This window comes from Polypterus senegalus, chromosome 13 (assembly GCF_016835505.1).
Source record: "Polypterus senegalus isolate Bchr_013 chromosome 13, ASM1683550v1, whole genome shotgun sequence".
Classification (NCBI taxonomy): domain Eukaryota; kingdom Metazoa; phylum Chordata; class Cladistia; order Polypteriformes; family Polypteridae; genus Polypterus; species Polypterus senegalus.
Genome location: NC_053166.1, coordinates 19,457,582 through 19,577,539, shown reverse-complemented (window position 1 = coordinate 19,577,539; position 119,958 = coordinate 19,457,582). Strand labels below are relative to the sequence as shown.

At 40.9% G+C, this 119,958-nt stretch overlaps 1 protein-coding gene across 1 annotated transcript; it reads left to right on the top strand.

Moving 5' to 3' along the window:
* The first annotated feature begins 1,884 nt into the window (after window positions 1-1,884).
* Window positions 1,885-107,224, top strand: LOC120542726 (soluble guanylate cyclase 88E-like). The gene is made up of 19 exons (XM_039775364.1): window positions 1,885-2,174; window positions 6,733-6,995; window positions 10,179-10,319; window positions 14,711-14,850; window positions 25,722-25,856; window positions 27,925-28,048; window positions 42,819-42,938; window positions 47,283-47,367; window positions 57,225-57,311; window positions 58,258-58,375; window positions 61,418-61,547; window positions 70,628-70,774; window positions 79,157-79,303; window positions 80,632-80,788; window positions 82,581-82,690; window positions 90,245-90,334; window positions 94,899-95,045; window positions 101,287-101,424; window positions 106,565-107,224. The coding sequence occupies exons 2-19, from the start codon at window positions 6,873-6,875 to the stop codon at window positions 106,721-106,723; spliced, it is 2,298 nt and encodes a 765-aa protein (XP_039631298.1). The 5' UTR covers window positions 1,885-2,174; window positions 6,733-6,872; the 3' UTR covers window positions 106,724-107,224.
* Window positions 107,225-119,958: the final 12,734 nt, after the last annotated feature.

The following is a 119,958-nucleotide window of genomic DNA, read 5'->3' as shown; positions in this document are numbered from 1 at the left end:
AATCATTTTATTGTTAGTTATACTTAGGATGGTATTTGATGTTTTATCTTTGTACTTTTTAAATGTTTTAATACATAAAATAAACTCTTTTAATATTCACTTGGTCTAGAGTCTTACATTTGTCTGGTTTCAGATGTTTGAGATGTGTGTGTACGTGTTGGGGGTTACACTGAAGGCCTAAGCAGGGTTTGGAGTGTGAAATGAAGGTCTGTGACACAATGATCTGCAACAGGTATACGCTATATCGCTATACGCTATATCCTAACTACAGGGTCACGGGGGTCTGCTGGCCAATCCCAGCCAACGCAGGGTGCAAGGCAGGAAACAAACCCCGGCAGGGTGCCAGCCCACCTCAGGGTGCACACACACACACACCAAGCACACACTAGGGCCAATTTAGGATTGCCAATGAACCTAACCTGCAAGTCTTTGGACTGTGGGAGGAAACCCACGCAGACACGGGGAGAACATGCAAACTCCATGCAGGAGGACCCTGGAAGTAATCCAGGTCTACTAACTACGAGGCTGCAGTGCTACCCACTGTGCCACCGTGCCGCCAACAGGCAACCAGACTTGTTAAAAACCCAACACTAGGTGCCACTGGGTCTTCAACATGGAATGATATTGAAATACTGTATAATTAATATATGTCTTTAAAGGCTGCCTTTCTGGTGCAGGGTTAGTGCTTCTTCTCATGGATTGGTTTGGCCAGTCTTTGAAATTCTGTACCTCTGGAAGCTGAATATTCCCCTTGTTTGTTTGTTGATTTTCTATCTATCTATCTATCTATCTATCTATCTATCTATCTATCTATCTATCTATCTATCTATCTATCTATTTTTTCTAATGGTGCCTTTCTATCTATCTATCTATCTATCTATCTTTCTATCTATCTATCTATCTATCTGTCAGTTATATACTGCTCTATCTATCTATCTATCTATCTATCTATCTATCTATCTATCTATCTAATGATGCCTTTCATTATCTATCTATCTATCTATCTATCTATCTATCTATCTAATGATGCCTTTCTTTCTATCTATCTATCTATCTATTATATAGTGCCTTTCACATTATCTATCTATCTATCTATCTATCTATCTATCTAAAGACGTGTTGGATAAGTTAATTGTGACAGTTTTAGTAAGGGTGTACTTGTGACATGATCCAGTGATAGATTGTGGATTCTCACTTCTGCCCAGTGCTGCTGCAGTTGACATCTACTCCATGCATCCCTGAATTGAATTAAGCAGGTTTAAGAATGTTTCATACATAACTATTTTTTAAATTTCTGCTCACAATAACTAAAATACAAAAACATCCATCCATCATCCAACCCGCTATATCCTAATACAGGGTCACGGGGGGTCTGCTGGAGCCAATCACAGCCAGCAAGGCAGGAAACAAATCCCTGGGCAGGGCGCCAGCCCACCGCAGGGCACACTCACCAAGCACACATTAGGGACAATTTAGGATCGCCAAAGCACCTAACCTGCATGTCTTTGGACTGTCGGAGGAAACCGACGCAGACACGGGGAGAACATGCAAACGTCATGCAGGGTGGACCCAAGAAGCGAACGCGGGTCTCCTAACTGCGAGGCAGCAGCGCTACCCACTGCGCCACCGTGCCGCCCAAAATACAAAAACAAACCCCCCAATTCCAAACATCAGTGCTGCTGTGAAGTGTACTGTAAGTCAGTCTTTGGCTGAGTGTGCTGATTCAGGGCTCCCGGCTGAACGTTTTTATCTGTAGTATATAAGGGTAGAGTTTCATTGTGGCCTATTTACACAACAGCTGCTTTCTTTGGGGGGCGTCCACATGTGTTAGAGATGACATCCAAAGTATTTTGTTTTCCAAATGGTTTAAAATGGCTTCTGCGGACAGGCCCTGTTCTTGACTCTTTGAGAGCTCTGCTACTTTTGCTGTGTCTGAAAAAGCTGCTGGTTGTTGCCATCTGGTTGTACAAGTGATCTCTCCTGAGAGATGAGGACGACACCGGGTACTGACAGGTGTCAGACTAACAATAGTAATTTAGGAGTGGCAAGTTCTTTATAAATGTTGGGAATCTGTGGCTGCTTAGCTTCACTGCCATGCATCATTCCAGAACAAAGTGAAGACGCGGTCTGCCTGCCTATCCGTCGTCATCTTCCTGCCTCTCCTCTGTCTAGAGGTATTTTTTCAAATTGATACTAAAAGAACTATGAATGTTTTTTTCTATGTGTACATGTAAATTTTGTGACAGTTTGGCTTTTGCGTTTTTTGCTTTTCACTCAAGCTGAGAAGGCTCCGGCTGCTGCTGCCCAGACCACCATTTGATAAAAATATAGCATTAGGCGATTAAAAACAGGGCTAATATTCTTGGCACCTGAGTGTAGATTAAAACAGAAAACATTTGGTCAGCAAATATCTTGGTTAACTGAAGGCATCTCCTAGGACAGAACAGATGTAGGGAGGATTTTATTGCCATGCATTTATATTTGTTTAAAGAAGCATAATTGTTTAAGTAATATATAACAGGTTTAAAGACTTTCCTATAGAGTTTAGTAAATGTTAGATAAAGTGCCTTTCCTCAAAACTTAACACACAACTCAAATGAATGGTGTTAACATTATGAGATACACATCTCCAATCAAAGTAATAACTACTGCTTAATACATTTTCCAATACTTCCACATTAATTAACCAACCATCCATCCATCCCGCTATATCCTAACTACAGGGTCACGGGGGTCTGCTGGCGCCAATCCCAGCCAACACAGGGCACAAGGCAGGAAACAAACCCCAGGCAGGTTTGCCAGCCCACTGCAGGGCACACACACCCACCAGAGACATTGTAGGATTGCCAATGCACCTGCCCTGCATGTCTTTGGACTGTAGGAGGAAACACACGCAGACACGGGGAGAACATGCCAACTCCACACAGGGAGGACCCGGGTCTCCTAACTGCAAGGCAGCAGCGCTACCCACTGCGCCACCGTGCCGCCATTAATTAACCATTTATTGGCAATTGGTGAAGTATATTGAACGACTGACCATAACTTGCATCCAGAGTATATTAGCGATGGCTCTAAACACACGTCAGTTCACCTACTGAGAGGACTGTTAGGACTGCCATACATGTCGTTCTCTCACACCTTGCAAACAAGGATAATGACATTAGAATGCTACTTATTGATTTCCACTCTGCACTGGACAGAGTGATACCATCAAAAAAGACAGACATGCTCCTTACTCTTGTTTTGCCAACCAGCACGGACTTTCTAACAGGCAGACCTCAGGTAGTCTGAACTGGGAACTGCATTTCCACCATACGGATTTTTAATACAGAGACCCCTCCACTAAGCTCCTTGCTTTATACCATCTTCACAACTGACTGTGTTGCCACCCAGAATTAAACACCAGTGTCATTATTGGACAGATTACTGGGAAAACTAATACAGCCCACAGGAGGGATTTGGTAAATCTGGTATCATGGTGCCAGGACAAACAATATCTCTTTAAATGTTAAAACAAAGGAGATGATAATGGAGGGAGTGCGACACACCACTGTACATATGTGAGGCAGAGGTGGAAGGAGTGAAAATCTCTACATTTCTCAGGGTTTATATTAGTGAAGATCTAACCTGGTCGCACAATGCTTTTCAATTAGTAAAGAAGTTCTTGTGTATTTGTATGTTCAGTAACAAGGTTGGGTGGTGTAGTGGGTAGCGCTGCAGCCTTGCAGTTAGGAGACCCGGGTTCGTTTTCCGGGTCGTCCCTGCATGGAGTTTGCATGTTCTCCCCATGTCTGCATAGGTTTCCCTCAGATGCAGGTTAGGTGCATTGGCGATTCTAAATTGTGCTTGGTGTATGTGTGTGTGCCCTGCGGTGGGCTGGCGCCCTGCCCAGGGTTTGTTTCCTGCCTTGTGCCCTGTGTTGGCTGGGATTGGCTCCGGCAGACCCTCGTGACCCTGTAGTTAGGATATAGCCGAATGAATGGTAACAAGTTCAATTTATATTGATGTTGGTTGACATTCCTGTTGTTGGTAATTTCCAGTAGAATGTTAGTGGGTGGGATTTTAGAAGGAAAAAGGACTTTTCTGAGAGAACCTAATGAGAAAACTGAAACGACTTTACAGTTATTAAAAACTATATTTAAGAATCATTATCAACGTCTGCGTGTCGTCAATCGATTTTATAGAAGTCTCAGCAGCATTTGTACTTCCTGGTAGCTTTTATAAGAGTATAACTCAGAGCATACTTACCAAAACCATTACGGTCCGTTTTGGTAACCACTCAGCAAAGGACCGCAAACCTCTATAGTGAACGGTCAGAGCTGCCCAAACAGTCCTCTTTGGAGGACATTAACCATACCAAAGTCATCGTGAGAGTTCACAGCATTATAAAGGACAGCACCCACCCTCAACACAGTCGATACAAACTCCCGCCATCAAGGAGACACTATAGGAGTATGAAATCAAGGACTACAAGACTTCAGAGCAGATTTTAACTGCTAATTAGATTTGTGAACAACTCCCATCCATTACGTCTTCCTCTCAAAATGTCCAGCCAGTAGTTTACCTGCTCTGTTTCCCTTTAGAATTATGATATCTACACAGCAACTTACGAAACAGGTCAACATAACTGAGTAAACATCAGGTTGGGGGACAGTTTGGAAACAAGAGTTACAGGATAAGGTTATAAAATTGACCATCACAAATGAAGAGCTCAGAACAAAATATAATCAAGTTACAATATAATATAAAAACCTAAAAGCTAATATCAAACAGAAATTCACCAAACAAAAGAGTCTTCAAGTGCTTTTTAAACATATTAAGAGAGTCAGAATTTTGAACGGAGGTGGGCAGCTTAATTCACCATCTAAGAGCTACACATGAAGAGCCTTGACCGATATTTGATACCATGCAGCGGTAGCATCGTCAGATGACATTCATCAGCAGACCTTGGTTGAGAAGAAGTACTGCATCTCACATGTATCTCCAGGTATATTGGTGCTGACCCATTGCCTACTCTGTAGGCTCACATCAAGGACTCGAACTTTGTATGTGCAGCAACAGGAAGTCAAAATATCCATCCACCCATCATCCAACCCGCTATATCCTAACTACAGGGTCACGGGGATCTGCTGGAGCCAATCCCAGCCAGCACAGGGCACAAGGCAGGAAACAAACCCCAGCCCACTAAAGGGTGTTCACACACACCCACACACCAAGCACATACTAGGGACAATTTGTGGGAGGAAACCAGAGTAGCGATCTGAAAAGAGGAGTGACATGTGCCCACCTTGGCTAGTTGAACGCTGGATGTGCTGCAGCATTTTGAATCACCTGCAGTGGCTTGGTGACACATTCTGGCACTTCAGCCAGCAGAGAGTTGCAGTAGTTCAGACACGACAAGACCAAAGCCAGGAACAGGATTTGTTCTGCTTACTGTTAGATAGAGTCTGATCTTGCTGATATCGTGTAGAATGAATCTGCAAGACCGAGACAGTGTAGCAACATGATCCCTGAGGTACAACTGGTTATTGATCACCACCCCAAGGCTGCATGCAGCCTTGTAAGATTTTCACTATATACAGTGCGACTGATCGTTTACTGTGCATATGACAATAAATTCATACAAATAAATTGGGCACTGTCTATACATGTGACAATCTAAATATACTTGGTGAAAATGAAACTAAGAAACAGTCTATATTTTGCAATTCTTCTATATATATATATAATTTTAGCATATTTTGCAAAATATTTACCAGTTCATATTTAAACTGGAGTGTTGCTCATAAACAACCCCTCAGTATGATGCTGCCACCAGCATTCTTCACTGTCGGAGTGGTATTGCACAGGTGATGAGTAGTGCCTAGTTGCTTCCAGACCTAACAATCACCCTGGTTTCATTGGCCCAGAAAATCTTGTTTCTCACAGTGTGAGTGTCCTTTGTGTGCCATTCTGCACACTCCAAACAGGCATTCATGTGTCTTTATACTGCTTCGATCTGACCACTCTGCCGTAAACTGCAGATCAGCAGAGTGTTACAGTGATGGTTGGTCTTCTGGAAGTCAATTTCATCTTCACACAGATTCTCTGGAGCTCATCTAGAGTGACCATTGGGTTCATTGGTGACCTCTCTTACCAAGGCCCTTTCCCAATTGCTCGGCCTGGCTGGGCAGCCAGCTATACTGTAGGGTGTGTTGTGGTTTTTCCAAACTTCTCCCATTTAAGAAATCTGAAGGCCACTGAGCTCTAGGTAATATTAACTGCTGTTAGCTACGGGACCTCCGAAATGAAATGGCCACAGGTGGTCTCCAAACAAGATGTGGAAACATTGCAGTGGTGATAAATAGAATAGGATACACCTGAATCAAATCAAAGGGCATGAATACTTGTGCCTATGAGATATTTCAGTTTTTATTTTAATACATTTTCGAAAACATCTTAAAATCCTGTTATTGATTGGTCATTCTGGGGTATTAAGTGTTGCTTGATGTGGGTGAAAAATGAATTTAAGTGGTTTTAATACAGCAAAATGTGAAAAAAGTGATTGGGCCTTAATACTTATACTTTATTCTTAACTATAAAGTGCTGAAATTGCCTAAGAAAATCATGTTCTTTTCATTTTATTTACTGTTGCCTGCATTTTCATTTAAAAACAGTAGTGTCTAATAACAGCTCATCATGTACATCAATGTTTTTTATGCATATTTCACATTGGTAAAACATTTTAAATAGATTACTGAAGTGACATCTTGATCCAAGAAAAAGCAAAGAAGTGAAGGCACACAATCCCAGTGACGTAACCTGGAGACTGCATGACTTGCTCGAGCCCACGCTTCTGCTCACCACACAGGCCCCTACAGTAAGCTTCTTCAATGATGTACGGACTGCTGTGCGAGAGTCTGCATGACTTCATCAAGGAATCATACGGAGATGACGTGTGGAAGCTGGTTCGTGAGAGAGCGGATGTCAGGTTACACTCCTTTGTTACCCATCAGGTAAATTGTCATGATTTTCTATCAGGCATCCCAGCTTTGGAAAAATAGTGGATGGGGTCTGTCACGTATCTCTCTATTATAAAAACAAATCTTGGAAGGCTTGGAAGGAGACGATACGTGATCTTCTCAAAAGACAATTTGATGTCCCGCGAGAGAGACTTTAAATAGATAGATAGATAGATAGATAGATAGATAGATAGATAGATAGATAGATAGATAGATAGATAGATAGATAGATAGAGATACTTTATTAATCTCAAGGGGATACTCACATACTCCAGCAGCAGCATACACAGAACAATATTAAATTAGAGTGATAATAATGAAGGTAAAACAGACAGTAACTTTGAATAATGTTAGCGTTTACCCCCGGGTGGAATTGAAGAGTCGCATAGTGTGGGGTCTCCTCAGTCTGTCAGTGGAGCAGGACGGTGACAGCAGTCTGTCGCTGAAGCTGCTCCTCTGTCTGGAGATGATCCTGTTCAGTGGATGCAGTGGATTCTCCATGACTGACAGGAGTCTGCTCAGTCTCAGTCTGCTCGCTCTGCCACAGATGCCAAACTTTCCAGCTCCGTGCCTACAATAGAGTCTGCCTTCCTCACCAGTTTGTCCAGGTGTGAGGCGTCCCTCTTCTTTATGCTGCCTCCCCAGCACACCACCGTGTAGAAGAGGGCGCTCGCCACAACCGTCTGATAGAACATCTGCAGCATCTTATTAGAGATGTTGAAAGACACCAGCCTTCTAAGGAAGTATAGTCAGCTCTGTCCTCTCTTGCACAGAGCATCAGTATTGACAGTCCAGTCCAATTTATCATCCAGCTGCACTCCCAGGTATTTATAGGTCTGCACACAGTCATCTCTGATGATCACGGGGTCCATGAGGAGCCTGGTCCTCCTAAAATCCACCACCAGCTCCTTGGTCTTGCTGCTGTTCAGGTGTAGGTGGTTTGAGTCACACCATTTAACAAAGTCCTTGATTAGGTTCCTATACTCCTCCTCCTGCCCACTCCTGATGCAGCCCACGATAGTAATGTCATCAGCGAACTTTTGCATGTGGCAGGACTCTGAGTTGTATTGGAAGTCCGATGTATGTTGGCTGAACAGGACTGGAAAAAGTACAGTCCCCTGCGGCGCTCCTGTGCTGCTGATCACAATGTCAGCCCTGCAGTTCATGAGACGCACGTACTGAGGTCTGTCTGTAAGATAGTCCACGACCCATCCCACCAGGTATGAATCTACTCCCATCTCCGCCAGCTTGTCCCTAAGGAGCAGAGGTTGGATGGTGTTGAAGGTGCTAGAGAAATCCAGAAACATGATTCTTATAGCACCACTGCCTCTGTCCAAGAGGGAGAGGGATCGGTGTAGCATATAGATGATGGCATCCTCCGCTGCCACCTTCGCCTGGTATGTGAGCTGCAGAGGGTCAAGGGCGTGGCGGACCTGTGGCCTCAGGTGGTGAAGCAGCAGCCGCTCCATGGTCTTCATCACATGTGACGTCAGACAAGGCAGTGAGACAAAAGGACAGCTGCTGTACAATTTTTTAAATGATCGATGCACAGCGCGACGAGCAGAACACGCACCAAGGCAGCAGCAGCAGAAAGACAGTAGCTGATCAGACCGCATCTCCTCAGTGTGTGTTCAGCTCCCCCCCTTGACAATGCGAGCGGCAGAGACGGAAAGTGGCTGTAGCGTAGCGCACCCGGGGGGTGGGCAAGCGAAGTGAGCAGGGGGAAAGCCCCCTATGATAAAAACAATAAACAGTATGGAATTAACAGAATGGAAATATTGTGGGGCATGAGAGTGTTTCAGTAATTCCTAGTTCAAGGGTCCTGTGTGTAATTTTATTGTTCCACTTGTGGGATTTCTTCAAACATCTGAGTGTTCAATTGTTTTGAGAAAGAATGTCCAATAAATAGTAACCAGGGAAGGAAATCTCACACTAATGAGAAAAAACAATGTAGAGAAATGGCGAGATCATTAAGTGATAGAATACAGAGCTAATAAATTTGTTAGAGTAATCATTAGGCATTTATCATGCATGTTGTACAGAACACCACAATGTACTTTGCAAGATACAAAAGAATACAATGAAACTAGTCACAAAATAACAAAGTAGAATACGGTAAAATCTACAAATGCTCTGGCATCAAATCATCAAATCAAAAAAAAAAAATCACAACGAGCCAAATGTGCACAAGTGTGAAAAGACGGTAATATGTTGCTACGATTTATCAAATGCATAATGTGCTCCTCTATATTTATCTACAATTTTTTTTTGTTCTTTATTTACGTATTTGGAATTTGTTAGTTTTCGCATACCCCTTGGGGTTAGAGCGCAGATTGTGAAACTGTGGTCAGCATCATATGTTTTACCAAGTGCAGATCTACCATACAATGATTCACATTCATTTTACAATATCAGTACCGACATATTATTTTGACTCGCTAAGGCTCACCCAGGGAACTAAAATTGTGACCTGGTGATTTGAAGTATTGTTCACTACCCTGGAAGCTACAGTGCTTAACCACACAAATATAATCAACATATTTCAATTTTCATAAAAACATGCATTTTTTTAAATATGCTGCATTCACAAATTGTGGTTAATGTCAGAGCTGGTTAAAGGATAATCAATATAGGGCTGTTGCATTGTTTATTATATTCTACAAGCAATAAGCAGGTACGGTGATTTTATTTACAATTCCATAAACTTTCACACTTAATGCACTTGCATATTCTTATCATTTATTAAATTACTGTTAATAAATCTATATAAGCTAGTATGCTTAACAAATATATTTAATGTTTCAAATCAATACCCACTAACTCATTTTTATGGAACTGACAAGAAATGGTAACATCTTCACAAAAAGTGATAACTTTTTATATAGTAATACAGGAACAAGCCGGCGCCCACATTGCAGAAATAAAGGACCAAATACCTCATAATTCTAAAAACTGGGACAGCTCTCAGAATAAAAATCTAAAACTCGACGCTCAGTTACCACCACTGATTCTATGTGTGATCCTGGGCAAGTCCCTACTCTTGGCATTACTTACAATGTTAAATATTTTTGCAGGAGTCAATTTCTTAACAACATAGTACATTTATTGTTCTCCATTTTTGTTCACTTTTAGATCTTTGAATGGAAAAATCTGCTTATTTGCCTTTGTTCTTTGCAGGTTTACAGCGAGAGTGTGATTCCCCGTATCGCCAAAGCTGCAAGCGGGGTCACAGGCACACCATACAATGAACTCATGAACTCTTGGGGAGTTTATTTCTTGGGATTTGTTGGGAAATACGGATATGACAGAATCCTAAAGGTGTGTAACAACTACATACAAATTAAGAGAATGGATTTCATCTATCTAGCATTTCTAATCAGCTAAGAAAAATTCTAAGTTATGTGTAACAGATTCGTCTTTGTCTTAATAAAATAAAACTGCAAAAAGTTTTAATATATGCTTAATGCTTTTATTTTGTACTAATACAATAAAATTCTTTAGCTGAGGAAAATTTATGTAGCATACCCCTGTATTTAATTATCTAAATATTAACATTATATGAGTATCTAAACATTTTAAAGTAGATAAATAGTTATATAGATAACACTTTATTAGTCCTCGGGGGAAACTTTGCTTTTACAGACATTCAATAAATAAATAATTTAAGGGTAAATGCTAAAAAATAAAAATATACAATACACATTCAAATTAGAGAACATGCAGGGCCAAACTAAAGCTGTCCCACAAATAAATCTTTTGTTTTGCACAATGTAACTGCCTTTTTCTAAGTTATACAACTATACTGTTTTTTGGGATGCCACCTTTTTTGCATTCTGATCAAAGCATTTTAACTTTCAGTTATTGTGTTGCATTACATTTACTTTACAGTGTGACAGATAGGGGGTACTGTCGTCCCCTTGAACCCTCAGATCAGACACTAGGCACCAGATAAAAGTCCAATAATAATTTTTATTTGGACACAACAGTGCACAAAGCACCCTCCACTCCACAATAAATAAATAAATTAATTAAACACCAATCAATAATTAATAAACAAATCTCACCTGACTCAGCTTGTCCGTCTGGGACAGTCTTTTATAGTCTATGACCCGGAAGTGCTTCTGAGCCCTCAGTCCACGTGATCATCCAGCACTTCCGGATCAGGAAAAAACTCCTCTTCTTCATCCCGGAAGTATGTCATTTCTTCTGTCGCTGTGACTAAGACGTACTTCTGGGTTATAGATAGATAGATAGATAAATAGATAGATAGATAGATATTAAAGGCACTATATAACAGATAGATAGACAGATAGATAGATAGATACTTTATTAATCACAAGGGGAAATTCACAATATATTGTTTATATATATATCATTTTTTATATAATTTATAGGGCAAATAACAGTCCCTGGGCCTCCCTGCAGTGACCCCTGGTGGCCCTGAAGTTATCCAGCAGGGCTGTACAGGAAATCTCCATAGTCCATGATGCCCTGCTGGAATTCGGGGCATCTCCATGTCTCAGGGAGGGCTCCCTCTGGTGGCCTGGGGGTAATGGCCGGCCATAGTCCACAACAAGAAAGGCTCTTATTATTCATTTAAAATTTGCATCTAAATATGCTATAATTATCCATCCATCCATCCATTTTCTAACCCGCTGAATCAGAATACAGGGTCACGGGGGTCTGCTGGAGCCAATCCCAGCCAACACAGGGCACAAGGCAGGAACCAATCCTGAGCAGGGTGCCAACCCACTGCAGGACACACAAACACACCCACGGGCCAATTCAGAATTGCCAATCCACCTAACCTGCATGTCTTTGGATTGTGGGAGGAAACCGGAGCGCCCGGAGGAAACCCACGCAGACACGGGGAGAACAGGCAAATTCCACGCTGGGAGGACCCGGGAAGTGAACCCGGGTCTCCTAACTGCGAGGCAGCAGCGCTACCACTGCGCCACCGTGCCGCCCTGCTATAATTATTATTATTTTTATTTAAGTATATTATTCTAATTTAAAGTCATGTATGTTAAATGTGCTTTGTAAATATTGTCACGCTTCGGTCACAAACTTGCACAGGTTCATTCAGGGTTTTCAAGAAACAGAACCTTTATTAGAATACGGCATAATAAAGCATAACGAATAAAGCAGAGGATGTTTGCGGGAAGAGAGACAAGGCAGTGAGTCAAAAGGACAGCTGCAGTGCGGACTTTTAAATGTTCGAAGCCCCACGCGAGATGCAGATCACGCAGCACAAGGCTTGCAGCTGATCCAGCAAAGAGGAGATGAAAAACTGTTTCCCATTGAATCACTGTTTAGGAGGAGGTTTTGGTGGAGCGCCGACGTGTTCTTGGGGCTGCGTTCAGCGTGTTCACACCTTCATGAATTAAACCAGCAACGACGGGACCCCTGGGTTGCCTTTCCGAGGAAACTGGATGTTCAGAGCCCTGAGCCAGCAGTTGAGGGTGACGATCACTCCAGGAATGAGGTTGGGCAGGTTAAGATTGAGCCGCGGGCTGAGCAAATGCTCCACTCTGTCTCCGAGCAGCCTGGGAGCCTTCTAATCGTTGGGTCAAGGTGAACAGTGAGTCAACATCGTGCCGAAGAAGTTTGTCTCGAAGCACTTCAGGAATACCTGCCAGCACCATGTGAATGGCTACTTTTTCCACAATGTGTTCGACTGGGTCCCCCTGGAAACAGCTTTGAACTTGATGAAGTAAATCCTGAAACTGAGCACAGACAGGTAGATCAGGGTCCACCTTCCTTTGCCGAAGCACAGACCCCTTAGCCAGGGAGCTCATAGTTGTACAAAGAAGAACTTGCTGCTTCAAGTAATCATAATGACCAAGCCTATCGGGAGGAACATTATGCAACGCAAGCAAGGCATCCTGGGACAAATATAGGATGATGATGGTAGCCCAGGTTTGTCTAACTCAGCGCATCCAAGTCGCAGAGTGTTCAAAAGCTAGCAGGAACATCTCGGGGTCGCCTGAAGGACCCATCTTTACCAGCAGATCCTTCGGAGGAACAGCGGGAATAGGAGGCAGATCCTCTTTGTCTGGAGGAAGCGGAACATGATGAGCCCCAGAAACACATTGTCGTGAAGATTCATCTGTGTAACCACTTCTGGTACCTCTTGTCACGCAAAGTTGCACAGGTTCATTCAGAGTTTTCAAGAAACAGACACACGGCCATGTCCCCTTGTGGCTGCATTCAGTGTGTTCACACCTTTGTGAATTAAGCAACTCCCAAAACCGGGCTCGGACAGGCATGACAGCACATCAGCAACGATGGGAGCCCTGGGTTGCCTTTCTGAGGAAACTAGATGTTCAGAGCCCTAAGCCCGCAGTTGAGGGTGACAGTCGCTCCAGAAACGAGGTCAGGCAGGTTGAGACTGAGCCGAGGACCGAGCAAATTCTCCACCCTGGGGTTTCAGAGGAGCGGCCACGTCCCCTTGGGACTGAGTTCAGCATGTTCCTGTTGTGTGTTTTACACCAACCATCTAGAGTGCTTAGATCTTCTGGTCAGTTGTCTCTTGTTGTCCCTCGTACCAAGTGTAAAACTAAGGAGGACAGAGCATTTACAGCTGCTGCTCCTCGCCTGTGGAACTCTTTACCTCATTACATAAAGGAGTCGTCTACAACTGAACGGTTTAAAACGAGATTAAAGACTCATTTCTATTCGCTTGCATTCCGTGGCCTTCAGTAATACTGATGGTTTCCTCATTATGATTCGATAGATAGATAGATAGATAGATAGATAGATAGATAGATAGATGTGAAAGGCACTGTATAATAGATAGATAGATAGATAGATAGATAGCACTATATAATAGATAGATAGATAGAGACACTTTATTAATAGATAGATAGATAGATTCACATACTCCAGCAGCAGCATACTGATACTCCAAAAACTGATAAAAACAATATTAAATTAAAGAGTGATAACAATGAAGGTATAACAGACAGTAACTTTGTAGTGTTAACGTTTACCCCCCGGGTGGAACTGAAGAGTCGCATAGTGTTGAGGAGGAACGATCTCCTCAGTCTGTCAATGGAGCAGGACGGTGACAGCAGTCTGTCGCTGAAGCTGCTCCTCTGTCTGGAGATGATCCTGTTCACTGTATTCTCCATGATTGACAGGAGTCTGCTCAGCGCCCGTCGCTCTGCCATGGATGTAAAACTGTCCAGCTCCATGCCTACAATAGAGCCTGCCTTCCTCACCAGTTTGTTCAGGTGTGAAGCATCCTTCTTCTTTATGCTGCCTCCCCAGCACACCACCGCGTAGAAGAGGACACTCTTCTATTTATTCTATTCTTCTTCTATTTATTATTTATTTCATTTATGTTCATATATTTTATTTCTATTTATGTCATTTATGTTATTTGTATGTTTTTCTTTCATTCTATTATTGTAAGGCACTTTGGCCACATCATTCCTATGTTGTTTTAAATGTGCTACTGTATATAAATAAATTGACATTGACATTGAGTTCACAATATATCGGAAAATCAGTATAAGAAAAGAAAGGAGCAAATATGGGAGGCCTTACTTTTTAAAAAATCTTTAAAATTACACCTTGAAAAAATGCCAGGAATAAGTTAAAGGATTTGCTTATGTATAAATGAATATTTGTATGTGATTTAAAAGAAAGTTTCACGAAATATATTTCATCCACTAATGCTAGCAGACATTTATTCTCTTCGACAGGTGCTGGGTAGACATGTTCGAGATTTTGTCAACGGTCTTGACAATCTTCATGAATACCTGCGTTTTAGCTATCCTAAAGTTCAGCCTCCGACCTTCTTCTGCCAGGAGGAATCAGCAACTGGAGTCACGCTACACTACAGGTGAACAAGCAGATTTAAGCTAATGTTGGTTTGCCTGCTTAGCTACTTCTCCTCACGTGGCAAGCCTGGCACTGCACTTCACAGGCAACTTAGAAACATGATGAATGTATAATACATAATTACACACTAAATTATTAATAAGTAAATGTTTATTCATTTATGCCTTGTTTCACTCTGCTGCACATGAGAACTTTGCAGCTTTCTTTTTGACATGTTCATATTGGCATTTCATTTGATTACTTACAATCACATTTCATATGATTTCTCACATTTTAAGCTGTTATGTTTACCAAATGGCTTTTTGAGTGAAAGTATGTGAAATAATTGTGAAGTAAAATTCATAGCAAATGAAAAAAAATTGGATTTGTCCAAAACTTTTGCTGTATTTTGAACAGAACAGGGATTAGCATGCCAGCCAGACCCCATCTCCACATGCCATTACTTTCTAAAACAATGACCTCTAATTAACAAAAAAAATCAATGAGTGCTGCTCTCATTCGTCAAACAAAAAGTTATCCATTTTATAAAGTGAGCTTTTCTGGTAAGATACAACAGAGTAGGGCTCTACCTAATGAAAATATCCTTAAGAGAGAAGGCACTATACTGAAGTGTGTTTGCACCTTTCCATGTTAGCGTGGAAAACAGGGACTGCTAGGGGTGAGGAGATCCTACCTGAAGGAGTGGCGTCTGAGAGCTGAACCTCTTGGGACACCAGTAAGACAGTGAGGCTGACATTAAGGTGAAAAGATCTTTTATGGCTGGAGACATACGGTATGTTACCCTAGCTAGGAAAGCTGAACTAACATTGTCTCTGTAGGCAAGACCATTTAGGATGTGCAACATCCCAATTCAATTCTTCCAAGCACAGTTTGTATATTGTAATTGTAGCCAGTAGCTGTTTTAATATGTCCAGTATGTGGCTAGTCGACTTAGCCTTAATACTCTCATACCAGCAGAGAAGCATAGTTTTCAAACTCATGAATTCTAACAACAAATTTTATGTAGTATCAGTACATTTCGTTGTCCTGCTTGTCTGTAATACTAGGGTGTTGTACCATGCTAGCCATTATGAATGTAGTGAGAAGTCAAACAAAATGACGCCTTTTGTTGGCTAACTAAAATGATTACAATATGCAGGCTTCCGAGGCAACTCAGAGTTGATGAGGGTGGGCTGTGGGCCCGACATCCTCTAATGGGCCCTGTGCTCACTGTCCGGCACCGTGGAGCTTGATTGACATTTATTATCGCATACCAGAGTTGGGGCAGCACGGTGGTGCAGTGGGTAGTGCTGCTGCCTCGCAGTTAGGAGACCCGGGTTTGCTTCCCAGGTCTTCCCTGCGTGGAGTCTGCATGTTCTCCCCGTGTCTGCATGGGTTTCCTCCGGGCACTCCGGTTCCTCCCACAGTCCAAAGACATGCAGGTTAGGTGCATTGGTGTGTGTGTGTGTGTGCCCTGTGGTGGGCTGGCACCCTGTCTGGGGTTTGTTCCTGATTTGCGCCCTGTGTTGGCTGGGATTGGCTCCAGCAGACCCCCATGACCCTGTATTAAGGATATAGCAGGTTGGATGATGGATGGATACCAGAATTGGCAGGTCCACCACTTGGTGGACAGATGTGAAAGGGTGTGGAGAAGCCTTGGAGAACGATATGCTGTCTGTAACATTGTTCAGCATGAGTGGTTTGGTGGTGGGTCAGTGATGGTCTAGGGAGGCATATCCAAGGAGGACCTCTACAGGCTAGACAATGGCAACTTGACTGCCATTAAGTATTGAGATGAAATCCTTGGACCAATTGTCAGACCCAATGCTGGTGCAGTGGCTCCTGGGTTCCTCCTGGTGCACAACAATGCCCGGCCTCATGTGGCGAGAGTATGCAGGCAGTTCCTGGAGGATGAAGGAATTGATAACATTGACTGGCCCCTCCATGCTCATTCGCCTGACCTCAATCCAATAGAACAACTCTGGGTGGGACATTATGTTTCAGTCAATCCAACGACGCCAGGTTGCACCTCAGACTGTCCAGGAGCTCAGTGATACTGTGGTCCAGATCTGGGAGGAGATCCTCCAGGACATCATCCATCGTCTCATTAGCAGCATGCTTTCCCCCCTGACATTGTCAGGCATGCATACAAGAACATGGGGGCCATACAAACTACTGAGTACGATTTGGAGTTGCTGCAATGAAATTTTGGCAAAATAGATTTTCGGGGTGTCATTGAATTCAGTCTTCTGTATGTTGATCATTTTCATTTCCCTGTGGCATCCTTTCATTCCCATTGAGATCTGATGTATTTTCAAAGTGTTCCTTTAATTTTTTTGAGCAGTATATATATATTATATTATTTATATATATATATATATCTCCTGCGTGGAGTTTGCATGTTCTCCCCGTGTCTGCATGGGTTTCCTCCGGGTGCCCCGGTTTCCTCCCACAATCCAAAGACATGCAGGTTAGGTGGATTGACGATTCTAAATTGGCCCTAGTGTGTGCTTGGTGTGTGGGTGTGTTTGTGTGTGTCCTGCGGTGGGTTGGCACTCTGCCCAGGATTGGTTCCTGCCTTGTGCCCTGTGTTGGCTGGGATTGGCTCCGGCAGACCCCCGTGACCCTGTGTTTGGATTCAGCGGGTTAGACAATGGATGGATGGCTGGATGTATGTAGTTAGGCAGCATGGTGGCACAGTGGGTAGCGCTGCTGCCTTGCACTTAGGAGACCCGGGTTCGCTTCTTGGGTCCTCCCTGCATGAAGTTTGCATGTTTTCGGGCACTCAGTCCAAAGACATGCAGGTTAGGTGCATTGGCGATTTTAAATTGTCCCTATTGTGTGCTTGGTGTGTGTGTGTGTGCGTGCCCTGCAGTGGACTGGCGACCTGCCCGATGTTTGTTCCTGCCTTGCACACTGTGTGGGCTGGGATTGGCTCCAGCAGACCCCCGTGACCCTGTAGTTAGGATATAGCGGGTTGGTTGATGGATGGATGGATGGATGGATGGATATATTTAGGTAAGTCAGAGGGAAATGTGAATGATGTCTCGACAAATTACTAAGGAAAAGAAATGAACAGAACTGCAAAGTGTTTCTTAGTTTATGTCGATGCTGAAGATTCTGGTGATGCCCCAATGGCAAGTGAAAACCACGCTGCTTGCTCTTCTAACTTAGTGATTGGTTTGCTACACTAATATGGATTTGTTTCATATTCACAATCCATAAAATTCCAATCGGTATTAAACATTTCCAAGCTCAGTTACAGCCTGTAAGGTGTGCAGCTTGGTGGCTCACCAGTATAACAGATATGCTATGTGGCTGGAATGCAGAATTTAGAAAGATGTGATTTTTCTCATTTTGTAGATTCAGAGAATGGATCCACACATCAAGCATGTTTAAAACAAAAAAAAAAAAAAAATCACATAAAATTCACGGGGCAGTGCTCTGTAAATCCACAAACTACAACGAATTTCAAAAGAATTTCTCATTGCTATTATAATGTTACTGGTGTGATATATGGCCGGCAGTTCATCCCGGCCAATACCCCCACGTCGCTAGATGGAGCCCTCCCTGCAACATGGAGGTGCCCCGAATTCCAGCAGGGCATCATGGACAATGGAGTTGGCTTCACAGCCCTGCTGGATACAATGGGAGCCACCTGGGGACGCTGCTTTGAGGAACAGGGATTTCTATTTTCCATATAGCCCGGAAGTACTCCATAGTCACGGGGACGGGAGAAATGAAGTACTTCCGGGCTGAAGAAAAGAAGGAGTTCTTATCTGACCCGGAAGAGCTGTGAAATCACATCGAGTGAGGGACAGAAGCACTTCCGGGTCAAGGACTATAAAAGGACTGTGGGAAATCCCTGCAGACTGAGCCGGAGTTGGGAGGAAGTGCGACAGAGCTGCTGAGTGGAGTGGAGGATTTATTATTGTATTGATTATTGTTGATTTATTGTTTAATATTGAGTTTAGTGGCGGTGGAGGTGCTTTGTGTACATTATTGGAAAGAAGAAATTCATTTCTTTATTTTACGTGGTGTCTGAGTGTTCAAGGGGACAACAGTGCCCCCTATCTGTCACACTGGTCATCATTATAATGAATATTATTTGAGTATTTACTTTTACAGCCAACACCTTTATCTATGGCGACTTACAATATTTTTTAGATACATTGGTAATATTTCTTTTTTTTTTTCCAAATGGAGCACAAGCAGGTTAAGTAACTTGGTCATGATTTCACAGCGTCTGTAGCAAGATTTAAACCCACAACCCCAGGGTTTGAAGTCCAAAGCCACTCCGCCACGCTGTCTGCAAACACACTGCATTTGTGACCTGTGATGGGCTGTATATGTCATACGTATCATGCAATCATTTGTAAGTGGATTTAAATTACTGTTAACAAAAATCATTCAAACAAGATGTCCAAAAAATAATAATAACCTGTTTACAATGTTATGAGTAGACTTCTAAAATAATGTTTTTTGTTTTTTTTTAATGAATGTATATTTAACAATAATTGAAATAACATTAGGCCCACTCATGACATCCTTATAAAATTCTGGTGCTGCTACTTATACAAGTTGAAGTGACCTCTCTCAAGTTAAATTTAGAAAGAGTAAAGTAAGTCGTGCACAGGCAGACGCTCTCTCAGTCTGTATTATGATTGCTGCATATTAGCTTACACAAATTATAATATGTGTTCTTGATTTCAGGTTAGCATGTTGTACTTCTGCGTTTCTCATAACTTGTTTCTTGTTCCAATTCAGAACTGTGTGTTTCAAGTGTTAATCTACTATTTTGCGTTTAGTTCTGATATTAGTGTAAGTGTGCTTGAGTGACCTGATGTGACCCATCTGACCTTCTGTGCCCTGAAAGGGATTTTTTTTTCCCAGTCAGAGAAGTGCAGAGAAGCAGCGTGATGAGCAAAGATTTAATTTACTTTCTGAAGGAGTGCTTAACCATACCAGATCACCTACATTGTAGGGTTCGAGACGTGTTTTAGTTTCAAGATAAGAATTTTGTTTAGCACCTGCAGTGAAATTATTTTGAAAAGTAGTGGTTAAAAGTACAGCCTCCATCTGACTTGGTGTTCCCAAAACAAACATGGATGGGAATTCAGAGGAGACAATTCTTTGGCAAGGGTGACCAATGCAGACATCTACAGACACCACCGCGTCATCCAATCCAATTTGAGGAAGTACCTGGTACAGTATATCCAGTACTAGCATCTGCTGAGGCAAATAGTCATCAAAATAACCAGAGTGAGATAGCAAGGTTTTTATCAAGTGAACGTTTAGGGTTCTGTTGACTTGCACAACAATACCATCTGACTTTGGATTGGATGGTGATGTACGTGTCATGTATGATGTATGTGATGTACATATTATATTTTATTTCCAAGGTGGCAATGAAAGAGTGGCCATCTAGCTCTGTAAAGGATTACTTGTGTTCTATTTTGTGAATTGTATTTACCCCATTTTTTTGACACCCATTTCATCCTCCAATTACCTGGAAGACAGTCTCTCTCTAAATTGCCCTTTCCAATTTTTTTTCCCTGCAAGGATATTTTATTTTTGGGAGCTTTCTTAGAGAGTGAAGGCTTGGGGACCGCCAAAAAAGAAAACGCAGCCTGTTAAAACCCCTTGAGGCATTTCTTGTGTAATTTTGGGCTATGCAAGAAATACATTATTGTTGTGTCTTTCTAATGCCCAAATGATGACAGCAGGGCAAAGGCAAACTTGTTAGAGTGCAATATTTCTGGTACTCCATGTTGACAAATATAATGGTCATAGATGTGTTTTGCTATTCTAGCAGAACTTTGATCAGGCAGAACATAAAAATGAACACATTTTATTATTATTATTATTATTGTTATTATTATTATTATTATTATTATCACGCTTATTTTAACTTTACCCGTTTGTTGTCTGGTACAAATCTTGTAATCGATATTTAACCCACTTCCTATTGTTCAAATGACTTGAAATTTTGCACACTTACTCACTTCCAAAGGCAATACACGAATCAATAATCAGTTTCACTAATTGATCAATTAATCCATGTTAATTAAGATATGAAATTTTCATATGAAGAATAGTTCAAGATTTCACCAATAGATGGCGCTAATAAAATATCTATGTCCCTGTACATTGTTTGCCAGTAGCACACTCTGCAAGCCTGAATAAACACACAATGGAACAAAAGATGACCATCAAGATTTTACAGGTGTGCCACACCTAAATTATTGGGGAGACCCATTGTGTTTTCCTGTCTGGGGCCACTACTGTTTGATATGAGTGTGGGAAAGGTGCTAAATAAATAAAAAGTATTATTATTATTATTATTAGGATACCCAGGTGTTTTGTCTTGCTCTACTTTCCCCTTTGTATTATTAAGATGTAGCCTCTGTCAGAACGCCTCAAATCCCACAGACTTACCACTGTTTATTAGGTATTGTACCATATAACTTCTCCCCACCTTTCCTTCTATAACTATAACCTCAGGAAATTAGGCATAGTAAAAGACAAGCAGGAGTTAAATTTCAATTTAACCAATGTATTATTAGTAATATTCATAAATAATAACAATATGCAAAGTACATTTGAATATTGGCAACCATACAACCTGATAAATGCTGATGTGTAGTTTCAGGCGGCACACAGACTTGTTAGTTACTTAAAAATGTCTCACAGTAGTTCATTTGTGGTCAGCTTTCAGCCACATGTCTGTTCAATATGGCTGCCGAGTTGTGCTCTCCATTGTGTTGTCCTTTCAATTCATCAGTTTGGTAAGAGATGCTTCTTCATGAGATGTTAGTAAGAGAGAGAGAGTGTGAGGTTAATAGATGTTCTGTCCAACCCCTACAGCCAATAGGGCGTCGTAGTACTTAAAGGCTTCTGACACAAGCCAATTCCAAACAGCCATACAAAATATTTATCAACTTATATGCAACATCTTTCATCACAACACCAGGGGCCTCATGTATAACGCCGTGCATAGAACTCGCACTATAACATGGCATAAGCACAAAAGCCGAAATGTGTTTACGCACAGAAAAATCCAGATGCAGGAATCTGTGCGTACTCCAACTTCCACGTTCTTCCGCTACATAAATCCCGATCAGCGTGAAAACTAACGCTCGTGCACGCATTTTGTAACGCCCCAAATCCTCCCAGAATTACGCCTATTTGAATATGCAAATCAATATAAATCGCCCTTAAGCGCAGCCTTCTGTGAAAAGACAATGGGAAAAGCACGGGGAAAATATAAGAATTTCAGCGAATACCAAGTGGAGGCAAAGGAAAAACATACTATTTGTTCAAATAAACCGTGGTATAATCAACAAAAGGAAGTTGATCGAGTGACATAGCGTGTTGGAGAAACTTGAAAGCTCACATTCACAAAATCGCACAGTGCGGAAATAAAAAGAAGTCACATATCAAAGTTGCCGTGAAAAGAAGAGTTGTAAGCCCACTGTCTGAGTGTCATATGAAAGTTTTAGGGTACAGAGAAAAAAGGCACACGGTGGGGAAAAAGCACGAAATGTCAACTTTAATCTCGAATTTTCCACTTTAATCACGTAGTTTATTTTGTCATTTAGTAGAACATTATAAACTTCATCTTAAAATCGTTTAATTAACCAGTTTCTCAAATCACATCGTAATTAAAGTAGCACGTTAAATGCTTTGTTTTGTATTTGATCTTCTATGTGCTCTATGTGTGTGAATCACTACTAGCTTTTTAAACCGGCTCTCTTCCTCCAACTGGACACAGAGTCCATTACATTCGTGATATTACAGCTCTCTGAATAACTAAAATACTGAGATGTATACGTGATGTCATTTTCATGATGATAGGAGCTAAAGCACATTATTAAACATGTGTTTCATGAGCCTCGTGCTCATGACAAGCATTTATCTTTTGTCGAAATTTGTCGCTGTGTTTTTAGCTGTGTTGTTATTTTCTCTTTCTGTTTTATATTCAATATATATTGGCGTAGCCGTCACTGCAGTCAGTGCTTTTCTTTCCCCAAGTAACCGATCGCCATACAATCAGCTCTGTAATAGACGTTAAGCCATCTGTAAGCTTAGCCGATTCTTCAAAATGTTTAAAGAACATTGAAATATCTTCGTAGTACATGTTTAATTATTCTATCCTTCACGACACTCCCAGTGAAGAATATAGATTATTTAAATGAAGTTAAAGTTTTATGTGTATAATTTAACAAACATATTTTGCTGCATTTCACCTTAAAAATGATATCGTCATCATATGTAAATACGCGCTTTATAAAGTGGCTCAGGTTGTGAGATATTATAACTGTAGTGCAAGTTTACAGTGGGGTGATTGTACTTATAAGTACAAACCGTTCTACAAGGAGCAATTGATTGAGTGCATTTAAAGTTCTTGGGATTAAACTGTTTCTGAACCGCGAGGTCTGTACAGGAAAGGCTTTAAAACGTTTTGCAGTGGCTGAGACAGCGTGTCCTTAAAGCTGTATACCGATAATTCTCTTTCCGATCAGCTGCTGCTGTGATTCACACTCAGATACAGTGATATAAATACTCCGAGTGGTGCAGTGAGAGTAATATGGAAAAAGATGATCCGCTGTGGCAACTCCTAAAAGGAGGAGCTGAAAGAAGAAGAAGAAGAAGAAGAAGAAGAAGGAGAAGTGAGAGTAACAACGCTAAAGCAGTTATGGTATTTGGAATACTATGGCTGTTCCCTGGACCATTATATTGTTACAAGTTAATTACAATCAGATGCATTACACTAATAAACAATATGCGGTTAGTTTCTGTGTATTTATAAAGCCGCGTCATGAAAATAATGAGTAATCACACAAGAACAGTACCACTGCTTTGACGCTGGGTGCCGCCAGTTTGCAAAACCGAGCGGAGAACTTGCGTACGACAAGGCATGAGGTACCGTGGAAAAGTGCGTGGCTTTACGCCGTGTAGGTTTTATACATCGCGATTTGAACGTGGAAAAGTTCTTACGCAACATTTCTGTGCGTACGCACCGTTTATACATGAGGCCCCAGGTGACCATACTCAACACACAGTCAAGTCCATGTTGATGATGGACTAGTCAATGTCCAGTGCTAAGGCCTTTTCTCCTAATCAGACAACCAATTAGTCACAGTGCTTATGCTTGGGTCTGTTCTTTGGGATTGTCTGATATTTACGTTATCACGAAATAATGGATTGCTGGCATTCCAGCAGATAAGTATTGTGCATGTGACCCAGCTGGCAGACGTTGTGGAGTGTTAGCAGTGTCACAATTAGAGTTGGATGAAACAGGCAGAGAGAGACTTTGAAATTAATAAAGTCAGTGTCAGACCACATTGCTTACATGCAAGAGCTATCTGCATTTTCCCTGGTGGTGACAATCAATGGAGAAGGCGGCTTGTATTACTATGTATTTATTTTTTATTAAATTGAATCTCTTTCCCTTGAATAGTTGTGAAATGCTTTGAGCATGAGAATTGTGCTGTATAAATAAGATACATTATCCAACCATCCATCCATCCATTATCCAACCCACTGTATCCTATCTACAGGGTCACGGGGGTCTGCTGGAGCCAATCCCTGCCAACACAGGGTGCAAGGCAGGAAACAAACCCCGGGCAGGGTGCCAGCCAACTGCAGGGCACACACACACACCAAGCACACACTAGGGACAATTTAGGATTGCCACTGCACCTAACCTGCATGTCTTTGGACTGTAGGAGGAAACCCACGCAGACATTAGTGTTACTGTAGTTTTATTGTGTGCGGTGCATTTGGTTAAAAAACTACACCTTTGCACACATGAACTTTAACATTGCTATTCATGCTTTTATCTTATTATGGTAAGCATAGCCTTGTGGTTATATTTACTGTGGGCAAAGTTTTACATTTTGTCTACAAATTCCATTTGTTTAACAGTCAACAGATTGTGCTCAGATAAGGACATCTTTTTTCAATCAATTTTATACTGTACCACTTCTTTTAGATAGATAGATAGATAGATAGATAGATAGATAGATAGATAGATAGATAGATAGATAGATAGATAGTGTGGAGCCAACCCGGACACAGACAGGCGGACATGTTGTTTCTCAACCACCACACGTTTATTCACAATATTTACAATGGTCACACAGACCCAATTCAGTGCACAATCCCCAAAACACAGTCCTGGCCACAATGCCTTTTCTTCGGGCCGCCTCCACACATCCTCTGTGCTTCGTCCTGCCTCCTCCCAACTCCAGTGCTGAATGAATGGAGACGGCCCCTTTTATACAGTCCCCGGATGAGCCCCAGGTGTTCCCGGCATTCCTCCCTTGGCCACGCCCCAGCGTGGCGGAAGTGCCGGCTGTCCTCCCGGCAGCTTTCCGGGTGCCGTCCTAAATCTTCCCCCCAGCACTTCCGCCACACCAGGAGTAACAGGTCCCCAAGGCATTGGGGCGCCTCCTGGCGGTGACCACGGGCCCCTACAGGGTGGTGCTTCCATGCCCTGTACCCGTGGCCCCCAGAGCAACCAGAAAGGCGGCCCCCACGTGATCCAGGGTGGGCTCTGACCCTCTTCCGGTCCCTCACGGCGTCCCGGCCGGGTCGTTGCCCCTGGCATCCCTGACAATAGATAGATACTTTATTAATCCCAAGGGGAAATTCACATTTTTTTTCATCCCCTGCTACCATTTCCTTTTTTTTTGTTGCATTCAGAAATCTTCATATTTGTAAAATGTTAAAAGTTACATCATTAGGTGTGTAACAGTTGTAGTCTTACTGTATGTGCGCAGAGTCATAATGTGTTAGTGGTAAAGCAGAATTTACCCTTGGCAGTGCTGTTTGTGCTCTCCTTGCTCTCCTCATTTTTTTCATCCAAATGTATTTGTCTTTTTCTAGAAGTAAAAGAAAAGGATACCTGCATTATGCCATGGGCCAGCTGCGGCAGATGGGGAAGCAATTCTATGATACAGACATTCATGTAGAAGTCCTGTCTGAACAGCTGGTGGGAGACTATTCTCACGTCACAATGAGGCAGGTTACATGATTTGTGCTCTTTACAGCATCTATGGGTGTTTGTCAAGCTCATCATGTTTGTATAAACTGTGCATCATTTAAGTGGAAGAAAAGGCACAGGAAACTGTAGTAAAATGGACTATAATTTGTGTAATCTCCACCAAACTTAATTTGTTATTTTTTTCTGTTTTTTTTTTCATGGGATACATAATGGGCAAGAAGTTGCCGAGAGGAGAAGGTAGCATAGGGAGAGCAGGCAGCAGGCTCAGTGAGGCCCTTAAGTGAGTCAAGACACACAATAGCTAGGGCAGCGGTTCTCAAACTGTGGGGTGCACCCCGAAGTTACAAAAAGGGGGGCGCGAAGATGTGAAAAAATGAAAACAAGAATCAAAAATATGAAAAATACATCTATTGAAACCAAAACAAATTAACTTAAACTACATTCTGATACTAGAAAAATAAATATAGAGTTAGATAAATGTCGATAAAAGTTAAGTAGATATAATAAAATATGCATCTATGATATATCATTAATTAAAAAAGAACAAATTGGTATTAGTGGGCTCCTTTCAAAAAAATGTTAGGGGGGGGCGCGATTAAAACTGTTATAAAAACTCGGGTCGTAAATACTTAAAGGTTGAGAAACGCTGATCTAGGGGGATGCAAATAGACTTGACAAGAAAAAGGCACTACCAATGGGCAATACTAATATGCTGGGTACCCTAGAAAGGTAGGCAATTAATTATCGGACAGTATTTAATGTGAGAATTATAAGCAGCACTCTGCAAATGCACTCAGTGAAGAGTGCTATACAAAAAATAAGTTTTATTGTACTGGTAGTAAGCTAAGACACCAGTAAAGAGTAGAGAGAGAGAATTGTAACCTGAGAAGAAATAGGTTATCTCAGAGGAAAAGCAACCAGTTATATGCCAAAGATGCCTAACCCTGAATAATTTCTTGCTGATAAACCAACCCGTGGCCCCCATATCTGGAAAATCGAGATCAGGTAACTTTTGAAAGGTGAAGACTAGTGGATGTGAGTCACACATATGTAACTGGTAACCCACAGTCCACACATGGAAGTACCCTTCTAAGTTAGGCTGCTTGAGAGCTGAGATTTTAAGGTCTTCAGTGCACTCGGGGGCTGTAGAAACACTAGGAGCTGCTAATGTAATGGACTAGCTTAATATGCCTGTAGTCAAAGAAGGACGGATCTTGATCCCAGGAAAATATGGAGAATTGGTTAGCAGGTAATTTATATCTGCTTTGAGACTAACAACATACTGAGTCTAGAGAAAGGTGGAGAATTATGGGGAAGGATGGACAGGAAATAAAATTCTCTGGTGTTGGTGGGGAATTGATTCAAATGTGAATGTGGGAAGGCCCAGAGTGGCATCATTTTTTTATATAAGAAATCTGTTTTTACATTTGAATTCCTTGGCATACTATAATTCTTGGGTTGGTGAGATGATGTGCTTTATACTCATGCTGTTCATGCATGTACTGAGTTTCAATATGGCATTTCAGCTGAGTGATCAGTGTGCAAAATCAATATAAGTAAATATGAAATGGAAAAGTCCAGAAAAACTTTAGGCTATGGATCTATAGGGTGGTCCAGCTCTAATTATGCAATTTTCATCACGCCATAACTTATTAAGTTTATTACACAGAAAATCACCCGAAAAATCCCGAACCATCAAGAAGTGTGCGTACTGACGACATGAAGAATCATCTTCACGCCGAACCGGAATCGTCGCCGCATAAGTCAAAGTCATCCAGACGATCTGGATCTGCATAATTAGATCTGGACCACCCTGTATGAGGCTGTAAATATTATTTATTTATACTTAGGGCTACATCAGTGTGCCAAAAAAAAAATCTATCAAAAAATCGATTGATTGAATCTCAGCTGTGCACTGTTATTGCAAATTAATTTTCTCATCTTCAAGCTGAATGAGGCCGAGTGATTTGCAGATCAGTGGTTGCGACATTCTGAACACCCTGACTGCCAGTTACCTCGTGGAATGGATTGCTTTTTGCGTTCGTTCGTTTGCTTTGCTCATTTGATTTTATTTTATCTATTCAGATTAAACTTTGACAACTCTGCCTATCGCTACATTCAGAAGGAAGATGAGGAAGAGCAAGAGATCCTTCCTATCACTAGTGATTTCTTTTTTGAGGTTTTCCCTTTTAACATTGTCTTTCGCCAGGTAAGTGAGAGGGAGCCATGTTGAGTTTTTTAAAATGTTGAAATTCAAGAAAGTCGAAATCATGAGGAGGCGCTCATACTTGTAGTGGGATGCAGCTATTTTAAGAATTTTTTTTATAAAAAACATATTATCTTTAATTGCTTAATCCATTACAGCATCTCAGAGGTTGTGCATGTTTTTGTTCTGAGCAGTTCAGGTTCTACCATTTAGAACAACTAGGTAGTTACCCATGGCGGCAAAATTCGGAGTGACTTTTTTTTTATTTTTTACATAATACAGATTTTTACAGATTTTGACCCTAATGCCTACCCTTAACCATATCCCTAACCTAACCCTAACTGTCTGATTATATTGTTTAATATTTTTTCATTTACTAGTGATGTTTGGTCTTAACATCTGACAATCTACATGTGGTCTTCTAAATACTAGGATGAACTGCTCTCACCTTTAGGTGGAGGGTCTTAGTTTGGATTCATAGACACTGACTTGTCATGGGGGTGGTTATCATAGGCTACTATATGGTTAATATCCCACAATAGCACAAACAACAGCATCAATAATGATAATGATAATATTAATAACAATAGTCCTCAAAACTGGCATAGTATAGAAGATATTCAGCCGGCAAAATAAAATGAAATGATCAAAACGGCAGTAGGACTGAAGGGTGATTTAATTCAAACTGTAATCATGTTCCCAAAATGTCTTACATCAAAACTTATATTAAGACTTGTTAAATATTGTCCTCCATTGTTCATTACAATCTATGAAATTCAATCTTGGCATGACAAAAACGTTCTCCATATTCTGTTTGTCACTGGAAGCCATGCATTGATTGAATAGATATATCGCTTGATATGCATATATGAGCTAAGGTGCAGTAAATAGGAATCATGGGTAATTGTTTAAAGATAAATATTATACTTCACTCTCATTGAATTCTGTGATTCTATTCATTTATCAGTTTATTTAATTTTAATAAAATGTGTATGTTTATGTAGCTTCCTTGGCAAAAGTATAACTAGAGTATCCCCGTCATCACAAGGTACCTGTTTGACTGGCAGCTTAAGTAAAGACCTACAGAACTGATTCATAGCATAAGTGATAATTCATTTATGTAAAGTTTGTTTTTCTCTTTAAAGAAACATGAAATACAAATATATACTCAGCAAAAAAAGAAACGTCCTCTGACTTTCAGCTGTTTTTACTTTAAGTAAACTTAATGTGTAAATATTTGTATGAACACTAAAAGAGTCAACACCATAAGACATAAACTAAAAATGTTTCACAATGTTTCCCTGAATGAAGGGAGGCTCAAAATCAAAAGTACCAGTCAGTGTCTGGTGTGGCCACCAGCTGCTTAAAGTACTGCAGTGCATCTCCTCCTCATGGACTGGACCAGATTTGTCAGTTCTTGCTGTGAGATGTTAGCCTACTCTTCCACCAAGGCACCTGCAAGTTCCTGGACATTTCTGGGGGGAATGGCCCTAGCCCTCACCCTGCGATCCAACAGGTCCCAGACCTGCTCAATTCCTTCGACGATAAACACAAATCCGTCCATCACCCCTGGTCAGTGAAGAGCACTTTTTGACACTCCTGTCTGGTCCAGCGAAGGTGGGTTTGTGCCCATAGGCGGCGTTGTTGCTGGTGATGTCTGGTAAGGACCTGCCTTACAACAGGCCTACAAGCCCTCAGTCCAGCCTCTCTCAGCCTATTGCGGACAGTCTGAGCACTGATGGAGGGATTGTGTGTTCCTGGTGTGACTCGGGCAGTTGTTGTGGCCATCCTGTACCTGTCACGCAGGTGTGATATTCGGATGTACCGATCCTGTGCAGGTGTTGTTACACGTGGTCTTCCACTGCGAGGATGATCAGCTGTCCTTCCTGTCTCCCTGTAGCGCTGTCTTAGGCGTCTCACAGTGCGGACATGGCAATTTATTCAGCAGTCCTCATGCCTCCCTGCAGCATGCCTAATGCACGTTCACGCAGATGAGCAGGGACCCTGGGCATCTTTCTTTGGGTGTTTTTCACAGTCGGTAGACAAGTCTCTTTAGTGTCCTGTGTTTTTAGAACTGTGACCTTAAATGCCTACTTTCTGTAAGCTGTTAAGGTCTTAACGACCATTCCACAGGTGCATGTTAATTAATTGATTATGGTTAATTGAACATGCATGGAAAACATTGTTTAAACCCTTTACAATGAAGATCTGTAAAGTTATTTGGATTTTTAAAGCATTATTGTTGAAATACACAGTCCTGGAAAAAGGGACGTTTCTTTTTTTGCTGAGTATATAAATACAGCCCATTTCCTACTTGTTTTCTGAAGTGTCACCCCCTCAAGCATGTATTTTGTCTCAGACAGTCTTATAAACAGATATTGCTATAAGTAATGAAACACCCTCCTCAGCATTCTCAGATTGTAAACTAACTGTATCCAAACCCTTCATATCTCCTCGGTTCTTCAAGTTTCTATGTGCAGGTCTGGCATTGACGATTCCACTCAAAGCAAAGAGGGTGGTAGATTGACGTTTACAACATTGCCTATAATTGGTGTGTCATCCAGGGTTAATTTGCACCTTGTACGTGATATTTTCAGGATTGACTGTGGCCTTTGTGATCTTGAGTTGTCATATTATATTATACAGGGTGAGCTAAAATGAAGTACCACATTTCTCAAGGTTATTGTTTGAGGTAGAAGCAGTCAACTGGGTTGGGGTTCCTTTGATAGGCAATCCATTGTAGTTTTTAGTCTGCAACCTACCTTGGACCAGTGTACACCGTGCTTTCGCTGTCAAAGCATTTTTCAAAAACAACAAATCCATATCACTATGCAACACGCCTTCCGAGCACACATCAGCATTCCTCCTAATGGTGATGTCCCAAATTAAAAAGCAATTCTTCAGTGGGTGGGTAAATTTAGACAGACGGGCACAACATTGAGCAGAAAATTATGTATACCCTTTCTTGTGTCGTAATAAAATTTATTTGATCTTGTGGTGCTTTTGTAGAACAAATGTTTAAAATGTGGAACTTCTTTTGGGCTCACACTGTATTATTATATTACTAGCCGTCCCCCATAGTTCAGCCCACGTAGTAGTGAAACAGGACAGTGAGGAGGGCCCTGCCCGGCTCGCTACTCCTGACGTCACTCTTCCCCCTCTCCTCGGCCCGCAGCCTCTGTCTCGGATTAGCACGAATATATCGCTCCTGCAAACAAACGATGATTCTTAGTGCGATGAGAGAAGTCATAAAATCAGCCGGAATGTTCAAGCAAATTATAGAAAAAAAACCCGATTTAAATCCGTTAAATAGTTCTCTTGTTCACTAGCTAAGTGGAGGTAAGGAATGCTCCGAGGTTGGCACGTGAGTGAAGAGGGCCCTGCCCTTGGCCCACAGCGTCTCTCTCAGATTCACGCAAATAAATTGGTACCACAAGCAAACTGTGATACATAGTGCAACGAGAGAAGTCGCAAAATCAACTGGAATGTTCAAGCAAAACATAGAAAAAAAACATCCATTAAATCCATTATGTGTTTCTCTCATAAAAAGCAGACAGGCAGGCAGACAGACAGACTTCAAAGATCCAGCTTCTATAGTTGTGATTACATACCTGGCCATTTTAAACCAGTAAACCCCCCGATTCTCTAAAGAATAGCAAATCCAAGAAAGGCAATCACTTTCTGTTCCCTCCGACCTTTGGAGGGATGAAAAATGAGGGTGGGAGTGTCCTGGGAAAGTTTAATTTAATTAAATAAATATATTTGTACTAAAATGAACGAATTTATTAAAACTAAAATTGAAATGTAATTGTTATATCATTTAAGTCCAAAATGTCTTTGAGTTGCTGCACTTATAAGTAAAATAAATATCGGAGTGCAAAGGTTTAAATGCAGTAAATTGGAAACAAAAAAAATTCATAAAATAGGTAAATTCAAAATAGTTAATCAAAAATTTCTTTATAAACAACATTTTTGGTACAGATGGTTTCCTGTCCTTGAATTAGCTCTCCCTAGTATGGAGTAGTTAAAACCTTCATTTTAATGTCACACGAACGCCGGACTCTTGAAAAGGCAACATAAAGCTGTCCGTGTCCAAATACAGGCTCAGATAGGTAAATCCCTACTTTGTCCATGGTTTGTCCTTGGGATTTGTTGATCGTCATGGCAAATGCAGCCTTAATGGGAAATTGGCGTCGTTTAAGTTTAAAAGGTAATTTTGTCCCTACATTAAGGTTAAGATTGTGTTGTGGTAATCCGGCTATAGGCTAATAGTGTTTAAATATTCTAATGGGAAATTAAGATGCTCAGTTTCGTGTTCAGAATCAACACTGTCAGTACTTAGAAAGACGTGGCTTTCTCCAGGAAGCAATCCAATCACGTGGTTATTTGTCTGGTCAACAGGTTGTATATGCGGAGATGTGCGCGTTCCCGTTCGGGCAGCGGTTGTATTGTGCACGTCTTGCTTTTGGCCTCTGATCTCGTCTTGGAGATCTACATTACTAAACGAAGGTTGTATATTAGGAGGTGTGCGCGTTCGCGTTCAGGCGGCGGTTGTATTGTGACCTGAAGTTTAATTTACAGGTTGTGTTGTGCTGTTTGGGCGCCACCTACTGACTCTGGGAAGCCGCTGGGTTTGACTCTGGGGCGCTGAGGCGGTGTGCGCGTGCGCTTTCAGTGCTGCTGGCCTCTGGCATCCGTGCACATATACAGATGCCGGTCATAAAATTAGAATATCATGACAAAGTTGATTTATTTCAGTAATTCCATTCAAAAAGTGAAACTTGTATATTAGATTCATTCATTACACACAGACTGATGTATTTGAAATGTTTATTTCTTTTAATTTTCATGATTGTAACTGATAACTAATGAAAGTCCCAAATTCAGTATCTCGGACGATTAGAATATTGTGAGAAGGTTCGATATTGAAGACACCTGGTGCCACACACACTCTAATCAGCTCATTAACTCAAAAGCCTTTAAATGGTCTCTCAGTCGAGTTCTGTAGGCTACACAATCATGGGGAAGACTGCTGACTTGACAGTTGTCCAAAAGACGACCATTGACACCTTGCACAAGGAGGGCAAAACACAAAAGGTCATTGCTGAAGAGGCTGGCTGTTCACAGAGCTCTGTGTCCAAGCACATTAATAGAGAGGAGAAGGGAAGGACAAGATGTGGTAGAAAAAAGTGTACAAGCAATAGGGATAACCGCTTGTACCCTGGAGAGGATTGTGAAACAAAACTGTGGGGGAGATTCACAAACAGTGGACTGCAGCTGGAGTCAGTGCTTCAAGAACCACCACGCACAGACGTATGCAAGACATGGGCTTCAGCTGTCGCATTCCTTGTGTCAAGCCAGTCTTGAACAAGAGACAGCGTCAGAAGTGTCTCGACTGGACTGCTGCTGAGTGGTCCAAAGTTATGTTCTCTGATGAAAGTAAATTTTGCATTTTCTTTAGAAATCAAGGTCCCAGAGTCTGGAGGAAGAGAGGAGAGGCACAGAATCCACGTTGCTTGAGGTCCAGTGTAAGGTTTCCACAGTCAGTGATGGTTTGGGGTGCCATGTCATATGCTGGTGTTGGTCCATTGTGTTTTCTGAGGTCCAAGGTCAACACAGCTGTCTACCAGGAAGTTTTAGAGCACTTCATGCTTCCTCCTGCTGACGAACTTTATGGAGATGCAGATTTCATTTTCCAACAGGACCTGGCACCTGCACACAGTGCCAAAGCTACCAGTACCTGGTTTAAGGACCATGGTATCCCTGTTCTTGATTGGCCAGAAAACTCGCCTGACCTTAACCCCATAGACAATCTATGGGGTATTGTGAAGAGGAAGATGCAATACGCATGACCCAACAATTCAGAAGAGCTGAAGGCCACTTTCAGAGCAACATGGGCTCTCATAACACCTGAGCAGTGCCACAGACTGATCGACTCCATGCCACGCCGCATTGCTGCAGTAATCCAGGCCAAAGGAGCCCCAAGTAAATATTGAGTGCTGTACGTGCTCATACTTTTCATGTTCATACCTTTCAGATGGCCAACATTTCTAAAAAATCCTATTTTTGCATTGGTCTTAAATTGATATTCTAATTTTCTGAGATACTGAATTTGGGACTTTTATTAGTTGTCAGTTATAATCATCAAAATTAAAAGAAATAAACATTTAAAATACAACAGTCTGTGTGCAATGAATTAATCTAATATACAAGTTTCACTTTTTGAATGGAATTACTGAAATAAATCAACTTTGTCATGATATTCTAATTTTATGACCGGCACCTGTACAACCTTCATTTAGTAATATACTGTAGATAAGGGATTGAATGTACTCCCCGTGTCTGTTTGAGTTTTCCTCCTAATCCTGTTTCTCTCTCATATCCCCAAAGATGTGCAAGTAAGTTTAATAATTTATTCCAAATTCATCCCTGTGTGAGTTGTTGGTGTGTGCCTGAAGTTCAGCCATAGATGCACTCCGTGACTGCCAAGTGTTTCACAATTAGTGTATCACTCAATACAGAGCCAGTGTATTGTCGGTATAGGGGCGATATGGTTCAGTGAGGTTTAAGTATGAGCATGGGCAGAACATCCATCCATCCATCCATCCATTTTCCAACCCGCTGAATCCAAACACAGGGTCACGGGGGTCTGCTGGAGCCAATCCCAGCCAACACAGGGCACAAGGCAGGAGCCAATCCTGGGCAGGGTGCCAACCCACCGCAGGACACACATAAACACACCCACACCAAGCACACACTAGGGCCAATTTAGAAATGTGGGCAGAACATAATGCAGGATTTTGCATGTTGTCAAAAATTATATGTATTGCAACAGTCCAGCTGTTCTCAAAGTGTGGGGCGCTGTAGCCGTACAAATGGGGGCGGGGCGAGGGGGTTGGTTGGGGGTTATGGCGTCGAATAAATGAACAAGACATCAAAATGAATTTTTTACATTTTTATTTCAAATTTAAATTTGCAAGCATATAATCACAACGAATGCATTAGGCTATAACTAAAATTAACATAAAACATTTCTAAGGCATAGACCTAAAGACTAATATGTTGTGCCTGCTTTAAAGTACACAGCTTGTCCATGTTGGTTTGATATTCGAGATATCGAGACACTCTGAGTTTCTTTTCTATTTGAAGTTTGTTTCTATGACGAGCGGCGCCGCTGCTGCTGCTTTTATAGTCGCGTAATTTCAAAGTTCGAGACGTTATCGGTATCTGTCGTGAACATTCAGGTAACAGTAGATCAGGTGATAATGTATGGAGGAATATTTCGGACAAAATGAAATAAATAAATAAATGCGTAAATAAGTAAAGGTACTGTGAAATGTGAGCATAAATAAATAAATATGTCATGAAATGAGAGCATAAATAAATAAATGTGTCACGAAATATTTTTTCATTGCTTATTTATTTCATTTTGTCCGTAACATTCCTGCAAACCGTCATGAAATACGGTTTAAAATAAAACTGTCACTTTCACTCGTCAAAGTTGAGAGGGTGGGCTCTAACACGCCCTCTAGTTACTGATTGGTGAATCGATAGCACAAGAATTAATTAGAAAAATGCTTACTACTGCCGAAGAAATGGATTCTGCCGAAGATATTACGTATTTCAGAGAGAGAATTGAAGATTTATCGGAAGAAATTACAATGTTGGCGGCCCTTTTAGGCTCCGATATAGATGAAACTGTTTTTGAAATTATCGAAGAACAGGTGGAACGGACTCTACTACACTCTAGTTCAGGTGACGCAGTTCCCTGCTCTGGACGTCCATCCTTTGACATTCCAGCTGAGTCAATAGAACACCTTCTGTTATGTGGTTTAAAAGTACGACAGATTGCAGATCTATAAGGTGTATCGGAGAAGACGATCACAAGGCGAATGAGCCAGTTTGATACGGTAAGCTGCAACGGCTGTATTAGTTTAGGTACTTTGACATGGAATGCCCAAAGCAGCTCCAACTAATATTTTGAACTGAACAACTTTACCAATGATCAGAGCTGTACAGTTGTTTGAAAAAGTAGCTCCGAATATACAACTGACTTTATACTCATAAAAAAGGGTCAAATACTCAGTTCTAAAATATCTAATATGTCCGAAATATCCCTCCATAATAATGCACCACATTGGCAGTGTAGTCGATATTGCCAAATTGAGTTAAATAATTTACTGCATATTGGGTTATTTTCATGATACAACTAGCAGCGGTATAATATTTGTCAGGCGAAAATACGTTAGTCTCGCGCAGATTGACTTCATTGGTGTCCTCGTTTACGAGATTTTTAAAAATCAAAACATATTTAATCGTTTCTTTACATTAAAAAAAAATTAAATAAGAATAAATCATTTATTCATTGTTTTTGGTATTAGAATTAGTACCGAAAACCACACAACGCATTTTAACAGTTAAGGTACTTTAAAAAAATAAATTGCAAATATTTCATCGAAGTTAGCCGAACACATGCAAATCTTATGGAAGTAAAAATGATAGAATACTGCGACACCGCACGAGTATCAAACCTTTGTTAGTTGTATTGTGGGTTATTCTCATCTCTCTTATATTATGCAGGGGGCGCAGAATTATTCCAGGTAGAAAATGGGTGGGGGATTGGGAGTGGGGTTGGGTGTGAAATACGAAAGTTGCAGAACCGCTGCGATAGTCTAATCTAGAAGTGATGAAGGCATGAAAGAGTCTTTTAGAAACTAACCGTGAGAGAAATGGCATAAGTCTGGCAATATTGCAAAGGTGAAAAAAGGAAATTTTAGCAGTTTTTGAAATATCTACCTGTTTTGTCATGGTAGGACCTGGTAGGATTCGGTTCCTCTTTTATACTTTACTAGACATTAAGCCCGTTAAAATAACGGGCGCTAGAACAGTAGTAATAAACATTTGTATGAACAGTCTATATTAAATGGCGAGAGACCTTGTATGTGGCTGTAATATGTGTCACTGTATTGTGTGCCTTTAATTTTCTCTCTCAGTAATACTGGTTTGTATTTCTGTAAAATGCCTGTAATTTTGTCTGACAGTAATACAGTGGAACCTCGGCTCACGACCATAATCCGTTCCAGACCGTATGAACTGTATGTAAATATATATTTTTTTTAAGTTTTTAAGCACAAATATAGTTAACTATACCATAGAAAGCACAGCGTAATAGTAAACTAAATGTAAAAACATTGACTAACACTAAGAAAACCTTGAACAACTGAGAAAACTAACACTGCAAGAATTTGCGCTGTAGCCTTATGACCCGCTCGCTAAAAACTCTTTTTTTAATGAGTTTTAAGCACAGGGGGAAAACGAACATTTGAAAAATCTGTAATTTAATAAACAACCAAGAAAAGTAACATTGCAACAATGCACGCGTGTGTGTGTCTCTTAAGCGCATGCCTCTGTGTGTGTGTGTGTGTCTGTCTGTCTCTCGCCTGTGTGTGTGTGTGTGTGTCTGTCTGTCGCGCATGCCTGTTTGTCTCGTGTGTATGTGTGTGTGTGTGACGCGCGCGCGCCTGTATGTTTGTGTGTGTGACTCGCGCACGCCTGTGTGTGCATGACTCGTGCGCGCCTGTGTATGTGTCTGTCTCTCTCTGCACAGGGAATGCACAGGAAGAGACTGAACACGTGCTGTGTGGCCCCACGCATGCGCACTTCACTAGAAGATACACACGGACACTGGACGCACACAAGGGTTTTATTAAAGAGGATTATACAGACCTTATCAGGATGTCCTGTTGGAGGGGAAAGAGGGGACATTTCATATTCTGTTGCAGACTGTTGAAAGCCTTTCATCTCAGCCCCTTGTATTCCCCCAGGGTAACTGTTACGCCATTCAAGAGTTCCAAAGCACATTAAGTCCCGACCAGTTCCAATAATGCCCACAAATCCCATCAAAAAAACCCAGCTAACATTCGTTATTAAACAAAAGGTTTATTCTTAATGAAAATGCTCTGAAATAACATAGAGCTTTGTGGAGCACAAAAAAGCAAACAAAAATCCCAATATAGTAATCCAAGGCAAGGTCAAAAAGCAGAGCAGAAGATCAGAAATCCAGAAAACATAATAAGCGCTTTCGAGATGAACTTCCATTAACTATGAGAGATCCATGGCTTTACAGGGCTAAAGGCAGTCCCTTGGGGTGAAGGGAAGCCATCCAGAAAACACACGGAACGTGACAAAAGATACATAGATGCACCGAAACTAAGTAAATAGCAATATTGACATTAACGAAAGAATCAAAATTGAACAAAACAGACATTAAAGAAGAATTTGAATTACAGCCAGGGGAGGAACCCCTAAATTATATCAGAGAATTCTAAAGGAAAATGTCAGGCCATCTGTCCATGAACTGAATCTCAAGAGAAGGTGGGTCATGCAGCAAGACAACGACCCTAAGCACACAAGTCGTTCTACCGGTTAAAGAAGAAGAAAAGTAATGTTTTGGAATGGTCAAGTCAAAGTCCTGACCTTAATCCAATGGAAATGTTGTTGAAGGACCTGAAGCGAGCAGTTCATGTGAAGAAACCCACCAACATCCCAGAGTTGAAGCTGTTCTGTACGGAGGAATGGGCTCAAATTCCTCCACACCGGTGTGCAGGAATGATCAGAAGTTACCGGAAACATTTAGTTGCAGTTATTGGGGGTCACTCCAGATACTGAAAGCAAAGGTTCACATACTTTTTTCCATTCACAAATATGTAATATTCGATCATTTTTCTTAATAAATAAATGACCAAGTATAATATTTTTGTCTCATTTGTTTAACTGGTTTCTCATTATCTACTTTTAGGACTTGAATGAAAATCTAATGATGTTTTAGGTCATATTTATGCAGAAATAGAGAAAATTCTAAAGGGTTCACAAACTTTCAAGCACAACTGTAGTTGGTCAATCATTTCTACGGTGTATCCAAAGTACAACACCAATACTTGAAAGATTCAAAACCATCTTTACAAAAAAATCTGAAATATAGATAGTGGAAAACACAGAAAGCGCAATGTGGTGTTATTTGAAAATAGAAAGAACTGTCTCATTTAGTAGATAGCAGTCTGTGTGTCAAATTGTACACAGATGAATCAGGATGTTCAAGAAAGTCATGGTGTGGGCTTGGGGGCAGATGTTGCTGTGATACAATTCAGCCATCTTTGAGGAAAGAAGGAAAAACATTGTAATGTATGCAGTATGGAATTTAAATGGTAAAACACTGTAATTTAATTATAGTAGTTAGGAATATTTTTCAATTTTGTATTATTGCTTGATGCTTCTGGCAGGTCCAAAACAACAAAGTTGCGTTTATGCAATTCACAAAACCCTATTTTTATTTTACGTGTATAAAATGTATATTTGACCGGACTATTGCAGTTGGATTAATTTTTTATAATCTTCAATGTAAGTTTGTATAGGAAAGTCACCAATACATCACAATTGATCACAATATTCAGGTCAACAACAACTACAACAACTTTTTCTTTATATAGCACATTTTCATACAAAAAAGTAGCTCAAAGTGCTTTACATAATGAAGAAAAATAAAAGACAAAATAAGAAATTAAAATCAGACAACATTAGTTAACATAGAATAAGAGTAAGGTCCAATGGCCAGGGAGGACAGAAAAAAAAAAAACTCGGCTGGAGAGAAAAAAATAAAATCTGCTGGGGTTCAAAGGCCATGAGACCACCCAAAAATCAATGAAATAGTCCTCTTTGTATTTAGGGTTCTCACAGAGTCACTCGATGATGATGGTCATGCAGACTTCTGGCTCTTAATCCATCACTGTTGGAACATCATGGTGCTTTGAGTAGATGGTGGTGGTGAAAGCCACCACCAAAAGAAACGGAAAAAGAAACAGAAGAGAGAGTAGGGGTCAGTACAGATTTTAGAGCCACCATGAATAGTTATTATGAAGAATTGAACATACAGAGTATCAGGATTAAGTTAAAATGAAGTTATGAGAAGGCCATGTTAAAGTAATGTGTTTTCAGCAGTGTTTTAAAGTGCTCTACTGTATCAGCCTGGTGAATTCCTATTGGCAGGCTATTCCAGATTTTAGGTGCATAACAGCAGAAGGCCGCCTCACCACTTCTTTTAAGTTTTGTTCTTGGAATTCTAAGGAGACACTCATTTGAGGATCTAAGGTTACGATTTGGAATATAAGGTGTCAGACATTCCGATATATAGGATGGCAGATTATTTAAGGCTTTATAAACCATAAGCAGAATTTTAAAGTCAATCCTGAATGACACAGGTAACCAGTGTAGTGACATCAAAACTGGAGAAATGTGTTCGGATTTTCTTTTCCTAGTTAGGATTCTAGCAGCTGCATTCTGCACTCGTTGCAAACGATTTATGTCTTTTTTGGGTAGTCCTGAGAGGAGTGCGTTACAGTAATCTAGTCGACTGAAAACAAACGCATGAACTAATTTCTCAGCATCTTTCAGTGATATAAGAGGTCTAACTTTACTTATGTTTCTTAAGTGGAAAAAATGCTGTCCTAGTGATCTGATTAATATGCGATTTAAAATTCAGATTACAGTCAACAATTACCCCTAAGCTTTTTACCTCCGTCTTGACTTTTAATCCTAATGTATCCAGTTTATTTCTAATAGCCTCATTGTATCCATTATTGCCAATCACTAAGATTTCAGTTTTCTCTTTATTTAACTTGAGAAAGTTACTATTCATCCATTCTGAGATACAAGTCAGACATTGTGTTAGTGAATCGAGAGAATCGGGGTCATCAGGTGCTATTGATAAGTACAGCTGTGTGTCATCAGCATAGCTGTGGTAGCTCACGTTGTAACCTGAGATAATCTGACCTAACGGAAGCATGTAGATTGAGAAGAGCAGCGGACCCAGGATAGAGCCTTGTGGAACACCATATGGATATCATGTGTCTTTGAGTTGTAATTACCACAACTAACAAAGAATTTTCTCCCTGCCAGGTAGGATTCAAACCAATTTAAGACACTGCCAGAGAGGCCCACCCATTGACTAAGGCGATTTCTAAGAATATTGTGATCAATGGTGTCAAATGCGGCACTCAGATCTAAGAGGATGAGAACAGATAAATGGCCTCTGTCTGCATTCACGCAAATCATTTACTACTTTAACAAGTGCAGTTTCTGTGCTGTGATTTGTTCTAAAACCTGACTGAAATTTATCAAGAATAGCATGTTTATTGAGGTGGTCATTTAACTGCATAATGACTGCCTTCTCTAGAACTTTACTTAAGAAAGGCAGGTTAGAGATGGGTCTAAAATTTTCAAGAGCGAGGGTCAAGATTATGTTTCTTAAGTAGGGGTTTAACTACAGCAGTCTTAAGACAGTCTGGGAAGACCCCCCAATCTAATGACGAATTTACTATGTCAAGAATATTGTCAATTAGCACTTCTTTGAAAACATTTGTTGGTATTGGATCAAGGACATATGTAGAGGGTTTCAGTTGAGCAATTATTTTATGTAAATCAGGTAAATCTATCCTAGAGAAAGAGTTCAATTGGTTTATAATGGAGTACTGGGGTTTAGGAGGATCCTTAGTGTTGGGGAGATATACTATGTTATTTCTAATATCATTAATTTTTTGATTGAAAAATACAGCGATAGCCTCACAGGTTTCACTGGAAGTACTTAGGAGGCATTCCTTTGAGTTACCTGGGTTTAGCAGACGATCAATTGTAGAAAATAAGACTCTGGGATTACTAGCATTGTTATTTATAATCTTAGAGAAATAGCAGCGCCTCTCAAGACGGACAGTGTTATTGTATTCTGTTATTTTAACTTTTAATATTTCATAGTGGATAGTTAGTTTAGTCTTCCTCCATTTACGCTCAGCTCTGCGGCATGTTCTCTTTAAATCAGACACTCTTTGGGTCTTCCATGGTATAACAATGCTAGAAGATTTTTCACTGTCTTTTCAGGTGCAACTATGTCAACAGCAGCTCTTACTTTAGAATTAAAGTTTTCCACTTTACTATTTACATTATCCTCGCTATTATAGCTGGCACTATAAACGGACTGATTGCTTAGAAAGTTTGTAAGTTTTAAAGCTGCTGATGAGTCAAAGAATCGTTTTTTAACAAAATGCTTCTCATGAGCGTTTTCTATCTTTATTTCTATATTAAATAGTAGAAGGAAAAGGTCTGATAGACTGATATCAATGACCTGCTTTATATCAACTTTAAGTCCTTTAGCAATCGCTAAGTCTAACGTATGACCTGCTTTATGTGTAGGCTGATTTACGAGCTGTCTCAAATCAAAAGAGTCCAGAAGGTTCATGAATTCTTTTACTTTTTGGTCACACTGATTGTCGATATGAAAGTTAAAGTCGCCAACTATTAAGAGTTTGTCATAGTTCGTAATTAATATTGACATTAAGTCATAGAATTCCTCAAAGAAAGACGTGTTATATTTAGGAGGTTTATACACTGATAAAACGAGAACGTGAGAAACTCCATGAATAACAACGGCGAGATACTCAAAGGACTTAAATTTACCAAAACTGACATCTTTACACTTTAACCGGCTCGAGTAAATGTAAAGGTCAGGTATGTTACATGTAGTCAGGACATCTTTGTCTGCTTTGTGAAAATGTACTTTTTACAATACAGAAGCAATATGCTTTTTAATTGCTTTTTTGGTTCACAGTCAAATTATTGCAACACAAGAAGGCTAAGACTCTGCAACATTTTTCATCAGGAGTTTTACTGTCTTACTTGAGTAACATCTGCAATGTAAGAATAACTCCACTCAAACCTGTTCCTGCAGGACATGGTGGTTCATAATGTTGGCTCAGGCCTTGCCACCGTGTTTCCAGATCTGGATGGGAAGAAAATCAATGATGCTTTTTTGCTGGCACGGCCTCTGGTGGAGTTCACATGGAATATGGTAAGTCCCACCACCTATTTTTTAGGCAAAGCTTGGCTTGGTGCACGTTTTGGCAGCTTTAATTTTTCAAAGCAGAGAAGATAGCAAACTCTCTGAATAACAACGAAAACTTGACTTCAGTAGTAAAAAGAAAACCAAACCAGCAGTTGAGCCATAAGTGGAACCACAGTGTTGCTTTTGGTAGTGCTACATAGCTCATTTTCTAATATTACATCCAGCCATCCAATCATTCAACCCACTACAGAGGTCATGGGGGTCTGCTGGAGCCAATCCCAGCCAACACAGGGTGCAAGGCAGGAAACAAACCCCAGGCAGGGCACCAGCCCATTGCAGGGCACACACACACTTTACGATTGCCAATGCGCCTAACCTGCATGTCTTTGGGAGGAAACTGACACAGGGAGAACATGCAAACTCCACGCGGGGGGACCCGGGAAGTGCCACCGTGCCACCCTAATATTACATTTCCACAGAAAAATGTGTCAAAAGTAAAACACTTAATGTTTGTAAAAGTACATTGCACAGTTATTTTGAGGCTTCTTGTTCTGAAATTATTGTAAAATGCAGTCCAGTGTGCTACAGTATGTAAAGACAAAGGCTAATGAAGTGTAATGAGCAGATTCATTAAACCTAATTAGAAACCTGTTAGAAAGTTTGACAGGGGGTTATGAAATGTTAAGATGGAATGACTTATTAATATATAAGTAAAAATGTTTGTAAAATAGAAATTGCAATGTTAAAATGAATACATTTTATAGAAAGGTTTTGATACTTAGTCATTATTTATATACTGCTTTTTTTATATGTGAGGGTCACATTGGCAATTGTGGTAGAAATCAAATGTTAATTAAAGAAAGAAATGTATCCTCTACTAAGGCAAGTTTGATAAAACCTCTTTGAGTCAGTAATCAGGCAGGAGGAAACTTGTCCGTTGTATCTTTACTTCTCAGCAAATGGCGAAGAGGGAGCATCCATCACAGTAATCAGTTACAGAATGGTTAGAATGGTCATGGGGGAAGAACGGCAGAGGTCCATTTTATAAATAACTGAATTTACATAACAGTGCTGATTAATGCATACATTTACTATGATTGGTTTGTTGGCTTATACACAAATCCATCCATCCATTGTCTAACCCGCTGAATCCGAATACAGGGTCACGGGGGTCTGCTGGAGCCAATCCCAGCCAACACAGGGTACAAGGCAGGAACCGGCAGGGTGCCAACCCACCGCAGGACACACACAAACACGGCTAATTTAGAATCGCCAATCCACCTAACCTGCATGTCTTTGGATCGTGGGAGGAAACCGGAGTGCCCAGAGGAAACCCACGCAGACATGGGGAGAACAGGCAAACTCCACGCAGGGAGGACCCAGGAAGCGAACCCAGGTCTCCTAACTGGGAGGCAGCAGCGCTACCACTGCGCCACCGTGCCGCCCTTTATACACAAATTACATATCTAAATCAGTCTACTCTATCACACTCCTGTTCTTCTTATATGTTTCAGGTTCAGCATTTACCTTTGAAATCTCTGTGCATGTGACAACTGTCCAGCCTTGTTGTTTATAGGACATCTATTGATCTCTTAATCATCTCTTAGTACATTTTGTATATGACATCAACCATGTTCTTGTCTTTTGTTTACTTAACCGTTTCAGTAGTTCTCTTCATGATATTTCTAAAACAAATGCTTACCGTATATACTCACGTATAAGTTGGGTCTTGAAACCCGAAAAACTGATCATAAAATCAGACCACGACTTATACACCTGGTCAAAAATGCGACACTTAAATTTTGAAATTTTTTTTGCATCTTCTTGCCTCCTTCAATCTTGCATCAGTTTCTCAGACACATAAAATTTTGTTGCAGCTACTTCAAGGATGTTTAATTTCAAACCAGATTCATATTTTCTTCTGATCGAACGCTCTATCTTAGATAAGGGATGCTTTTGTGATAAAAGTGCATGAGGGCGTGAGATACGAAAAACACAAATCAGTGCAAATGTCGCTTCGGAGTAGTTTGGGTATTACCGTGTGGTCACGTAGGCACAATACATAGAAAAAAAAAGGCTGTGTGCTCCGTGGTTATTCTCTCACGTGGGCGTTAGCATATCGTAATCTCTTGGAAGAATAGTGTGAGTTTTCCGCATTCGACTTATAAAACCGACATTATAAAATACTGGAAATTATACAGTAAAATCAAGTCCCGCCTTCTCCACAGGAGAACTTAAAACACGAATATATATGGTGGGTGCATTTAAACATACTGCAAAAAGCACCTACTGCAATAGTCTAGTCTGTCTGCTGCCTGCAATGAAACAACTCAGTTCTGAATAAAGTTTGGTAATGATTCACACTTAATATTTTCAATCTGAACCAATATAATTCTTTTCGCTTATTGATCACGATATTTGGGTGGAGGCAAACATTTAGAGTGATTGGGTGCAATTCACTTGTTTTATACTGAAGTTAATCTATTTTTTAAGTTGTTCTTCTTTTTTAGCAGTTGGAAAGCCATCACGCTGGAAAGTTCGACCGGAAGAATATACAAACGGCCCTCAAACACAGCACACGAACAACATAAAATATTAGGTTAACTGAAATAGGATTTTTACGTTTATTCCCTCCACCATAACTTTTTTTTACTTTGATTGAGATCTGAAACCAAATATTTCAAGCTTCGACACTAAATGAGTAATCTTAAATTGCTAGAAAGAGAAAATTTACGTTGAATGAAAAATATCAATGTTATACTTTTTTCAGTGTACGACCGACATTATAAAATATTGGAAATTATACTGTATAATCAAGTCCCGACTTATCCGCAAGTATGTATTTCAATGTGCACTGCAAACCAAAATACTTAACTACTGTTATATCTAAATTACCCCCTCACACAATACATCAAGCGTTTTCCAATTTTGCATAGTTTTTCATGTTGTGCTTTGTTTAATTTTATTTTTATTCAATGTTTATATTATTGTTTTGTTGATTTGTTATAACATCATTCTGATGACGAGGCGTTGCAGATGCTCCTTCCCTGAACTTCCAAATTGACATAAGTCATTCTTGGTTGATTTTTCCTACTTCAAGTTCTCTGCCATTTAGAAATTAAACCAAACTGTACTCTTCTGTGGGACTTTTTTGGTAGTCTATAGTGCCAGAGAAATATTAAATCATTATAATCTGCAGATACTGAAGCACTGAGATTGCCTTAAGTGTAATCTAAATACTGAATTCATGTTACTTCACTGTATATGTAAGTCACACTTATGGTACTCCCTTCCTCATCCATTCATTTCTGCATGAGTTAAGTGATCTTTTGTTTTCCTTGCTTGCATTTTTAATTTTTACAGTTACAAATAACATTCAGCTTACGTAGTATTTTTCCCAGCAGCGGGAGAAGTAAGTGTTGCAGACATTTGTGCTAGCTACTAATATAATTGTACTCTGATTTTAAATAATTTGTACTGTGGATTTGTTTTTGGGCGGCACGGTGGTGCAGTGGTAGTGCTGCTGCCTCGCAGTTAGGAGACCCGGGTTTGCTTCCCAGGTCCTCCCTGTGTGGAGTTTGCTTGTTCTCCCCGTGTCTGCGTGGGTTTCCTCCGGGCGCTCCGGTTTCCTCCCACAATCCAAAGACATGCAGGTTAGGTGGATTGGCGATTCTAAATTGTCCGTAGTGTGTGCTTGGTGTGTTTGTGTGTGTCCTGTGGTGGGTTGGCACCCTGCCCAGGATTGGTTCCTGCCTTGTGCCCTGTGTTGGCTGGGATTAGCTCCAGCAGACCCCTGTGACCCTGTGTTCGGATTCAGCGGGTTAGGAAATAAATGGATGGATGGATTTGTTTTACTGGCCAGAAACACAAGATGAAAATATACAAAATAAAAAAGTTTAAATGACTTCTCTTAAGGTAAATAATAAATTAAAATGTAATTTAAGTTGCACAGATTGTTTCTCTGTTTTAAGATAGACGATTTTGACAATTCACCAATGATGTTTAAATGGGAGTTTTTCAGATTTGAAAAATGTGTGCAGCATGCGGTATTCTAGATATCACAATTGAAAAATGACTTTTCCCAATAAATTTAACTGAAGAGTAAAAAAATCAGTCCGTCAGGAGCTGAGTTGTGTTATATGGACAGACAGAAAGACATGACGATGACAGTAGATGCTCGTCTCATTTTATGCAAATGCTCCTAAAATGGACTGAAAATTTAACACAACTAATATTTTCCTTAGTATGCAACTTATTTTTATGAGTTGTGTCAAACTCCAGTTACCTGGAGTAAACATTCATTTTTTGGGGTACAAGAAAGCCCTATTTATATCTTAATATATTTTTCAGATTATTTCTCATCCCAATAATTTGTTTGAGATCATGTCTAAAGAACCTGTCAAACGAGAGAGGAACCTTCATAACAGAGTGCAGAGTAAGTAGTTTGTACTTATCTGTCAGTTAGCTACTTGAACAAATTTATAAAACATTGTTGTACAAATTAAGTGTCATGAGATGGTGCTCACTGTGGGAAAAATAGCTATGCAAAAGTAACGTTTGTTATTATTATATTACACATTTAGTTTTTAATAACCTTTTTGGCCTGATGAAGTTTGATTTCAGTGTTGTCACAATTGTATACATGTGTATTATTTGCTAACTCTCTCATTGTCTTCTACAGTACTGTATATACAGCTGGAATCCTGTTGTAATGAAATTCATGGGACCATAAAAATATTTTGTTATAATGGAAATTTTGTTATAACAAATATGGAGAAAATACGTATATAATTGATCTTGGCGATTTGCCATCTCTAATGACAGCAGTGCAAGACACCTCCGTAGCTGCTCTGCTGCATCTGGTAAGCAGTAAATCAAGGGGCAAATTAATTGGTTGTCCTCTACAGGATCAGGCTTACCACGTAACATTCTTGTCACACGATGTTTAGAACATTTAACATCGGACTTTCACCTATTGTTCCTCGCACGCACCTGGTCTGCCACAGCAGTCATTCTGAGCCACTGGTGTTATCATCTGAAGATGTGAGCTAAAGCAGGACAGTTTTGCAGCTCCTATCTCAAGTGCTTGAGTAACAGTAACAGCTCCTATTTTGAATGAAGTCTTGAGACTGTACTTGCCTTCTCTATACAGTAATAAAGTGCATGTATTTTCCTTGGAAACCTGGACTCTCCCTGTGACCCAAGCATGACAATTTCTGTATAAAAAAAAAACTTTGTAAACTACAGAAAATATTTTCTTTGAAAATGTGACGTTAAATGTAACTTTTTTTTTTTTTTAGGAATACAGGTATGAAAACAGAATGAAAATGAGATGCGAGTTCTTTTTTTTTTCTTTCCTAGCTGTTTCCTGAAGAGGCATTAGCTCTCTTGGAAATGTGTTCTTTTGAAATTGTGGCATATTAAATAACTAAATAATATCGTAATATACCAGAAAAGGCGATATAAACCTTCCCATCGTGATTACGGCGGTACAAGAATCACATGAGAAAAAATATCTTTTAGCTTACATTTACTGACGGTTAACGCGGTTACAGACGGGAGGCAAATGTACAGACTTTTTATCCAGGTGGGAATCTGGATCAACACAGCCTACCATTTCTCGTCCCCACGCTGGGAGGTTTTTCAAACTTTGTCGACACAGCCTCGAAGGGTCTGGCTGCTGTCCAAGCCTTTATACTGTTCTTCTTCAACTTGCTGGTCTTCTCTGTCTCCAAACAAGGGCTGAATTCCTCCTCCACAAAATACAGAAATATCATAGTGCTTATATGCCGGTTCTCATTCTCCCAATAAGGAAAGAAGATTTTGTGCTGACAGAGGACAGAAATACCCTATTTTGTGTTTAAGCTGACTATACAAGCCTCCAGTTGTCTTTGGCTATCTAATCCAATGCTTGGCTAGTAATTCTAACTGCTGAGCCCCTGTGTGCCAAATTTAACATGCACATGTGAATAAAACTCATAACAGTACAGTAATCCCTCGCTATATCGCGCTTTGACTTTCGCGGTTTCGCTCTATCGCGGATTTTAAATGTAAGCACATCTAAATATATATCACAGATTTTTCGCTGGTTCGCGGATTTCTGCACACAGTGGGTCTTTTAATTTATGCTACACGCTTCCTCAGTTTGTTTGCCCAGTTGATTTTATACAAGGGACGCTATTGGCGGATGGCTTAGAAGCTACCCAATCAGAGCATGTATTACATATTAACTAAAACTCCTCAATGCTATAAGATATGCATCCCGCGGAGCTTGATTGTTTGCTTGTCTCTGCCTCTCTCTCACCCTCTCTGACATTCTCTGCACCTGACGGAGGGCTGTGAGCAGAGGTGCTGTTTGCTTAAAAGATACTGACGCTCCTCTAAAAAAATGCCGCTTTATTGCGGTGCTCGGCATATTTAAAAGCACACGTATTGATTTTTTGATTGTTGCTTTAATCTCGCTCTCTGTCTCTGACGTTCTCTGCGCCTGACGGAGGAGATGTGAGCAGAGGGGCTGTTTGCACAGGGGCTGTTTGCTTAGAAGATACTGACGCTCCTCTAAAAAATGCCGCGGCAAACTTAAAAGCACAAGTATTGATTTTTTGATTGTTTGCTTTTCTTTGCGAGCGCTCTCTCCCTCTGAAATTCTCTGCTCCTGAAGAGAAGAAGATCTATTTGCATTCTTTTAATTGTGAGAAAGAACTGTCATCTCTGTCTTGTCATGGAGGACAGTTTAAACTTTGACTAAAGGGTGTTATTTCATGTCTAGAGGGCTCTAATAATGTTAACAGTGTGGGAGAGTTTATAAGGGCTTAAAATATATAAAAATAACTACACAAACATATGGTTTCTACTTCGCGGATTTTCATCTATCGTGGGGGGTTCTGGAACGCAACCCCCGCAATCGAGGAGGGATTACTGTATTGTCCAGATATAGTGACATAAAGAAAAATGTAGTATAACACTACCCTAAACTTACGCTGTTTCTCCCTTTTTTGGTTTATCACAAAGAAAACTTTGAGAAGCGCTATGAGACACAAACAGTACAGTATCTGCACACTTGGTGGAGCACTGATTCAGAATTTGGCTATACCTGTATGATGTTGCACCTACACTCTCTCAGAGCCTAACCAAGACTGGTAATTTCACAACACACTGTCATTTTTGCAGGGTTTCCGAGACTCAGCAAAAGTATAAGTGTGACATTAAATATTTATTGTCAATGTCAATTTATTTATATATCACATTTAAAACAACATAAGAATGCTGCGGCCAAAGTACTTTACAATAATAGAATAAAAGAAAACATACAAATAACATAAATAGAAATAAAATAAATGAACATAAATAAAATAAATATAATAATAATAGTAAATAATAATAATTATAAATAAACATAAAGTAATGTTATATAACCACGATGAGGAAACCATCAGTATTACTGAAGGTCACGGAATGCAAGCGAATAGAAATGAGTCTTTAATCTCGTTTTGAACAGTTTAGTTGTAGACGACTCCTTTATATGATGAGGTAAAGAGTTCCACAGACGAGGAGCAGCAGCTGTAAAAGTCCTGTCTGTCCCCCTTAGTTTGACACTCGGTATGAGGGACAACAAGAGACAACTGACCAGAAGATCTAAGCACTCTAGATGGCTGGTGTAAAGCACACAATTCAGATAAATAGGCAGGAGCGAGCCCATGTAAAGATTTAAAAGCTATCCATCCATCCATTTTCTAACCCGCTGAATCCGAATACAGGGTCACAGGGGGTCTGCTGGAGCCAATCCCAGCCAACACAGGGCACAAGGCAGGAACCAATCCTGGGCAGGGTGCCAACCCACCACAGGACACACACAAACACACCAAGCACACACTAGGGCCAATTTAGAATCACCAATCCACCTAACCTGCATGTCTTTGAACTGTGGGAGGAAACCGGAGCACCCGGAGGAAACCCACGCAGACACGGGGAGAACATGCAAACTCCACGCAGGGAGGACCCGAGAAGCGAACCTAACTGCGAGGCAGCAGCGCTACCACTGCGCCACCGTGCCGCCCTTTTAAAAACTAGCAATAAGATTTTAAAGCAATTTGAAACCTGACAGGCAGCCAGTGTAAAGAAGCTAATATTGGAGAAACAGAGTCAGACTTTCTTGCCCCAACCAGAAAGTGAGCAGCAGCATTCTGGACCAACTGTAACCTGCGTATCAGAGATTTGTTAATCCCAGAATACAGCGAGTTGCAGTAATCAAGGTGAGAAAAGATAAAAGCATGAGTAGCTTTCTCAAGATCCCTAGAAGATAAAAAAGGCTCAATCTTACCTAATAGATGAAGCTGGAAAAAGCAACTGTTGACTACAGAATGAACTTGTTTCTCAAAAGAGAGGTTACTGTCAAAGATAACACTTGGATTGTGGAGTTGAGGTTTGCAAAAGACAGAGAAACAGTCGAGAAATCCAAGACCAATTTGGGCTTTAGCTGATGTATCACATTATTATCTTTGGTGGACATTTCAGGGAGAAAACTCATTTGTTATACTGAAATTTACATTTTATTAAAACTAAATCCGTTAAACATTATGTTGTATGAACATTTTTCTGGCCCAACAAAACATATATTCTGAAAATTTTGGTATTCACTCAGTAACCTGTATAAAGTGTAATCAAAATACAGGTGTGAATTTACAATTGTAAGTATGTGAAACACAGAGTTTATTCTTGTATTATTATCTACTAGCCGAAGCCGCCGTAGCATACGGCGGTGTAAGAATAGGAACGGAAAACGGTGAGAAAGGAATTCAATATAACAAAGGCTTAGGAAACCAACGTCGCAGTATAACGAAAATAGCAAGGAGCGAAACTAATGCCAATGGTCGAGAGAGTACCTTCCTGTAGCAGGCTACGTAAAACATAGACATATATAGATAGATGCCGCATTCACTCTGTTGCCCAGTCGACACGATAAGTCAACGCGTCCGCCCTATTGCGAGTGGTAAAAGTGCCATTTAAACTAATACAGGTAGACGTGGATGAAAAAACAATAACGTTTTAAACAGTATCGTTTACATATAACAGATTTTGGCAAATCGTTTACATGCAATTATTTATATCCATTTATACACTAATAAAAGCAATTATTAAATAGTTCCTCCTGTATAAGTAACATTTCTCGTACTGCCTTCTTCCATCTCCAAAACATTTCTAGACTTCGTCCTGTTCTTACGCAACACAGTACTAAACTATTTGTTAATGCCCGAGTCACCTCAGATATAGATTACTGTAATGGTATTCTATCTGTCATCCCACAGAAACGTATCCATCGCTTACAATTTATTCAAAATTCTGCTGCCAGGATAATAACCTGCTGTTCTAAATCCACTGAACATATTACACCTCTTTTCTCTCAGCTTCACTGGCTCCCTGTTAACTACAGAATACAATACTAAATACCGCTCTGAACATTTAAAGCTCTCCACAACCTCACTGATCTCCTACAGACTGACACTCCTCTCACTCACTCAGAACCTCATTTGCAGCTCGACTTTCTGTACCGCACATCAAACTCTGTGCTGTGGGAGCTCGAGCGTCTCTCCTGGTGCTCCTCAACTCGGGAATTCTCTTCTCTCTCATATACGTCAGCTCAATTCAATAATACATTTTAAAACTACCCTCAAAACTTATCTTTTCAAACTGGCATACCAATTGTGAATTTTGCACTGTTACTGCCAGTTATCTTTGTTTGTTTGCTAATTATTGCTGTTTGATTGAGAGCGACAGTGGACGTGGATGTAGGATTAGAGATGGCGGACGGGGCTCGGTCGTGCATATCCCATGGTCTTAGAGTTGGTGGGCGGGGCTCTGTGAGTTGGCGGGTGTGGCTCTCTGTCTTGCGTGCTCTTAATTAGAGTTGACGGGCGGGCTTTGGTGGGCATGGCTTTCTGTCTTGCTTGCGCTCACTGTCTTGCGTGCCCTTAGTGAATTATATATATAGATTTATTTGTATTTTTTGTCTTCTTATTTGTTGTCTTCTATCTCTTCTTCTTCTTATTATTGTTATTTCATATCCTTCATATAAGTACACTACAGGAAATTGTAAATAATGAAAGTCGGTAATTTGAGCATTTATGAGATTGTATCTTTTCAGAGTAATTTGTACTTATATTTTGTGTGTTGTAGTTGTATGCAGATTAGTCGTGGCAAAAATAAATTGCACTAAAGTTTGGTACTTCTTTCTTTGTTTGATGTGCAAGGAGACCAAACATGTAATTTTTATTACCAAAATATTTTTGAACCCACTTAATGAACCTGTGAAAGAGAATAATGTCACAGCCATATTGCATAAATAAAGAAATTTGGGGATACAGTAATCCCTCCTCGATCGCGGGGGTTGCGTTCCAGAACCCCCCACGATAGGTGAAAATCAGCGAATTAGAAACCATATGTTTGTATGGTTATTTTTATAAATTTTAATCCCTTTTAAACTCTCCCACACTGTTTATAAATATTCTCCGCACAGTTATACAGTAAACTCTCGTTTATTGCGGTTAATCCGTTGCAAACTCTACCGCGATAAATGAATTTCCACGAAGTAGGATTCTTTATTTATAAATCTAATATTTTCGCAGTTAGAGCATAGAAAAGCTGTTTACGACCTTCTAAATACGTTTTTTAACATTATTAGATCCCTCTAGACATGAAATAATACCCTTTAGTGAAAAGTTTAAACTGTGCTCCATGACAAGACAGAGGTGGCAGTTCTTTCTCACAATTAAAAGAATGCAAACATATCTTCCTCTTCAAAGGAGTGCACGTCAGGAGCAGAGAATGTCAGAAGGAGAGAGAAAAGAAAACAATCAAAAATCAATACGTGCTGTTGGGCTTTTAAGTATGAGAAGCACCGCGATAAAGCGGCAGCAAGGAAGGGAGCAATGTGAAGGTAGTCTTTGAGCATTTTTTAGAGGAGCATCCGTATCTTCTAAGCAAACAGCCCCACTGCTCACACCTCCTCCGTCAGGAGCAGAGAATGTCAGAGAGAGTGAGAGAGAGACAAGCAAACAATGAAAAATCAATATGTGCTGTTAGAGCTTTTAAGTGTGCAAAGCACTGCGCGGGTATATCATTGAGGAGTTTTATTTAATACGTAATACGTGCTCTGATTGGGTAGCTTCTCAGCCATCTGCCAATAGCGTCCCTTGTATGAAATCAACTGGGCAAACAAACTGAGGAAGCATGTATCATAAATTGAAAGACCCATTGTCCGCAGAAATCCGCGAACCAGCGAAAAATCTGTGATATATATTTAGAAATGCTTACATTTAAAATCCGCGATGGAATGAAGCCGCGAAAGTCAAAGCGCGATATAGCGAGGGATTACTGTAGTAGTTAATCTTCTTAGGAGTGACCACAGATCCAAGTCTCTATTCAGCAGGAGTTATCTTGTAATTGCGGCATGTTACATAACCCGAAACTATAGAGATATAATATTAAAAGGTGATATCCCTCACTTAGTGATACGGTGGTAAGAAATCACATAGAAGAAATAACTTAGCTTCCTTTAATGACGGTTTACGTGGCATTACAGACGAGGAAGCCAATGACAAGACTTTTCACCAAAGTGGGAGCTCGATGTATACAGTTTGCCATTTTTGTCGCTGCGCTGGAAAGATTTTCAGGATCGGATGATGTTATCTCCCATTCATTCATTGGCTTCAAAGGTGTGCCGGGCAATGTTCCAAGGCTTTATACTCTTTCTTCATGTGCAGGTCCCCATTTAGGTAAATCATGCCATTCCAAACAAGGAAAAGAAGATCCAGTGTCATGCTGACTCTGACACACAGAAATAGTGCATGTTGCCTATTTCGAAGTTGTCCCTTTCTTGTCTTAAAATGCTTGCCTAGCAGTTCTTAATGATGAGCCCCTGTGTGCTAAATCTGGCTTTGCGTTAGCTGTACAGTACATGTGAGAAGAAAAGAAAAGCAGATTTAAAATATTTGAACAGAGCACAGTAACATATTAAACTCATATTCTGACTACAATGTCTAATATCAGATGTCACATTACACAACTTGTAGTCATGGGGAACATCAGATTTGCTGATTACAGTTGCTGATGGCATCGCTGGACCGTGTCAGTTTACATGACTGTGTACCAATCCTTTCATCACAGAAATGCTTGCCCCTTTTTGTGACAGCCAGTAACATGCTGCATAACGGAGCCAGTGCTGTATGCAGGGTTAACAGGTACAGGGAGTTCAGCCACTGTGTTTATCCTTTTTCTTTTTTTCCATTCTGTCATGGCACCTAAAACATTACACATCAGACAGGCGAGCTTCTCTTCTGTTTATGTGGTCTTAGCCCCTGTGTTTCTTATTCCTCGTCTCTGCATTATATGTATTGTACTTCTTGATAAGCATTCATTGCTTGTCAGCTCTAACGCTCACAGAGCCCCCTCACATGACTAAAGACAAAATGAAACCAATTTGATTTCATCTGAGTGAGGCGTGTACTCGCTGCAATGAGATGCTGAGCACGTCACATTACGTGACTGTCTTTACAGTGGCCTGACGACTGCCTTCAAGTCACAAAGATTATGTAATTGAAGGCTATGACTGGAAATCACTGGAAAAGCAATTGATCTACTCTAATTTCTTAGCATGGTTCTTGCCTGGGGAGCAGCTTTGTTATTACTAAGAGCTTTCATAATGAAGATAGATAGATAGATAGATAGATAGATAGATAGATAGATAGATAGATAGATAGATATGAAAGGCACTACATAGATAGATAGATAGATAGATAGATATGAAAGGCACTACATGATAGATAGATAGATAGATAGATAGATAGATAGATAGATAGATAGATATGAAAGGCACTACAGATAGATAGATAGATAGATTACTTATGGAAAAGCACTCTGAAAGTGCCCTTCTTTAACTAATTTGTGTTTGCTTACTGAAAGCCCTGGGCTGTAATTTTTTAGGATTTTTATGACCCATTTTTCTTACATGATAGATAGATAGATAGATAGATAGATAGATAGATATGAAAGGCACTACATGATTGATTGATAGATAGATAGATAGATAGATAGATATGAAAGGCACTACATGATAGATAGATAGATAGATTACTTATGGAAAAGCACTCTGAAAGTGCCCTTCTTTAACTAATTTGTGTTTGCTTACTGAAAGCCCTGGGCTGTAATTTTTTAGGATTTTTATGACCCATTTTTTCTTGCACTCTGAACTCTCTTAGTTTCTAATTAGAGCTCTGTGTTGCCATATCAGTTTTGTTCAGATTCCTGCTCTGGACATCCCAGCCTTTAATTTGTCTTCACTGGGTTTCTTTCTACCCTTCTACCTCCACCCTCTCTCTTTCCTTTCAATTTTTCTTACTCCATCCATGGAGGGCTTAATAGACGGGTTGTTTCTATTTGACTTTTTGTTTCTCAGCGTGGAATTTATTGTTAACTTTTCTTCTCTATTCCAGCATTAGTGATATATGTAAAGTAAATTACTATTTAACTGTTAAAATTATTATGAATATTTTCATTTGCTCTGCATGATACGTGAGATGAAGGGACAGTGATGGAATGGTTAGCAGGGCTTTCCAGTTCTGAAGCCCTGGCTTAAAATCCTGCCCTAGGCACTGCTCTTGTGCAGTTCTTCCTTGGTTTGTGTGGATTTATCTCTGGGTATTCCCGTGTCCTCCCATATACCAATGAGATGCCTGCTTGATTCATCAACTCAGTATCAGCGAGTGTGCAAGAATACTTCTCTGTGATGGTCTTGCACTTAAGATGTCCAATGCTGCCAGAATGTACATTGGTCTCCTACAAACCTGCATTTGAATAGTTGGATTTAGAAAATTAATAAATTAATAAAGGTGGCACGGTGGGTAGAGCTGCTGGCTCGCAGTAAGAACACCTGGGTTCGCTCCCCGGGTCCACCCTGCATGATGTTTGCATGTTCTCCCCGTGTCTGCGTGGGTTTCCTCCCACAGTCCAGAGACATGCAGGTCAGGTGCATTGGCGATCCTAAATTGTTCTTTGTGTGTGCCCTGCGGTGGGCTGGCACCCTGCCCGGAGTTTATTTCCTGCCTTGCACCCTGTGTTGGCTGGGATTGGCTCCAACAGACCCCCATGACCCTGTAGTTAGGATATAGCGCGGTGGATGAATGAATAAACTTTTTGCATGTAATTTAAGGTTTATTTTGATATATAAGCATAAAACGTCCGATTTTGGCATTCCCAAACTTTTAATGGTTTTTAATTTTCTATGTATGTTTCATACAGATTCTGACTATGAGAATGCAACTAGATCTGCTGACGTGGATGTAGAACTCATGGCATTTCAATCAATTATTGGCGATGATTACAAAGGTATTTCTGTAGAACTATTTTTAATCTTACAGTTATTTATTTTCTTATATTTGAATTATCTTGTGGCACTGTGGAGCTTTAGACTGCTCCCTAGAATGCTTTCAGTGTGGAAACTGCATGTTCCCCTGGCCTTCCATCAGTTCACTGTCCAATTCAGTGACACTCTATTACTTTCAATGATAGTGCAAAATGTTATGATCATGCCAGAAAATGGCTTGTTTCCTTGACTCTTAAGGCGTGCTCCTATTTCCAATAAAATAAATTAATTGATTAATGAGTGGAACTAATATGGACTATTTTATATTAAGGAGGACTGGAGTACCTAATGCTGTCTAGCAATAAGGAGACCAGGGTTCAAATCCCAAGTGCTCCCTGCATGTGGTTTGCATGTTCTTCCTGTGGCAGCACTGGTTTCTTCCAGGTACTTCCATCAGTCCAAAAACATGCAGGTTGGGTGGATTGACGATGCTAAATTGACCCGTGGTGTGTGTGTGTGTGTGTGTGCGTGTGTGTGTGTGTGTGTGTGTGTGTGTGTGTGTGTGTGTGTGTGTGTGTGTATGTGTGTGTGTGTGTGTGTGTGTGTGTGTGTGTGTGTGTGTGTGTGTGTGTGTGTGTGTGTGTGTGTGTTCACCCAGTGATGGGCTGGTGACCTGCCTAGGATTGTGCTTTTTGGGATAGACTCCAACTTCTATGTGATCTAAATAAGCAGGTTTAAGAAATGGATGGACTAACATAACTAATGCAGAGGAACGTGGCTTAAAGGAGAAAAATCTTGTTTAATTTCTCTTACTGTAATTTAAACTAAAAAGGAACAAAGTCTTGCTGTGACAAAGGTGCCTAGGTTTTTAGGCTCCACAACAAGCTGACAAAAGTCAAAATAATTGAATTTTAATGAATGTACCTTCTGCCTGTCAATTTAAAATTCATTTCTTGTTTGGCGTCACAGATGGAAACAGCTCAAACACAATGGAGAACTGGGGAGACGGGAGCCGCTGCCTGAAGCTGAAAGGACAGATGAGATACATGCCTGAATGGGAATCCATTATTTTCTTAGGGACCCCCGTGTAAGAATTACAAATGGAAGAACTTTCTTCTGCTTCTTTATTCACTTAATATTTCACATCTTTTTTCTTGTTCTGAATTGATGTGCTAAAGATCTCACAGAAAGGAGTATTTATTAGAAAGAAGTTTTATCTTTAGATGCATTCCAATTAAGTAAAAGAGATGGCAAGGAAAGTAACAGTAATTAAGAACAGAATAGTAAAAACAGTACAAACACAAAATACCAGTTTTCAGTTACATATACACTTATTCATTATTTAATATACAGTATGGTTTCTTTCCCAGTCTACTAAGTCAGAAAATGCAGCCATCAGTACTTCTTTGTTTTGTGGCTTAGACATCTAATTTGTTCCACAGTGCTTTTAATTTTGGAACCCCAGCATTGAGTGTGTAAAATCATATTTTTAATGCTCTGTGTGTGTGTGTTTTTTATTTTTAACTTTAACCAGTAATTTGTACATTAACTCTGTCATTATGTGTTAAGGCTTTTCCTCATATTCAGCAATTTAAAATAATTGCTAGGCTATTAAAATGATAAAAGTAAATTTGTTTTACATGTGGATTTCTTATACATGAAATATTTCTTGCTAATTATGTTCCACTGAAAATGTATATTCCACTGCCAAACACTTCAAGAGTGCCCCAAAATATGGCACCCTGCAAATTCACACAGTCTAGACTTATCCACGAGTATACATACATGTACTCCTTCTGCTTTTGTAAATGAAAGTTACATCTATGGATAAACTGCAACTCATACTTTACAGTGAAGAGGTGATTTTAAATGATTTCATTCATGTATAATTGTCAATTCAGGGTTTTTCCTTCCTTGCTCCCAGTGCAGCCAGAATAGGATCAGACACCATGTGATCTTGAAATGGACCAATCAGGTCTGAGAATGTATGTCAGTAACTGTGAATAACAATCATACCATTATATTGGGTATGTCATTATTTGTAACATTTTCTGCATATATAATTAGTGAAGTGAAGTGAAGTGAAAGCATGAAGCTTGTTCAAATATATTCAGGTCTATGTTGAGGAAAAAAGATCATAGTTTTAAAAGCATACAGACGGAGTCCTTTCTTCATGCCAGAGCAAACTGCCATCCTTTATTTGATGCTGCTTTGTTTCTATATCAAACACCATGCCAAGGCACTTTACAAGTACTGTAGAGATACAGTAGGCAACTGTTCACATGTATTGTCATTATGACTGAAGCCCAGCAGGTTAAGTGACTTCAGAGTCTCAGAGTAACCAGTAAAATGTGTGGATTAAACCTTTACTTCCTTATCCTACCTGCCTAATCTGTTGCTTTCAGATGTTCTTTTTATCATTTGAAAGGTTGTGAATGATAATGTTTATACGTATTAAAGAACACCTCCTGTAATCTAACATGAAGGTGGGCAATGCCAGTCCTGGAGGACCACAGTGGCTGCAGGTTTATGTTCCAACCCAATTGCTTAATAAGAAGCGCTTGCTGCTCTAGTGACACTTCTGCTTCACTTTAGTTGTCTCACTCGTTAAGGTTTTGAACCCTTATTACTTATTTTAGTCTTAAACAGCCATATTCTTGGTGTTTAATTACCCCTTATTAGCAGTCAGATGAAAATGACAAAAGAAACCAGCAGTTCTCCATTTACACCTGGGTGTGTTTATCGCGCACTATTTGGTTACTGTGAATTTCCCCTTGGGATTAATAAAGTATCTCTCTGTCTATCTATCTATCTTGTCAACTATACTAATCTATCTATCTATCTATCTATCTATCTATCTATCTATCTATCTATCTATCTATCTATCTATCTATCTAAATTAAATACTTGGAAGGAAAGTCAAGAGAAAAAAGTGAAAGACTGAGAATTACTCGTCTGTTTTAGACTTCAAATCATTTGGATGATATCCTTAGAAAGGAAAATAAAATCTAGGATATGAGAATGACCTGAGATGGCAGAGTTAAAGCACTAACAAGCTGTTAAATTGAATAACTGACAAGGATTTTCTTTAAATTAAGCAACTGGGTTGGAGCAAAAACCTGCAGCCACTGCGGCCCTCCAGGAGTGACTTGGCCCACCCCTGATAACACAATGGGCTTCAGTGTGATTGATTCCTGTCCGTGAATTTAGTTTTTTTTTATTTATTGTATTTTTGTGATTCAATCAATCAGTTTAGGTTGTGATTTAAAGTTTAAGTGCTTATAGTATGTATTAACTTTACACTGAACGCTGAAGGCCCATGTAGGACAAGAGATATCAAATATTTTCAGATTTATTCTGTTACCTGTCTTTGACAGGTCATGTAGCTCGTATAATATAATTTGCTATCTGTGTGGAGTTTTCATGTTCTTATTTCTTCTTGTGTTTTTCTTGAGTTCTCTGGATTTCTTTTTATGTCCCTAAAGTTAAGTTGATTGTCAAACTAATTGAACTCTTTAGGTGTGTGTGTGTGTTTTTGTGTGATTGGGCCCTTTAATGGACTAGAATCGTGCATCGAGGTTTTTCATGCCTTTTGACTAATTTTGCAGTGATTGGCACCATCCTCCGTGACTCTGAATTGGATGAGTTTAAGAATGGTATTTTAGATTTTTGTAAGTGTGTGTTAAAATGAGACTCACTGATATGCTGTGAGGGCAAGTGATGCTCAAAATAACAAACTGATAGATTTATTTTATGTGAAATGTTTAAAATGGGGTGGCACGGTGTTGCAGTGGGTAGAGCTGCTGCTGGTTCGCTTCCCGGGTCCTCCCTGCGTGGAGTCTGCATGTTCCTCCCATATCTGCGTGGGTTTCCTCCCACAGTTCAAAGACATGCAGGTTTAGGTGAACTGGCGATCCTAAATTGTCCCTAGTGTGTGTGTGTGTGGGCCCTGCGAAGGGCTGGCGCCCTGCCCGGGGTTTGTTTCCTGCCTTGCTCCCTGTGTTGGCTGGTGATTAGCCCGCTGTCGTGACCCTGCAGTTAGAATATAGCAGGTTGGATGATGGAAGGATGTTTAAAATGATGTCATTAGAAGTATATATAAAGTCTATTATCTGTTTTCACTGGACAGGATGGAAAGCCTCAGTGCCATGTTTAAAACTGGCCTGTACATTAATGACCTTAGTATGCACGACTCGAGTCGGGATTTAGTGCTGGCTGGGACTCAACAGTCTGAAGAGCTGAAGCGAGCTTTGATTCAGGTACAGACAAAGACATTTTTTCTAAATGTTTAATATGCTGCTAAGAAAAGTCTATTTGATGAGAAGATATGAACTTCTACACTGACAGGAGTTCAGCAGTTTAACAAGAACCAAGAGGATACTATTCACTCTGTCATATTTTTTTTGTTTTTCTCATCATCTAGTAGAAATGAGATACAGTGGGTACGGAAAGTATTCAGACCCCCTTCAATTTTTCACTCTTTGTTATATTGCAGCCATTTGCTAAAATCATTTAAATTAATTTTTTCCTCATTAATGTACGTACAGCACCCCATATTGACAGACGAAAAAAAGAATTTTTTAAGTTGTTGCAGATTTATTAAAAAAGAAAAACTGAAATATCACATGGTCCTAAGTATTCAGACCCTTTGCTCAGTATTTGGTAGAAGCAGCCTTTTGAGCTCATACAGCCATGAGTCTTCTTGGGAAAGATGCAACAAGTTTTTCACACCTGGATTTGGGGATCCTCTGCCATTCCTCCTTGCAGATCCTCTCCAGTTCTCTCAGGTTGGATGGTAAACGTTGGTGGACAGCCATTTTTAGGTCTCTCAGAGATGCTCAATTGGGTTTAAGTCAGGGCTCTGGCTGGGCCATTCAAGAACAGTCACAGAGTTGTTGTGAAGCCACTCCTTTGTTATTTTAGCTGTGTGCTTAGGGTCATTGTCTTGTTGGAAGATAAACCTCCGGCCCAGTCTGAGGTCCTTAGCACTCTGGAGAAGGTTTTTGTCCAGGATATCCCTGTACTTGGCCGTATTCATCTTTCCTTCGATTGCAACCAGCCGTCCTGTCCCTGCAGCTGAAAAACACCCCCACAGCATGATGCTACCACCACCATGCTGCACTGTGGGGACTGTATTGGACAAGTGATGAGCAGTGCCTGGTTGTCTCCACACACTGAGGAGAGGCAAGACACATGGAGTTTGCTAAAAGACACCTGAAGGACTATGAGATGGTGAGAAATAAGATTCTCTGGTCTGATGAGACCAAGATAGAACTTTTTGGCCTTAATTCTAAGCGGTATGTGTGGAGACAACCAGGCACTGCTCATCACTTGTCCAATGCAGTTCCCACAGTGAAGCATGGCGGTGGCAGCATCATGCTGTGGGGGTGTTTTTCAGCTGCAGGGACAGGACGACTGGTTGCAATCGAGGGAAAGATGAATGCGGCCAAGTACAGGGATATCCTGGACAAAAACCTTCTCCAGAGTGCTAAGGACCTCAGACTGTTGGTTTATCTTCCAACAAGACAATGACCCTAAGCACACAGCTAAAATAACAAAGGAGTGGCTTCACAACAACTCTGTGACTGTTCTTGAATGGCCCAGCCAGAGCCCTGACTTACACCCCAATGAGCATCTCTGGAGAGACCTAAAAATGGCTGTCCACCAACGTTTACCATCCAACCTGAGAGAACTGGAGAGGATCTGCAAGGAGGAATGGCAGAGGATCCCCAAATCCAGGTGTGAAAAACTTGTTGCATCTTTCCCAAGAAGACTCATGGCTGTATGAGCTCAAAAGGGGGCTTCTACCAAATACTGAGCAAAGGGTCTGAATACTTAGGACCATGTGATATTTCAGTTTTTCTTTTTTAATAAATCTGCAACAATTCCAAAAATTCTTTTTTTCGTCTGTCAATATGGGGTGCTGTACGTACATTAATGAGGAAAAAATTAATTTAAATGATTTTAGCAAATGGCTGCAATATAACAAAGAGTGAAAAATTGAAGGGGGTCGGAATGCTTTCCGTACCCACTGTATTTCTCTTGAAAATCTGACTTCTATGTACATAAAGGAATATTTCTTTATTTTGTCTCAACCTGTATCTCTAAGTGTGACTTTCATTTCTCTCATAACGTATATTCCACATTTGCTGGAATGACACACTTTGCAGTATGTCCTATGGTCAACTCTTATTTATATCTGCTGATGCCCTTTTAACTTTATAAATATGTGGCGTACACGCTTTCATGCATCTGTTACCTTCTTATAACATACTGACCAGAACTGCATACGAAACCCCAAATGTGTAATAAATGTTTTCAAAATTTGAGAAAAAAGCTTATGTGCTTTATTGATAATAAATTAAGTTCAATCTTGTCTGTGACATATTCGTATTACTTATATGGCACATAAAACGCATGCTCTATGCCTGGCCATCCTTGCTGGTAACTGGCCACCCAGCTGTGATGGATTTAGCAGCTTGTCGCAGTGCTGCTTATGTATTCTTTGACTGTTACCCGTGTTCTGTATTTATCTCCTCTTGTATTATTATTTGTATTCTTATTAAATGTGTCGATATAACAAATTTACCTGATGTTAGTGGTGTTCTTTAGCTGAGGCTAATGGATTGTCAAAGATAAAATCACAGAGCTGTTCCCAGGATGGCACATGTAAGGAGCAATGTAGCACAGAGAAGGCAATGACTGAGTTGCAGCTGTTGATGACATTGCTTAAATACACAGTGTAACCACAAGGGGGTGCCACCGAGACACAAACTACAGACACAGTAGAGCATTCTGGATTTCAATAAAAGATATTTATTTATCACAGTGGCTGCAGGTTTTTGTTCTAACCCGGTTACTTAATTAGAAAGCAATTCTTGGCAAAAATTTAATTTCATGGCTTGCTAGTGCTTTAACGCTGCCATGTCAAGTCATTCTCATATCCTAGATTTTTTTTTTCCTTTCTAAAGGATATCATCCAAATGATATGAAGTCTAAAACAAACTGAGTTATTCTCAGTGCTTCACTTTTTTCTCTTCACTTTCCTTCCAAGTATTTCATTAAACCCAATAGTGCATGACAAATACACACAGAGGTGTAAATGGTAACAAGCTAAATGGAGAACTGCTGGTTTATTTTGTCATTTGCATCTTATTGCTAAATAGGAGTAATTAAACCAAGAATACAGCTGATTAAGACTAAAATAAGCAATAAGGGTTTAAAATCTTAACGAGCGAGACAACTAAAGTGAAGCAGAAGTGTCACTTGAGCAATAAGGGCTTCTTATTAAGCAAATGGGTTGGAGCAAAAACCTGCAGCCACTGCGGCCCTCCAGGGTCGTGGTGACTGAGGACCCCTGATCTAAAGCATCCATCCATCCATCCATTTTCCAACCTGCTATATACTAACTACAGGGTCACAGGGGTCTGCTGGAGCCAATCCCAGCCAACACAGGGCACAAGGCAGGAACCAATCCTGGGCAGGGTGCCAGTCCACCGCAGGACACACACAAACACACCCTAGGGGACAATTTAGGATCACAATCCACCTAACCTGCATGTCTTTGGACTGAGGGAGGAAACCCACACAGACACGGGGAGAACATGCAGACTCCACGCAGGGAGGACCCAGGAAGCGAAGCCGGGACTCCTAACTGCGAGGCAGCAGCATTACCACTGCACCACCATGCCTGATCTAAAGCAACCCTTCCAATAATCACAGTAAAAAAAAATCAATAAGCAATACACAATTCACTCAAGGTCTTCCTCCTTCCTGCCTTCAAGAGTGTCACCCACTGCCTTCTGACTCTGGCTCCCCAACGTGAGGCGGCAGGGCATCTTTTTCAAGCAAAACCTGGGGACTTCATCCAGTTTCACTGAATTGCCTGTCGGGTGCACTTCCGGGTCATGTGGAAACCAGTATTGTCCTCCCTCAACAGCGCCTTTTGGCGGTACCCAAGCACCATGACAGTGCTGTTTTTCTGCCCTCCAACTCCCATGCAACCCTGCAGGAATCCTGATTGGGATCAGCCTCGAGGAACGCCGTCACCTTCTATTTGGGGGTATGAACCGTTCCTTGAATCCACATTCAGCCAGTCCATTCATTATGGACCGATCCCAGACGGGACGAGTATTAGAGTGCATTCTGGCAGGGTTGTGTCTCCACTCCTGCCGTCCTTCATTTATGGTGTCCAGTCTGGGTAACAACTCCGTCCAGTCTCTGCCCATCTGTCCTCTTACAGGGGTGTCAAACTCCAGGCCTGGAGGGCTGCAGTGGCTGCAGGTTTTCATTCTCACCCTTCTCCTAATTCACTGCTAATTAACTTCTTTACTCTTCATTTTAATAGCCTTGTTTTTAAGAAGTCAGTCCTCAGTATTCATTCATTTCTTCATTAAATGACAGCCAAACAGAAATGAGATGTGAAACGAGCCAACAGATGACCAGCTAGACTGGGATTTCAAACTCCAACCAATTCTTCTTAATTCTACTTCTTAATGAGAAGCTGATTCTTGCTGTTAATTAAACTCGTTGTTTAATTCCATGGCTTGTTGCTGCTCTCATTCTGCCACAGCAGACATTTCCAAAACTGTTGATTTTTCTGTTTTTTCTAAGAACACCGTCAAGATGTTTTGGTGACCTGAGAGATCAGCCTTACTGATCTGATTAACATCCACCACCTTTGTAAAGTTACTGATAAATGGGCCCTGATGCTGTAATCTGTTTATCTATCTATCTATCTATCTATCTATCTATCTATCTATCTATCTATCTATCTATCTATCTATCTATCTATCTATCTATCTATCTATCTATCTAGTGCCTATCTATTATATAGTGCCTTTATCTATCTATCTATCTATCTATCTATCTATCTATCTATCTATCTATCTATTATATAGTGCCTTTCCTATCTATCTATCTATCTATCTATCTATCTATCTATCTATCTATCTATCTATCTATCTATCTATCTATCTAAATATCTATCTATCTATCTATTATATAGTGACTTTCCTATCTATCTATCTATCTATCTATTATATAGTGCCTTTCCTATCTATCCATCTATCTATCTATTTATCTATCTATCTATCTATCTATCTATCTATCTATCTATCTATCTATCTATCTATCTAATGTTCCTTTAACTTAGTGCCAGAATTTCTCAGCTTTAACCATATTATGTCCAGTGCTGAACTGAGAGCCGGACAAGACTAGTTCACATATCAAAGCTTGAATAACAGCCTTGATCACAGCAAAATTTTTACGTTTCCTCCCTTGTTGTTCAATAGAGCAACAACAATTATCATCCCAGCAGCATATTCAGGTTAGTCTTTTTTAGCATAAGGAAGTTCTAGTGATAAAGCAACATCATCAAAATCAGAAGGAGAAGCAGAAGTAGTCACCATGACATTACTAACAGAGCGCAAGAAAGCTTGTGTAACACATTTAAAAATACGGTAACATAAAAATAATGAGAATTACTCACAATAGCTATTAAAACAACAAACAAGCTGTTAGCAAGCCTCTTGGTTAAAAACAAAGGAGATCAGTAAACCAGTCAGTATTTAGTCCTCATCTCCAATAAAGGATTAAAACTGGATGAGCTGCATTAAACATTTTATAGGCGAGGTCAGAGATGTTATGAGATGGATCTGGAATGAAGGGGGCAACACTTTCGTCCTACCACATTACAAATGCCGCCCCACCCAAACCACAACCCGGACTTCCTAGACCATATCGAGAGCCATGTGATTTTGAAAAGTTACAGCTCTGGACGCAACTTCTTCGTGGGCCTCAGAGATAAGATTACCTACAAGTGGTGGTGCTTCGGCCAATTCTTGTTTATATACTCCTGGTATTGGCCACACTGTGTTTGAGTATGCCATTTGTTGGAATGGCGCACTGTCCAGGGTTGATCTGGACAACATTTGTTCCTGTGCCCCAAAGTCTTTTAAGCGGCTTCAAGAAAAGAATGAATGGATTGATAGATTCTATAGATTTTACCTGGTAGTTTGTGAGCAGGATGTCTGTAAATGAGAGAGAAACTGTGCTACTGCTTTAGTTGATAATTGAGATTTCATTTTTTCCAAATGTCTCTCAGATTCTGTAGTTGGCTTGTGCTTCTCATGGATTATGTTGCCTTCCTGTGGCTCTGTGTGCCATTACTGTGAAGGAGCTCAGTACTTTTATTAATTTAATTTCTTTTTTTTCATTACTTAATCAATCAAGATAGATAGATAGATATGAAAGGCACTATATAATAGATAGATAGATAGATAGATATGAAAGGCACTATATAATAGATAGATAGATAGATAGATAGATATGAAAGGCACTATATAATAGATAGATAGGAAAGGCACTATATAATAAATAGATAGATAGATGGATAGATAGATAGATAGATAGATGGATAGATAGGAAAGGCACTATATATAATAGATAGATAGATAGATAGATAGATAGATAGATGGATAGATACTTTATTAATTCCAAGGTGAAATTCACATACTCTAGCAGCAGCATACTGATAATAAACAATATTAAATTAAAGAGTAATAAAAATGCAGGTATAATAGACAGTAACTTTTTATGTTAACGTTTACCCCCCTGGGTGGAATTGAAGAGTCTCATAGTGTGGCGGAGGAACGATCTCCTCAGTCTGTCACTGAAGCTGCTCCTCTGTCTGGAGATGATCCTGTTCAGTGGATGCAGTGGATTTTCCATGATTGACAGGAGCCTGCTCAGCGCCCGTCACTCTGCCATGGATGTCAAACTGTCCAGCTCCAGGACTACAGTAGATCCTGCCTTCCTCACCAGTTTGTTCAGGCGTGAGGCGTCCCTCTTCTTTATGCTGCCTCCCCAGCACACCACCGTGTAGAAGAGGGCACTCACCACAACCGTCTGATAGAACATCTGAAGCATCTCATTGCAGATGTTGAAGGACGCCAGCCTTCTAATGAAGTATAGTCGGCTCTGTCTTCTCTTACATAGAGCATCAGTATTGGCAGTCCAGTCCAATTTATCATCCAGCTGCACTCCCAGGTATTTACAGGTCTGCACCCTCTGCACAGTCACCTCTGATGATCACGGGGTCCATGAGGGGCCTGGGCCTCCTAAAACCTACCACCAGCTCCTTGGTTTTGCTGGTGTTCAGGTGTAGGTGGTCTGAGTCGCACCATTTAACAAATTCCTTGTTGGTCTATCATTGCTGAATTTTTTTAAAACAGTTTATGATCAAAGCAGCCAGAGCCCATTCTGATTGAATCAAAATACTGTAAGAAAACAAGGACTTCTGGAAGAGAGATAGAGTTGTGTTAGCAGGCACACTTGTACACACATACTTTCTTTTTTGGCTAATCCAGAGTCACCAGGGGCGGCACAGTGGCACAGTGGGTAGCGCTGCTGCCTCGCAATAAGGAGTCCTGGGTGCGTCCTGTGTGGAGTTTGCATGTTCTCCCCGTGTCTGCGTGGGTTTCCTCCCACAGTCCAAAGACATGCAGGTTATGTGCATTGGCGATTCTAAATTGTCCTTGGTGTATGCGTGTGCACCCTGCGGTGGGCTGGCGCCCTGCCTGGGGTTTGTTTCCTGCCTTGTGCCCTGTGCTGGCTGGGATTGGCTCCTGTGGCCCTGTGTTAGGATATAGCGGGTTGGAAATGACTGACTATACCAGGGGGTCTCGAACTCCAGTCCTGGAGAGCTACTGTGGCTGCAAGATTTCATTCTAACTCTTTTCTTAATTAGTGACCAGTTTTTGCTGCTAATTAACTATTTTCCTTTATTTTAATTGACTTTTCTTGAGACCCTGACCACTGAATTGATTCTTTTTTCCTTAAATGGCACCTAAACATAAATCTGATGTGAAGTGAGCCAACAGATGACCAACTAAGTTGGGGCCCCAAACTCCAACCAACTTCAGTTCATTCAGTTTCTTAATTTGAAGCCAATTCTCGTTACTAATTAAACCCGTTATTTAATTCCATGGTGCTCATTCTGCCAAGGCAGACATTTCCAAAACTGTTGAATTTATTTTTTAAGAGCGCTGTCAGAATGTTTTGTGGACCTGAGCAGATCAACATTACTGAGGCCTTCACCTTTCTTTATTTTCAGTTACTGTGTGATGGACGCAAGTTGTTGTTTATGTGTTGGTACATTTTGTGTCTTAATATTGTTTGGTTGCTAATTAAGGAAAAAAGAAATAATTAAGTGGCCTGAGTCTTAAGTTGTGCATCAATTAAAATTAAGGCAAAGAGTTAATTAGCCGCAAAATCTGACCACTAATTAGGAAAAGGGTTAGAATGAAAAACTGCAGCCACAGTAGCTCTGCAGGACTGGAGTTGGAGACCCCTGGACTGGACTCACCGGTGAACTCCGTATGCACAACTTTGGAGAAAAATGTGTCCAAAAATAGATTTCTTTCCTTAAATGGCACCCAAACAGAAATTAAATGTGAAGTGAGCGAACCAACAGAAGACCAACTCAGTCAGGGCATCAAACTCCAACCAATTTCACTCCAACCAGCTGCTTAATGAGGTGCCGATTTTTATCGTTAATTAAACTCGCTCTTAATTCCATGGCTTGTTGCTGCTCTCGTGGTGCATTAGCAGACATTTCCAAAATGGTTGATTTTCTCTTTCTAAGAGCTCCGTTAAAATGTTTTGTTGACCTGAGCCCATCAACATTACTGAGCCCTTCACCTTTCTTTATTTTCAGTTATTGTGTGATGGACGCAGGCTGTTGTTTATGCGTTGGTACATTTTGTGTCTTAAAATTATTTGGGTTGCTAATTAAGGAAAAAATAAACAATTAGGGGGGCCGAGTCTTAAGTTGTGCATCAATTAAAATTAAGGCAAAGAGTTAATTAACAGCAACATCTGCTCACTAATTAAGAAAAGGGTTAGAATGAAAACCTGCAGCCACAGTAGCCCTCCAGGACTGGAGTTGGAGACCCCTGGACTGGAGTCACCGGTGAACTCCGTATGCATAACTTTGGAGAAAATGTGTCCAAAAATCGATCTCAATCCAGAACCCATTGCTGTGAAACTGTGAGGCAGCTACTGCCACCTTTTACTGTAGATCATTGAATTAGGTTGCGCCATACTTCAGTCCCAGTGTTTGCCTGTAATGCTTTCTTAAGCACACTTTAGAACAATTACGGAGTTTAAAAACGTGGTGCCTTGAGGTCCTACTTGACTTACTGTTTCATTCCTGTAAGGATTTGCAGATTCTGATAACTGCTTCTTAAACAGTCCTTGTGTTACCAGTACATGGAAATGCAGAATGGCATTCTTTCACAGTCTAATAAGTTCTACTCTTATGCTTTTTCCAATTTAGGAGCAAAAAAAGTCAAGCAAACTGGAGGAGAGCATGAAGATGTTAGACTATGAGATGAAAAAGACAGATGACCTGCTTTACCGAATGATCCCCAAACCAGTGGCAAAAAGACTGAGGAAGGGGGAGCCAGCAGTGAACACGTGTGAGGTGGGGGGAATGTGCAGTGTGGGGGTTAAAAAGGTGAAACCACAATGCGTCTTTACTTTATACGGTGCTTATCACAAGCAAAAAAACATACAGTACGTGGCTAAATCAAAAAGTAAAGGCAATTTAAAAATGAACGCGTTAAACTTCAATGGATAGACGCTTACACAATACATATTTGTAGTGTCTTATAGGTTGTTCGAACATGCAGAGTGCAGCGCTCTGCTCTTAGGCTAGCACTGCGTTTCTCAACCTTTACATATTTGCGACCCGAGTTTTAATTACACCCCCCTAAGGTTTTTTTGAAAGGAGCCCACTAATACCAATTTGTTCTTTTTTAATTAATGATATATCATAGATGCATATTTTATTATACAGTACCTACTTAACTTTTATCGACATTTATCTAACTCTATATTTATTTTTCTAGTATCAGAATGTAGTTTAAGTTCATTTGTTTTGGTTTCAATAGATGTGTTTTTCATATTTTCGATTCTTGTTTTCTTTTTTTCACATCTTCGTGCCCCCCTTTTTGTTACTTCGCACTCCCTTAGGGGGGCTCGCCCCACAGATTGAGAACCACTGGTCTAGTAGAAGCCAAGGTCAAATGAACATGGACGCTGTGCAGCAGGATGGCACCAATTCCGCTATACTGTAGTGAGATTTCTTTGGGTCGAGGGTGTAAAATCTGCTGACATTCACCAAGGTGTATAAAATATTCTTAATTTTGGAACAGAACTTACTGTAACAAATTAATATATAATGCGATTGTGCAAAAGTAATTTTGACATAGAAAATGTCAAGGTCTTTTTTTATTGTCACATATACAATGTACTGCAAAATAACCCTAACCCTAACCCTTATGGACACAATAATCAACATAAAACATCAGGAAGAGAAAAAGCTCAAACTTAAATCTCTCTATTATTATAAAATAATCCTGCGACGAGATGAGACTTTTTGGAAGACAAGACAAAACTTGTTGGAGGATTTTTTTCAAGTCCTGTGAGTTGAGACCTTGGCCGTCAGATTTTTGTCAAGTCCCGCCCTCCTCTCAATCCTTTTTAACCACACACACAGTAATCTCACCTCTCATTCGTGTGAATGCTTTTGACAGACACATTTTCTGTTCTCTCAGCTCTTATAAATTTGAACTTTCCCAATTAAAGGAGTCATATTATGTTCAAATCTTATTGAAGAATTTTATCACGAACGGTTATCAACAGAAAATTGAGTACATGCGCGATCCTAGCAGTGAGAAACGATGAAGTCAAACGAATTAACAGCAAAAATGTCGATTGGTTACACGGCAGATTGGTTAAATGCGTATCAATAGACTACGCTGAAACAGTTGTTAGTGATCGTGCGGAAAATGAAAACATCAACTTACAATATCCCAAAGAATATCTACAATCGTTAACACAGTCCGTCTTCTCCCACATGAATTACTGTAGAAAGAATGATGTATCCAAGAAAGGTAATGTAGTACATCTTCAGGGGATAACATTAGACACCAAAGGAGATCTTGATATGCCATTCGTATTAAGGCGTTAACAGTTTCCCATTAGAATAGCTTTTGCAAAGACAATTAACAAATCACAGAGACTAATGTCCAAAAAAGTCATTTTATTTAATAGAGAGAAATAAACGAAATTCACTCACAGGCAGTTATACGTTGCGTTGTCACGATAAAAGCCCAAACATAGAATCAAAGTTCAGTACGATATCGACAAAAATTTAGTTAAAAAAATAGTTTGTACTGAAGCTTTACAGTAAAAGTGTTAGTTTTAAATGTATTTGCATGTTAATTTCAAAGCCAAACAGAACGAAATCGTATTGTACGAATAACTCTAACGCAACATGAAACATAATTTACTTTCAAATGATTACGCTTTACTCTTTTTTTACATGGTTATTTACTTGCTGTAATGTAAAATAGTTCTATTATGCTTATGTAACAATTCCCATGAAAGTAAAAATCTGTTTAAATTATACAACCGCATCCCCACAAAGAGCCTAGCGCATAGCACAGGCACGGGGGTTGGCGAGCGAAGCGAGCAGGGGGCAAAGCCCCCTAGTCTAATTTTAGTAATAAATCAGAGTAAATAACATTACCCATAACATTACATACACAACAATCATAGAAGTTGTGTCATTTAATTTGTTTGAATAAGTTGTTGATGATTACAGTTTATCATATATGATAGTTGAGCAGCTGCATTACCTGCAGATTGGAAATGTTCTTAAATCTCACAGTTCTGGTGCTAATACAGAGGGTCCTCGGGTTACAACATCTCGACATATAACGTTTCGAGTTTACAACACCAACTCCCATAAAAAATGAAAAAAAATTGACACATGAGTGTTTTGGCTTATGCCATTAGCATCGTACTTACAGACTACGCGGGCGAACTAGTTTGGTTGCACGCAGTGGAAGAATACGCAGTAACGCAGCATATGATTGAGGGAGTTGGCGAACGAGTTTCGTTGCGCGAGGAGGAAGTGTTTTCTGTTTGTGTGGCTTTGTTTGCCGACTTTTTGGCCCTAATCATGGCTCCTAAATGAAAATCTTCAGATGGTAGTACTTCGAAGAAGAGGAAAGCCATCATGATGGAATTGAAATTAGACATTGTAATAAAAGCAGAAGGGATAAAAGTAAGGAATTTTTTTTTTATACTCATTTTTTCTGTGACTACAGTACAGTGTACAGTACAGTATATTTGTGTCCTTTTTTCTTTTTCTGTGGCTTAGTTGTGTTTTTATGTTCTAGATTATGATTTTGCAAATGTGTTAGGACAGGTAAGTGACTTAGGCTAGGGTGTGTTTCGACTTACACCAAAATCCGAGTTACTTCGAGTTGTAGGAACGGAACTGTGTTGTAACCTGAGGACCCCCTGTAGTTCCACAGAACCTGCGTGACAGAAGGAAGGATTAAATTGTCTGTGCAGGGTTAAAAAAATATAACATACGTGAATGCTTGGTATATTCTAATACAAATTGGCCAAACTTAGGTTTGTAATTTCTAGATTGACCCCAAAAACTAGAAAATGACAGCTTGCTTACTTAGGCTAAGAGTCCAATTAAAAACAGAAGTTATTTGAATCAAAAACCTGCAGCCACATGGGGTCCTTAGGGCTGAGTTTGAGAAGCACAGACAGATAATTTACTTAAAGTTGCGTTCATTTGAAATGTCTGGTGGGAGCAGGCGCCTTTGAAACTTTGATTGCCGGTAGAATCTGTGACGCTTTTATCTTTGATGCCTTTATTGACTTTTACCTCCTATGGATGAACTTTGTCAGCACTGCAATTACTGCATCTACTTTATTTTAACATTCTGAATTATTGATTTAATTTGATGGGTGTCCAGTAATAGTCAGTGTCAGCACAGCAATATGCGGAGTGACTTTATTTTTACACACTGAATTATTGACTTTATGTTATGGCTTGTCCAGCAGAGCTCAAAGAACTTCACAGTTGTGCTTTTTTTACTTGCTGTGATGAAAACCCGCTACACTCCTCTTGTTGAACCATGAAAAGGCATGACCTATACTTTGGCAGTGAAGGTGAACGTTCTCTACACATTTTGTCATCCCTCAGAAGAATAGCAGGGGGTGTGAAGTACTGAGGCCAACCAAATGGTTATTTTGTGAAAACTATTTGCATTCATGTATTTCATCCATCCATCCATTATCCAACTCGCTATATCCTAACTACAGGATCACGGGGGTCTGCTGGAGCCAATCCCAGCCAACACAGGGCGCAAGGCAAGAAGCAAACCCTGGGCAGGGTACCAACCCACCACAGAGCACACACACCCACTGGGGACAATTTAGGATCGCCAATGCACCTAACCTGCATATCTTTGAACTGTGGGAGGAAACCCACGCAGACACGGGGAGAACATGCAGACTCCACACAGGGAGGACCCAGGAAGTGAACTCCTAACTGCGAGGCAGCAGCGCTACCCACTGTGCCACTGTGCCACCCCGATGTATTTCTGAACCAAAATTTGCATTCTGTCTTCTACTGTGTATATAGTAAATATGAACATGTTATAGTATCTTACCGTCTGTCTGAGAGATGTCCACAGTAAAAAAGAACAAGATCTTCAAATTTATATTTTATCTTTCTATGGTGAACTCCATCCTAATGCACTTCACAAGTAAGGACTATAACATAATTAATTGCATATTTGTTTGTGAACTGGACACAGGAAGGTTAAGTAACCTATTCCTAGAAATACACAGTTTAGATATCACAGTTCAAGTTCAAGTTAGATAAAGATCTTTCTTGGATTGAATGGCTTGTCTTTCTGTAAACGTTTCTATGCTCTTTTACCAACATACATAACACAGCAGTTAGCACCTTATTTGGCTCCCTAACCCAACTGCTAACACTTATCTTGCACGATCAAAGTACTATGAATGTTTGTTTTAAGACTTAAATTTATATTCAATAAAAATTTTTGGTAAAGGGTGCACAATGGGATATGGTACATGCAGCATATGCTGTAAAATACAATAAAATCCAGTCTCGGTCTCTTAGTTCAGGATGTTTCTGCTTGTATCTTCTTTCATAGGGAGATCACAATATTAGACCAGCATCCTCCATTCTCATCTGTTGTACACTTCTTTGCCTGACACCTTTGATCCCCCTTCACACAGTTCATCCACTCTTTCTTTGGTCATCCTCTTCTCCTCCATCCTAACACCTCCATATCCACAATTCTTCTCCACACATTGTTTATCCCTCTTCTTCTGACATGCCTATACCACTTTCACCTTCTTTCCTGTATTTTCTTAGAGGTTTCCCCAACTTCAACTGTGCATGCGATTCTTTAATTCCTGATCTTATCAAGTTAGAACATTAGAACACTCTAGACGAGAACAGGCCATTCAGCCCAGCAAAGCTCGCCAGTTCTGTCCACTTATTTCTTCCAAGAAAACATCAAGTTGAGTTTTGAAAGTCCCTAAAGTCCTGCTGTCTACCACACTACTTGGTCATTTATTCCAAGTGTCTATCGTTCTTTGTGTAAAGAAAAACTTCCTAATGTTTGTGCGAAATTTATCCTTGACAAGTTTCCAACTGTGTCCCCGTGTTCTTGATGAACTCATTTTAATGTCACCGTCTCGATCCACTGCCCTAATTCCTTTCATAATTTTAAACACTTCAGTCATGTCACCTCTTAACCTTCTTTTGCTTAAACTGTAAAGGCTCAGCTCTTTTAATCTTTCCTCATAAATCATCCCCTGTAGCCCTGGAATCAGCCTAGTCGCTCATCTTTGGACCTTCTCTAGCGCTGTTATGTCCTTTTTGTAGCCTGGAGAGCAAAACTGCATACAGGACTCCAGATGAGGCCTCACCAGTGTGTTATAAAGGTTGAGCAGAACCTCCTGTGACTTGTACTCCACACATCAAGGCGCTATATAACCTGACATTCTGTCACCCTTCTTAATGGCTTCTGAAAACTATCTGGCAGTCAATAGCTTAGAGTCCACTACGACTCCTAAATCCTTCTCATAAGGTGTACTCTCAATTTTCCGGCCGCCCATTGTGTATTCAAACCTGACATTTTTACTTCCTATGCGTAATTCTTTACATTTACTGACATTATATTCCATTTGCCACAAATCTGCCCAAGCCTGTCTGCTATCCAAGTCCTTCTGTGATGATATAACGGATTCCAAATTATCTGCTAATCCAACTATCTTGATATCATCTGCAAACTTAACCAGCTTGTTATTTATATTCCTATCTAAATCATTTATCTACAGTACATCCGGAAAGTATTCACAGCGCGTCACTTTTTCCACATTTTGTTATGTTACAGCCTTATTCCAAAATGTATTAAACTCATTTTTTTCCTCAGAATTCTACACACAACACCCCATAATGACAACGTGAAAAAAAGTTTACTTGAGGTTTTTGCTAATTTATTAAAAATAAAAAAACTGAGAACTCACATGTACATAAGTATTCACAGCCTTTGCTCAATACTTTGTCAATGCACCTTTGGCAGCAATTCCAGCCTCAAGTCTTTTTGAATCTGATGCCACAAGCTTGGCACACCTATCCTTTGCCAGTTTTGCCCATTCCTCTTTGCAGCACCTCTCAAGCTCCATCAGGTTGGATGGGAAGCGTCGGTGCACAGCCATGTTAAGATCTCTCCAGAGATGTTCAATCAGATTCAAGTCTGGGCTCTGGCTGGGCCACTCAAGGACATTCACAGAGTTGTCCTGAAGCCACTCCTTTGATATCTTGGCTGTGTGCTTAGGGTCGTTGTCCTGCTGAAAGATGAACCGTCGCCCCAGTCTGAGGTCAAGAGCGCTCTGGAGCAGGTTTTCATCCAGGATGTCTCTGTACATTGCTGCAGTCATCTTTCCCTTTATCCTGACTAGTCTCCCAGTTTCTGTCGCTGAAAAACATCCCCACAGCATGATGCGGCCACCACCATGCTTCAATGTAGGGATGGTATTGGCCTGGTGATGAGTGGTGCCTGGTTTCCTCCAAACGTGACGCCTGGGATTCACACCAAAGAGTTCAATCTTTGTCTCATCAGAACAGAGAATTTTGTTTCTCATGGTCTGAGAGTCCTTCAGGTGCCTTTTGGCAAACTCCAGGTGGGCTGCCATGTGCCTTTTACTAAGGAGTGGCTTCTGTCTGGCCACTCTACCATACAGGCCTGATTGGTGGATTGCTGCAGAGATGGTTGTCCATCTGGAAGGTTCTCCTCTCTCCACAGAGGACCTCTGGAGCTCTGACAGAGTGACCATCGGGTTCTTGGTCACCTCCCTGACTAAGGCCCTTCTCCCCCGATCGCTCAGTTTAGATGGCCGGCCAGCTCTAGGAAGAGTCCTGGTGGTTTCGAACTTCTTCCACTTACAGATGATGGAGGTCACTGTGCTCACTGGGACCTTCAAAGCAGCAGATATTTTTCTGTAACCTTCCCCAGATTTGTGCCTCGAGACAATCCTGTCTCGGAGGTCTACAGACAATTCCTTTGACTTCATGCTTGGTTTGTGCTCTGACATGAACTGGTCAACTGTGGGACCTTTAATAGACAGGTGTGTGCCTTTCCAAATCATGTCACATCACCTGTATTTACCACAGGCGGACTCCAATGAAGCTGCAGAAACATCTCAAGGATGATCAGGGGAAACAGGATGCACCTGAGTGCAATTTGGAGCTTCATGGCAAAGACTGTGAATACTTCTGTACATGTGCTTTCTCAGTTTTTTTTATTTTTAATAAATTTGCAAAAATCTCAAGTAAACCTTTTTGATGTTGTCATTATGGGGTGTTGTGTGTAGAATTCTGAGGAAAAAAATGAATTGAATCCATTTTGGAATAAGGCTGCAACATAACAAAATGTGGAAAAAGTGATGCGCTGTGAATACTTTCTGGATGCACTGCATATTAAAAATAGCAGCGGCCCTAACACTGACCCCTGCTGGTCACCACTCTTAACATCGGCCAGTTCTGATGAGGTTCCTCACACCATCACCCTCTGCTTCCTGTGTCTGAGCCAATTCTACACCCATCTAAAAACATCACCCTGAACTCCCACTTGTTTTAGTTTGATGTCCAACCTCTCATGTGGCACCTTATCAAATGCTTTCTGAAAGTCCAGATCAATAATATCATAAGCTCCAGCTTCCAGCATGTTAGTAAAACACGACCTCCCTCTTCTGACTCCATGCTGACTATTCAGAATAACTCCTGTCCTTGCCATATGTTTCTTAATCTTACCCTTAATAATTCCTTCCATTAATTTTGCTGTGATGTATGATATTTGCCATTTTCCAGTCCTTTGGAATCTCTCCAGTTCTGTTACTCCACACCTTTTTCTCAACATCCTCATTTCTGTTGCATCCACTTTCATTTCATGAATCTTTGTAGCTGCCTAGGTTTGTGAACCATACAGCCATGCTGGTCTGAGCACTGTTTTATACACTTTACCTTTCACTCTTGCGCAGTGGTAGCGCTGCTGCCTCGCAGTAAGGAGACCTGGGTTCGGTCCTCCCTGCGTGGAGTCCGCATGTTCTCCCCGTGTCTGCGTGGATTTCCTCCCACAGTCCAAGGACATGCATATCATGTGCATTGGCGATCCTAAATTGTCCCTAGTGTGTGTGTGTGTGTTTGCCCTGCTGTGGGCTGGCACCCTTCCCAGGGATTTGTTCGTGCCTTGCGCCCTGTGGAATTGGCTCCGTCAGACCCCTGTGACCCTGTGTTAGGATACAGCAGGTTGGGAAATTACTGACTGACTTATTCTTTGACCACATTACATCCCAGATATCCTTTTCTAGTTTTTCCACCCTAATTGCATTCTTGGTTATATTATTTTTCTGTTTGTATGCTAACCCTAAATTTTATAATCCTTGGCAGGTGTTTCCAGATGTGACGATCCTCTTCAGTGACGTGGTGGGGTTCACTCGAATTTGTAGTCACATCACCCCAATGCAAGTGGTCTCCATGCTGAATACAATGTACACTCTGTTTGACACACTCAGCGAGAAGCACAGGGTCTTTAAGGTGAGGGTAATGTGGGGACTGACAATGGGCTCAATAGCACTTTGGTGTGATGGTGGGGTCCTAGAATGATGATCATTAAAAATGTGTTCTCTTTATTTCTGTGAAATTAACAAATATTCATTTCGTAAAGAAGGCACCATTGTATTTATCTTGCAGCATATCGCTAACCCAAAAACACACACCCGTACACCACAAAACAGACCTTGATGGACAAAATGCTTTAACACAGTAGAAAAATAGCACTTAACTTGGCTTTTAATGCTGATTTAAATTTCTAAAAAATCAAGAGGCCGTCAAGGTACAGAAAACGATTAGATCATTAAAGCAGGAGTTTGGTGTTCTAAAGTATTTGTTGGTGAGTTTTTGATTCTTCAACTGTGTCCAGATGCCTGGATTTGTAGAAAAGGTCCAGAGGCTGGACGGTTCAGATCCCAGATCTCAATCCAATGGCCAGTCTGCGGACGGACTTGATAAAGGCTGTCAACTCATAATTTCCATGCAACCTGACAAAACCTGAGGAGTTCTGAAAAATAACAGAAGATGGCAGTGAGGAGATATGCAAAACTGTTACAGAGGCAGAGCGAGACCTGCGCCAGCAGATTCAAGACATGGCTGCCAAAGTTGCATTTACTAAATACTGACTTGAAAGGAGTGAATACTTCTGTGACCAACTATTCTGTATTTTATATTTATTTTAGACCACCTTGAAGAGATCTGTTTTCACTTTCACCCGTCCATCATTCATTGGTCAAGAGTCCTGTGTTCAATTGAAAAAATCAGTCCTATGAGGCTTTAGTTTTCTGCTTATGCTTGGTGCTGATTATTCCAGAAGTAACTAATTACAAGCACTTTAGCAAAAAAACATGTATTTTGCTTGTTTTGTGCCCGCGACTGGATAACAGATATTTAGATTTTGCAACATGATTAACAAAAGATTTCTTTTTCTATTTTTCATGGATGTTTTTCATATTGGTTGCTGTTGTACAGCTCTGATCACTATTGAATTCTGTTACATCATAAACTTCTTTCTTTTCATACTGAATGAAAATATGAGGGTAAAAGTTTTTCGAGGTCACCACTACAAAGTACATGGAGTAAGTAACACATAAAAAATAATTTTAGCGAAGTATTCCTCTTAACAGTATTTTTCTGTTGATGAGTAACAAAAGGCCAAGAAGTGACTGCTTTTTATAGGCACTCTATTTTTCAACTTTGAGTTTTATTTAGTTATAAGATGTTAAGCTAAAATGTTATTGCTCATTTTACCCGTGCCTTTTGTTAATTGTTAACACCTCAGATGTTGCATTTCACTTTATCTTTACCTGTAGGTTGAGACCATTGGTGATGCATACATGGTAGTAGCTGGTGCTCCAGAGAAAACAAAGTATCACGCTCATAACATCTGTGACATGGCACTGGACATGGTTCGTTCTATTGACCACCTTAAGGACCCTTCCACTGGCAACAACATTCAGATCCGAGTAGGTGAGTCCCAAGAAATCCACTCCTTCGTCTTCTTGGCTGCTGCTGTTAGGGGTCGCCACAGCGGTTCATCTTCTTCCATATCTTTCTGTCCTCGTCATCTTGTTCTGTCACACTCACTACCTGCATGTCTTCTCTCACCACATCCATAAACCTCCTCTTTGGCCTTCCTCTTCTCCTCTTACCTGGCAACTCTATCCTTAGTACCCTTCTCCCAATATACCCAGCATCTCTCCTCTGCACATGTATAAATCAATGCAATCTCACCTCTCTGACTTTGTCTCCCAACCGTCCCACCTGAGCTGGCCAGATTCTAATGTCCTCATTTCTAATTCTGTTCCAAGAATCTTTTTCTTTTGGCTGCTCCTGTTAGGGGTTGCCACAGCAGATCATCTTCTTCCATATCTTCCTGTACTTCATTCACCAGCATGTCCTCTCTCACCACATCCATAAACCTACACTTAGGCCTTCCTCTTCTGCTCTTGCCTGGAATCCTTCTCCCAATATTTCTTTGCACATGTCCAAACCAACACAATCTCACCTTTCTGACTTTGTCTCCCAACTGTCCCACCTGAGCTGGCCAGATTCTAATGTCCTCATTTCTAATTCTGTTCCAAGAATCTTTTTCTTTTGGCTGCTCCTGTTAGGGGTTGCTACAACGGGTCATCTTTTTCTGTCTCTTCCTCTTCTTGTCATCTTGCTCTGTCACCCCCATCACCAGCATGTCCTCTCTCACCACATCCATAAACCTTCTCTCAGGCCTTCCTCTTCTGCTCTTGCCTGGCCGCTCTATCCTTAGCATCCTTCTCCCAATATACCCAGCATCTCTCCTCTGCACATGTCCAAACCAACACAATCTCACCTCTCTGACTTTGTCTCCCAACCGTCCAACCTGAGCTGACCCTCTAATGTCCTCGTTTCTATTCCTGTCCATCCTCATCACACCCAATATAATCTTAGCATCTTTAACTCTGCCACCTCCAGCTCTGTCTCCTGCTTTCTGGTCAGTGCCACCGTCTCCAGCCCATATAACAGAGCTGGTCTCACTACCGTCCTGAAGACCTTCCCTTTCACTCTTGCTGATCTACAAATTAGGTTTGCAGACACTTTAAACATCATCCATCCATCCATCCATCCATTATCCAACCCGCTATACCCTAACTACAGGGTCACGGGGGTCTGCTGGCGCCAATCCCAGCCAACACAGGGCACAAGGCAGGAAACAGACCCCGGGGCAGGGCGCCAGCCCACCACAAACTTTAAGCATCATTTGAAGACTCATTCTTTAACTTTCTGTCTAATTGTTGATAATGGCTTTGATTTGGTAAGTATAACTCACTTGTTCAGAGCACTTCACTTGTTGCTGATTCATTTTGTAATGTTGTCCTGCAGCATTTGTTCCATAACAGTCCCCCAATCTGATGTTAACCTGTTTAGATAAATACTTCTGCTAAGTGAATAAATAAATATAAATGTAAAGGCCAGACCAGGGAGGTAGTTACAGTCTATTTCATGGTACACTAGCAAATTAGTGCACTGACCCCAGAATAAATAATAGTAGGCGATCAATGTTGAAACCTGCTTTTGAAGTCCACCCCTGCTGTTTGGCTTTGTGCTGAATTATTTTTCAATGTTGCGTACAAGGTAAAGCTGCCCGGCTACTCCCTCAGCACTATCTGGATTGTCCGTCAACAGAAAGTGAGATCGATGCCTGTAATGATCACTGATTTCTTTTTTTTTCAGGCAGGGCATGTATTGGATTACTAATACTGACTCGCTCGTGTCTCATATTTAGGAATCCATTCTGGGATGGTAGTTGCTGGTGTGGTGGGTCATAAAATGCCTCGATATGGGCTCTATGGGGATACAGTGCACACCGCCTCAGCAATGGAGAGCAATGGGAAAGTATGATGTCATATTTTCTTCTTTTTACTTTGCAACATTACAGTATTTATACCAAATTGTGGTAATGAATGAATCAATTATTTAAATGAATGCCATCCATCCATTATCCAACCTGCTATATCCTAACACAGGGTCACGGGGGTCCGCTGAAGCCAATCCCAGCCAACACAGGGCACAAGGCAGAAAACAAACCCCGGGCAGGGTGCCAGTCCACCGTAGGGCACACACCCACACACCAAGCACAATTTAGGATCGCCAGTGCACCTAACCTGCAAGTCCTTGGACTGTGGGAGGAAACTCACGCAGACACGGGGAGAACATGCAAACTCCACACAGGGAGGACCCAGGAGGTGAACCCGAGTCTCCTAACTGTGAGGTGGCAGCGCTACCCACTGCGCCACCATGCCACCCCTATTATTTAAATGAATGTGATTTTATAATTAACATAATTTTCTCACAACGGATTTAGATTTTTCTGGGGGCAGAGGCAATTTTGGCAGCAGCAGTCCATCACAGAGCCAACACTCATGCTTGCCCTGGGCCAGTTTGGAATTGTCATTCACCCTAACCAGCATGTCTTTGGCAATATGGCAAAAAAAAGCAGAGCACCTGGAGAAAAGACCATACAAGCATGGGAAGAGCAGGCAAACTTCACATGGTGAACAATCGGTTGTCTGCAACAATTTTGCAAGATTCAAAAGAATTTAAAATGAATTATTTGCAAACAGTTTGTCAGTAAAGTAAATTGTATAGTAGTCTAGGTGATGATCACAATATGGTGCTCCAGTGTGGACAACGTGAAGTGGTCTGGTGCAGGGTGGCATCCCGTCTCAGTATTTGTCCAGTTCCTTGGTTGGTATACACCACCAGTCAAAACTTTAGAAACACCCCAAAATGTTCATGTTTTTTAAAGAAATTGATACCATTTTTAATAACACCATTACATGATTCCTATTACCAACTCTCATATTGTTTAAGTTATGTGTTTAGTTATTATTTATTAGTTATCACATTCTTTTAACATTTATAAAGTATTGTATTATACTCATTTTATATTCTTCTTAAAGGCACAGTCATTGAAGCTGGACGAGTGAGCATTTCACAAAATATTGTACTCTGTGTATAATTTATCCATCCATCCATCATCCAACCCGCTATATCCTAACTACAGGGTCACGGGAGCCAACATAGGGCACAAGGTCAGGAAACAAACCCCAGGCAGGGTGCCAGCCCAACGCACGGCACACACATACACCCCAATTTAGGATTTAAGTCTTTGGACTGTGGGGGAAAACCCACACGGACACGGGGAGAACATGCCAACTGCACGCAGGGAGGACACGGGAAGCCAACCTGGGTCTCCTGTGAGGCAGCAGCGCTAACACTGTGCCACCGTGCCGCCCTGTATAATTTATCCATCCATCCACTATCCAACTTGCTATATCCTAACACAGGGTCATGGGAGCCAATTAGAATTAGAATTAGAATTAGAACAATCTAGACGAGAACAGGCCATTCAGCCCAACAAAGCTCGCCAGTCCTATCCACTTGCTTCCTCCAAGAAAACATCAAGTCGAGTTTTGAAAGTCCCTAACGTCTTACTGTCTACCACACTACTTGGTAACTTATTCCAAGTGTCTATCGTTCTTTGTGTAAAGAAAAACTTCCTAATGTTTGTGCGAAATTTACCCTTAACAAGTTTCCAACTGTGTCCCCGTGTTCTTGATGAGCTCATTTTAAAATACAAGTCTCGATCCACTGTACTAATTCCCTTCATAATTTTAAACACTTCAATCATGTCACCTCTTAATCTTCTTTTGCTTAAACTGTAAAGGCCCAGCTCTTTTAATCTTTCCTCATAATTCAACCCCTGTAGACCTGGAATCAGCCTAGTCGCTCTTCTCTGGACCTTTTCTAGTGCTGCTATGTCCTTTTGTAGCCTGGAGACCAAAACTGCACACAGTACTCAAGATGAGGCCTCACCAGTGCATTATAAAGGTTGAGCATAACCTCCTTGGACTTGTACTCCACAGATCGTGCTATATAACCTAACATTCTGTTAGCCTTCTTAATGGCTTCTGAACACTGTTTGGAAGTTGATAGCTTGGAGTCCACTATGACTCCTAAATCCTTCTCATAAGGTGTACTCTCGATTTTTCGACCGCCCATTGTGTATTCAAACCTAATATTTTTACTTCCTATGTGTAATACTTTACATTTACTGACATTAAATTTCATCTGCCACAAATCTGCCCAAGCCTGTATGCTATCCAAGTCCTTCTGTAATGATATAACGGATTCCAAATTATCTGCTAATCCACCTATCTTGGTATCATCTGCAAACTTAACCAGCTTGTTACTTATATTCCTATCTAAATCATTTATATATATTAAAAATAGCAGCGGCCCTAGCACTGACCCCTGTGGAACACCACTCTTAACATCGCCAGTTCTGATGAGGTTCCTCGCACCATCACCCTCTGCTTCCTGTGTCTGAGCCAATTCTGCACCCATCTAAAAACATCACCCTGAATTCCCACTTCTTTTAACTTGATGCCCAACCTCTCATGTGGCACCTTATCAAATGCTTTCTGAAAGTCCAGATAAATAATATCATAAGCTCCACTTTGATCGTATCCTTTTGTTGCCTCCTCATAGAATTCCAACATGTTAGTAAAACACGACCTCCCCTTCTGAACCCATGCTGACTGTTCAGAATAACTCCTGTCCTTGTCATGTGTTGCTCAATCTTATCCTTAATAATTCCTTCCATTAATTTTCCTGTGATGCTTGTTAAGCTTACTGGCCTATAGTTGCTTGGATCTGCCCTGTCACCCTTTTTATATAATGGGATGATATTTGCCATTTTCCAGTCCTTTGGAATCTCTCCAGTGCACAGTGACTTCCTAAAAATATGTGTCAAGGGTTTATATATGTACTCACTAGCCTCCTTAAGAACACGAGGATAAATATTATCTGGGCCTGGTGATTTGTTTGATTTCATCTTATTTAATCTGAGCAGCACTTCTCCCTCTACAATTTCCAAATCCCTCAGTACCTCCTTAGTAGTTGTGTTTACCTCTGGCAGGTTATCCACTTGCTCACTTGTAAACACCTCAGAAAAATGTAAGTTTAGGGCATCTGCTATTTCATTGTCTGTATCTTTTAATTCCCTTTACTATTCCTGATGAACTTGACCTCCTCCTTAACTGTTCTTTTACTACTAAAATACTGAAAGAATCTCTTGGGGTCTTCTTTCGCCTTATCTGCTATATTCCTCTCCAACTGTCTTTTAGCCTCTCTGATATCCTTCTTAATGGTTGCCCTCATTTTCTCATACGCGCTACGGTTCTCTTTGCAGTCATTAGTCTTATATGCCTTATACAGCAGTTTTTTCCTTTGCAACTTCTTTTTTAAATCTTTATTAATCCATCGTGGAGATTTTTTTAGTTTCCTATTACTTCCAAATTTAGGTATGTATCTGTCCTGCATTACATGTAAAACATTTTAAACCTGTTCCACTGCTCCTCGACTGTCTCCACATTTAAAAGCTTATCCCAGTCTATCCTACTTAGACTTTGTCGCATCTGCTCAAAATTAGCCCTACTAAAGTTCAACTTAACAATTTTAGTCTTTGCATCTGTACTCTTACAAAATACTGAGAATTGTATTACATTATGGTCACTTGACCCTAGTGGTTCAATCACCTCTACACCCTCAATTCTATCCTGATTATTACAGAATACTAAATCCAGATAGGCTTCACCCCTTGTTGGTGCTTTAACATGCTGTGTTAAAAAAAGTCTGATTACTTCTAAAACTCCTGCTCTTGTGCTCCTCCATCTGTAAGGTTATCCCAGTTAATATTTGGATAATTAAAGTCCCCATGACTATAATATCCCCTGTAAACTTGCCTTTTGATATTACTAAAAGATGTGTGTTGAAATTACTGTCTGAATTGGGTGGTCTATAACACACTCCTAAAATGAGACCTTTTTCCCTAATATTTTCCAGGCGAAGCCACATGTCCTCACTAAGATGGGGCTCATCATCCAACTGAAGATGACTTACATTTAATTCCTGTTTGGCATAAACAGCAACCCCACCTCCTTTTCTGTTCTGTCTATCCTTCCTAAAAATGTGTATCCCTCTATGTTACACTCATCCCCATCTTTGTTATTTAGCCAGGTTTCCGTTATTGCTATAATATCATAATTGTGCTCTGCTACATACAACTCCAACTCACTTACCTTATTTTTGATACTTCTAGCATTAAGGCAAGCTATTTTTAATGTGTTAATCCTTCTATCTTTACGTGTTTGCTTAAAATTTACATTACTATGCATTTTTATTTCTACACCATTGTTTGTTCTTCCATGTATAGATCTAAATCTGGCCTGTCCTAAACTCCCTGCCCCCCCATTCCCTAGTTTAAACAATCCTCGACTAGCCTACACATACGCCTCCCCAATACATTGGTGCCCCTCCGGTTCAGATGTAACCCGTCACGCGGAACAGGTCCCATCTGTTCCAAAAGGAGTCCCAATGCCCCATAAACCTATACCCTTCTACCCTGCACCAAGATTTGAGCCACGCGTTAAGCCTTCTAATCTCCTCAATCTTACCTGGACTGGCGTGGCACAGGCAGAACTTCGGAGAAGACTACCTTGTCAGTTCTGCTCCTCAGCTTGGTACCTAACTCTTTGAATTTGGATCGCAGAACTGACAGACTACCCTTATGTATGTCATTTGTTCCAACGTGGACAATGACAACTGGATCCACCCGCTCTGGCCAAGAGCCTATCCACCCTTCCAGGAGGTCTCCCACCTGTGCTCCCGGAAGGCAACACACCGTCCGAGACTCTCTCTCTCTGGAGCACACCTGCGCTTCAATCCCCCTAATGATTGAGTCCCCAACTATCACTACCTCTCTCTTTTTGGGAACTGGTTTTGAGGTGGCCCGTTGGGGCTCCTCAACCCTGCCTACCACCTCAGAATTATCAGAGTCACCGTCCAGCTCCGCCAGGACATGATAACGGTTAGACACTTCTAATTCTGGGGTTGATGCCGGACAGTGTGCACCCTTTACCTTACGCCTTGCGACCGTGACCCACCTATTCCTACCTGTCTGGTCTGGAATCTCCTCCAGCGCCACCTTAGGGGTGCACACTATCTCTAAAGGACACCTGGGCCAAGTCCGCCAATTCTCTATTACAACGCAGGTCAGCCAACTCCTCCTCCAGTTCAGCGACCCTGAGCTCGAGGTGCTGGATCAGCTGGCATCTCTTGCAGATGTAGCCCTCATAGACAACTGGCTCTTCCAAACCATCATCTAAAAAGTCCAACATCCAACAGGACTTGCATTGCACTGGCCTCATTATTAAAATTTGATTTGGGATTACTAAGCTGCCTTAACTATATATTTTTTTTTTCTTAAAATTAAATTTCTTCTTAACTTAAATGGTAACACTAAGATCTGCTACAGATATTTTACACCTTTTCCCCTTAAGCTCCTGTACTGTTCTCCCTCTCAGCTGCCTGCTGTTTGCCTTTCTATGAGGTTAACTTTACTTTTCTCTGTCTCTTCTAGCTTTGCGCTCTTCTTACTTATAAGCTCTTCACTCGCACTGTTTGTATTCCCCCGTATTAATGAACCAATACGCTGTCGCCCACTTAACTGTTCTGCCTCTGGACGCTAAGGACTGTTTAATCTAAAATAAACAAATAAATAAAACTTTACTACCTTATTTGCTCCTTGTGCCTGAACGGTATCTTAACGCAGGCCGCTTACCTGCGCACTACTGAGTTTCCACCTTTTACTGCTTTGAAGTCAGCCGCGGCCTTTTTTTCTTTTCCTTTAAACTAAGGAATCGCTGTTACGACGACGCGGTTATTTATTTACAAATGCCGATATCAGTTACTGCTGCTTTCTACCCTGCCGCCTCGATGCTAATTCAAATACAGATAACAAGAAAAGAACAAGTACAAATAACTTTTCCAAGCGCACTTCCAAACACCCAGCTACTTTTGCTCTTGTGCGGGCGAAAAAAAAAGCAAAAAAAAACCCTTCTAAAGGGAAAAAGCTTTAAAATTCCCACACGGTTCCTTAGAGGCAACCAAAACCCAAGTTTTTAAGAGCAAAATGTATTTTTTTAATGTAAATCTCAAACCACAGAACAAACCAACACTCTCAACAGACTCTAGCGTTTGCAAAGCACACGTCAGCACAAAGCACACGTGACTCTCAGCTTCTCCTTCCGTGACTCTCAGCTTCTCCTAAAAGAAATCCCAGTCAACACATTGTGCAAGGCAGGAAACAAACCCCGGGCAGGGTGCCAGCCCACTGCAGGGCACACACACTAGGGACAATTTAGAATTGCCAATGCACCTAACCTGCAGGTCTTTGGACTGTGGGTGGAAAGCCACTCAGACACGTGGAGAACATGCCAACTCCACACAGGGAGGACACGGGAAGCGAACCTGGGTCTCCTGTGAGGCAGCAGCGCTAACACTGTGCCACCCTGTATAATTTATCCATCCATCCACTATCCAATCCGCTATATCCTAACACAGGGTCATGGGAGCCAATCCCAGCCAACACATTGTGCAAAGCAGGAAACAAACCCCGGGCAGGGTGCCAGCCCACTGCAGGGCACACAAACACACACTAGGGACAATTTAGAATTGCCAATGCACCTAACCTGCAAGTCTTTGGTCTGTGGGAGGAAAGCCACGCAGACACGGGGAGAACATGCCAACTCCACACAGGGAGGACACGGGAAGTGAACCCGAGTCTCCTAACTGCGAGGCAATAGCGCTACCCACTGCGCCACCGTGCTGCCCTGTATAATATAAAATTGAAATACAGCCAAGACATCACTAGTGTTTCTAATGGCTATTACTGCTTAAATTGTCTGATATTTATTTAATTTATTATTCACATACGACTGCAAAGCCTCATTTTTAGCAGTGCCCTAGGGCTTGTCCTTAATTAGTGATGTTTAAATGCTAATTGATTACTAGAGAAGCCTTTGTAATTGCATTAGCACCACTGAAGCCTGTTACTGTATTTTATTTGCAGCTTGTTATTATTTTAAAATCAACTTAACAGGGTCTTGATAATTAAACAGGTTTTAATTTCTGTCAAAAAGTGAAACTTTCTGGGTGTTTCCAAACTTTTGAGTGGTAGTGGAGTTGTGCCAGGGGCATTGCCCAGGCTGTGGACCAACACTTTACGTACTGAATACTGTCATAGTCCAAGTACATTATTTTTCCCCTTTGGGGACCCAAAATTAATGATCCATTCTCTAAAACCTGCCATCATTTACATGTTTTTGATGATGTTCCTTTTTGATTTTACCTTCCTGCACTTCACAAATAGTATCAGTGTTACTGTATATACTACTTCCAAGCAGAAGTTACCTGAAAGTCAAACTGTTTTGTTAAAAGCATTGACTTCACATCAAACTGTAAATTACAGTAAACTTACAGGTTGTATTTTTTTTAATATAATTCAGTACTCCATGTGTAACTTGTCAATCTGTTGTGTTGTAGGAGATGCACATCCAATTAAGCAGTGCCACATACGAACATCTTAAAGGGAGCCATTTTATTTTTGAACGTCGAGGAACTATCACCATAAAGGTAAACCGTTGAAGCAGAACCAGGGATTTGGAATGAGGGAATGTGATACTGTGTGGGCTGCTATCTACGTAGAGCTTGCATGTCAGCTGGGCAGTTATTTGAAAGAAAAAAAAAGAGTGAAGTCTAATGGGTTTAGGAAAGGCAGAGGAAAAGGAAAGCACAAGCTGATGAAGTACAATAAAGAGATCTACAATGGCGGAAAGCAAAACACTTTTTATGTTGGAGCTTCATTTTTTGACTGAAGACAGTATGCAGCAGATGGATTCTTTTGTTGTCTTGTGTTAAGAGGATTGCTTAACTAAAAATAAATGAAATACCATTTGTGGCAAACTAAAGTAAATCGTCAATTATGAAATAATCACATGAGAAAGTATGGTAAAATGCACTGACTGAGCAAAATATTAGACATTTGTACCCATGAAATTATCTAATCAGCTAATGATGTGGCCGCAGCACAATGTATTGACCCATGCAGGAGCTTCAGTTAATGTTCACATCAAACACCAGCAAGGGGAACAAATGTGATTAGTTATTTCAACTGTAGCCTGATTGTTGGTCCCATACAAGCTGGTCTGAATATTTCTGTTTCTGTAGTCCCCTTGGGTTTTTCACACACAACAGCCATTAAAGTTTACTCAAATTGGTTTGAAAAACACACCACACCATTCACTGAGTGGCAGTTCTGCACTTAAAAATGGCCTGTTGATGAGAGCAGTCAAACGAGAATGAACAAAGTGGTGTGAGCTCACAGAAAGGCAGCGGTAGCTCAGTTAATCGCTCTCTACAACTGTAGTGAGCAGATACGCATCTCAGAATGCACGAAACGCCGAACCTTGCGCAAAATGTTGAACGTTGAGGCAGATGGGTCCCACTTCTGTCAGCGAAGAACTTAAAGCTGAGGCCGCAGTGGGTACAGGTTCACCAAAAGTGGACCTCTGAAGACTGGAATACCACAGTCTGGTCTGATGAATCTCAAATTCTGCTGAGGCCAACAGATGGTAGGGTCTAGGATCATGGACCCCGTGATCATCAGAGGTGACTGTGCAGAGGGTACAGACCTATAAATACCTGGGAGTGCAGCTGGATGATAAATTGGACTGGACTGCCAATACTGATGCTCTGTGTAAGAGAAGACAGAGCTGACTATACTTTCTTAGAAGGCTGACATCCTTCAACATCTGCAATAAGATGCTGCAGATGTTCTGTCAGACGGTTGTGGTGAGTGCCCTCTTCTACGTGGTGGTGTGCTGGGGAGGCAGCATAAAGAAGAGGGACGCCTCACGCCTGGACAAACTGGTGAGGAAAGCAGGCTCTATTGTACGCACAGAGCTGGACAGTTTAACATCTGTGGCAGAGCGACGGGCGCTGAGCAGACTCCTGTCAATCATGGAGAATCCACTGCATCCACTGAACAGGATCATCTCCAGACAGAGGAGCAGCTTTAGTGACAGACTGCTGTCACCGTCCTGCTCCACTGACAGACTGAGGAGATCATTCAGACTCCACACTATGCGACTCTTCAGTTCCACCCGGGGGGGTAAACATTAATATTATACAAAGTTACTGTCTATTATACCTGCATTGTTATCACTCTTTAATTTAATATTGTTCTTTATCAGTATGCTATCTATCTATCTATCTATCTATCTATCTATCTATCTATCTATCTATCTATCTATCTATCTATCTATCTATCTAACTATCTATCTGTTATAATGCCTTTCACATCTATCTACCTATCTAAATTTGCCATCAACTTCATGAATCCAAGCATCAAATCTGCCTTGTATCAAAAGTCCAGGATGATAATGATGACGATGACGATGATGATGGTGGTGGCATAATAGCATGGGGAATGTTTTCTTGGAATGTCTTGGGCCTATTAACACCAATCAGTTGAATGTGTGTATCTTTTCATCTCCCAAATTTACCGATATTCTATTGGTTACTTCCATGCCACGAAACAAAAGTCATCTCAAACTGGTTTCATCAACATGAATGATGAGTTCAGTGATCTTTAGTGGCCTTCCCAGTCACCAGATCTGAATTCAATAGAACACTTTTTGGACGTGGTGGGAAAGAAGGTTTGCAGCATAAAATGTACAGCGGACAAATCTGCAGAAATTGTGTAGTGCAATCCTGTCAACATGGACCTGAATCTCAAAGGAATGTTTCCAACATCTTGTGGAATCCACGTGTGATGGTGTGGGTCCCGCTCCAGGCTCCCTCTTCTTATTTTTAGGAGCCTCTTCAACCCCACACTGTTGATAACGTAACTGAATGAGCGTGGCAGATGGGGACAAAACACACCAGGCAACGAGATGGTGCAAAAGTGTCCCAAGTGCTTATATTAAACAATTAAAATAAAAAGTTGATGTCCATTAAAGTGCAGTGTTTCCAAAAAAAAAGAAAGTTCAATAAATAGTCCATAAAAACAGTAAAGACCATGAGATAAAAAAAAAATTTAAAGGAAGACTAAAATCGGTGTCACGGCGAGCGGGTCATTGTTCTTCTCCCAACGTGGACGAGTCCAACACTACACCCTCTTGATCTCCCCAGCTCTCCCATAGCTCACGATACTGGAGGAGACATCAGAAGACACGGTCCTCTCCATCCTGACTCCGGTCTTGGTTGCCTCCGCGAGAGCCGATTATTTATTTAAATTGGTGCCAATCAGCCAGGGACCTCACTTTACCACACCATGCCATGGGAAATTGAAGCTGTTTTGTCAGGGTAAGGAGGGTCTACCCAGTATTAGTATAGTGGTCTTAGTTACTTTGCTTAGTGAGTGTATATAAAGGCATCATTAAATTATAAACTAAACACATAAATTAAGGGGCAGAGTGGTGGCTCTGAGGCTAAGGATCTGCGCTGGTATCCCAAAGGCTGCCAGTTTGAATCCCCGTCACTGCCAGAAGAGATCCTTCTCTGCTGGGCCCTTAACCTTCAATTGCTCCAGGGGGTGCTGAACAATGGCTGACCCTGCACTCTGACCCCAAGGGATATACAAATAAAGATGTAATTTCCTTTGGGATTAATAAAGTAAAATAAATAAATAAAAGTCATATAAAGTCAAAGTTGCTATTTTACATTTAATTATTGCAGGTCTTATTTCAAAATGGCATTATTTTTTAAACACCATTTTTATTTAACAATGAAACTTTACCAGATGACACATTTTCAAATATCAGTTTTAACATCTGCGCTGTTTATTTCAGAATGCGTTTTTCATAACTGTTTCATAACTTGTCAATCACTTCTTCCTATCTATTCCTATTGGCTAATCATTTGCGATTTATTAAATTTGTCTGATTGTAATGCTGTAGGCTACCAAAGATCTTATAAACTATTTTTTCTTTTTCCATTCAAACTTGCAAAACCATTGATGCAGTAACAGTTGTGATCATTTATTTTTCAGATTCAATATATTAGGGATAATTTAACGTATGGTAATTGTACCAAACATTGGATGCATTTTTTTAGACGTTAATAAACTACTGTAAAATAATAATCACCTAGTTACACTTTTCTGATGTTGTGATTCATGAAAAAATGTAAAACAACAAACACACTCTGAGGCAAAGACACTGCCTAAAAAAATAGAATAATGAAATGTAAGTTAACTACATTACTGAGCCGAAATAACATTTTGATATTGCATTTCATAATAATCAGACGACCCTTATTTAATTAAACATTTATGACTCGCTTTTATTCATGTGATTATTTATTTATTTAATAATTAAGATTTTATTCCATTTTGTCACAAATAGTATTCCAAAAAGTATTCCCGTGATTCTTTTGTTAGTTTCTACAGAAATATTATTACGGAACATCCCTCCCGTCTGCCATGTTATCTCCTAGTGGGTCGGCTTGCACTGCACTCTTGAGTTCTTGACACTCTGGACCAAATCCTGTGACTTGTCTTATTCCTCTATTGAGCCACGCGATCACAGCGCTCTCTTCCGGATTTTATCTGGTTATCTGCGAACATTAATTTTATTTTAATTCTTTTCATTTTTATTACTATTTAATTTAATATTGTTTCTTTGTATCAGTATACTGCTGCTGGATTATGTGAATTTCCCCTTGGGATTAATAAAGTATCTATCTATCTATCTATCTATCTATCTATCTATCTATCTATCTATCTATCTATCTATCTATCTATCTATCTATCTATCTATCTATCTATCTATCTATCTATCTATCTATCTATCTATCTATCTATCTACATCTTGGACTTTTAAGTTGTGTAACTTAATGGCTGATTGCTATAATAAGTGCTTGAAATGCAGATTCAGGGGCCGTGGCATACAGAAGACAAAAACTATCGTCTCCCCATCCATCACTGTCCCATGTCTTCTTTCATGTGCTATCTGCATTGAGATTCTATTGAGCATGTCCAGCTTCTTAGATTACTAACTGCACACTTAATTGCTCGAGTGTTGTTTAGCAAAAAGCCCTTCATTCTCTTTAGACAGACAGTTTAGTTGTAAAACCCATTTATGAGTATGCATTAGTGCAAAGATCTGTTTTCATTTTACAACACCTCTTTTAAAAGGGCAATGTGGAAATTGAGACTTACTGGCTTAAAGGAAAAAGGGACAAGGATGGCAACGCACAGGCAGCCTGTCCGCAGTTTGAGACACAGACCATCAGTAAAACTACCATTTCTCCTTCTGACTCACCCATCGATGAGGACGAGCTGGTAAGTGTCACGCCTCATTCCTGCCTCCCATATTCAGTTAACTACTGTAACTGCTCTTTTGACACCTGGCATTCATCGTTAGCTCAGGTTGTGGCTTTATTTAAGTTCGTACCTGGCGCCAGTAAAACATGTGATGACAACATATGAGGAGTTTGACATTCAAGGTCTGGGTGGTCAGAAGAATCATTAAAAAAAGGCTTTTGTAGAGTCACAGCTACACTGCTTTATATTCACATCAAATCCCATGTTAAATATTGTTATTTGTACATAATATAAACTTAGAAGGGTGGCGCAGTGGGTAGCGCTGCTGCCTCGCAGTTAGGAGACCTGGGTTCGCTTCCGTGGAGTTTGCATGTTCTCCCCGTGTCTGCGTGGGTTTCCTCCCACAGTCCAAAGACATGCCAGTTAGGTGCATTGATGGTCCTAGTGTGTGCTTGGTGTGTGTGCCTAAATCCAAAGAGGACTGTTTCATTGACGTTAGGTAGAATGTCCAGAGGGGACTGGGTGGTCTCGTGGCCTGGAACCCCTGCAGATTTTATTTTTTTCTCCAGCCGTCTGGAGTTTTTTTTTTTCTTTTGTCTGTCCTCCCTGGCCTTACTCTTTTTCTATGTTAACTAATGTTGTCTTATTTTAATTTCTTATTTTGTCTTTTATTTTTCTTCATTATGTAAAGCACTTTGAGCTACTTTTTTGTATGGAAATGTGCTATAGAAATAAATGTTGTTGTTGTTGTTGTTGCCCTGCGGTGGGCTGGCATCCTGCCCAGGGTTTGTTTCCTGCCTTGCACCCTGTGTTGGCTGGGATTGGCTCCAGCAGACCCCTGTGACCCTGTGGTTAGGATATAGCGGGATGGATGGGTAAACTTAGAATATAAAGTAGTTCTCACCTACTTTAACACATTTAGAACTTTGATTTTACAAAAACTACACAAATATTGTTAATAATATTTTAAATAACAGTTTTTCAAGTTTGTCTACTTATTGTAATTGTGGCAAAATAAGCACTTTATTTTTTTAATCATTAGAACATCTTGAAAAATTTGAGTGGTGGTTCTGAGGTTAAGGATCTGCGCTGGTATCCCGAATTCGAATACCCTTCACTGCCAAAAGAGATCCTACTCTGCTGGGCCCTTGAGCAAGACCCCTAACCTTAAATTGCTCCAGGGGCGCTGAACAATGGCTGACCCTTGTGGCATGCGGATGAGGGTGGAGCCCAGCTGGGATGCCCGCGAGGAGGCGACCGCCCTGGGGTTGTTGGTGGCCTCGGGTAGGGGGCTTGGAAGCCCAACTCTGTAGGGGCCCGTGGCCACCGCTAGGCGGCGCCCCGGTGCCTGAAGAACCCTGGAGCCCAGCACTTCCGCCACACCAGGAAGTGCTGGGGGGAAGAGGAGCAGGGACACCCGGAGTGCTTCTGGGGATGCAGCCGGCATTTCTGTCACATGGGGGTGTGTCCGTGGAAGATTGCCGGAACCCACCTGGAGCACATCCGGGTGATGATAAAAGGGGCCGCCTCCCTTCATTGGGGGCGGAAGAGGACGGAGCTGGAGAGAGGACTGGAGGCGGCCAGAAGAAAGGCACTAGTGACTGTGTGAGAGGCCTGGACTTTTGGGGAATCGGTGCTGGACGCACTGGACATTGTAAATATTGTACATAGTTGTGTGTGAATAAACGTGTGCTGGGTGAACAAACGATGTCCGTCTGCCTGTATCCAAGGCCAGTTCCACACCCTGCGCTCTGACCCCAAGGGGTATGCGAAAACTAACAAATTCCTAATATGAGAAATCGTATATGGAGAAATAAACAACAAAATCTGTGGATGACTTAACAGTCAGGTGCGTTCGGCGACTAATTCACTGATTTGAAAGTTTCAGAGCTTTCAGTTATTTATTTGTATGATAAAAGAGACGGCTATCAGATTTTTTTTTTGTACTATTTTATAACAGTAGTATGTGTGATAGCGATTTGTTCAGACTGCCACATTGCTGTTTGTACAGATAGACATTAGTGCCTGGCATGTGTGCACCACCATTTCAATTGCTTGTGCTACAGGGCCATCTTAACGCATGGGCACACTGGGCAGTAGTAATCTATGTATGTTGTGATTGCGGAAGTGGTTAATGCTGTTAACCCTAATGTCTATAATGCTGTTGTGCTAGGACATGTAAAATACGAGAAAACTGTAAATAACATATACAAATCGAAATAACTTCTCTAAAGAGCTAAAAAGTAATCTGTAATTGAAATTATACAGAATTTTCTCTGTATGTTTTAAGGATAGGGAACATGCAGGAGAAATTTGCTTAGGACAGGATAGATTATAATATTCACCGATCCATCCACCCCTCCATTTTCTAAACCCATGTATCCGTGTACAACCTGATTCATCTACTTCAGGGGTGTCGAACCTGAGGCCTGGAGGGCCGTAGTGGCTGCAGGTTTTCACTCTGACCCTTTTCCTAATCCAGTGGTTCTCAACCTGTGGGGCCCCCCTAGGGGGGCGCGAAGTAACAAAAAGGGGGGCGCGAAGATGTGAAAAAAAGAAAACAAGAATCGAAAATATGAAAAATACATCTATTGAAACCAAACCAAATTAACTTTAGAAAATTAGAACACTCTAGACGAGAACAGGCCATTCAGCCCAACAAAGCTCGCCAGTCCTATCCACTTGTTTCCTCCAAGAAAACACAAAGTCGAATTTTGAAAGTCCCTAACGTCTTACTGTCTACCACACTACTTGGTCGCTTATTCCAAGTGTCTATCGTTCTTTGTGTAAAGAAAAACTTCCTAATGTTTGTGCGAAATTTACCCTTCATAAGTTTCCAACTGTGTCCACATGTTCCTGATGAACTCATTTTAAAATACAAGTCTCGATCCACTGCCTTAATTCCATTCATAATTTTAAACACTTCAGTCAGGTCACCTCTTAATCTTCTTTTCCTTAAACTGTAAAGGCTCAGCTCTTTTAATCTTTCCTCATAATTCAACCCCTGTAGTCCTGGAATCAGCCTAGTCGCTCTTCTCTGGACATTTTCTAGTGCTGTTATGTCCTTTTTGTAGCCTGGAGACCAAAACTGCCCCCAGTACTCAAGATGAGGCCTCACCAGTGTGTTACAAAGGTTGAGCAGAACCTCCTGTGACTTGTACTCCACACATCAAGGCGCTATATAACCTGACATTCTGTATGCCTTCTTAATGGCTTCTGAACACTGTTGGGACGTCGGCAGCTTAGAGTCCACTATGACTCCTAAATCCTTCTCATAAGGTGTACTCTCGATTTTCCGACCGCCCATTGTGTATTCAAACCTAATATTTTTACTTCCTATGTGTCATTCTTTACATTTACTGACATTAAATTTCATCTGCCACAAATCTGCCCAAGCCTGTTTGCTATCCAAGTCCTTCTGCGATGATATAACGGATTCCAAATTATCTGCTAATCCACCTATCTTGGTATCATCTGAAAACTTAACCGGCTTGTTACTTATATTCCTATCTAAATCATTTCTCTATATTAAAAATAGCAGCGGCCCTAGCAATGACCCCTGCTGGACACCACTCTTAACATCGGCCAGTTCTGATGAGGTTCCTCGCACCATCACCCTCTGCTTCCTGTGTCTGAGCCAATTCTGCACCCATCTAAAAACATCACCCTGAACTCCCACTTCTTTTAGTTTGATGCCCAACCTCTCATGTGGCACCTTATCAAATGCTTTCTGAAAGTCCAGATAAATAATATCATAAGCTCCACTTTGATCGTATCCTTTTGTTGCTTCCTCATAGAATTCCAACATGTTAGTAAAACACGACCTCCCCCTTCTGAACCCATGCTGACTGTTCAGAATAACTCCTGTCCTTGCCATGTGTTCCTCAATCTTATCCTTAATAATTCCTTCCATTAATTTTCCTGTGATGCTTGTTAAGATTACTGGCCTATAGTTGCTTGGATCTGCCCTGTCACCCTTTTTATATAATGGGATGATATTTGCCATTTTCCAGTCCTTCGGAATCTCTCCAGTGCTCAGTGACTTCCTAAAAATATGTGTCAACTTAAACTACATTCTGATACTAGAAAAATAAATACAGTGGAACCTCGGTTTGCGAGCATAATTCATTCCGGAAACGTGCTCGCAGTCCAAAGCACTCGTATATCAAAGCGAATTTCCCCATGAGAATTAATGGAAACTCAGATGATTCGTTCCACATCCCAAAACTATTCATATAAAAATGATTAATACAAAATATAAAGTAAAAATACATAAAACAAATTAACCTGCACTTTACCTTTGAAAAGAATCATGGCTGGTGTGAGTGAGTTTCTAAACTCTTGTAGGATTCCACCCAACGGGACAACATGCAGAAGAGCATCCCAAAGCAATCGCAGTCCCCCAGCGGTGTAGCAGACACACACACACACACACACACACACACACACACACGCACGAGCAAGCGAGACACACACACATACATGTGCGAGCGAGACACACACACACACGCGAGCAAGCGAGGCACACACACATACATGTGCGAGCGAGACACACACACACACATGCGCGAGCGAGACACACACACACACACACATGCGCGAGTGAGACACACACACATACATGCGCGAGCGAGACACACACACACACACACATGCGCAAGCGAGACACACACACATACCCAACCGCGCACGCGAGAAGAACCATCAGCTCAGTTGTGGTCACATGACGCTCAGCAGACAAAGCGTATACATACATACTACTCGTATTGCAAGACTTCGCTCGTTTATCAAGTCAAAATTTATTAAAAATTTTAGCTCATCTTGCACTCGTAAACCAAGTTACTCACAAACCGAGATTCCACTGTATAGAGTTAGATAAATGTTGATAAAAGTTAAGTAGATATAATAAAATATGCATCTATGACATATCATTAATTAAAAAAGAACAAATTGATATTAGTGGGCTCCTTTCAAAAAAACGTTAGGCGGGTGCGATTAAAACTGTTATGAAAACTCGGGTTGCAAATACTTAAAGGTTGAGAAACGCTGGACTAATCAGTTTTCACTTATAATTATCTCCTTATCCCTTCATTTTAGTGGCCGTGTTTTGAAGGATTCAGTCCTCTCGGTTGATTCTTTTCTTCATTAAATGACAGCCAAACAGAAATGAGATGTGAAACGAGCCGACAGATGACCAGCTAAACTGGGATTTCAAACTCCAACCAATTTCACTCCAACTAATCTCTTAATGAGAAGCTAACTCTTGCTGTTAACTAAGCTCGTTATTTAATTTTATGGCCTGTTGCTGCTCTCATTCTGCCACAGCGGACATTTCCAAAACTGTCAAACCGTCAAAAAGTTTTGGTGACCTGAGAGATCAGCCTTTAGTTTCAGATATTGAGTGATGGGCACAGGTGAGCTGCTCATGTGGCGGCTTGTTTTGTGTCTCATTATTGTTTGGTAAAAGAAACAACTAAGGGGCTTCAGTCACATCATTTAAAAACAAGGCAAATGAAGTTAATTAGCAGCAAAAAACTGGTCACTAATGAAGAAGATGGTTAGAATGAAAACTTGCAGCCACTGCGGCCCTCCAGGACTGGAGTTGGACACCTGTGACCTATAGAGTTTCACAGCAAGCAAGCAGAAACAATGCCAGGACAGGGTGTCTGCCCATCACAGGGTAAACACACAATAGGACCAATTTAGCATCACCAGTTGACCCAACCTGCATATCTTTGGACTATGTTAGGAAACAGGTGTGTGATGAAAAATTAGCAGCAATGTTGTGGTGCTATCAAGTTAGCAAGTTTTTCAGCAGCTAGAATTCAGGCTGGTCCAGAGATAAATAGGGTCCAGTCTGAGACTAGATATGTTCCCATAATAAACTGGCCACTTAGCATATAGCTGTGGTACATGTAGGGAAAGCAAAACTTCTGTTAAGGTGTGAGTCACAAAAAAAGCATCAGTTTATATTGTAGATTTAAAAATGTTGCTATGTTTCTGAGAAGCACACTGATCAGGCCCACTGTAAGGGGTTATGGTGTTACATTATTAAGGAAACTTAATAACGTGACCAGTGCCTGCCCACCCTTGCCGGTCTGTCTTACTTTACAGGAGGGCTCATGTAATGAGGTGATCACTGGAGATTGTTTAAAGTTATAGCACACTGTGAATTTCATCTTTTATTCTGCATAGGAGCCTAAAGTGATAGGATTCTTCAGTTTGTTATGTCTAATGAATGTATTTTTTTTTCCTTCAGGTATTTCCTTCTGTAGCTGGAGAGGATGAAGATGATGTCAAGTCGTTGCGCTCTCACCGAATAAAGCTGGAGGCCTCTGGCAACTCATTGGAAGAATCCATGGAGGAAAGTGCAATAGAAGAGCAGCTTGTCAATAAGGTGTGTTAAAAACTCAGGAGACACGGATGAAAGCATTCGGGTTATCAATCAGTCGGTTTGATAACCGAAATCAACCTACTTTGGCTCAACAGTAAATACAAACGGTGTCTTGACACTTTGTTATTCTCAAAAACACTATCCATCTCTTTTGGTATGGTGACAATCTCCCTCTGTAGGTTTCCTATTTAAATACAGAAGGTCCGAGCCTGGAAGGGACTGGGCTTGAAAGGTGCGTCCAGAACAGGAATAGACGTTGTCTCCCTTGGTTTGATTGGAGCTGTAGAGGAAACAGTAGACATGATTACTGATACTGACCACTCTTGCTTTTGAGTCTTCCATATTGTCCTACAGTGGTGCAGTGGGTAGCACTGCTGTCTCCCAGTTAGGAGTCCTGGGTTCGCTTCCCGTTTCCTCCCTGCGTGGAGTTTGCATGTTCTCCCCGTGTCTACGTGGGTTTCCTCCCACAGTCCAAAGACATGCAGGTTAGGTGCATTGGCGATCCTAAATTGTCCCAGTTTGAGACACAGACCATCAGTAAAACTACCATTTCTCCTTCTGACTCACCCATCGATGAGGACGAGCTGGTAAGTGTCACGCCTCATTCCTGCCTCCTATGTTCAGTTAACTACTGTAACTGCTCTGTTGACACCTGACGTTCATCGTTAGCTCAGGTTGTGGCTTTATTTAAGTTCGTACCTGGCGTCAGTAAAACATGTGATGACAACATATGAGGAGTTTGACATTCAAGGTCTGGGTGGTCAGAAGAATCATTAAAAAAAGGCATTTGTAGAGTCTCAGCTACACTGCTTTATATTCACATCAAATCCCATGTCAAATATTGTTAATTGTACATAATATAAACTTAGAAGGGTGGCGCAGTGGGTAGCGCTGCTGCCTCACAGTTAGGAGACCTGGGTTCACGTCCATGGAGTTTGCATGTTCTCCCCGTGTCTGCGTGGGTTTCCTCCCACAGTCCAAAGACATGCCAGTTAGGTGGGTTGGCGATTCTAAATTGTCCCTAGTGTGTGCTTGGTGTGTGGGTGTGTTTGTGTGTGTCCTGCAGTAGGTTGGCACCCTGCCCAGGATTGGTTCCTGCCTTGTGCCCTGTGTTGGCTGGGATTGGCTCCAGCAGACCACCGTGACCCTGTGTTAGGATATAGCGGGTTGGATAATGAATACATGGATATTGTCCTAATGTGCACATGTGTGACAGTGACACACAATTACAGGAAACTGTTTTATTCTTAAATTTCTAACTAAAAGAGATGCAGGATAGGTGGACTGGCAATGCTACATTGGCACTATTTTATCTGTATGCTTACCCTGTGATGGAGTGACATTCTGTTCACGGATTATTCCTGCCTTGCATCCTGTGCTTACTAGTGTGGGCTCCAGCTTCCCTGCGACCCTGCCTGGGATAAAGTGGGTTTGGGAGATGGAAAGATGTATGGATGGGACCAAAACATTTTATAAAACACCTATTCTGTTTCTGTTCTCGGTACTCGAATGTGGTAATTGGTGCCACAGCCCACCTGCCAAGTTGTTTGCCTGCCTGTGGTAAAGTCATCCCTGATGGAGGATCGCAAGAATCATGGGAAAGAGGGGTCCTTTCATCGGATTGGATGGCCCAGCGCTGTTTCAGCCATGGAATGGCCAAATGGGGGAGGCAGCTTGATGGATGAGGTCTCCAGGGGCCTCATGTATAACTCACACTATAAAATGGCGTAAGCACAAAAGCCGAAATGTGCTTACGCACAGAAAAATCCAGATGCAGGAATCTGTGCGTACTCCAACTTCCACGTTCTTCCGCTACATAAATCCCGTTCAGAGTGAAAACTAACGCTCGTGCACGCACTTTATGTAACGCCCCAAATCCTCCCAGAATTACGCCTATTTGAATATGCAAATCAATATAAATCGCCCTTAAGCGCAGCCTTCTGTGAAAAGACAATGGGAAAAGCACGGGGAAAATATAAGAATTTCAGCGAATACCAAGTGGAGGCAAAGGAAAACATACTATTTGTTCAAATAAACCGTGGTATAATCAACAAAAGGAAGTTGATCGAGTGACATAGCGTGCTGGAGAAACTTGAAAGCTCACATTCACAAATCGCACAGTGCCGGAAATAAAAAAGAAGTCACCTATCAAAGTCGCCGTGAAAAGCCGAGTTGTAGCCCACTGTCTGAGTGTCATATGAAAGCTTATTAGGGTACAGAGAAAAATGGCACACGGTGGGGAAAAAGCACGAAATGTCAACTTTAATCTCGAATTTTCCACTTTAATCACGTAGTTTATTTTGTCATTAAAGTAGAACATCATAAACTTCATCTTAAAATCGTTTAATTAACCAGTTTCTCAAATCACATCGTAATTAAAGTAGCACGTTAAATGCTTTGTTTTGTATTTGATCTTCTATGTGATCTATGTGTGTGAATCACTACTTGCTTCTTAAACCGGCTCTCTTCCTCCAACTGGACACAGAGTCCATTACATTCGTGATATTACAGCTCTCTGAATAACTAAAATACTGAGATGTATACGTGATGTCATTTTCATGATGATAGGAGTTAAAGCACGTTATTAAACATGTGTTTCACTTCGATGAAATAATTTATTGCAGCAGTACAATCAGGGGCGGCTCTAGGCTTGTGGTGGCACTGGGCAGATGAAGAATCGGTGGCTCCTTCGCCCGCCAAAGTCATGCACGGTGGATGGCCACGTCCGTTGCAGACACTGCATAGCCGCCATGTGCTCATGACACAAGCATTTAACTTTTGCCGAAATTTGTCGCTGTGTTTTTAGCTGTGTTGTTATTTTCTCTTTCTGTTTTATATTCAATATATATTGGCGTAGCCGCCACTGCAGTCCTTGCTTTTCTTTCCCCAAGTAACCGATCGCCACACAATCAGCTCTGTAATAGACGCGTTAAGCCATCTGTAAGCTTAGCACCGATTCTTCAAAACGTTTAAGGAACATTGAAATATCTTCGAAGTACATGTTTAATTATTCTATCCTTCACGACACTCCCAATGAAGAATATAGATTATTTAAATGAAGTTAAAGTTTTATGTGTATAATTTAATAAACATATTTTGCTGCATTTCACCTTAAAAATGATATCGTCATCATATGTAAATACGCTTTATAAAGTGGCCCAGGTTGTGAGATATTATAACTGTAGTGCAAGTTTACAGTGGGTGATTGTACTTATAAGTACAAACAGTTCTACAAGGAGCAATTGATTGAGTGCATTTAAAGTTCTTGGGATGAAACTGTTTCTGAACCGCGAGGTCTGTACAGGAAAGGCTTTAAAACATTTTGCCGTGGCTGAGACAGCATGTCCTTGAAGCTGTATACCGATAATTCTCTTTCTGATCAGTTGCTGCTGTGATTCCCACTCAGATACAGTGATATAAATACTCCGAGTGGTGCAGTGAGAGTAATATGGAAAAAGATGATCCGCTGTGGCAACTCCTAACGGGAGGAGCTGAAAGAAGAAGAAGGTGCAGTGAGAGTAACAATGCTAAAGCAGTTCTGGTATTTGGAATACTATGGCTGTTCCCTGGATCATTATATTGTTACAAGTTAATTACAATCAGATGTGTTACACTAATAAACAATATGCGGTTAGTTTCAGTGTATTTATAAAGCCGCGTCAGGAAAATAAGGAGTAACCACACAGGAAAAGTAGCACTGCTTTAACACTGGGTGCCGCCAGTCTGCAAAACCGAACGGAGAACTTGCGTACGACAAGGCATGAGGTACCGTGGAAAAGTGCGTGGCTTTACGCCAAGTGTAGGTTTTATACATCACGATTTGAACGTGGAAAAGTTCTTACGCAACATTTCTGTGCGTACGCACCGTTTATACATGAGGCCCCAGGACTCTAAAAATATCCAAATCTTATTATGTGATATCATCTACTGTTAAATTCTGCTCTACTTCTAAAATTTTTATTTTTCTTGCTGTATTGAGAATTTGTTCTGTTCTGTGTATTGTATTGTATTGACCCCCTTCTTTTTGACACACACTTCACGCCTAACCTACCTGGAAAGGGGTCGTCTCTCTTTGAACTGCCTTTCCCAAGGTTTCTTCCATTTTTTTCCTACAAGGTTTTTTTTTTGGGAGTTGTTTCTTGTCTTCTCAGAGAGTCAAGGCTGGGGGGCTGTCAAGAGACAGGGCCTGTTAAAGCCCATTGCGGCACTTCTTGTGTGATTTTGGGCTAAACAAAAATAAACTGTATTGTATTGTATTGTTTATAAGGATATGCTAGGATGGCCTGTGGGGTAGTGAGATAGTTGGAGTCGGGATTAAGAGCTATATTGGTGGGAGATGGCCCAGTCTATCAGTTATGTCAGTACTACTAGGAGAGAACGGTACTAACAAAGCAAGGCCAGTAAGTCCAAAGCAATATACTAGGTAAGGAAATGATTTTAAGAGGGTTTAAATACTTAACCTAAGCACACGTGTTACGCTATGTAAGTTGCAGCAATGGATGGCAATGTAATCGGCCCTTTTAAGCACAGTGTTGAAAGAGTAACAGCTTTTGTTCACAAATCACAGCATAACTTCATATACAGTACATCTGTCCTTGAACTAAGATATTCTGTGATTTAAGTATGTCGTAGATGCAGCACTGTATCACAAATTTATAGACTCATCATTGACCACATGCACATTAAATTTACAGTGAATCTGTGACATTTTGCTGGGAGAAATGGAAGGATGACACATTGCTGTCAGTAAATGAGGATCACAGTGAGACATGAAAGAGAGTGTTATTGGGGGTGTTTGGCGTCATGTGGGTTAGCCATCTCAGCTTCTCAGAGAAAAAAACATAACCTGTGCATTAAGGCCCGGTGAGACGTTCAGGAATTCTTTTGGTACAACTCTGGGCTTTTTGTGACTTTGCTTCATGATCAGATTTCAAGTAATGTACACAACACACAATTATTAAGCTAGTTGACATAACCTTGAAAAAAACAGAAATAAATATTATCGAAGCAAAACAAATAATCACTTTGTAGGTCAGGTTTTGGGTTAAATCATTAACACAAGTCACTTGTTTGTATTTCTAGTGGATATCACGCTGTAGGGAATGTAATGCTCACTCATGTCTCTTTGGCTTCCTTCCCACAGGCACATTACAAAGACACTCTTGTAGACAATGGGCTTCCAGATCTTAACAGTGGGCAGGACTCGCCAGAATATGAAAGAAAGAACTCCATCGTTGAATCGCCCACCCACTCTAGTGAGTCTAGGAGGTCCCAGAAAAGCGTCTTGTGTTCTGTTTCCTAAGCACTACATTCTTGTCCTTGTTTTCTTTTCTGCTGTACATATTTTTTAAATCAGTGTTTGTGACCTCAAGGCTTAGAGTAGCTGTACATTTGTACATGTGTAATGTTGCTGAACATGAGCTTTGATCAATGTGATCAATTTCAAGTCAGTAATAGAAGTGATTTTGTTGTAATTTTTACAATGACAATAAAGGCTTTCTATTTAAATATGAATAAACATAGAATCAACATTTTATGAATGATATTGCTTTAGTATTAGTACTTTTTTATGAGTGCAGCACATCATAACATAGGATACAGGAATATACAGTATAGTGTCTGCTTATAGTTTAGATCACACAGAGAGGAGTGTGTATATATATATATATATATATATATATTGTGAGGGATTGCCGGCCGTGTATCCCGGTCAACAACCCCAAAACGTCAGATGGAGCCATCCCTGCAACATGGAAGGGCCCCGAATTCCAGCAGGGAATCATGGAACTTGGAGTTTTTCACCACAGCCTTACTGGATACCATGGGGGCCACCGGAGGACGCTGCAGGGAGGCCCAGGGACTAATACTTTCCTTATAGCCCGGAAGTAATTCGCAATCGCGGAAACGGAAGAAATGATATACTTCCGGGCTGAAGAAAAAGAGAAGTTTTTACCCGACCTGGAAGTGTTGGATAATCACATGGACTGAGGGCTCAGAAACACTTCCGGGTCAAGGAGTATAAAGGACTGTGGGAAATCCCAGACGGTTGAGCTGAGCTGGGTGGTAAGAGGGCAACGCGTCTGGGAGTGGAGGATTGATGTATTATTGGAGTATTGTGTTTATTTATGAGTAGTGTGGAGTGGAGGGTGCTTAGTGCACATTATTATAATAAAAATAATTATTGTAGCACTTTTACCTGGTGTTTGGTGTGGTACCTGAGGGTTCAAGGGTGCGATAGTGTTCCCTACTGCTACTATATATATATATATATATATATATATATATATATATATATATATATATATATATATATATATATATATATATATATATATATATATATATATATCAGTATATAAAATTCTTTTCGCGTTTGAAACAGAAATTACGTATGACCACAAAACACATTATAATACAGGAACTAATCACTCCGTTTGTGGATGCCATTTTTATATCGTCTTTACGAATTGTTATTATTTGTGTTAGAGTTACTTTACTGATATTTAAAAGAAGTAAACACAAACACACCGATCTATCCCATAGAAGTGCGCCCTGCGTCCCCCTCTCCCAGCCCTCCTCTCTGGACTCCAGTGCTGAGCCGTACACCGCCAGGCGTGTTCTGACAGAGAAGTTTTATTTATCCATCCACGTGACTGCCGCGGAAACTGACACATTATAACTTTTTTTTTAACTGGCAGTATTTGATAGTAGAAGAGATGAGGAAAACAGCTGTGCGTCTTTCTACTTTTTAACTGCGCCGAGCTGTAAACAATGTGAAGACGAGACCGCCTTCAGCAGAGAGGGGTCGTGAGAACAAAGTGGACGCTAGGAGGCACAGAATGTCGGGCTGCTCCGCCGGGTCGAGAGCTTCGCAGTTTCGGGCGGCGCCCTCTCTTCTCGCACTGTTTGTGACACTTTGAGTTCCCGTCGGCTCCTGGGAGAGTGGAAATCTTTACAAACGAGTGTAATCAGCGCCATCAAAGCAAGACCCTCTTTGTAAATTGAGCTGCACGACTACTTACTGTCCCTTAAGGCGAGTTCAGGTTACTAAAACTCCGCAACATTCAAGTTTGCTTTTGTGATGAATTCTTTTAAGACGATGGAGGGTTTACATCTAAGAAGATGTACCGACCTCTTCATGTTAGGTTTTGGACTTGGGAATTGTTTGGACCTTCTGTCCGTTAAGCACGGAAGGGCAGCATCCACATTTCTCAGAATAATTTTTCTCTTAAATCACAGGCACGTAGTGCAAGGTTGTCAGGCAGAAATTTGCAGGATTGCATAGAAAATGTCATTTCTATACCACAGCAGTCGTGTAGCGCCTTTCACAAGGGATCTGCTACCGAGAGATGATCCAGATACATTTAAGCTGCTGTTAGTGCTACTTACCTGTTGTGCTATAGTGCCTTTAAAATGTACTCCAGTACTGCTCAATGTATCTTTCTTTACTTATTACATGTTAATGTTTTACTGTTTAATAATTTATATACTACATTTTATTTTTTTCCCTTGCACTCAGTGAGCGAAGCCACGGGGTAATCATCCATCTGTCCATTTTCCAACCCACTGAATCCGAACGCAGGGTCACGGGGGTCTGCTGGAGCCAATCTCAGCCAACACAGGACACAAGGCAGGAACCAATCCCTGGCAGGGTGCCAACCTACCGCAGGACACACACAAACACACCCACACACCAAGCACACACCAGGGCCAATTTAGAATCGCCAATCCACCTAACCAGCATGTCTTTGGACTGTGGGAGGAAACCGGAGCTCCCGGAGGAAATCCACGCAGACACGAGGGAGAACATGCAAACTCCACGAAGGGAGGACCCGGGAAGCGATCTGCGTAATCAGCTATTTTATATACTGTATATGCTAGCAACTTGGCGCGCGCTACGCTGCGCGTTGGATGACCACAGTTGAAGGACTCAATGGTAAGAACCTCTCGTCGGGTGTCTCATTGGCATGCTTTTGCCTCTTTCTTTCGCGATCACGGCGTAATCTGTCTTCTCTCTCTGTAGGGGTTTCAGTTGCCTTTCGTTGTGTGGCAGAGACGCGTCATTGAGCTAATCTGTGTGAATGCTGAGTGTCCGTTTCTTGCGAGAGACTGGGGCTTTTCTACGGGGCGGCTATACAGCCAAAAGGAACGCGGAACAGGACCTGGACACGGACACCGCGCTGGGCTTTTATTATATAGATATATATATAAGTCAGTGCGATCGCTGGTAATGCAGCAATTTGAAAACGCAGCTCTATCCCAGTTCACACCCAAAATTTGAATACGCTACGTAGACGACACATTCGTCATACTAAAAAATGACCAGCTGAATGAGTCCTACAACCACATCAACACAATATTCCCTGCAATCCAATTCACCTTGGAAAAAGAAATGAACTGCGACATCAGCTTCCTGGACATCTGCATTGAAAGAAATAACGAGACCACCCTGACCACAAGTGTTTACCGTAAGGAATGCTATGCAGACAAGATATTACACTTCGCCAGCAATCACCCAGTATCTCATAAACAGAGCTGTGTTAAAACTCTAGTCAGACGAATCCACACCCACTGTAATACGAAGGAGACAAAAATGAATGAAAGATGCTATCTCTTCCGTCTTTTCACTTCAAATGGATACTCAAAAACATTCATTAATCGATGCTTACACAGAAGACGCCAGAAAACTCAGCAAACAATTGACTTGAATCAGAACCCCCACCCCGCCTGGCACTCACTTCTTTATCACCATAAGGTGTCTGAAGGCGCAGCACGCATCCTGGCCAAGTCAGGCGTCAGAATAGCACACAAACCCATGAACAATCTGCGCACGGTCCTCTTTAATGCTAAAAACAAGAAATCAGCAGCAGAGACACGAAACGCAGTTTATAGCATTGCCCAGCGGTATACATTGGACAAACATCAAAATGAATCGCGACACGTATACAGGAACATTGCAACGCCGTCAGAAGGAAGGACTCACGATCACCGATTTATATGCAAACAAATTCAACCGGACATACATTTAACTGGGACAATGTACACGTAAGATTTAAAAGTGCCAGAGAGCTGGCCGAATCTTGGCTATCAAACGAGAACGCCATCAACAGACATTTGGACATGAACCCAGCATATGCAGACTTAAGAAGAAGAACATCCTCATAATAAATAAAACTTTACAACCAATACCCCCCCACCCCCACACACACGTAATTAATGCTAGACAGTACAGTATATTGCCTTTTGATTCTTGTAAGTCTAAGCATTATCCTCTGATGAAGGTCCCAGGCAGGGGCTGAAAGCTCAGGAATAAAACCTACTTTTGATACGTGATTCATTCTCTCCCTTTGTGGCTCTCCAGCTGCAAATATGCAAACCGTATCAGAGACCTTCTCTTCCATATACAGTATATATAATAAAAATCCTGAGACGAGACTTTTTGGAAGATTTTTTCAAGTCCCGCAAGTCGGTTAACGGTCCATGCCCACGGTCCTCTCACCTCTCATTCGTATGAATGCCTTTGTCAGACACGGTTCCTGTGCTCTCAGCTCTTGGAAGTTTTAACATTTTCCTCACTTTAAGCTCTCAATTAAAAAAGACTTATTATGTCCAAATCTTATTGAAGAATTTCATCACAAAGGGTTATTAACAGAAGAAATGAGTACACGGGCAATCCTAGCACTGAGAAATGATGAAGTCAAATGAATTAACCCCAAGAATGTCAATCGGTTACACGGCAAATTGGTTAAATGCGTATCAATAGACTATCCTGAAACAGTTGTTGGTGGTTGTGCAGAAAATGAAAATATCAGCTTACAATATCACAAAGAATATCTACAACCGTCCGGTCTTCCAACTCACAAATTACTTTAGAAAGAAGGATGTATCCAAGAAAAGTAATGAAGTACATCTTCAGGGGATAATATTAGACACCAAAGGAGATCTTGATATGCCATTCACATGAAGACGTTAACAGTTTCCCGTTAGAATAGCTTTTGCAAAGACAATTAACAAATCACAGAGACAAACATTCGAAAAAATCATTTTATTTAATAGAGAGAAATAAACGAAATTCACGCACGGGCAGTTATATGTTGCGCTGTCATGAAGAAAGTTCAAACACAGAATCAAAATTCAATTCAATTGATGAAAATTTAATTCAAAAAATTGTTTTACAGTAAAAGTGTAAGTTTAAAAAGTTTTTGCATGTTAATTTCAAAGCCAAACAGAAGAAAACGTATAACGCAACATGAAACATAATTTATTTTCAAATTGTTACGTTTTGCTATTTTTTAATATGGTTTATTACTCGCTGTAATGTAAAATAGTACATTGTACATCCGTATCCCCATACACGAGCGGCAGAACCGCAAAGAGGCTAGCGAGTAGCACAGGCCAGGGGGTTGGCGAGTGAAGTGAGCAGGGGGCACAGCCCCTTAGTAATCGAATCATTGTCTTGCGGTTTACTTCTTAAATATCCATCCCCATACCTGAGTATACAAGAAAGTCTAGGGGAGACCACTTAAGATTTTTTTTTGTAACAATCTGTTTGGTTTCTTTTGGGTATAACTGATCCATTTGGGTATGAACTGCTAGCAGGGCACAAAAGCAAAAGTTCAAGCCTATGGTCTGTAACACTTCCCATAATGCAATAATAACATTACTACCTAAAGTATAATTAATTGTTTTTTTTTTTTTTTAATGTACTACTTATTTATAATGGGAGCTTGCCTGAATTGAGGGCTACAATATATTGTCTTATATGGAATAAACTAACCAAGGAACTGTAGCAGAAGGACCACTTGACAAACTTGATGGCTTGTCTTCATCTGGCTTCAGATTAATATAAAATATGATTTTTAAACTTCCATAGAACAAATCTTTTTTCCCTACAAAATTAGCATTGTGCTTCATGGCTACTAAAAAATAAATTGACAAGAACTTAATCATTTACCCATCACTTAAATTCAGTCAGTAGACAGAAAAGAACACTTTTCAAGAAATAAAGATTCACTGAAAGCTTTTTTTAAACACTTTAACAACATTCTTTAATTAAACCTTTATAATATACAATATGATAAAACATTCTTAAAACACACATAGACAATTGTTGTATCATTTACCAAACCTGCTCAGTGCAATTGTGGAGGGGCAGGAGACTATCTTAGAATGAAGGGTGACATCCTGGTGGTGGCGCAGGTCCATCACAGGGTACTCTCACGTACACACCCACCCCTGACTTATAACTGGTCCATTTATTGCAAGTAACATCGGACACTAGAATATTGCTAAGATTCCCTAAATGGTGGACTTTTTGAACAAGGGCAAGAACTGGGACCCTGCCATGCTTAGAGGATGCCCAGGTTCTATAAAGGATGCCATGCTTAGAGGATGCCCAGGTTCTTTAGCATTAGAGTATACTTTTGCTCCAAACCCATAACTAATATAATATATAATATAATATAATAACCTGCGCCACCACCACCATCTACTCAAAGCATCATGATGCACCAACATTGATGGACTGAAAGCCAGAAGTCTACGTGACCATCATCATCAGGTCTTTCCATGAGAACCCTAAATACAAAGAGGACTGTTTGACTTATGTTAGGTAGATTGCCCAGAGGGGACTGGGTGGTCTCGTGGTCTGGAATCCCTGCAGATTTAATTTTTTTTCTTCAGCCCTTGGAGTTTTTTTTTGTTTTTTCTGTCCACCCTGGCCATCGGACCTTACTTATTCTATGTTAATTAATGTTGACTTATTTTTTATTGTGTCTTCTATTTTTCTATTCATTTTGTAAAGCACTTTGAGCTACATTTTTTGTATGAATATGTGCTATATAAATAAATGTTGATTGATTGATTGATTGATTGATTGATTGATTGAAACCCATTTTGTATGGTAAGCCCCGCCAGTAATATTTAGATTTCTTGTTTGTCTCTGATGATTTTAGTTATGTTGTTTCTTAGGCATAATTTGAGTTACTTGCTGGTTGGCACTTTCCCTGAATTTGTATATATTGAGAAAGAAAGTAAGTCCTTGCAGGTTCTAATAAGGCTTAAGGTTTAAACCACAGGTTGCTATGCATCTCCCCATCACCACAAACAATGCATATTCTGAGATATTAGATATTATTAGATATCATATCAGATACAAGCGGCCCATAAACAGAGAGCCTGCATGCAGAGGAGGCTGACACCTTACAAGTATGGACCCCAAAACAGAAACCATACAGAAGGATGTTCTGAGGAACCCAGGAAATATAATATGGAGGAAGAATAAAGAATGTTCTTCTAAGATTATTAGGGGAAGAGGATTCAATAGACGTTGGAGGAAGCTGACCGACTTCGCAAAGGGAAAGGGAGGTAGCACAGGGTCTGAAGTGAGAAGGATAGGAACAACAGCAACCCTTCAAGAGGACAGCCAGTCATTAGGGTTTTTTTCTGGAGATTTTGGCTCTTTAAAAAAAATGGAAGGTTCAGTGGCTCAAAGATAAAGATATGAGAAACCTCTGCAGGGAGATCTAGCCTGGTGTCTCTTATTTAACAACAACAAAAAAAAAAACGGGGTGGCCTATAAACCCAGAAGTGATTTCCCACCAGCCTGATTAGTCTGTAGGCTCATTAAGCACCGAGTCAGAGGTGGGTTTGGGTGAAAGCTCACCTGCAAAGCAAGTGAGAGCCCATTGTGTATACATCTAGGGCAGGGGTCCTCAATCACGGCCCTCGCAGTAGCTACGGGTTTTCATTCCAGCCAGTGTCCTACTTAGAACTCAGTTCTTGCTGATAATGAAAGTCGGTGTTTAAGGGCTCGTTTATACTTCACGCTCGGGACGAGTTCTCTGAGCAGCTCCTCAGAAATTAATGTCACACATGTGCAAGTTGCAGTCCCAGCAAAAAGTCGGGGGGCGCAGTGTGATAAAAGTTGGAATGTGATGTCAGAGTCTCTGGTTACTATTGTCACAGGAGGTTGGGGGTCAGACCCAGCCGGGACGCCTGGAAGGACCGGGAGGTGGTCTATACGTTCCCCGGGCCACAAGGGGGCAACCGCCCTGGATGTTGAGAGGACCACAAGGAAAGAGCAAGGAGGCTCAAGCCCAATGGAGCCTGTGGCCACTGTCAGGGAGCGCCCCGAGCCTCGTGGAGCCTGGGAGATCGACACTTCCGCCACACCTGGGAAGGTGGGGGAAGATCCTTCCAGCGACACCCAGAGTTTTTCCGGGTGCAAGGGCAGCACTTACGCCACACCAGAAAGTGCTGCCGGAAAGCTGTCATCAGGCACCTGGAGCACATCCGGGTGGGTATAAAAGGGCCGCCTCACTCCAATCAGAGAACTAGAGTCGGGAGCGGGAGCAGGACAAAGCTCCCGTGAGGAGAGGAAAGGCGGCCCACGGACATTTGGAAGAGAGACCCGTGAGGAGAGGGTGACTGGTGATGGGGGCACTGTGTGGGACTTATTTATACTTTAATAAACGTGTGTTTGGCAAAGTGCTGGTGTTAGCCTGATGATGTTCGGACCCGAGCTCACACTATCTACGTGTGACAGAAAGCCTCTATGCAGATCCTACGGGATCGACGTGCGCGCTTCGAAGTTTGATGAATGGTTCGATGTGGTGAAGCAAAATGACGACATACAGATGCATTCGTGGTGCTTTTATATTCAAGCGTCGCATATTCCCGATCGCAATGACACGATACATTTTAAAAGTCTCACATACCATCTTTTTTTCGGGGGCTTCCTCCTGACCTGACAGCAGCAATAGATCGCCACACAGAACAAATTAAATGTATGATATTCCAGCTCTCTGCACGTTTAGAATCCTTAGACTTATACTTGATATCACTTTGATGATGAAATGCATTAAAATATGTATGTTACATTTTACAGATACAGGTGCCGGTCATAAAATTAGAATATCATGACAAAGTTGATTTATTTCAGTAATTCCATTCAAAAAGTGAAACTTGTATATTAGATTCATTCATTACACACAGACTGATGTATTTGAAATGTTTATTTCTTTTAATTTTCATGATTATAACTGACAACTAATGAAAGTCCCAAATTCAGTATCTCGGAAGATTAGAATATTGTGAGAAGGTTCAATATTGAAGACACCTGGTGCCACACTCTAATCAGCTCATTAACTCAAAACACCTGCAAAAGCCTTTAAATGGTCTCTCAGTCGAGTTCTGTAGGCTACACAATCATGGGGAAGACTGCTGACTTGACAGTTGTCCAAAAGACGACCATTGACACCTTGCACAAGGAGAGCAAGACACAAAAGGTCATTGCTGAAGAGGCTGGCTGTTCACAGAGCTCTGTGTCCAAGCACAATAATAGAGAGGCAAAGGGAAGGACAAGATGTGGTAGAAAAAAGTGGACAAGCAACAGGGATAACCGCTTGCACCCTGGAGAGGATTGTGAAACAAAACTGTGGGGGAGATTCACAAAGAGTGGACTGCAGCTGGAGTCAGTGCTTCAAGAACCACCAGGCACAGACGCATGCAAGACATGGGCTTCAGCTGTCGCATTCCTTGTGTCAAGCCAGTCTTGAACAAGAGACAGCGTCAGAAGCGTCTCGCCTGGACTGCTGCTGAGTGGTCCAACGTTATGTTCTCTGATGAAAGTAAATTTTGCATTTCCTTTAGAAATCAAGGTCCCAGAGTCTGGAGGAAGAGAGGAGAGGCACAGAATCCACGTTGCTTGAGGTCCAGTGTAAGGTTTCCACAGTCAGTGATGGTTTGGGGTGCCATGTCATCTGCTGGTGTTGGTCCATTGTGTTTTCTGAGGTCCAAGGTCAACGCAGTCGTCTACCAGGAAGTTTTAGAGCACTTCATGCTTCCTGCTGCTGACGAACTTTATGGAGATGCAGATTTCATTTTCCAACAGGACCTGGCACCTGCACAAAGTGCCAAAGCTACCAGTACCTGGTTTTAGGACCACGGTATCCCTGTTCTTGATTTGCCAGAAAACTCGTCTGACCTTAACCCCATAGACAATCTATGGGGTATTGTGAAGAGGAAGATGCAATACGCATGACCCAACAATTCAGAAGAGCTGAAGGCCACTATCAGAGCAACATGGGCTCTCATAACACCTGAGCAGTGCCACAGACTGATCGACTCCATGCCACGCCGCATTGCTGCAGTAATCCAGGCCAAAGGAGCCCCAACTAAATATTGAGTGCTGTACCTGCTCATACTTTTCATGTTCATACCTTTCAGTTGGCCAACATTTCTAAAAATCCTTTTTTTGCATTGGTCTTATTTTCTGAGATACTGAATTTGAGACTTTCATTAGTTGTCAGTTATAATCATGAAAATTAAAAGAAATAAACATTTGAAATACATCAGTCTGTATGTAATGAATGAATCTAATATACAAGTTTCACTTTTTGAATGGAATTACTGAAATAAATCAACTTTGTCATGATATTCTAATTTTATGACCGACACCTGTAAATCGTTAATTTCGTTTAAATAATGAATACCGTGAATAATTACACATATGGGGGTGACACGGTGGCAGAGCGGTAGGGCTGCTGTCTTGCAGGGCGTCACGTCGCTGGCATTTCCTGCCTGGAGTTTGCATGTTTTCCTGCTGGGTTTCCACACTGTGCTCCGGTTTACTTCCAATGCAGATTTCTTGTCACCAAAATGACACCAGTGTGCGTGAGTGCCTGTATTCACCTTGCGATGAGCTGATGCCCTGTCCAGGAATTGTTTCTGCCTCGTGCCCAATGCTTGCTGGAATGGACACATTCCTGAATTGATGGATTTAATCATTAAACATTCTTTTTCAGTGATATTGCAGTAAGGTGTCCTCAGAATTTAATGGATGTTCTACACAATTCACAACACAGCAAAGCCTAACCTGTTCTCACTGTGATAATAACTCGCACTGCCACCTGGTGGGTTCTTCCAGATTTACGTAAAGTACGTGCGCGAGTATAAATTGTGCAATGTTTGTGTAGCAGGAGCGTCCCCTGGAGCATCGTGTGAAGTGTATACCTGGCCTTACTCTGTGCCTTGTCAGTGCCTTTATTCAAAGACACATTTGAGTTACTTTGTAGATCAGACGTCCTCAGTTACACTCCTGGAGGTCTGCAGTGGCTGCAGGTTTTCACTTTAACCAATTTTTTAATTAGAACCCTTTCATTTACTACTAAAGCAATATATTTTTTGGGCTTAATTTTAGTTTTCTTGCCTGTCACCATTCAGAACCCTTAATTGCCTATTTTACATTTTAGCAGCTGCATTTAAGTTTGAATTGTTGCCTCTTTTCTTAATCAGACATTAGTTAATAATGAGATGCAGATAACCAATAAACCAGCAGCTCTCCGGCTAACGTGCTTACCGTGAAGTATCTGTGATAAAAAATGTTTAGAAATGAATGAGAGTAGAACTGGAAGGACCATTAAGTTTAAAACTATTGTGGTCCACAAAACACATGGATAATGTTCTCACAGAAGTAATTAAAATTGCTCTTGGATGAAGGCGAGCATGAACAAGCTAAACAGTTCAATACCAAGTTTCATTGTCAGCATGGACTGCTTTCTAATTAGGAAACTAGTTAGAATAAAAAGCTGCAGCTACTGCGGCCCTCCAGGACTGTGACTGAGGACCGCTGATCTTGGTAGTGACACCTGTATAGTTACACCTTCACGTATCAAAAGTAGGTTTTATTCCTGAGCTTTCAGCCCCTGCCACGGACCTTCATCAGAGGATAATGCTTAGACTTACAAGAATCAAAAGGCAACATACTGTACTGTCTAGCATTAATTATGTCTTGGGGAGTATTGGTTTTTAAGTTTTATTTATTATGAGAATGTTCTTCTTCTTAAGTTTGCATTTGCTGGGTTCATGTCCAAATGTCTAACCAGTTCAATACCAAGTTTCATTGTCAGCATGGACTGCTTTCTAATTAGGAAACTAGTTAGAATAAAAAGCTGCAGCCACTGCGGCCCTCCAGGATTGTGACTGAGGACCGCTGATCTTGGTAGTGACACCTGTATAGTTACACCTTCACTCCTAAGAACCGTGGCTCTGTAAAGACATTTTGCAGGGTTGTAATACAGTTTCTTGAGAAAGAACCGTTTCATTCTGGGAAGGGTTCTTTACATGGACAGTTGGTTGTCTGGGCTTTGAAAAACTTGTTAATTTGTGGAACTCTGTGGACAAAACAGAAATCTTGTAAAGTAAAGCAGGCTACTGACAGATCAAGAAAACTGAACTTAGCCTAATTTATTGTATGCAGCAAGAGTCCTTTTAAAATCAGGAATACATTGGTATTTCACAAATCCCTTATTGTCTATTCACGGTTATTTAACGAAAATGCTACTAATCTAAACCGATAAATGCATCTTTATGGAACCTTCATTTAGAACCAAAAATAGTTCCCTATGGCGTTACTCTGAAAAACGGTTTACCACTTTTATGATCACTCCATGACTGGGGGCTGCTGGTGCGTCACGAGTTGCTATCGATTACAATGGTAGTGGATGACAGTGGGTTGAGCATTGGATTGTAGAGCCACTCCACCGATCTTAAACTGTTCACAAAAGTGGAAGACCCCCCAACTCCCCCACTATGATGATCACAGAAGGGGGAACCACCACCCCCTCCCGGGCGATCACACTCATTTCAGCACAGTTCAATGTGAAAACGTGGGTCACGACACCAAAAAGGTTAAGAAACACTGACATAGTTGGGCTGCAAGTTTATTGCTTTGTTATGTTTATTTTTTAGTTATTTAATATCTCTATCTCTATATCTATTTATCTATATATATATATTCAGCAAAAAAAGAAACGTCCTCTGACTTTCAACTGTTTTTACTTTCAGTAAACTTAATGTGTAAATATTTGTATGAACACTAAAAGAGTCAACACCATAAGACATAAACTAAAAATGTTTCACAATGTGTCCCTGAATGAAGGGAGGCTCAAAATCAAAAGTACCAGTCAGTATCTGGTGTGACCACCAGCTGCTTGAAGTACTGCAGTGCATCTCCTCCTCATGGACTGGACCAGATTTGTCAGTTCTTGCTGTGAGATGTTACCCCACTCTTCCACCAAGGCACCTGCAAGTTCCTGGACATTTCTGGGGGAAATGGCCCTAGCCCTCACCCTGCGATCCAACAGGTCCCAGACGTGCTCAATGGGATTGAGATCCGGGTTCTTCCACTGCGAGGATGATCAGCTGTCCTTCCTGTCTCCCTCTAGCGCTGTCTTAGGCGTCTCACAGTGCGGACATGGCAATTTATTGCCCTAGCCACATCAGCAGTCCTCATGCCTCCCTGCAGCATGCCTAATGCACGTTCACGCAGATGAGCAGGGACCCTGGGCATCTTTCTTTGGGTGTTTTTCACAGTCGGTAGACAAGTCTCTTTAGTGTCCTGCGTTTTTAGAACTGTGACCTTAAATGCCTACTTTCTGTAAGCTGTTAAGGTCTTAACGACCATTCCACAGGTACATGTTAATTAATTGATTATGGCTAATTGAACATGCATGGAAAACATTGTTTAAACCCTTT

Excerpts from the sequence above, each read along its gene's own strand:
- LOC120542726 (XM_039775364.1), top strand. The coding sequence starts at position 6,873 with ATGATGTACGGACTGCTGTGCGAGAGTCTGCATGACTTCATCAAGGAA. Across the intron at positions 58,376-61,417 it reads ATTTTCTTAGGGACCCCCGT|GATGGAAAGCCTCAGTGCCA; the intron begins GTAAGAATTACA and ends TTCACTGGACAG. Across the intron at positions 70,775-79,156 it reads CAGCAGTGAACACGTGTGAG|GTGTTTCCAGATGTGACGAT; the intron begins GTGGGGGGAATG and ends AATCCTTGGCAG.